Source organism: Mercurialis annua, linkage group LG3 (assembly GCF_937616625.2).
Source record: "Mercurialis annua linkage group LG3, ddMerAnnu1.2, whole genome shotgun sequence".
Taxonomy (NCBI): Eukaryota; Viridiplantae; Streptophyta; class Magnoliopsida; order Malpighiales; family Euphorbiaceae; genus Mercurialis; species Mercurialis annua.
Genome location: NC_065572.1, coordinates 55,593,245 through 55,733,452, shown reverse-complemented (window position 1 = coordinate 55,733,452; position 140,208 = coordinate 55,593,245). Strand labels below are relative to the sequence as shown.

The 140,208-nt window shown below is 33.5% G+C and overlaps 11 protein-coding genes across 12 annotated transcripts; 7 read left to right on the top strand and 4 right to left on the bottom strand.

Annotated features, from left to right (window-relative positions):
- Positions 1-62,530: 62,530 nt before the first annotated feature.
- Positions 62,531-69,430, top strand: LOC126673520 (subtilisin-like protease SBT2.3). The gene is made up of 10 exons (XM_050367693.2): positions 62,531-63,076; positions 63,668-63,821; positions 64,075-64,472; positions 65,190-65,285; positions 66,379-66,451; positions 66,607-66,889; positions 67,200-67,531; positions 67,797-68,067; positions 68,146-68,427; positions 68,746-69,430. Exons 1-10 carry the CDS (start codon positions 62,862-62,864, stop codon positions 69,171-69,173), a joined length of 2,532 nt encoding a protein of 843 aa, XP_050223650.1. The 5' UTR covers positions 62,531-62,861; the 3' UTR covers positions 69,174-69,430.
- Positions 69,431-71,738: 2,308 nt separating this feature from the next.
- Positions 71,739-72,122, top strand: LOC126672676 (U1 small nuclear ribonucleoprotein C-like). The gene has a single exon (XM_050366630.1). The coding sequence runs from the start codon at positions 71,739-71,741 to the stop codon at positions 72,120-72,122; it is 384 nt and encodes a 127-aa protein (XP_050222587.1).
- Positions 72,123-72,404: 282 nt separating this feature from the next.
- Positions 72,405-73,636, top strand: LOC126672675 (uncharacterized). Its single transcript, XM_050366628.1, has 2 exons — positions 72,405-72,423; positions 73,140-73,636. Exons 1-2 carry the CDS (start codon positions 72,405-72,407, stop codon positions 73,634-73,636), a joined length of 516 nt encoding a protein of 171 aa, XP_050222585.1.
- Positions 73,637-78,031: 4,395 nt separating this feature from the next.
- Positions 78,032-83,544, top strand: LOC126675209 (gamma-soluble NSF attachment protein). The gene is made up of 9 exons (XM_050369818.2): positions 78,032-78,211; positions 78,410-78,477; positions 78,551-78,635; positions 78,738-78,896; positions 79,673-79,810; positions 80,553-80,631; positions 80,855-80,934; positions 82,279-82,408; positions 83,149-83,544. Exons 1-9 carry the CDS (start codon positions 78,165-78,167, stop codon positions 83,251-83,253), a joined length of 891 nt encoding a protein of 296 aa, XP_050225775.1. The 5' UTR covers positions 78,032-78,164; the 3' UTR covers positions 83,254-83,544.
- A 743-nt stretch (positions 83,545-84,287) lies between these two features.
- LOC126674223 (FAS1 domain-containing protein SELMODRAFT_448915-like) lies at positions 84,288-85,395 on the top strand. Its single transcript, XM_050368640.2, has one exon. The coding sequence runs from the start codon at positions 84,377-84,379 to the stop codon at positions 85,160-85,162; it is 786 nt and encodes a 261-aa protein (XP_050224597.1). The 5' UTR covers positions 84,288-84,376; the 3' UTR covers positions 85,163-85,395.
- A 2,716-nt stretch (positions 85,396-88,111) lies between these two features.
- LOC126673916 (lysine-specific demethylase JMJ18-like) lies at positions 88,112-96,347 on the bottom strand. Its single transcript, XM_050368233.2, has 11 exons — positions 96,033-96,347; positions 94,961-95,032; positions 94,338-94,415; positions 93,601-94,230; positions 93,279-93,503; positions 92,872-93,033; positions 91,783-92,148; positions 90,592-91,648; positions 90,372-90,475; positions 89,501-89,698; positions 88,112-88,684 (listed from the first exon to the last, which is right to left on the bottom strand). Exons 1-11 carry the CDS (start codon positions 96,072-96,074, stop codon positions 88,490-88,492), a joined length of 3,129 nt encoding a protein of 1,042 aa, XP_050224190.1. The 5' UTR covers positions 96,075-96,347; the 3' UTR covers positions 88,112-88,489.
- Positions 96,348-107,604: 11,257 nt separating this feature from the next.
- On the bottom strand, positions 107,605-109,556 carry LOC126671565 (CASP-like protein 1B1). Its single transcript, XM_050365346.2, has 3 exons — positions 109,254-109,556; positions 108,862-108,985; positions 107,605-107,942 (listed from the first exon to the last, which is right to left on the bottom strand). Exons 1-3 carry the CDS (start codon positions 109,499-109,501, stop codon positions 107,712-107,714), a joined length of 603 nt encoding a protein of 200 aa, XP_050221303.1. The 5' UTR covers positions 109,502-109,556; the 3' UTR covers positions 107,605-107,711.
- A 2,909-nt stretch (positions 109,557-112,465) lies between these two features.
- LOC126671566 (protein LSD1) lies at positions 112,466-117,714 on the bottom strand. Of its 2 annotated transcripts, none has more exons than XM_050365348.2 (7): positions 117,660-117,714; positions 116,761-116,874; positions 114,508-114,618; positions 113,522-113,634; positions 113,068-113,145; positions 112,885-112,956; positions 112,466-112,796 (listed from the first exon to the last, which is right to left on the bottom strand). In XM_050365348.2, exons 2-7 carry the CDS (start codon positions 116,870-116,872, stop codon positions 112,758-112,760), a joined length of 525 nt encoding a protein of 174 aa, XP_050221305.1. In that variant the 5' UTR covers positions 116,873-116,874; positions 117,660-117,714; the 3' UTR covers positions 112,466-112,757. The 2 variants fall into 2 exon arrangements, with proteins under 2 accessions (XP_050221305.1, XP_050221304.1); XM_050365347.2 differs by lacking the exon at positions 117,660-117,714 and adding an exon at positions 117,349-117,564.
- A 269-nt stretch (positions 117,715-117,983) lies between these two features.
- LOC126672674 (uncharacterized) lies at positions 117,984-128,412 on the top strand. The gene is made up of 8 exons (XM_050366627.1): positions 117,984-118,028; positions 119,803-119,998; positions 120,051-120,349; positions 120,655-120,842; positions 120,996-121,342; positions 123,371-123,427; positions 123,722-123,891; positions 127,894-128,412. The coding sequence occupies exons 1-8, from the start codon at positions 117,984-117,986 to the stop codon at positions 128,410-128,412; spliced, it is 1,821 nt and encodes a 606-aa protein (XP_050222584.1).
- A 904-nt stretch (positions 128,413-129,316) lies between these two features.
- Positions 129,317-131,654, top strand: LOC126671562 (probable RNA 3'-terminal phosphate cyclase-like protein). Its single transcript, XM_050365344.2, has 5 exons — positions 129,317-129,616; positions 129,694-129,843; positions 130,113-130,467; positions 130,576-130,789; positions 131,149-131,654. Exons 1-5 carry the CDS (start codon positions 129,412-129,414, stop codon positions 131,356-131,358), a joined length of 1,134 nt encoding a protein of 377 aa, XP_050221301.1. The 5' UTR covers positions 129,317-129,411; the 3' UTR covers positions 131,359-131,654.
- A 97-nt stretch (positions 131,655-131,751) lies between these two features.
- LOC126672673 (protein kinase STUNTED-like) lies at positions 131,752-133,079 on the bottom strand (the record flags this gene model as incomplete). Its single annotated transcript, XM_050366626.2, has 3 exons — positions 131,752-132,380; positions 132,447-132,824; positions 132,912-133,079. Coding segments are annotated over 3 exons (804 nt in total), but the record flags the coding sequence as incomplete, so codon positions are not given.
- Positions 133,080-140,208: the final 7,129 nt, after the last annotated feature.

Genomic DNA, 140,208 nt, shown 5'->3' with positions numbered 1-140,208 from the left:
TTACAATTTATTAAATCGGCTATATTTCCGATTAGTTATTGTAATACCGTCCTGCTGAGACATCGGCCAAGAGTCCGATGGTCTTTTGTTACCCTCTCACTCCTCGAAGATACGTCTATCAATCCCTTCCCAACAACTCGGGACGTACTTCCTCAAGTATTGTGCGTTTATGGCCCGATCATGAACTCGACCATCTATGTCAGCAAGTATAGATGCACCATTTCCTAGGATTCGAACGATTTTGTACGGTCCTTCCCAGTTTGGGGACCATTTCCCTAGTCCTTCTTTCTTCGCCCCGATGGGAAGAATGACTTTCCAGACGAGCTGGTCCATTTGGAAACTTTTACTTTTGACCCGTTTGTTATAAACTCGCTCTACTCTTTTCTTCTGAGCTTCTAAGTGGTCAAGTGCCAATAATCGCTCTTCATCTAAGTCTAAAGCTTCGAGAACCATTTTGTCATGATAATCGGCTTTTGTCAAGACGTGCTGCATCTTTCGCCTCGTAGACGCTACCGTCAACTCCATCGGCAACATTGCGTCGTATCCATACACAAGTTTGAAAGGTGTAGTGCCCGTAGCCGATTTTTGACTCGTGCGATTCGCCCAAACGGCTTCTGTTAATAACTGATGCCATTGTTTCGGGTTGTCTTCTATCATCTTCTGAATAATACCCTTAATCGCCTTGTTAGTCGCCTCAGCTTGGCCATTTGCTTGTGCGTAATACGGGGTCGAACGTATCAACTTGAAGCCCATTTCCTTTGCATAATCGGTTATCTCGCTTCCAGTAAACATAGTTCCTTGGTCTGTAGTAATAGTTTCTGGTAACCCGTGCCTCAGGATAATGTATTCTCTGAAAAACTTTATGACCGATTCTTGACTTGGTGATTTCAATGGTATGGCTTCAACCCATTTAGAATAGTAATCGGTCGCGACAATCACAAACGTGTGTCCTTTTGACGATGATGGGTATATTTTGCCAATTAAATCCACAGCCCATCCTCGAAATGGCCAAGGCTTAACTATCGAGTGTAGCATCTCGGCAGGAACGTGCTGTACGGGACCGCACTTTTGGCATGCCTCACACCCTTGGGAGTATCGGATACAATCTTGCTCCATTTTAGGCCAATAGAACCCATATTTATGGATCAGCCATCGCATTCGTGGACCAGCCTGATGTGCACCGGCGATTCCCTCGTATACCTCGGCCTGACCAACATCGCTTCTTTCGGGCCGATGCATCTAAACAGCAAACCGTCGCTCCCCTTTTTGTACAACTCATCGGCTAGGACTATATAATTGAAAGCCAGAGTTCGTAATCTTCTGTTGGACATATCTGGCGATTCAAACCATTTAGTTATCTCTTTCCTCCAATCTGTCAAAAGATCCAACTGGTACACGGAATGGATTGCCTTGTATACCGCATCGTCTCTTGTTACCAAGTTTGGCGTATCTCGCCGGATCGCCTCATACTCATAACAAGGCTTGTAACCGCTACCGTGTTGGGCGAGATCATTTGCCTCCATATTGTCGCTTCTCTCCGTGTATTCTAACCATGTATCCGAGAAACCACCAATAAGATGCTTAGCTTTGTTGCAATATCGGATTAAGAGTTATGACTCGCACTTGTATTCTCCAGAGACTTGTTTTATTACCAACAGTGAATCACCCCAGACTTGGATCGATTTTGCCCCCAGCTCCATTAATATCTCCAAACCTAAAATGAGAGCTTCATACTCGGCTTGGTTGTTGGTACACTTGAATGTCAAAGAACAAGACATTGTGAACCGTGCCCCCGAGGGCGAGATGATGACGATTCCTGCTCCGGCACCCTTTTCTGTTCTTGATCCGTCAAACCATAATTTCCAAGGATGTAGTTCCATGCAGCCGATTCCCTCTTTTATGTTGACTCCTGGGTGATCTGAAAGAAAATCGGCAAGGACCTGTCCTTTAACTGCTTTCTGAGGCACATACACGAGCGTGAATTCTGACATTTCCACTGCCCACTTTCCCAACCGATTCCTGAGATACGGTCGGGATAGAATGTATTTTATGATATCAGTCTGTGCTAAGACATAAACCACCACTGGCAACATGTAATATCTCAACTTACAGCAAGTGAAATATAAACATAGGCACAGTTTTTCAATGTCCGAGTATCGTGTTTCAGTATCGGTCAAGGCTCTACTGAGATAGTAGACCGATCTTTCAACGCCTTGGTCTTCCTGTGCAAGCATACACCCCAAAGATTGGGAAGCTGCTGATATATATAGTAATAAAGGTTGATTCGGCTTTGGTGGCATCATAATCGGCGACTTCACTAAGTATGCTTTTAGCTCATCAAACACTTGTTGTTGTTCAGGGGTCCATACAAACTGGTCATTATCATTTCCCTTTAACAACACGCTCCAACTGCGTAATCGGCCTGCTGTGTTTGAAATAAAGCGCCTCAGAAAGTTTATTTGTCCGATCAACCGCTGTAGCTGTTTCTTGGTTTTTGGTGGTTCAGCATTGATTATCGCTTTCGCTTTATTCTTATCTACCTCTACCCCCCGCTGGTGAACCAAGAAACCCAAGAAATTCCCTGCTGATACCCCAAAGGCGCATTTTAATGGATTCATCTTCAAACCGTTGCTTCGGATCCGCTCAAAGCCTTGTTTCAGATCGGCCAGGTGAGCTGCGTTGCTCGGTGATTTTACGACCACATCGTCGATGTATACTTCTAGACACGCTAACCCTTCAAACATTTTGTTCATAGTCCGCTGGTAAGTTGCACCGGCGTTCTTTAAACCGAAGGGCATCACAATCCATTCATAAGCACCAATCGGCCCGGGGCAGCGAAAAGCGGTTTTAGAAATATCGGCTTCGTGAATCGGCACTTGATTATACCCAGAATGGGCGTCTAGAAAACTAAGGATGTTGTGCCCCGCTGCTCCATCGATCAGCATATCAGCTACCGGCATCGGATATTCATCTTTGGGCGTCGCCAAGTTCAAATTTCGGAAGTCGACGCATACTCGCAGCTTGCCGTTCTTTTTCATGACGGGCACTATGTTGGATAACCATTCTGTGTATTTAGCTTCCCGTATGAAGTGGGCCTCTTTAAGCCGATTGATCTCTTCTCTGATCAACTCCTCGACCTCTTTTGACATTCGTCTAGGAGGTTGCCTGAATGGACGAAAGCCATCTTTTAGAGGTAACTTATGCTCGGCGATTGATTTATCAAGACCCGGCATCTCTGCATATGACCAAGCGAAACAATCCTTATATTCCCGAAGAAGCGCAATCAATTCGTTTCTAAACGTGACATCGAGGCTTGCGCTGATGTATATCAGTTTTGGGGACGTTTCTGAGCCTATATTAACCTCTAAGAGCGCGTCTTGGACTTGGGCTGGATCGTCCCCCAACTTCCCGGTGGCTATTTTGAGATCCTCTATTCTCAAGGTACCAGTAGGGTCTTGATCTTGATCCTCGTATATGCACTCCGCGGATAACACTCCGTGACTGAGTGCTAAGTTATGAACCTTCCTTCGCAACTCTGTGTGTCGTCTATCCATTAGAATGTTGCAGGATGGTGGATCGGCCATTGCCCCCGAGGGTAACGTTCTGCAGGCCGATCCGCATTGATGAGGATCCTGGGACTTTTGATATCTCGATGACTTATAGATTGGATGTTCCTTACTTGCTCGTCATACATCATAGCTTCTAGAACGTTGCTATCTTCGCCAAAAGGGCTCGGGTCACCCTGTACTATCTCGGCCTCCCCAGCCTCTCGCCATAGTATCAGCATCTGATGCATGGTTGATGGGATGCACATATTGGAATGGATCCAGTCTCGGCCGAGTAACACATTGTAATTGCTCCTAGCATTAACAACAAAGAAACCTTCTTCGGTCTCGACTCGGCCAACCTTTATCTTAAGGGTGATGTACCCTTCGGCGGGGGTCTCGCCTCCGGCGAAATCTGTCATATAAACATCGGTGGTTTCCAGCTGGTGACGTTCTATTCCGAACTTCTTGAGCATCCGGGAAGGCAGGATGTTTACTCCTGCGCCGTTGTCAATTAGCACCCTTCCAATGGCGACGCTATTTACCTCGGCTTTGATATACAACGGCCTTATGTGCCTTGTCATTCTTGTCGGTGGTTTGCTTAAAGAAACAACTGCCGACGCGTCAGCACTATTCTCGTCCGGGATTATAACATCTCCGTCCAAAATCGACTTCTGACCCGGCTTATTCCTAAAAGAATCCGGAAGAGTAACTACTTGGACCTCTTTTCGGTTATCACTTTTAGGAATCCATGCTTTGAGCTTCCCGCCTTGGTGCACAACGACTAACTCTTTTTTCACAGGCACCCAGGCCTTCAACTGGCCATCTGCGTGGCTCAGGACTACGTCCCTGTAAGATCGCCTGTCGCTGTTTGGTGATTTTTCATCTCTTGCAGGTGTATGAGAATGTAGCCCATCATCCTGATGTCGTTTCTTTTCCACCCAAACCTTCCTAAGTTTTCGCTTTGGTGTCTCAAAAGGCTCGGTTTCGGACCGACTATGCTTGCCCGTGTTTGCTTCTGGATCGTCTTTGGTTGCCCCCAACCTTTCTTGGATCGGTCTTTTAGTCCCGGAAGAAGGTGCAGCAACGGCCAAACGATTTTTTACCGGAATTCGGCTACCTGGTGCCGACTTGGATCCTGCGGCGATCAGTCGCGACTCCTGTCGCATTCTCTGCATCCGCCTCTTTTGTGTCTTGGTCATACGAGGGGTCTCCTCCGTTGGCCTGAACACCCTTTTAAAAACCGATCTACCCTTCTGTCCAGATGGCATGTGTTGTTGCCATTCCTTGGTGGGGGACCTTGGTTTAAAGGTTTTTGGATTTGCTCTGGCCGATTTCCGTACGTACTCGGTCTCGGGGCGGCTCTGGCAGTGCTGACAATGTTGGAAAATCGGCTCTGATATAACTGGTTTGGTTACTCGATGTTGCCTTACTGCGTTTTTCACTGGTACTCTCTGTCGAGGTCGCTTAGCACTCCATTTCTCCAGAACTTTCTCGATACCCAATACTTGGTCTAAGTTGGGCCGAATCAAGTTGATCGAGACGCATTTCGCATCGGCCTCCCTTCTGGACCGGAACAACAGTTTCCCTTCAGTTATCACCTTTTGGACTACGTTTCTGAACACCATGCAATTATTGGTGTTGTGTCTCCATGAGTTATGGAATTTGCAGTAGTCTTTGCCAAGTAGTTCCTCGTTTGTTGGCAACACATGACCCTCAGATAGGGAGATTTGCCCGTCTTTTAACAAGGCGTCAAATATATCGTCGGCCTTCGTCAAGTCGAACGAATATTCCTTTTGGATGACCGCCATCTTATTTTTCTTCACATATCCCGGCTTCCTTAACGCTGCGCATTCCGTTGGTTTCTTTCCAAGGAACTCAGCCATACATATCTCGTCATCGGACGAATCGTCCTCGCTATCGGTGATGACGGCGACGTCCAACTGATCGCGGTAATATGTGCCTTTCGAAGAACCTCGTCTCTGCTCCTTCTCCTGGAGTAGCCGCTCGTAACCTGTTACCCTGTTGGTGAGTTCAAACAAGTCTCTAAATTGGTGGCCTTCAAAATGTTCCCTCATTGCGAAATTCATCCCTTTTACGACCATTGGCACGCAATCTCCTTCGGATATGTGCGTCATGCACCTCGTCCTTAAATTCCGGAAGCGGCCGATATATTTTTCGACGGATTCGCTGGGTAGTTGCGAAATCCTTGCAAGATCGGCCAAGGTAACATCGGGTGGCGCTCTGTAAAATTCTTCGTGGAATTTTATTTCCAATTCTTTCCACGTATCAATTGAGTTGGGCGATAAGTGGGAGTACCACGTGAATGCCACCTTGGTGAGGGAGCTGGCAAATAACCGCAGTTTCCAGAAGTCGTGGGCCCCTGCTTCTCCACATTGGGCAGAAAATCTTGCGATGTGTTCCACCGTGGACTGGCTTTTCTCTTCTCCTGAGAATAAACTAAATTTGGGCACTTTGTACCCCCTAGGGAATGGGTACAGTTTATCAATCCAATCCGGGTACGGCTTCATGTATGACGGCCGAGGCATCGGCCTGACGTCAACCCCTAATTTCTCCAGTTTATCTAGCAACAACCCCCGATTGTATAAGTTGTTTTCTCCCATGGGGGCGTTGTCGCTACCGTAGAGATTATCCTGTGGCGATGGCTGGTTTGGGTATTGTTGCCCTGGCAACTGGTCGTTGCCTTGGTATCTTCCGGCTCCTAGGCCAGGCAGATCATTTCCCTGGTGCCGTGTTGCTCCGGTACCAGTTCCATCGCCCCCTTGGAATCGCCCGGCTCCTGAAGAGGATGGATCGCCCATTTGAAATCGCCCGGCTCCTGATGAAGATGGATCGGCCCTAACACCTGCGTCTCCTTCTGGGCGTGTTAACAACCGCACCGATCCATAAGTGAAACCGGTTTTACTTGGTGATTGCCCTGCATCGGCCGAACTACCGAGACCGCCATTTCTTTGCGCTGTCGAGGTATAATCGGCCCTACGGTGACTCTGATCGGTCACTGATTGCCCCGGAAAGATCTTCCCCAGATTGTCCATTGAGCTCGTCAAGTTGTTTAAATTCTTCACGATTGACTGCTGAACGACCGCCTAGTCGGCCAACATCCCCTTGAAGGCGTTGGACATCTGTTGCATCGCCCCGTCAAACATCTGCCGATTTTCCCGAGCTATTTCGTCTCTCATAATGGTAAAATCGGCCCTAGATAGCGACGGGCGAGTGGGTGGTATTTCTCGGGAAAATTCGTCGAACTCTTTCTCCACGTCATCGCCTTCTACGGCTTTGTTGCTTGCAGAAATCACCTCAGGTATCGTATTCTAAACCCCTTTGTTCTGTGGCTGCTTATCTCCTTTCGCCATGATGGTGATGATCTCTGGATCTGGTTGCTCTATTTCTCCGAATTTCCTTTGAAGTTTTGCTCGGCTTTGAGACCGAGTTTCCCTGTAATCGTCTGGAAAAACTCTAGTTTTTGTGCTGACCATAAACTGTCCCAGTGGAGTCGCCAAAAGATGTTCGCTAGATTTTCACCTTGCTCAAACCTTTGAATTTATTAATGGGTAACTTTAGGTACTGATGCTTTAACCGGTGTGATTCTAGATGAGGTAAACAGGATTTGAATGACGTAACCTTACTTCAAGTGACGTAACTCGAATTCAAGTAACGTTGTCCAAATTATGAATGACGTTGCCGCCGTTCGATTAAAACTAACAGTATTAATCTGGGAATCCTGAGATCCAAGCGAGATTAATATCAATTCTACTCCTAAACTAAGATTCAATCCGGAGATTGGGATAAAATGCCTGAGCTTTGGTTTTTGATTAATGATGTGTTGATGAAAAATAATAATACAATAATACTAGCTATTTATAGGGAACAAACCCTAATAAAGAGACCTAATTCTAATGAGATTCCATCTCCTAATTAACGAAATAAATCAAATAAAAAAGGCTAAAATAAATATAGCTCATATTGGGCTGAGAATCCCTAATGAGCCCATTCAATTCACCCTTTCTGACCATGGGCCGAAATACCACTCAGCCTTATAAGGATTTTCCTGGGCCGGTGCAAACAATAACAAATATAAAAGTGTATTCGCGGGGGAAACACTTCCATTCACGGACAAAAATACCCTTTACATATTTGTGCTTAACAAATAGAAAGATGACATTCCTAATCCATAAAGGAAACATATTAAAAATAATTATCGCAGTAGCTACCATTATGTATTAAATTCCTAATTCTCAAAAGAATTGTGCAATAACTATCATTATATTTTAAATTCCTAACTCTAATAGGAATTGCACAAATATATCACTATATAAAAAAGAATATGACGAGTTTTATTAATATTAAATAATCATATTATAATATTTGTGTTAAAGTTTTAATATTTTTTTTTATTTATTAGTTATTTACAATAAAAAATAATATAAATTGTTCATAATTAATTCCTGAAATATGATATCAAAAGAATTTTACTAATTGAAAGCGAGATGGCTCTCCCCTCTCTCCTCCAAAACCCCACCAAAAACCCTAACCCTATTCAAACCTCGAACCATGCATCCCATGCACTGATCAAGGCAACGCAGCAACAACGGAGCTTCCATGCTTACCCAGACGAACCCAGGGTGATTTACTTTGAGAATTACCCAAAAACATGGAGATATCATGATTTGGAGAAAGTATTTGCAAGGTATGGTGTCAAGGGCAGAGTTTCTCTAGCTACGAAACTCACAAAACGGAACGTCAGTTTTGGTTTCTTTAGACCAAATTCGGATAGATCCACAGTTTCAATTATTGAGCAGCTAAACCTAATCTGTATTGGGCGATTTAAGCTTCGTGCGTACCTCGCAAAATTTCCAGCAAAACCAGCGAATCTGCCGCAAGTTCGTGAACGGAAACCTACTATTCAGCAAAGCAAACCTATTTTATCACCGGCACTGCGTGATAACAGATCTTACCGTGATGTGTTCACAAAAGGGGCGATGGCTGAGGCTTCTTCGAGCAAGGAAGCTGAGGTTTCATATGATATGAAATTAAGGCTATCGAATCAGATTATTACCGGAGTAGCAACGGATGTGGATTGGATTCAAAGGTCTATTGTTGCTAGGGCCAACAACATCGAATCGATTTTGGAGGCGCAACTTTTTCTATCAAATCATAATATTGATCTTGAGAAATTGTCATTCATGGGAGGTAATCTTTTGTTATTAACTTTTAATTCTGCTATTGTTGCTAACAATTTTATGCAGATTGTTGATTGTTCTCTCGAGGATTACTTCCAATCTTTTGTTTGGGCAAAGAATTTCGATCATGTCTGTAACCGTCTAGTGTGGATTTCAATAGCTGGGTTACCTATTTGCTTGTGGTCTGCTGTTATGTTTGAGGAAATAGGTAACATGGTAGGGGAGACGGTTTTGATTGATCCAGACATCACGAATAGAAAGCGGATCGATATTGGTTGTGTTCTTATCTCGACCTATTGCAGACATATTAGTCACTCGCTGGAAGTGATTTGTGGTGATAAATCCTATCCTGTATTTATCAAGGAAATTGACAAGCCAATCGACTTTATTGTGCATGGTGATAAATATGAATCCTCGGTTATGGAGTGTCAGCAATCTATCCCTAGCATTAATTTGCTTGATTCTTTCAACACGGAGGTTGCTGAAACGGTTATAGAAGAGGAGTCTTTTCATGATCACATGCTTGGAGGGGCTCTCATTGATCGTATTGGTGAGTGTAATCGTTCCTTGCATTTTGAGGAACCGATTATTGAGGAAACGAACAAACTTCAGGGAATGGATTCTCAGGGAATGTTTATTAATAACAATATGTTATTAATAACAGCTATGTCGGACAGATTTTAGAATCTTCAGGAGGAGCAGATTATGAACAATGCAGCCTCAATGCAGCAGGTTTTAAACGGTGAAAAGCAGACTCTAGACGGTGAACAGCAGGTATTGAATGATGCACAGAACCAGCAACTGACGCCAAACAGTGAAGAAAATATGCAGCAGTCTACGGGTATTGATCATCAGCTGATCGTGGAATTAGCACCTGTGCAACAGATTTTGTATGAAGAAATTACACATAAACAGCAATCTTCAAACAGATTGCAGCAGGATCATTCATGCGTAGAAGTCCAGCGGATATGTGTACTTGTTCAGCAGGAAGCTTTAAATGAGAACGACACACAGCAGGTTGTTAAATCTCCGACTTCGGATCAAAGAATTGGAGATGTGGTTGGTGATAAAATTACAGTCTCTAAACGTCAAGTTAAGAAAATTGATAGTTTGGGACAAATTCTATCATGCTCCACCAAAGAGCTGATAAGCGGAGATGATTTATCGGATGCTGATATTATGAATATGAATTGAATTAATGGTGTCGATAAAGAGTCTTCAGAGGTATCAACACAAGAAGATGAGGTAAGCAAGACATGGCAAATCGGGCATGATCTGGGTATTCTACAACGTGAAACCAGATCAGCAACTTTGCGCAAATTAGCGCAAAAAATGGGTTCTACTACTGGAATTCAACAAAATTAAGGTTCTTTTTCCTTTCGAGGTTTTTTTTCCTGTCCATGTCTTTGCCCCTATCTTTTGTTTCCTGGAATTGCAGAGGAGGGTTATTTAACAGTAGAAAGCAGAAATTTATCCGTCGAATGGTTACCACTCATGACTTATTGTTTATTGGTCTTGTGGAGTCCAAGAAAGAAACTGTTGATAATTTTCTAATCCGCAATTTATGGCCTCATTTGGATTTTGGTTTTGACTGGATTCCTTCCGTGGGTGCTTCTGGTGGTTTAGTTCTCATTTGGAACTCTGTCCTGATTAGTAATGCCACGATTACTAAGGGTTCTAGATGGATTGCTTTTGACTTCGTCTTTGATTTTATTCGCTACCGTCATATTCTTATTTATGCAAGCAATATTTCTTCTGAGAGATTGTTGTTATGGCAAGAGCTTTCTCATCTCATAGGGTTTTTAGGAACAATTCTTATCAGTGGGGACTTTAATGACATCCTTTTGCCAGAGGATAGGTGGAATAGTACTGGATTTACTCCTTCGATGTTGGCTTTTTGGGATTTTATCAACAGTTCAGAGCTAATGGATCTTCCACTTCAGGGAAGGCTATTTACATGGCAAAATTCTCTTTCGAAATCTCGTATTGACAGATGTTTAGTTTCTGCTTCCGCCGGCACCATTTGGCCTCATATGACGTTGTCGGCTTTACCTAGAGGTCAGTCGGATCATGTTCCTATTCATTTTTGAAGTGCTAATGCTTTTGACTGGGGGCCTAAGCCTTTTCGCTCAATTGATTCGTGGTGGGAACATGAGGATTTCGGTAATTTTGTTGCTGAGAGTTGGACTTCAGTTTGTCAAAATTCTCCACATCTCATTCAGAGGTTAAGAGAACTGAGACAAAAAATTAAAATTTGGAATTCAGAGGTTTTCGGTGATCAGAATAAACGCATTAAGGAGCTTTCTCAAGAAATTCTTGTTAAAGAAATTGCTGCAGAATCCGAGCTACTTACTGAGGCTGAAAAGGTAGAGATGACTAGGCTAAAATCCGACCTATGGAATGCTGAGAGGAGGGTTGATTCTTTATGGGTTCAGAAGTCCAGGCTGAAATGGAATGTTGACGGGGACAGAAACACTAAGTTTTTTCATAGTGTGGCTTCTACGCATTATAGAAACAACCACATCTCTTCTATTCAAGTTGACGACGTTACTTATGTTGAGCCTAAGGATATCAGATTCCACATCAGGGATTTCTTTTGTAATCTTTACAGACAGAGGGAAAGAGTAGTTTATGACTTATCGGGGTTGGCCTTTTCAAAAGTCACGGAACCGCAGGCTGATCTTCTGACTAGATCGTTTATAGAAAGTGAGATTTTTGGCGCTCTTTGTTCTTGTGGTGAAAAAAAGGCTCCTGGACCTGATGGTTTAAATTTCTTTTTCTACCGGAGAGCTTGGCCTTTTATGAAGGATGCAATTGTTGATTTCTTTTCTGGTTTTTTTCGATTTAATACTTTGCCTAAAGGTGTTAACTCCTCCTTCATGGTTCTTATTCCAAAAGTGGCAGGGTCATCCAATATCAAGGACTACAGACCTATCAGTCTAGTTCATGGCCTCTTTAAGCTTCTGTCGAAGGTTCTTTCTCGAAGACTCGCACCTCTTCTGACTAATTTAATATCTGACAGTCAGCATGCTTTTTTAAAAGGGAGAAGTATTCTGGAGTGCTCCATGATAGCTAATGAGCTTGTTCATTCAGCGTCGCATAGGAAGGAGAAATTGCTTGTTCTAAAGCTTGATTTCCACAAAGCTTTTGACAGTATCGATTGGGACTATTTGATCACCGTGATGCGATGTATGAACTTTCCTGACAAATGGATTGAGTGGATGTTTAGTTGTTTTTCCTCGGCTAATACCTCAGTTCTTGTCAATGGCAGTCTGATTGATCCCATTCCTCTCCAACGAGGAGTTCGGCAGGGTGATCTGATCTCCCCTTTTCTGTTCGTCCTTGCTGTTGAAGGATTAAAACGGATGCTTGACCGCTCTAATGGTTTGGGACTCACTCAGGGTTATTGTTACTCAGAGGATCATGACCCTATCTCTCTCCTCCAGTTTGCGGATGACACAATTCTTTTCATTCCATTTGATATGGAAAAGTTAAGGAATTTGACTCGTATCCTTCGCTGTTTTGAATTGATCTCTGGTTTGACGATTAATTTTCACAAAAGTTCCATCTCGGGAGTTAATGTGAATCAAATTGATTTATTATTGGCAGCTCAGACAGTAGGCTGTAAGGTTGATTCTTTCCTTCTGAAGTACCTTGGTCTTCCTCTTACAAATAGAAAGCTTTCCATTAATTCGTGGGACAGTGTGGTTGAGCGATTTAAGTCAAGATTGGCTCTCTGGAAAGGTTCTCTGCTTTCTCCTGCAGGAAGGTTAGTCCTTATTAAGTCAGTTTTATTTAGCGTGCCGGTCTATTACATGTCCATTTTTAGCATGCCCATTCATATTCAGAAACAGTTAGAGTCGTATATGATGCGTTTTCTATGGAAGGGAGATGGGTTTGCTAGATCTCTTAGTAAGGTTGCTTGGAAGGTTATTTGTCAGGATTTCGCTAATGGGGGTTTGGGTATTTCTAATCTTCATCTTAGAAATCAAAGCCTTCTCCAAAAATGGATTTGGAATTTGAGAATTAATAATGGTAGCTCATTATGGTTGAAGGTGGTGTCCAATTGTTCTTCGGTTGTTAATTGGAATTTTTTAATCCATGGCGATGCGAAAAAAATGTCATTTATTTGGAAGGGCATAAAGAAAAGTTGTTGCAATGATATCAAAGTTTGGGGTATTTTTATAAATAATTTAAAATATTCTATTGGTGATGGAGCAAGTATTTCGTTGTGGAGTGACAATTGGCTCGGTAATGGCTCGTCGCTTCAGTTATTTCCGCGACTTTATAACCTTTCTAATCAAAAAGACGCTACTATTCGTGATGTGTGGGATACGGGTTGGCGTTGGAGACGTCGTTTAAGAGGAGCTGAAAATTTAATTTTGGGTGAACTTCAATCCCATTTTAATGCAGTAAACGTAACTTTGGGATTGCAAGACAGGGTTTTTTGGAATTCAAAGTCAAAAATATTTAGCTCAGCTTCTTTTATATTGCTTTTCAATCAATCTTTTGGCCCGGTTTCAGTTGTGGATCCTATTACTGTTACAAGAGCTGCTGTTTCTCTTGTTAATCAACCTGAGGTTACTGATCATCGTCCGTCTACTGCTGCTGCTGCACTTGAAGATGAAAGTCGTGCTTCGGATTTTACACCCCAACCTGCTGCTGCTGCTTCAGACCGTCACTCTTCTACTTTCAGACCTGCTGCTGTTGATGGTTATTTATCCCTTCTCCGTTCTGTTAACCTTCCTTCTACCTCCAGACCTGTTGCTGCTTCTCTAGTTCACCGCCGTTCAGTTATCGCGCCTCACTGGACTGCTGCTGTCTCCGGTCTTGGTTCTGTGTCCACTGTTGTTCCTGGAAATCAAATTTCTGCTGCTGTTAATGATGAACGTCGTTCCCCTTCAGCTGGTCATATACCTTCTACTGCAATTCATGATTTTAGACATGATGTGATTTATCGTTTGTTTGATCTAGCATGGAAATCTTGTGCGCCTCCAAAAGTCAAATTTTTTATTTGGCTAGCCTTGCATGGTAGGCTACCGTCTTTGGATTTTTTAGCTTTACGCTCTATAGTCTCGGTCGATAATTCAGTTTGTTCGCTCTGTGGTGTGATTGAGACCCAAGATCATCTCCTCATTCATTGTCTTTTTGCTCGGAGTATTTGGTGTAGCATTCTCCGAAAACTTGATATTCTTTGGTCTTTTCCAAACTCTTTTGGTGATTTTATGGTTCAATGGTTGAATATTATCCCAAAAGGGCCTTTTTGGAAGCTCTGGCAAGTTTTCTCGTTCTTGGTTTTATGGGAGATATGGAAATGCAGGAACATTAGAGTTTTTCAGCTTAAAGATTCAAGCAAAGAGACGACGATCTTTTATTGTTTCACTAAGGCAGCTTTTATTTTTAAATGTTGTAATAGGGATTTCAGTTACTCGGGCTTGGATTTTTTTAGAAATCCTTTTTGTATTCTGTTTTCGGACAGATGACTTTGTTTTTTTAGGCCTTCCTCTAAAGACGTAGCCTCTAGTGTGTCACCTTGAGTGTGCCACTTCTTGTGCGAAAGCTTATGAGTTAAGGTCTTTTGCCACTTCTTGTGGCTTTAATATACATACTATTCATCAAAAAAAAATATAAATTTGTTTAAGTCATATTATCATTTTTTTTAATAACAACAATATCCAAAATTAAATCTATTACTTAATTCTAACTTTTTAATATTTCCAATAATAAAAGTTAAAATTTTATAAAATAATTAAACAAAACAAATAAAAAAATACAAGTCTAATAAAATTTAAATAATAATATATTATTAAAAAATATACAATTATAATATTAAATAACGGGTCATATAGATATCGTTAACGTGCGTAGCACGTGGCAAAAAAAAACTAGTATATATAAAAGTGTATTAGCGGGAGAACACTTCCATTTATGGACAAAAATACCCTCTATATAACTTATACAGTTTAATAATTAAAAAAAAATTATAATCCTAATCAACCACTAACACTTACATGGAGATAAAATTTTATACATATCTTTTTTACTTTAATTATTAAAATATTTTCCTAATCTTAATCAACCACTTAAAAATCTTTCATAATCTTGATCAACCACTTAAATATTCACTTCTAATGTAATAATTAATTTTACTAGTTAATTAATACATTATAATCTATGAATAATATCGAGTCTTTCTATATGTATTAACTCTTTTATATAAATATAAATATAAAAATTAAAATTTACATTCAACAATTTCAAATATAAATAATTAATAATTAATTAGTAAAATTTATATGTGAGAATATGTGTGATTTATTATATGAAATTTATATTTATTATTATAAATAATAAATTAATGGATCATATTACTAATCACTATATTAATTAATCATGTATGCTACATCTAAAATAGAATTAGATAAGTTAAGAGTATGATTTTAAATAAATAACATTAAATAGGTTCACGAACATGTTTAAATAAAATTTTGGGAGTTGCAAAAAATGAATCTAAGAACATTTTTGCAACTAATAAGTTTTATATTCTGTCTTCTTTATATAAGTATATATATTAACTTATTTATATTATTAATTTAATTTTTAAATTACATATTTAAATAATATCAAACTTAATGACGATAAATGTAAAAAAAACACGTGTAACAATTTCAAATATAAAGTTCCAATATATATACAATTAAAAAAAATTATATTTAACAATCTCAAATATAAATCATGATATATAATAAAATATAAACCACGTGCAGCATACGTGTGCATAAAACTAGTAAGAGAAAAAATAAATTTTATGAGGTGAAAATTGGTATCTAAGCCATGAGAATACTAAAAAAATAGAACGACCGTCGTCTCTCAAGAAGTCAAAAACTTCTATTTCACACGAAACTCACTTTCCCGGTCCACAATTTACGTCAGTCCGTCGTATCTCCTCTTCTCCGTCTCCTCCACCTTTCATACATCGCAAATGACTCGTCTTCAACTCTATACCGACAATGATTCTGCAAATAGGTATCTAAGATTTGTTTGTTGTTGGAGCTGGATCACTAGAAAGAAGTAGAAAGCGAAAAGAAAAGAAACAGCCCGCACCGTATTAATGAAGAAATATAGAACTAAAATTGAAAGAAAGAAAATTGAATTTGAAACACGCCAACTTTGCACCGTAATTTTGTTGGAAAATATTAAGCATGGGTGTTAAAATGACATAATTATTTGTCATTTTGATGTTTAATTTTGAGATGGAATCCATTATTCGAAAGTGTCGGATCTTGGTGGTTTTGTATTCTCTACCGTGAGTAGATCAAAACCGTATATTATATGCTCAAAATAGTTTAAAGGGTGAATGAGAATTGATGCTCAAAAGTCACACCTTGAAAAATTAATTTGAAAAGGAAATTATCCATTCCCATATTGGTTGGGAAACTTCACTTGATGTGATTTATATTGAATCATTCATTAGCTTAGTTATAAGCTAGTGAGCCTAAGGGCTCACAATTCAATCAACCAACTTCAAGGGACAACGGGTGTGCGCTCGATTTGTGCACGCGAATGCAACGATAAAACTAGTCTCGTGCAAGTTTTATTTTGCATTTTTAATTTTCTTTTTAAACTTCATAACACCCAGTTTATTTTTTTTTAACTTATTAATTTAAGTTTGTAACTTGCTATAATTTAAGTTTTGTAACATGTCTCCTTTATTATATAATAAAGGAGATGCATTTTATGAAATTTTGATGGCTATATAAAGCCGTCAATTCCAATGGAAAAAAGATCACCCAAATTTTTTTAATTTTTCTCTCCAAAATTTTCATTTTTTGTGATAGAGTTCGGACGATAATTTTGGTTCGTTGAGAACAACACTTCGGTGTTGTTGTGTTTCGTTTTATCCTGGGAAACAGTTGCAATTCACATACGGTGAGGGCAAATCTGTTTTCAAGAAAGCGTATGATACACGTGACTCGATTCGTTTTAATTACATTTTCTATTTTCAATTGAATTTAGGCTGAAATGCACCAAAAATCACCAACTTTTGCGTGTTTTTGGTATTTGACACGAACTTTTAATTTTGGCATATAAATACACGAACTATCAATTTTTTGCATATATAACCGAGTTTTTGTTTTAGGTGAAAAAACGGTGTCGTTTTAAGTATAAAATGTTGCCGTTTTAGGTCAAAAACAGTGTCGTTTTATGTCAAAAACGGTGCCTGCGTTATAAATGCAAAAAATTGATAGTTCGTGTATTTATATGCCAAAGTTAAAAGTTCGTGTCAAATACCAAAAACACGCGAAAGTTGGTGATTTTTGGAGCAATTAAGCCTTGAATTTACTATTTTTATTTATTGTTTATATTATCAATAAATTATTATTTCTGTCTACATATTATTTTGCCTAACAATCTTAAAACAGATTTTTCATCCACTGTTTATGGCAATTTGATAAGCGTACGCGTGTTGAATGGTTTGTGTGCCGGTCATAAGCAGATGTAGAAAATTGGCAGAATCAATTTAAAAGCAGGATTCCATTTGTCTTATTTGTTTGACTTACAAATTTGTTAAGCTGTTCTGCAGGATTTAAGTTTATATTAATTTTGGATAAAATAAAATTAATATTATTTTCTAGATAGAATTTTAGTATTATGGAAATTTCATAATTGGAATTTATTTTAATTAGAATAATAAAAAGAAAAATACATTTTTTGAGGTAGAAATAATTTTTGCAAAAACAAATTGCAGAATTATTTTTTACATTTATTTTAGAGATTTAATATCTGAATTAAAAAAAACATTTTGGGCGGTTTTTATTTTTCAAGACAGTTTTATTAAGGGACTATTTAATTTTCTATATTATTTATTTTCTGCGCTATTTTATTTTATTTCTACACACTTTATTTCATTTTCTACACAGTTTTGTGCATAAAAAATTAATTTATGAGCAGTTATAATAAGAAAAAAATGGGCAGTAGACAATTTTATGGTTAAATTATTTTTTTTTTGAAATTTTTAAGCAGTTTCGAATTAAATTTCAAACTGGTTTTATAACAGTTTTAAAACAGTTCTTGTACATTTTAGAATAGTCATTGGGCTGTTTTGGGAAGGGGGGGGGGGGGGGGGGGGGAATGTGGATAGTTTTTAAAAATAATTTATGGTAGCATTTTTTTTTAATTTAAAAAAAATATAAAAAACAAAAAAAATTATTTTGGTTATTCAAATTTTAATTGCAGATTATATTTGCTTAGAAATTTGAAATATTTGTGCAATATTTGTAAAGTAAATAATTTATTTATTTTGCAATATTGAATACAATTAAATTTGCATTAATATACGCGTTTCTTATTGTTTTCCGAAATGGAATTCAATGGAGAAAATTATGGGAATGCGACTTCGGGTCAAATTCCAGTTGTTCCTGTAGCACCGATTTCGATTCCTTTGAATCATGCTGAAAAACCGGAGAAATTCAACGGATTTAATTTCAAAAGATGGCAACAAAAAATGTTATTTTATCTGACTACTTTGGGTCTGTCCAGATTCTTGATGGAGGATGCTCCAAAATCTGATGATGACAGTGACAACCAAATTCGTATAGTTGTTGATGCACGGAATAATTCTGATTATTTATGTCGTAATTATTTAATGAATGGTTTAGGTGATTCATTGTATAATGTTTACTATACTAAAAAGACAGCTAAAGAATGATGGGATTCATTAGACCATAAATATAAGTCTGAGGATGCTGGCGCCAAGAAATATATTGTTGGCCGATTCCTAAACTATAAAATGGTAGATTCTAAAACGGTGGTCAATCAAGTTCAGGAACTTCAGGTGATAATTCATGAAATTCATGCTGAGGGGATGGCTTTGAGTGAATCTTTCCAAGTGGCGGATGTTATTAAAAAATTGCCACCTGGATGGAAAGACTTCAAGAATTACCTTAAGCATAAGCAAAAAGAAATGAGCATGGAGGATCTAATTGTTAGGCTTCGGATTGAAGAAGACAATAAAGGGCCTGAGAGAAAACTCAATGCATTTGTGGCAAAAGCCAATGTGATGGAGCTGGGTCAAAGCTCAAAGAAGAAAGCTTCTGGAAAAAGGTTCAAGATTGGGCCTAAAGGTGGAATTTCAAAATCAATGAAATTTCAAGGAAAGTGCTACAACTGTGACAAATCTGGTCACAAGTCAGCTGATTGCAGATTACCTAAGAAAAATAAAGGTAAGAAGCATGAAGCCTGTAATACCCCAAAATATGTAATTATTTAATTGGACCACGTGTCCAGTTTGGACTCGCCCGAGAGGCGTTATCGGAAAGTTTTCCGATAAAATAAAGATAAATAAATTTCAACTAGGTCGGTTTCGGGAAGTTAATTATGGAGAAATTAAGGTTATATTTCAATTCTCAAGTTAGAATTGGAATTAAAAGGAAAAATGTCAAGAAAAGCGCAAAATAAAGTACAGGGAACAAAGTGGTAATTTAGCCATTTTGAGTCGAAAACGGAAATTTTAGATTTTAACGGAAAAGTATTAATATCGAGCTTCGTATTATTTATTGGATATAAATAATACGTATAAGTTATAATTAAAGTGTTAATTGATTTAGTTATGGACTAAATCATACAAAAGAAAAGTTTAAAAGATTAATAATAATAAATAAAAAGAACAAGGACCAATGTGAGCTTTTAACCTTAATATATAAGGTTTTGAAATATGAATTAGGGAGCAGAAGAAGAATCGAGAGAAAGATTGAGATATAACGCCGATTACGATCGTTTCGCTGCCGTTTCGATGTACGACGTCCGATTCAAGTGATTTTCGCGGCAATCTCTCCGGAATTCAATCCTCTACTAATCCCGAGCTTCGTTTCAAGGTAAAAAAATTAAGAATTGGCACTGAATAGGAGATATAGTTGTTGTTTTATGTTTATAAGCTAGGGGTTATGATTTCTATCGAAACTAGCTCGGTTTTCACGTTTTTGGAAAAACTAAAATACGGGTGTTGTAGATGAAAGTGTTTATCATGTGTATGGAAGGTCGGAAATCGGCGAAACGCCCGGAAAATGGATTTTTCCAGGACTGTGCGCGGGCTGCACTCGGTGTGCGATCGCACACCGAAGTGTGCGAACGCACACCGAAGTGTGCGAACGCACACAGTGGGTCCGCAGGGACTTAAATGGGCTTTTAACCCTAGTTGAACGGGATTTTAATATTTTTGAATATTAGACCCTAAAAACGATTAAGGATCCCGATAATTTGAAAAATAAAGTTTTAACTCGACGTTTTACGCGAGCAGCGATAATGAAAAATGCTAAGGATACTATACGTTTCTCGAATATGAGAAACAGAGTTTGATATATCGTGAATACGATAAAAGGAATATCGAGATCACGAATAACATTAAGAATAAAATATAACCCTAGAATTTAAAGTATTATACGTATTAGAATACGAGGTCCACGTCTAATTATTAAACGTTAATTATTATGTATCAGACGTGTTAGCGAGCAGAGAGGTCGGTAGACGTGGGATAGCGAGGGCATATCATTTCATTGACCACGTCATTGATTGGATTGCGGTCACTGTGAGTTGCACTTTACTTTCGTGTATTATATATTAAAGTTATTTTATATAGATATATATACTGTTTATACGCATCGCATAATATATGATTTGATTAAATATTATATGTTTCTATCAAATGTATATACGAGAACTAGTATGCGATCCGAAGAAACTAGCTACCTATTGGGTATCAATAGACTGTGTGATCACCAGTATCGAGTCGGTCTAGTGTGTTTGCATTTGAGAAATGATTTGATATGTATGGCATGATTTGAATATGAATTTCGAAGTTGGATAATGAATTCGATACGAGTGAGCACTCGACTACGGTGTAGTCTGGAGTCCCCGTATCTAGTGAGTTGGACTCACATTTTGGGATTAAGAGATAGGTCACAATCGAAGGGTAGAGTGGAGCACTCCCGGGTCGGACTATTTGGATTAGTATGATTTGATTATTTGAAAGTTATGTCGCATGCTAGGATATTAGTTTCGTACGGATCAAGTACCTGTTTATTATTTTATATTATTGTTTTCTTGAAATGCGATGCTATGTTATTATATTAATACCGTTAGTAAATGCCAACTCACTCAGTATTTTCCCAAATACCGACCCCTCACCTTTAATGTTTCAGGTGCTTAGTATGTGGACCTAGCTAGAGGCCAATTTTGAAGTCCAGAAGTCAGCTGTGTATGTATAGTGTCTGACTTCTGTGAATGCTGCAGTAGTGGTCCCGATTTGACAGAATCGTAGCCTAGACAGCAGTACATTTTGATTGTACATATTACTTGATGTCATGTTAGTATGTTTTTGATAGGCTACATGTAGTATGTTTTGTTCACGGCACCAGATGCCGGTGACATGTTTTATTACACTAACTTTTGTATATAGTACCGCGAGGCCAGTTCGTACAGGGTACGGTAACTAGAGCCCGCGAGGTTAACAGAACAGTTAGTGTAAATGTTTGTGAATTTATGATTTGTATATTTGCTTCTGTTGTGCTGTGTTATTTGTTTATTATTTGCGAAAAAAATTGATAGTGGTTTTAGGATTGCTACGGGTTCCGGAGCTACCACTCCCGTTCCCTAGCGCCAGTTATGGCTTAATATTTTGGGTCGTGACAAAGCCAATGCTGCGGAGGACATCACTCGGGATGTGAGTGAAATAAGTCTTCCTGCTGTGCTTTCTGAGGTGAACCTAATTGGGTCGAATCCGAAAAAATGGTGGATACTAGACATGTGTACTCAAACAAATCGATGTTCAGTTCATTTGTACCGGTGGAAAATGGAGAAAAGTTGTTCATGGGAAACTCGGCTACATCTAAGATTGATGGTCAAGGCAAGGTGATCCTGAAGATGACTTCTGGAAAGGACTTGACTCTGAGCAATGTATTGTATGTTCCAGATATTCGTAAGAATTTGGTGTCTGGTTCATTACTTAATAAGCATGGTTTTCTCATTGTAATTGAGTCATACAAACTAATTTTGTCCAAAAGTGGAATGTATGTGGGAAAAGGTTATAAGACTGAAGGGCTTTTTAAGCTGAATGTCATGACTGTAAAAGTAAAAATTAATGAAATTAATAATTCTCCTGCTTACTTGATTGACTTTTAAAATTTATGGCATGGCATATTAGGACATATTAATTATGATACATTGTGTAGATTGATTAATATGAACCACATACCCAATTTTAAAATTGATTCCAAACATAAGTGTGAAACTTGTGTAGAGGCAAAATTAACAAGGTCATCCTTTCACGGAAGAGAAAGGAACACCGAACCGCTTGACCTGATACATAGTGATGTATGTGACCTAAAGTTTGTTCAAACTAGAGGGGGTTACAAATATTTTATTACTTTCGTAATGATAGTACAAAATATTGCTATGTATATTTGCTAAAAAAACAAAGATGAGGCTATAGAAAACTTTATTCTCTATAAAACCAAAGTCGAGAATCAATTGAACAGAAAAATCAAAATGATTAGAAGTGACCGTGGAGGTGAATATGTAGAACCATTTGGTGAATTTTGTTCACAACATGGTATTATACATGAAGTCGCATCTCCATATTCTCCTCAGTCAAATGGTATGGTTGAACGTAAAAATCGTACTCTAAAAGAAATGATGAATGCGATGCTAATTAGTTCTGGATTACCTCAGAACTTGTGGGGGGAAGCCATCTTATCGGAAAATTAACTTTTAAATAAGTTACCCCAAAAGAAAAAAATAAAAAACCCCTTACGAATTATGGAAAATGTAATACCCCTAATTTTCAAAATATGGAATTTTTGGAAAAGCGGTGAATCGAAAATTAGCGGCGGTGGAATACCGGCTTAGGAATTAATTTTTGGTTGTTAATTTCGTGTGATTGATTTATTTGTGATGTTAGATTATTTTTTTAAATTATTTAATTTTTACGTATGCATGGCTACGTGAATTGATTAATTGTGCATGGATGGCATTTTCGTAATTTCGGAATGATAAAATCGATTTAAATTATTAAAACGTTAAAAAGATAAACTATAAATATATTCATTCGAGATTTGATCTTGTAAGAGATTAAATTAGTGCGGAAACGTTTTTCGAGAAAGATTTTACGGAACCTCGAACACCGTAAAAATAATTAATTAATTAAGCTAGACTAAATTTGACTTGGGGCAAAAGGAATTAGTGGGGAAAAGACACATAATGAGACAATTGTCATGTTGCATGTAGGGTATGTTATGACTAATAGTGGCACTAATGATTAGAAATAAAAAAGGCAAATTAGACCCCACGTCTTTTTATCCAAAATGCTATAATTAGAAATTTCTTTTTCTCCATTTTCTTAGGAGTAAAAAGAATTAGCTAGAGAAAACAAAAAGTCATTTTCTTTTCTTCTTGTCTTTGCCGAATACACCAAGACTAAACCCCATAAATTTTTGTTAAAAACACAAGCTTTTAAGGTAAGATTAAAGGTTTCTTTAAGTGCTTTTTGTGAACTTCTTAATTTGGGGTATTTTTCTTTTGAAGCTTTGTTCTTGTGTGGATGATTTTGTTTAATGGAACTAAAATGTGATTTTCTTTCAAAGCATGGGTTTTTAAGATGATCAAATTTGTGGGTGTTGATTATTTTTGGAAATTTTCGGTTTTAACAAAAATTGTGGTTTAAGGGTTCAAAGTTTACATGCAATAATGAATTATGAGTTTAAAGAGTAGAATAAAACTTAGGTGAAGATTAGTTTTGAAAAATTTAAAATCTTTAAAGTAGTTGTGTTTTAAAAAATTTTAACTTGAACAAGTTTTAGTAGCTAAGCTTAAAAAGCTGAAAATAGGTGTTTTTATGTATTAAAGAGTGATTTTTGAAGAAGATGAAGTATTTAAAAAGAATGAGTTAAAAGGGTTAAATTTTTGATTTAAAAACCGAAGGTTTTTATAAAATTCAAGAGGTAAGATTTAAATTTTTATGAAGCAAATTTCTTGAGGAAATTTTTATGTTTATAAAATTTAAAGTTTAAAAATTTAATACTTTCGGTGGAGCCGAAAAACAATGAAATGAAAAATAATTACAAGTTAAATTATTTTGGCTATGAAATTGTTAAAATGGGAAAAAATATTTAATCTTGGACATTTAAGTTGATGTACCGAAATAATTAGGGAGGAATTATATTTTTTATTGATTAAAACAATAATTTGATTTAAAAGGGAATTAATTGGTTTTTATTTTTAAAAATAATTTGAGTGTGGAATTTGGTGTTGAAGTTTGTTTATATGGGTGAAAATATGTGAAATTTAGTTGAGATTTTAAAATGAAAATTATTTGGTATTTTATTTGATAATGCCGAATTATATTATGATTTTTCCATTGGTATTATGACATGCTCTATAGAAATTTTCATGCTATTTAGGTTGTATTGGATGATATGTTGAAATGTGGTTAATGGTAGAAATTTATAAAAATGTTTTGGTGAAATTTTGATTTGGCCGAATATAGTAGAGATTTTTATTGAGAAATTTTATGGTTAATTGTGTGAATTATTTGGTGATTGTATGTTTGATGGATTAAATATTGGAACATTGAATTAGGAAGCATGAACTAGAATTTATTTGATTCTATGATTATAAGCATGCAATGGAAATGTTTAATTGTTAGGAAATTTGTTAAATGGTAATTTTGTGTGTTAGCCGAATAGACTAAAATTAATTTTGATAATTTTGGTGAAAATTATTTGGTGAGAACATGATTATTTATAGTGATTGAAAATGTGAATTTTGATGTTGTAATATTTAATCTAAGGCTTAATCACAAAAAAATACCAAACCTATACGTTTTGTATCAATTATAGCCAAACCTTTAAAAATCACCAGATTTAGCCAAACCTTATATGTTCTGTTTCTTTTTTAGCCATTTTTGAATCGAACCGGTTTTTCTGACACCGTGTCGTCCACGTCACCGCCAAATAAGCAATTGGCTGACATGTCAGCTGAAATATTTAAATAAGATTTGGCTATAACTGACACAAAAAAAATAGGTTTGGTATTTTTCGGATGAATAAACCTAATTTTAAATTCAATAATTAAATGATTAATTATATTATAATAAAATATATATATATTTAAAAAATAATATTTTTATTTAACACTAACTAAAATTAATTTTTTTTTACTAAATTTAAATAATTCTAATAATTTTTTTTTACATATTTGATGGATATATAATTAATTTAAATTCTAATAAAAACAAAAAATGTCATATTCATCTTAATTTTTTTTTTTAAAATTCCAGTCGTCGGTTCTTTGACACCGCCGCTGTTTGAGACCCAATTGTTCGTATTCCGACGAACAATCTGAGAGTAATATACACAATAAACATACGACAATGTTCATAATTCAACTATACACACATAAACATAAAAATAATCACTAAATAGACTGCTTATTTAAAGGATAAGTGTAATTATTTTTTCATTTTTTTTCTTTAAAAAGTGAAGCTCTTTGTGGTGTAATAAATATATATCATAATGTTTATAAGCATAAACGCATATGTAATTTTACTCGGCATAGCCAAAAACTTACCTTAATTTACACATAACTATTTTATTTATTACCTAAATTCAGTCATAACAAGATCTCAACAACATTAAAAATAATAAATCAAGTTCAAAATTATCATGAACATTAAACCTTTTCACCAAATTTAATTCAACATTAATTCCTAAGTAATACATTAATTCATTTTTTTAATTACATATTCATTAAAATATATTATAATATAAATTTATTAAATTTAATTAGGTTTAATAAAAAATTAAAATTTATTATAATTAGTATTAAATAGAAAATATTAATTATTTTTAAATATATATAAATTCTATAAATGATATAATTAATTTACTAATTATTAAATTTAAAAATTGGCTTGAATTTAAAATTAGGTTTATTCACCCAAAAAATACCAAACCTATTTTTTTTTGTCAGTTATAGCCAAACCTTATTTAAATATTTCAGCTGACATGTCAGCCAATTGCTTAGTTGGCGGTGACGTGGACGACACGGTGTTAGAAAAACCGGTTCGATTCAAAAATGGCTAAAAAAGAAACAGAACATATAAGGTTTGGCTAAATCTGGTGATTTTTAAAGGTTTGGCTATAATTGAAACAAAACATATAGGTTTGGCATTTTTTGGTGATTAAGCCTTAATCTAAGTATGGGATTAAATATTTTAAGTGGTGTTGAATTACATTTTATTTGAAATTGATTGGCTAAATTTTGGTATAGGTGGTAGAGAGTGGGGTAGTGGTCGGCGAACCACTATCGGCCGATAAACGGAGCACGGTGGCTCTGTTTTACCGAGCCAAGACTCGGTTGGGTTAAAACCGAACCGATATGGACCGGGGCCAAGTGGAACCAAAACCGTAAAATAGATTCCGGACTTAGAACTTTGGACTTTTTATTTAGACTTGAACTAAATAAATTTGGACCCAAAGTTAAAATTAAAAGGTAAGCAATAAATTAAAAATTGGTTAAAAGGACTAAAATGGAAGATTTAAAGGTATAAGGACTAATATGTCATAAATGGAATTTTGGTGGACTTGAAAGGCAAGAGGAGCCTTAAAATGTTTTAATTAAAAGTTTTTAAGTTTTTTAAACTTTTAATTTGGACTTTGACCCAAAAGATTTGTATTTTAATGGGTTAGTATTAATTAGTTGGACACTAATTAATGATTTATTTAATTAAAATTGGAAAATTTTAATTAAAGAAAATATATATGTATATATTATTTTTATAAAAGAGGGATTTGAAAATAATGATATTTTGGAATATGGAATTAAGGAGGTCCGAATATATATTTTTATTTTTAAATATGGAAATTTTTCTGAAAGGGTAAAATGGTAAAATTTACCTAAAGATTTAGAATGGACCAAATTTTGAATTTAATTGGATCCCTAAGATTGAACCCGATATGTAGTGTATGTACGGGCCACGATGGCGATCGTGAGAATTAGTGGAAAACGTTATGATTATCTAACGTTAAAAGAATTGACGAAATGTCAATCTCGGAATGAGATGCATTCACGGGGCGTTGAATGAATAAATGCCGAGGAGCTAAAAGTGGATTAGCGTGACGTAAAATAATTTGTGGAACGACAGTCTATGAATTTGCATTATTACATGCATACATTAAAGTAATAAAATTATTATTATTACTTTAATGTGAAAAATTAATATCATAAAGCATTTTAAATATATTGTATATTTACTTTGAGTAAGTAAAATTATAATGGAATGAGTCTATGAAACGTACAATCCTATTTGGGGTATAATAGGACTATGTGATCACTAGTTATTGCATGCATATTTATTTTTATGAGTAAAGTGGAATGGCTGTGTGAATCCGGACGACGGTCTGGAAGTCTGAGACGACGGTCCAGACATAGTGGGAGAGTTTCTAAGACGACGGTCTAGAACCCCGAACAAGTTAACGGCGATGGAACGATAGAGTTCGGCCGATTACTTTAAGGACTAACGGCGTCATGGAACATAAAATGTTATCGGTCGTTGAGTCTATGAGAAAAGTTGGAAACAGTCTAAAGAAAGGTTTAGAACTGTAAAGGATTATGGAAAAATAAACTAGAGTCGAGCGAATGTACGGGTTCAGCCGACTAGTTTATTAACCTAAGTCTGAAAGGAGACTTAGAGGAAAATGGATTAGAAATGGCATTTCATTTAAAGCTTTACGTTTCTGTGATTGAACCGGTAGTAAATATTTAAATTTGTCTATTTTGCAACGTGTTAAATTATTTAATGTGTGTTATGTAAGATGTCAACTCACCAGTTAATCTGACCTCGTTGTTGTACCATTTTTCAGGTACGTAGACTGTCTTTTTGGCGAGACTTCATTTTCTTGATCCGTGAAGTCTCTGTTTTGACGTAGTGGTATTGTAAATATTTTCTATCGTAGCGCTACAGTAGAATTGTCTAGACAGACGTAACTTTTAGCATGCGTTTATTTTGCGATGAACTGCCACGTTATAACTCTGTTTAATTATCATCGCTTATATTTATGTATTTGAAATGCATGCTTGTTATGGTTATTTTGCGATGCCTCTCGGGTATTTGAGATACCGAGATAAATGTGGGAAACAATAATGAAACTGTTGGCATCGAGACGAAAAGTCTATATAGGCCCGACGTGGCATAATTATGATTTGCATGTCTTACCCTGAAATGTATTGGAATAGGGTTGTGATAATTGACATGTTGTGAAAATGGAAAAAGGTCCCGTGAAATGGTTGACCGAATAATAATGTTTCGGAATTGAAAAAGTATGATTTTTATTCCGCGAAAAATTTATAGTGAATTTCGGAACAAATTAACGTGAGAAAACTTTTATAAGAAAAGTTCAATTGTTTTTAAAGGAAAAATGAATTTTATTTAAGGCTTGCTACGGGTTTCGGAGCAACCACTCCCATTCCCTAGCGCCGGTCTCGATCCGATAATCGGATCGTGACAAAGGTGGTATCAGAGCAATGGTCGATTAATTGGGCCATTGCGTGAAAAAGTGATTTTATTTTCGAAAAGAGAATCGAATTTTTTTGTAAAAGTGAAAAAATTGTGATTTTATTTTCGATGTGCGAATCGAAATTTTAATAATGTGGCGTGATGTGAAAAGTTGAGTTGTTTATCGAGTTCCTAGGAAGGAATGAATATCCCTAGGAAATCTACTGCAGCAAATAGGAAATCGATGTCATGTCTTGACTAAGTTATCGTTTTTCAAAAATTCTATTCCGTAGCGTTCCCTAGGAATTGAATTTGTGTTGTTGTGATTAAACGATAATGTGATTTTGCGATTAATTGCAATTATGTGATTTAATACTTGAGAATGTGATTTGGTGATTAATTGCAATTGTATGAGGTGTTAATTGGGAATGTGATTTTGTGGATATTTGCAATTACGTGATTGATAATTGAGATTTGATTGGGTTATTGAAACCGAAAAATAATGGTGTAATTGCTATGTGAAAAATGTGCAAAGTGAGTATGTGGTTTGGTTTTTGCGTGGTGTATTGATTGAACCAAGATTGGTTTTCGGTGATGGTGTGAAAATTGTGATTATGTGTGTTTAATGTGCACGGGATTTACATGGGTTTTATTTTGTGACAGTATGTCTAGATTTTCGGATAACATGTCACAAGGGAATCGGTATGTTGCGGATGTCGGATCGGCCAACGTGAATGTAGAGCAATTTTTAAGAAGCGTGACCCCGGAAACCGCAAATGCTGAAATTGGTAACTCCGCTAATGGAAATGGCTTTCAATCGGAATCGGTTGGGTTGCAACCACCGAACCCTAGCTTTAGAGCCGATTGGTTCACCAAGGGAGTGGACAAATTTAAAGAGGCTAAGATGAATGCTATTGAGGCTAAGGAAAGAGTTGCTGAAGCATTAGATGAGGTGACTAGAACCGAGAGCCGTGAGAGGTATAGGTTTGTGTTGTTGGGTGGTTATCTTGATACTTTGACTAGGGGAAGCAAATCGGTTCAAGATTACATGGAGGAATTCATGAGGTTTAATTCGGCGGTACCGGATTTGATGATGAATACGGATGAGGTTCATTCCCGTTTCATTTATGGTTTAGGTGATGAGTTTACGGATTGTTGAGTGAGAGGGCGAGGCCACTTCCGTACCTATACGGACGTGCATTAGCGTTAGAAGAGTATATGTTAGCCCGAGGAACACCACCACAAGCGTATTTCTATCCCTATACCGAGAATCCCATTTTTGGAGCAATGATACCCAATGATGAGGAGCAAGAGGAGGATCCGGAAGAAGACCCGGAGGAGGATCCCGAGGAGTATATTCCGTTGGATTAGGAGTGAGATTTAGATCTCGGGAGTAGCGACAGGTATTCTTTAAGATTAAGTTTCGTTTTAAGTTTAAAAGTTAGATAATTGGTAAATGAAAAATGATAGTGTGATAAAATGAATAAAAATTAAATGATGATGAAGAGATAAAATGGAAGTAGGAAAATATATTTACCCAACGAATTAGTAATTGGAGTAATATAACGTATAAAACGAAAAAAAAAATTGACGTAAAAATGGAGTAAAAATCGGTTATAAAATAGAATGTTGGTTTTGTGATAAACAAATGAATTATAGAGTAAGATAAAGAGAAAAGAGGCAATAGAAAGCATAAGAAAAATTTGGGATTAAGAAAAATCTTAATTATTCTCGGAGTACCAATCCAAAAATAACTTACAAAAATTTTTCTATGAAAATTTTAAAAGTTTGTATTTTAAAACGGTATGGCAAGCTCGGACCCAACATAAAAGTATTTGGCATGCATGTGAAATTTTAAAAATGCATAAAGGTAATATTTACATTCATCATGAAAATAAATTTGAAAGAGAAAAATGCAACTCCTTGATAGTGAGAGCCGTCATTATCCCGAGCTACGGTTATATTAGAAGTTATGAACGAAAATTTTATGTTTTCAAGAAAATGATTGAGCCGGCCAAATTTTTATAAAAAGTTGTAAAATTTTAAAGTGAGTAAAAAACGGGCAAGTACTCCCGGAGATAATGAAAATTTTGTATAGATTAATTTTTATTTTGGCTAAGTGCGTTACATTCTAAAATTATAGAATAATGAGAATGGGTTATCATAAAAGAAAAAAATATAATGGTATAAACATTGTGTGGTTATCCTATGGGATAAGATGATAGTTAAAATGATAACTAGAATGTGGTTAGACTTAACTATAGAATTTCCATAAAGATATTAAATTATGGAATAAACCTTATTTTGTTGGTATACTTAAGTTAGAGACTAAGTATAACCTTAGCAAGTGTGTTTTGATGTGTGAAAATCGAAGGAGATAAATAAGTACCTTGGAATGTAAAGCTAGATAGAGAATTAGTAAACCGAAGGTGATATGAGAAATTTCGTAAAGGAAATGTTGTGGTGTGAAAGGTAAAGTTACCTTTGAGTCGGAAAAAGTTCCGAGTTACGGAGATAGTAAAGAAAGGTATAAGGTGTTTAAAAATTTGAAAAGAAAAGGATTATGAAAATTCGAGGACGAATTTTTATAAGAGAGAGTGAATGTAATACCCCTAATTTTCAAAATATGGAATTTTTGGAAAAGCGGTGAATTGGAAATTAGCGGCGGTGGAATACCGGCTTAGGAACTAATTTTTGGTTGTTAATTTCGTGTGATTGATTTATTTGTGATGTTAGATTTTTTTTAATTATTTAATTTTTACGTGGGCATGGCTACGTGAATTGATTAATTGTGCATGGGTGGCATTTTCGTAATTTTCGGCCATTAAATGATAAAATCGATTTAAATTATTAAAACGTTAAAAAGATAAACTATAAATATATTCATTCGAGATTTGATCTTGTAAGAGATTAAATTAGTGCGGAAACGTTTTTCGAGAAAGATTTTACGGAACCTCGAAAACCGTAAAAATAATTAATTAATTAAGCTAGACTAAATTTGACTTGGGGCAAAATGAATTAGTGGGGAAAACACACATAATGAGACACTTGTCATGTTGCATGTAGGGTATGTTATGACTAATAGTGGCATTAATGATTAGAAATAAAAAAGACAAATTAGACCCCACATCTTTTTATCCAAAATGCTATAATTAGAAATTTCTTTTTCTCCATTTTCTTAGGAGTAAAAAGAATTAGCTAGAGAAAATAAAGAGTCATTTTCTTTTCTTCTTGTCTTTGCCAAATACACCAAGACTAAACCCCATAAATTTTTGTTAAAAACACAAGCTTTTAAGGTAAGATTAAAGGTTTCTTTAAGTGCTTTTTGTGAACTTCTTGATTTGGGGTATTTTTCTTTTGAAGCTTTGTTCTTGTGTGGATGATTTTGTTTAATGGAACTAAAATGTGATTTTCTTTCAAAGTATGGGTTTTTAAGATGATCAAATTTGTGGGTGTTGATTATTTTTGGAAATTTTCGGTTTTAACAAAAATTGTGGTTTAAAGGTTCAAAGTTTACATGCAATAATGGATTATGAGTTTAAAGAGTAGAATAAAACTTGGGTGAAGATTAGTTTTGAAAAATTTAAAATCTTTAAAGTAGTTGTGTTTTAAATTTTTTTAACTTGAACAAGTTTTAGTAGCTAAGCTTAAAAAGCTGAAAATAGGTGTTTTTATGTATTAATGAGTGATTTTTGAAGAAGATGAAGTATTTAAAAAGAATGAGTTAAAAGGGTTAAATTTTTGATTTAAAAACCGAAGGTTTTTATAAAATTCAAGAGGTAAGATATAAATTTTTATGAAGCAAATTTCTTGAGGAAATTTTTATGTTTATAAAATTTAAAGTTTAAAAATTTAATACTTTCGGTGGAGCCGAAAAACAATAAAATTAAAAATAATTACAAGTCAAATTATTTTGGTTATGGAATTGTTAAAATGGGAAAAAATATTTAATCTTGGACATTTAAATTGATGTACCGAAATAATTAGGGAGAAATTATATTTTTTATTGATTAAAACAATAATTTGATTTAAAAGGGAATTAATTGGTTTTTATTTTTGAAAATAATTTGAGTGTCGAATTTGGTGTTGAAGTTTGTTTATATGGGTGAAAATATGTGAAATTTAGTTGAGATTTTAAAATAAAAATTATTTGGTATTTTATTTGATAATGCCGAATTATATTATGATTTTTCCATTGGTATTGTGACATGCTCTATAGAAATTTTCATGCTATTTAGGTTGTATTGGATGATATGTTGAAATGTGGTTAATGGTAGAAATTTATAAAAATGTTTTGGTGAAATTTTGATTTGGCCGAATATAGTAGAGATTTTTATTGAGAAATTTTATGGTTAATTGTGTGAATTATTTGGTGATTGTATGTTTGATGGATTAAATATTGGAACATTGAATTAGGAAGCATGAACTAGAATTTATTTGATTCTATGATTATAAGCATGCAATGGAAATGTTTAATTGTTAGGAAATTTGTTAAATGGTAATTTTGTGTGTTAGCCGAATAGACTAAAATTAATTTTGATAATTTTGGTGAAAATTATCTGGTGAGAACATGATTATTTATAGTGATTGAAAATATGAATTTTGATGTTGTAATATTTAATCTAAGTATGGGATTAAATATTTTAAGTGGTGTTGAATTACATTTTATTTGAAATTGATTGGCTAAATTTTGGTATAGGTGGTAGAGAGTGGGGTAGTGGTCGGCGAACCACTACCGGCCGGTAACGGTGGCTCTGTTTTACCGAGCCAAGACTCGGTTAGGTTAAAACCGAACCGATATGGACCGGGGCCAAGTGGGGCCAAAACCGTAAAATAGATTCCGGACTTAGAACTTTAGACTTTTTATTTAGACTTGAACTAAATAAATTTGGACCCAAAGTTAAAATTAAAAGGTAAGTAATAAATTAAAAATTGGTAAAAAGGACTAAAATGTAAGATTTAAAGGTATAAGGACTAATATGTCCTAAATGGAATTTTGGTGGACTTGAAAGGCAAGAGGAGTCTTGAAATGTTTTAATTAAAAGTTTTTAAGTTTTTTAAACTTTTAATTTGGGCTTTGACCCAAAAGATTTGTATTTTAATGGGTTAGTATTAATTAGTTGGACATAAACTAATTAATGATTTATTTAATTAAAATTGGAAAATTTTAATTAAAGGATATATATATATATATATATATATATATTATTTTTATAAAAGAGGGATTTGAAAATAATGATATTTTGGAATATGGAATTAAGGAGGTCCGAATTTTTTTTTTTTTAAATATGGAAATTTTTCCGAAAGGGTAAAATGGTAAAATTTACCTAAGGATTTAGAATGGACCAAATTTTGAATTTAATTTGATCTCTAAGATTGAACCCGATATGTAGTGTATGTACGGGCACGATGGAGATCGTGAGAATTAGTGGAAAACGTTATGATTATCTAACGTTAAAAGAATTGACGAAATGTCAATCTCGGAATGAGATGCATTTACGGGGCGTTGAATGAATAACTGCCGAGGAGCTAAAAGTGGATTAGCGTGACGTAAAATAATTTGTGTAACGACAGTCTGTAAGTTTACATTATTACATACATACAATAAATTAATAAAATTATTATTATTATTTTAATGTGAAAAATTAATATCATAAAGCATTTTAAATATATCGTATATTTACTTTGAGTAAGTAAAATTATTATGGAATGAGTCTATGAAACGTACCATCCTATTTGGGCTATAATAGGACTATGTGATCACTAGTTATTGCATGCATATTTATTTTTATGAGTAAAGTGGAATGGCTGTGTGAATCCGGACGACGGTCTGGAAGTCTGAGACGACGGTCCAGACATAGCGGGAGAGTTTCTGAGACGACGGTCTAGAACCCCGAACAAGTTAACGGCGATGGAACGATAGAGTTCGGCCGATTAATTTAAGGACTAAAGGCGTCATGGAACATAAAATGTTATCGGTCGTTGAGTCTATGAGAAAAGTTGGAAACAGTCTAAAGAAAGGTTTAGAACTGTAAAGGATTGTGGAAAAATAAACTAGAGTCGAGCGAATGTACGGGTTCAGCCGACTAGTTTATTAACCTAAGTCTGAAAGGAGACTTAGAGGAAAATGGATTAGAAATGGCATTTCATTTAAAAGCTTTACGTTTCTGTGATTGAACCGGTAGTAAATATTTAAATATGTCTATTTTGCAACGTGTTAAATTATTTAATGTGTGTTATGTAAGATGTCTACTCACCAGTTAATCTGACCTCGTTGTTGTACCATTTTTCAGGTACGTAGACTGTCTTTTTGGCGAGACTTTATTTTCTTGATCCGTGAAGTCTCTGTTTTGACGTAGTGGTATTGTAAATATTTTCTATCGTAGCGCTGCAGTAGAATTGTCTAGACAGACGTAACTTTTAGCATGCTTTTATTTTGCGATGAACTGCCACGTTATAACTCTGTTTAATTATCATCGCTTATATTTATGTATTTGAAATGCATGCTTGTTATGGTTATTTTGCGATGCCTCTCGGGTATTTGAGATACCGAGATAAATGTGGGAAACAGTAATGAAATTGTTGGCATCGAGACGAAAAGTCTATGTGGGCCCGACGTGGCATAATTGTGATTTGCATGTCTTACCCTGAAATGTATTGGAATAGGGTTGTGATAATTGACATGTTGTGAAAATGGAAAAAGGCCCCGTGAAATGGTTGACCGAATAATAATGTTTCGGAATTGAAAAAGTATGATTTTTATTCCGCAAAAAATTTATAGTGAATTTCGGAACAAATTAACATGAGAAAACTTTTATAAGAAAAGTTCAATTGTTTTTAAAGGAAAAATGAATTTTATTTAAGGCTTGCTACGGGTTTCGGAGCAATCACTCCCATTCCCTAACGCCGGTCTCGATCCGGGAATCGGGTCGTGACAGAAAAGCATGAAGCCTTGTTATAAATACTTGAAAATATGGGGGTGTCTTGCAAAGGTTATGGTACCAACACCAAAAATGGTGAAGCTAGGTCCGAAAACTGTTGATTGCATTTTCATTGGATATGCACATAATAGTACTGCTTATCGATTTCTTGTGTATGAATTTAAAAACCCTGAAATTCACAAGAACGCGATTATGGAATCTAGAAATGCATCGTTCTTTGAACATATATTTCCTAGTAAATCCATAGAGGAAAGACCGAGTTCATCCATACGTACTTATGAGTCAATGGATGAAGGCGAAAAATGACCAGGGTGAATATAACAAAGAAATTGATTTGAGGATGAACCTAGACGTACTAAACGTGCAAGAACAGAAAAATCTTTTGGTCCAGATTTTCTAACCTATTTGCTAGAAGGTGAACCTCAAAACTTCAAGAAAGCCATGAATTCTTCTGAAGGTCCTTTGTGGAAAGAGGCCATTAAGAGTGAAATTAATTCTATTTTGCAAAATCATACCTGGGAATTAGTGGATTTACCTCCAGGATGTAAACCATTAGGTTCCAAATGGATTTTCAAATGAAAATTGAAAGCATATGAAACAATTGATAAGTATAAGGCTAGACTTGTGATTAAAGGTTATAGACAACGTGAAGGTCTTGATTACTTTGATACGTATTCTCCCGTGACGAGAATAACTTCCATAAGGATGATACTTGCTATTGCCGCACTACGGAAATTAGAAGTACATCAAATGGATGTGAAAACAACTTTTCTTTATGGAGATTTAGAAGAAGAAATCTACATGGAAAAACCTGAGGGTTTTTCTGCTTTAGGGCAGGAGAAGAAAGTCTGTAAATTGGTGAAATCATTATACGGTCTGAAACAAGCACCAAAACAATGGCATGAAAAATTCGATAACGTCATGCTAGCCAATGGTTTCAAAATAAATGAGTGTGATAAATGTGTATATCTTAAAGACACGGAAAATGGCTATGTCATTTTATGTCTTTATGTTGATGACATGCTCATTGTTGGTAGTGATGAAAAAATGATAAAATCAAGATCTGACATGAAAGATTTGGGACTAGCAGATGTGATATTGGGAATCAAAATCACAAGAATATCAGAAGGTCTCATATTAAGTCAGTCACATTATGTTGACAATTTTTTTGAGAAATTTAACAAAGATGATTATAGCATTGCTAGTACACCGTTTGATATGAATATCCATCTAAGAAAAAATAGAGGTGAAAATATCTCTCAGGTAGAGTACTCAAGAATAATAGGAAGTCTGATGTACTTAATGAGTTGTACTAGACCAGACATTGCCTATACAGTTAGTAAACTGAGTAGGTATACGAGTAATCCAGGTATTGATCATTGGAAAGAAATTACCAGAATATTAAGGTATTTACGGAACACTCGTGAATATGAGCTGCATTATATCAGATATCCAGCAGTGCTTGAAGGATATAATGATGTAAATTGGATATCTGATATAAAAGACTCTAAGTCTACTAGTGGATACGTGTTCACACTAACAGGGGCAACAATGTCTTGGAAATCCTCAAAACAAACCGTAATTGCCAGATCCACTATGGAATTTGAGTTTATAGCATTGGATAAATCTGGAGAGGAAGCCGAATGGCTCCTTCAGTTCTTAGAGGATATTCTGAGGTGGCCGAAGCCAGTGCCAGCAATATGTATACATTGTGATAGCCAATCAGCTATTGGTCGGGCACAAAACTTTGTGTATAATGGTAAGTCTCGACATATACGACGCATACATAATACCATTAGACAACTACTCTCAACTGGAATTATTACTATTGACTATGTAAGTCAAAGGATAATATTGCGGATCCGCTAAATAAAGGGTTAAATCAAGAGTTAGTTGATATATCGTCGAGGGGAATGGGATTAAAGCCTATAGTAAAACGGGTCAATACAATGGAAACCCAACCTAATTGACTGGAGATCCCAAGATCTAGGTTCAAAGGAACAACATAAACTGTAAAGACCCAACACGATCACTGTGGGGGTTACCCCAACCTATTCCTATTATGCAAAACAATGAAACCCGTAGGGAAAGGATAAGCTATTAGCTTCTAATGATTCTTGTATCGAATTCTTTGGGATTCGAATGAGTAGAGTAAGCGGGTTACTCATATGAATACTCAAATAAGAAATCACCTATGTGAGAGAGAAGTGGGGCCGCTTTAGAAAAGAATTGTTAAAGGCTCAATTCTTCAAAAACTCTTGCAGAACCAGGCAGACGATTTATGGCCAAAATGAACATAATCATGAGAGCCGACTTATGTTAGAAAGGATATTGTGTGAGATATATTGTCGTTTATACAAACGGTTAAAATAGTTCAAGGATAATCGAATCTACTATTCCGCTAGTAAGCTAAGTATATTCTCTCGAGGAAGGTTCAAAGGATAACACCTACCTATCCTATGCTATATCCGACCGTTGAACTCTATCATTTCCATGTCAGTTTTCTACTTCATCAATTTCATTCATGTGGGGGATTGTTGGAAAATATTAAACATGGGTGTTAAAATGACATAATTATTTGTCATTTTGAAGTTTAATTTTGAAATGGAACCCATTATTCGAAAGTGTCGGATCTTGGTGGTTTTGTATTCTCTACCGTGAGTAGATCAAAACCGTATATTATATGCTCAAAATAGTTTAAAGGGTGAATGAGAATTGATGCTCAAAAGTCACACCTTGTAAAATGAATTTGAAAAAGAAATTACATTGAAAATAGAAAATGTAACTAAAACGAATCGAGTCACGTGTATCACCACCTTTACACGAATTTTCAAAAATAACACGACCTTTAAAACGTGTCAATTCAGGGCATCAACTTTTTTTTTTAAAGAACAACAGTTCATTATTATTGGCCCATGCACATTGTTTCCATGCAAATGTTCATAATTTCTTTTTAAATTCATTCTTTTGGCCCATAAAAAAAAATGATGAAGCCCATGAATATGAATAATTCATGCAAAGTTTGGTAACAACCTTAGGCATACTGCCTCTGTTTCAAAAACAAATCCCTTAATATACGTTTTCTTCTTTTACCTAAATCATTCTCATTCATTAAACAAACCCTAGCCGACTTTGTTCCCCTCAAAAATCACCAAACCTTACTCTCACAAATCTCCCTCTCATTCTCTGCGTATATCGTGTTATTTTGAGATCGTGCTGTCATCGCTGTTCTTTTTGTTCTCAACCTCTTGGACGTTCATAATTGTTCATCGTTACTAACCGGTACGTTCTTGTTTTCCCGTCATCTCTGTGATGTTTTTGCCTTGGATGTTTCATGCGTTGTCCATGCCGAATGCTTTCATGTCTGAACGTGTAAATGAATTCTTGGTCTTTGCGAGTCTTTAATGGTCTGATGAGTTCCCGTCGTGCGTCGCTCTTCATCAACTGCTAGCTGCTAATTTTTCTATTGGTTGGCCGAATGATTCTTGTCCTTGTGATAGTTTTGTTTAGGATTAGAAGATCATTAGATTGCTTATGGTTGTGGTTTTCATAAGCAGTTAGTTTGATCTTAAACTTGCTTTGAATTCTATTTCTGGAAAATTCATGTCCATTGTTTACTGTTCAAGTTGGGTTTCATTGTTTGTTAAATTAAAGAAGATGGCAATGTGTCCTTATCCTATTGGTTGTTAGGATTTACTTTTGGCTAAATGGTGACTTTGGTCACTGAGTTTTAGTGTCTTAAATCTTTTGATTCCTAAACTTATCTTTTAACTATTTTAAATTGATTTTAAATTCTAATCTACGAAATTGATTTCGACTTATTAATTAGCGACTTAAATAATATTATTATTTGAAATTACTTTGGAAATTAATATTTTTAAATTTAAATTAATATTAATTTCATTATAGCTTATTCATGATTTTATAAATTGACTGTATTAAATGAGAATTGGAGATTTCATTTTAATTTGAAAGTCGTCAAATTGGTTATATTATTTTAGGACCTAAAAATAATATTTGAGTTATTTAAAAATTAAATTAATAATTATTGTTAATTATTATTTAATTAATAATTTGAGATTTTGGCTTAGCGTGATTTGGCTAAATTTGTAATTTAGCTTTTTTAATTATTTATTGATTTATTTAAGGAGATAGTTTTGCCGGTAATATTTAATTACTTGGGTTTCAAGCTATTGAGTTCTATTTTGATATTAATTAATATTTTATTTAATATTAATTATAAACTGTGGTTTATAACTCTGGTTTTATGGTCGGGTCGGTTTGGACTTGGGTCACCGACATGTGAGTTTAGCTTGGTAGTTTTGAAAAACTCGGCTAACTCACTATTTGAGGAATTGATTTTATTTATCAATTAAATATTATTTTAATAATATATTCGGATTGGATTTAAGTGCGAACTCAATAGTCTTGAATTAATTCCGGCATTCAATTTATTTTAGAATTGTGTTTCTCTGTGATTTATCTGGTTATTTAATTGTGCTAGTCCTATGTGGTGTCTAGTACTCTCTAGAGTTAGGGTCTGGTTTTAATAATTATTTATATTATTTAGACTCGTTGACTGCTCGTGCTTCGGAGACGAAACAGGATTAGTTGCTTGCCAGGTTATCACGTGGATTAGCAAGCAGTGAGTTTGTATTTACTATTTACCGCTTTATTAAGTAAATTGTTATTTTAATATTAAATATATATACTGTACGTATATTTCGAACTGTTTTTATATTATGGCTCTTAGTTGGAACATGCTACCTAATGGGCATCATTAGGACTGCGTGCGCACCGGTATTGATCTGGGTAAGGTATATATGGAAAGGTGGTAACTCGGTGTGAGCATAGCTCTCGGGACCAGGTAGAGTAACTCGGTGTAGCTCAGCTCTCGGGACTCTGGTATAAGTGTGGTCAGTGGTAACTCGGTGTAGCTCAGCTCTCGGGACCAGACCTATTGGATTATGATTATTATTTAGAATTGTGGATTAGGGTTCCAACTATTATCCGTAATATCGTTATTAAATGTTTTAAATGTTTTAAAGGTTTTCCACTTAATAAATGTAGATAGTGGTATGAACTCATCTCAGTATATCTGACCCCGTTGTTTTCCCAATTTTCCCAGGGTTATGATCTGAGAGAGTCGGGTGATCTCCGCATTTACTTTTCCTCGGAGGTTCCATTATTTTGATATACTGTCAAACTATTTTATTCTTAGACCGCAGTAGTTGACTAGACGTCTTTGCTATTATTACAGTTGTTTTGTCGGATTGGTTCGACTGGTTATATTACTCTGGCATGTTTTGTAGTTATTTCGGATTATTTATGTTATGCCTATTTTTAGACTCAGAATTGAATAAGCATGTTATATTAACTGTTGATTATTATAACTGCTAGTTTAGGCTGAAGTCTCGGTTGCCCCCGAGCATTGGTTTTCTGCAGGTTTATGTGTTTATGAGTTAAATGAAAGGCTAGCTACGGGTTTCGGTACTACATTACCCATACCCTAGCGCCGGTCGCGATTCATGAAAATGGGTCGTGACACATTTTTAGATAAAATTTTGCTGACTTGGACACCCGATGGGAGTGTCACGTGTCATGCCACGTTAGAAAAAATGCCACTAAAAATATGTCCATGTTATTTTTGAAAAGAAATGAAAGGTGGTACCCTGAATTGTCATGTTTTAAAAGTCGTGTTATTTTTATAATTTTGTGTAAAGGTGGTGATTTTTTATATAATTAACCTTTTTATTTATTGTTTATATTATTAATATTTCTGTCTGCGTATTATTTTACCTAACAAATTTTGCAAGAAAATGACCTGCACCACATTGTTAAGATTATTTAGCACTTATTATAAAAAAAAAAAAAGATTATTTAGCACTTGTTGAGCTATTTTTGTAATTAAGCCATCATTTTAGCATCTAAAAAGCTAGAAATTTTCTTTATCTTCAAATATTGTTCATCCTATTCATTAAAACAAATGTGTACAAATTATTAGATTTTCTTTAATTTTTTATCATATCAAATTTGTAGATATTTTTTTTTATGAATAGTATGTATATTAAAGTCATAAGAAGTGGCAAAAATCTATATTCAAAGCTTTCGCACAAAAAGTGACACGCTCAAGGTGACACACTAAAGACTACGACTAAAACAAATGTCAATACGTCAAGGTCTTGATAATAAGATACAAGTGGGATTTCTAAAAAAACCCAATCCCGAATACGCAAAATCCATATTACAAAATTTAAAAAGATATATTATATGACCATATAAACTATACGCTTAACTGTAATACATTTTTTTCTTAGAATTTTTATTATGAATACTCCTATATCTAGGTAAGGTTTTCCTACGCCTAAATCATTTTGATTGATTTTTTGTGGAGTTTTTATTCCTCTTTTTTTTCTAGTCTTTTATCCTCTTCGTCTTTTCTTTCTAATGGGATTTTTTTTCTTTTTTTTTCTTGTTAGAGTATCGATGTTTGGTTTTATTTTATCTGACTGTTCGTATCATTTTTTTTCTCTCGTTCATATTTATTATGGCACATGAACTAACGACTTATTGGAGTAAATTCTCGTTGATAGAAGATGAAAACGTCGTTGTGGATTTAGCACAATTAGAAACCCAAAGGGCTACATCATATCAATATAGAATTGCTTAGTCGGAAGACTTCTTTCTGACGAGTCTTTCAATCTCAAGGCCATTCATAGTTGTGAGCAGAGTGGAGTTTGGGGGCCACTCGCCCAGACTTATTGCTGACTTCAGATCTGGAAAAATTTGAAAAATGAAGTCGCTATCTAACTCAGCTTGGAAATACTTTTTCTACTGAGTTAGATAACGTCACTCGCTTATGGATGAAATTATCGTACATCGGACCAAAAGATCGGGTTCGATGGACATTACCGAAACTTTTATACTTGATTTATTGATTACATTTTTATTTATTGGGTATATCATGTTATTTATCATCTCGACATTCATGCAATTCATAGGATAATATACTGGAAAATAAACACGTATTAAAGCGATAAAAGAAAACAATAAATCATGTGAGACGTGCATACTACTCGATATGAACTAGCATGTGAGGTAAATAACAGATACTACTATATATACATCTAATTTTAAAATGTCTATCAAATAACAGACAAGTGACTGGTTTGTATCATTTTATATGCATAACTAGGGGGGTTTAGGAGGAGCTGCTTTCATCATGTTTTTCATTATTATTTTTATGAATGTCTCAGGGGTATCTAGAATTCTCAATACTCCAAACTATTATAAAAATTATTATTAATTTCACAAAATTTTACATTTTAATGAGTAAAAAAATTACGAGCAGAGTGCTTAGGGTAGGGGAAGTGATTCAAGTGAATGAAATAACACTAAAGTATTCTTTACAAATAAATAGTTTAAATGTTTATTATTTTCAATGGTCCAATGACATTTTATATTGCATATGATATAGATTGAATATCAGTTTATATATTATTGGAGGTTTGAAAATATAATTGTTCTAAAAAAAATTATTTATTAGCTATTATTGTAATTAAATATAAATACTATTAATGAATAAATTATATTGAATATTATATCTTTGTATGATATATAATTATTTTAAATAAATTTATAAATATATCTAATTTTCAAATTATTGCATTATTTGAAAGATAAGTAAATTTAAATAAAAATAATCAAAGAAAAAAAATACAAATTTATTAGTTTTAATTTTTTTTGATAATATTTTATGTAGAAAAAATAAAACATATATAATCAATTTAAAATTCTACTATTAATATTATTGTTGCGAAAACTCTGGGTCGACTGGAAAACTCATGAACCAGTCGGATCATTGATTCGAGTTGCCCTAAAGCCCTTTTCATTAAAATTCACTGTTTTTCCATTAAACCAGCTTAGCTTGACTTGAAACTATTAATTGAAAAACTAGTGAAATGTCCTTATCAAAAAGAGAATCAACTTAAATAGCATTGATGGGAATCCAATCTTGGTTCTATGAGATTGAAGGGATGCGCACAAAATAACCAAACCAGCTTTTTTTATATATCTGTCTATACTATATATAAAAGCACGGATGGAGGGGGACAAGCAAATTTACTAAATAACCCTTTATGATTTATAACTATTTAGAAACCTATTTAAAGACTTTATAGTCATTTAACAATTAAAAAATCAATTTAATTATTAAAAAATCGAGTACAAATGTATTATTACTACTTTAATAATGCAAGAGGGACATGGCTAAATAGTAAATACTAAGTTCATTATCAATACAACACAAACTCTCTCTCGATTTTTCTACAATTCTTTAATTGTTTACGTTCATGTACTATAAACTTCGAAAGCTCTACATTATAAGGAGATCAATTACCAAAATTCTACATGTCTGCTTATTATTTGCTTAATATCCTTGCAACTCTCTGTTAAAAGAACACACAAGACATATTTTAAACAAAAAAGTTAAGCTTATAATAATGCATGAAAAAACATGACATAAATTATTGACATTCAACAATTAAACAGCCATAAACAATTTTATTTTAAACCTAAATTTATATGTGCAAGTATGTGATGATGTTGTTCTGTTAGTTTAGTTGAAGGATATGTACCCAACTAATTTTGCCAAATGAGATGTAATATTATCGATCTGTTGGTTCATGATTCCCAGAACAGTAATCGGTAGTGACAAAGGATTCAAGTAAAGAGACAGTGATTTATAATTGTTTTTCGAAGTCAGCTTTCATTTTTAAATGTTGTAATAGGGATTCCAGTTATCGGAGATGGATTTTTTTAGAAATCCTTTTTGTATTCTGTTTTCGGACAGATAACTTTGTGTTCTTTGGCCTTTTTCTGAGTCGTAGCCTCTAGTGTGCCACCTTGAGTGTGCCACTTCTTGTGCGAAAGCTTATGAGTTAAGGTCTTTTGCCACTTCTCGTGGCCGTAATATACATATTATTCATAAAAAAAAAGTAATTTTCTTTTATTTTTTATAATTAAAAAGAAAAATTACATTTAAATTAAAAAAATAATTTTATTGATATAAAAATAAGTTACTGCGATTCTATTATTGCTCTGATAATAATGCTTCCTAATAATAACCATTACAACAATATTTTAGCAACTATTTTAATTATTTGATAAAATATAAAAATACACAATTATTCTATTAGTTTTTTTAGATAAATGAATTATTCTATTAGTTAAGTACCATTCTTCAATATTATTTTAAATTATATAAAAATATCATGAAAGGTAAATAAATTTCAACTGCAAATTATAAATAAAAGCAATGTAATTGTTAATGGATATAAGTGTTTCCAAGGATTTTTGAGTCGAGATTTAATTTATTAGTTTTTCATAATCTAATTAATTTAACATTATTCATCTACAAAAATAATTTAGTATCAATTATACATAAAATATATTAATATAATTATAATAAATTATAAATAAATAATATCGATATCAATTAATTTAAAAAATTAAGTATTATTTTTATTTCTAATAAAAACTCTAAATAATTTGAAATTAATCATATGAAATACGTACATTGGTAATAAATATAATAAATCTAATTAATATATAACTTGACGAGTCAAGTTACGAGCCACGTGTGTAGCACGTAATGCGAAACTAGTATATTTATATGTATGCACCTACTCGGATTTTTAATTTTTAACTCTGTTGTAACACTATAAAAAATATTGTATTTGCTAACAATAATTTTGCAGTAATTTTTTTTGCTGCTAAAAAAATATTTTGCAGCAATAATTTTTAAAAATTGCTGTCATTAGTTAAGTTATAGCAGCATTTTACAGAAAATTTTGTTACCAATTATTTAAGTCAGTATTTTATTAGTAGTAATATGCCATAATTTTTTTTGCTGCTATATATTTGTCACGACCCGATTCTCGGCGTCGAGATCGGCGCTAGGGAATGGGAGTGGTTGCTCCGAAACCCGTAGCAAGCCTTAAAAATACATTAAAAATCACATAAAATTTTTCGCGGAATTCAAATCATTTTCGAACATTTTAAAATCGCAGTTTAAAATGTTCTAATAAAAATTACCATTTAAAACATGCACATAATTTTCTCTTTAATTATTGCATTTTAGTTTTCAAAACTATTTCATTATGGTTATCATGCATCTCATTATGTGTACCACCTTACTATGATAATAACTGCATTTCACTATGCAGGCCATTTCGTTATGGATTTAACCGCATTTCATCATGCAGACCATTTCATTATGGATTTAACTGCATGTCATTATGCAGATGCGTTCGTCGCATTTTATACTCGTGCAGTCGCTCGGACTTTCGCACAGCATTCACATTACATTATATCAGAGTTTAAGCGTTATAATAAAATATAAAGCATAATTAAGTCCAACGACTACTAAGGTATCATCGTTCATTTATTCTAACTACTGCAACTCTACACACATAAAGGAAAGTCATTCTCACTTTATTCAAGTCAGGGATTTCCGGAACAAGAAATTGAAAATCCACACGTCAAACTACTCGCCTGTAAAAATTATAAATTCAACGGGGTCAGTTATAAAAACTGAGTGAATGCGTACAATATGTACTAATAAACATTAATATGAAAGCAATGTATTCCAGATTACCGATTCATATGAAACCCTAAACCATGATTCATGTTCCTATATGCTTTTAAAACAGGAAACATAAATATTTCACATCATTTCACCATATTACGGGTTAACCTTTTATTTTCATGGTCGTATTTATTCATTTCTTTTGTACTTTAGCCCGTCAAATCCGATAAATCATCTTTTACGTATTTCATTATACAACGGATTTCGGCAGTACATATATACCGTCGTCATTTCACTTTTTTAATAAAAGGTTCAACCTCTCAGATCTCGGCAGTTTCTCTTTACTGCCTTTGGTCGTCTATATTCCGTTGCCTCTGAAGATCTGTTCACACAGAGTCTAGGCCGTCGCCTGACTTTCCAGGCCGTCGCCAGGATTCACACAGCACATTCACATGCAACTCATTCTAAATGTAATACCGGTGATCACACAGCACTATTTCCGCCCAATAGTAAGCATGTTTCAATGAATCTAAATCAGTTTCAAAATTATGTGTATAGTTCATGCGATTTAAATTCAAAATAAAATAAAGCATTTGCAAATCATGTAAAGTAGTTCGCAATATTTTTAATACTAATATTTAGCAGTATAAGTTGTAAACACACTCACAATACTCGCTTATTCCAAATTTAAAAAATATCACCCGTCGAAATATCAAAACCTTCGTTCGCCGGTTTCCGCGACAAAACTCGCTGGATCTAATTTAGAGATTAAACATTAATAAATGTATTAACTCTAAATTTTAGGATAAACTCTAGACCGACTCAATCAAATAAACCACATAATCACATAACCAAATTTGATTCCGACTATCTCTTTCCGCGTCATCGTATTTCTATACGATACACCACATAGTTTATTTATTTCAATAAATAAACATAGAATTATAATTCCATTATAATTCTAACACACATTCAATTCAAATAATTTTCTAAAAATACATTTTTAAAAAATCTCAACAAATATATCACAATTCAAAAATAACCAAAAAATATTATTCCGTAAAATATTTTTAACCCGGGGCTCGGCCCCCCTTATTTTCTGCCAAAATCATTTCGGCACTAACTGCTGCCAACTGAGCTTAGGACTAAGCCAACATGCTCTATCCCTTTTACTCATATTCCGGTCACCGTATTCCGGTGGTTTTGGCCGGAAAATTCAAATAATCAAAACCGATTATTAATCCGTCAAAATACTTCACAAAAATCATTTAAACGCCACAAATAATTATCAAACACATTTCATAAATTCTTCATAAATAATTTCTGCCCAAAAATTAAAAAATGACATAAATACCCTTTTTAAACAATTTTTTTACCGAATAAGATTATTAAAAATTAAACCCGGTTAACAACCCATTAAAAATTCACCATTAAACATTTAATCAACATCAACCACAAATATAACTCATCCATAAATAAAATTATTTCCAGAAATTAAAAATCGATTTATAAACCCTTTTTAAGCGATTTTTAACTTTTAAAAACATTAAAAATCGAAACCCAAACAATTAAATTATCACCCGAATTAATTAACATTTTTAATCCACAAAAATCACACTTTAAAGCATATATAAATCTCAACATATAGATCAGCCCAGAAATTTAAATAAATAATTTAATTTTACGTAAAAATCCATTTTAAACCGAAACCCACATAAACAACAACCAAAACTAGCTAATCAATCATCAAACACCATATTAAAACATCCTAAGCATGTTTCTAAAACTCAACCAACATCAGCAACTAAAAGTAAGGTTTTGAGCTTGAAATTATACCTCAAACGAACATGCAAATAGAGATTAACGTTCTACTCAATATTCCCGACAATTTTCGTGAAGAAATTTTTGAGAGAAAATAAAAGTATAAGGTTTTGTGTTGGGAGCTATGGTGTATTCGGCACCCACACAAAATGAAGAAGAAGATGAATTAACTTGGGCATCAAGACTTCAAATAGGAAATATCTAGATATTAATTCATGTTTCAGTTATTTACAAGTTTGCCATTATGGCATTCTTGTAAATAATTCGAACTTTAGGGGCAAAATAAATTCAAGTTTCTCAAATATTCAAAAACATTAAAACATATCATATGGGCTGAATTAAAATATTTTTGGACCTTTAAAAATAATTAAAATAATTATTTTGACGGTTTTTAGTGAAAAATCGCAAAATTCACTTTTAACACGTAAAATTGCCAAAAATCAAACTTAAGGCAAAACACATTCCAAACCACATTTTCACACTTATAAATTCGTCACGTGAATTTATTAACTATTTTCGAGGTCCTAATTAATTAAAATTGGACACACACGAAAATAAACACTAATAATTCTACGGGGTATTACATTCACCCCTCCTTATAAGAACTTCGTCATCGAATTTCAAAACAAACTATTACCTTGAGCAAACAAGTGGGGATATCGTTTCCGCATATCCGCCTCTGTTTCCCACGTACATTCCTCAATTGTACGGCTCCTCCAGAGCACTTTTACCATAGGTATCTCCTTACTACGGAGTTTCCTAATCTGGGTATCCACAATTTCTACAGGTTCTTCCTCATAAGATAGCTTCTCGTCTATATCACCTCTTGTGGTTGAATAAGTCTATGAGGGTCAGGAATATACTTCCTAAGCATCGACACGTGAAACAATGGATGTACTTGCGACATCTCAGACGGTAATGCTAACTTATAAGCTACCGTTCCTATTCGCTCAATAATCTCATAAGGCCCTGCATATCTCGGCGCTAGCTTTCCTTTCTTTCCAAATCGGATTACACCTTTCATAGGTGATATTTTAAGAAACACAAAATCTCCGACTTGAAATTCTAAATCCTTTCTTTTCATATCAGCATAGCTCTTTTGCCGACTAAATGCAGTTTCTAAACGTTGCTTAATCAACGACACTTTCTCAGACGTAATTTGTACTATTTCAGCTCCTGTCAACTTTCTTTCTCCAACTTCCTCCCAACAAATTGGAGATCTACACTTACGTCCATACAACGCCTCATACGGTGCCATCTCAATACTGGAATGATAACTATTGTTATATGAAAACTCTACTAACGGTAGATACTCATCCCAATGGCCTCCGAAATCTAAAACACACATTCTTAACATATCCTCCAAAGTCTGGATAGTCCTTTCAGACTGTCCATCTGTTTGGGGATGAAACGCTGTACTGAAATCTAAACGCGTTCCTAAAGCCTCTTGCAGACTTTGCTAAAATCTGGATGTAAAAACTGATCCTCGATCTGACACAATTGACACAGGAACTCCATGTAAACTGACCACTTTGTCAATATAAATCTGTGCCAATTTCGCTGCCGTATAGGTAACCTTGATCGGAATGAAATGAGCCGACTTTGTCATTCGATCAACGATAACCCATATCGAATCAAAACCATGTTGCGATTTAGGCAATCCAACGACAAAATCCATGGTTATTCTTTCCCATTTCCATTCTGGTATTGGCAATTGTTGCAAAAATCCAAATGGTCTCTGATGTTCCAACTTCACTTGTTGGCATATCGGACACTTAGCAACAAATTATGCTATATCTCTTTTCATACCATTCCACCAATACATCTGCTTAACATCGTGATACATCTTGGTAGAACCAGGATGAACACTATACTTAGATCCATGTGCCTTTATCATAATTCTCTGTTTCAATTCCTCTACATTTGGTACGCACACTCTTGTACCAAATTTCAGAATACCATCTTTGATATTGTATTCAGAGTTCATTCCATTTTGAACTTCTGCAATAGCATGCTTTAGTTGAGGATCCGTTGTCTGAAGTTCCTTAATCTGATCATTCAATGTGGGTTTAATCGTCATTTGAGCTAACAAACTCCCAAAATACGAAACCTCTAATTGAACTCCTTGATCAAACAACGAATGCACTTCTCTAATCATTGGTCTCTTTTCAACTAAAGTAACATGAGCTAAACTTCCTGCTGATTTTCTGCTCAACGCATCAGCCACTACGTTAGCTTTGCCAGGATGATATTGTATCGTACAGTCATAATCCTTTAGCAACTCCATCCACCTCCTCTGCCTGAGATTTAACTCTCTCTAATCAAATATGTATTTCAGACTCTTGTGATGAGTGAATATTTCGCATTTCGCTCCATATAGGTAATGTCTCCAAATCTTTAATGCTAAAATCACCGCTGCTAATTCTAGATCATGGGTTGGATAATTAACTTCATGCTTTTTCAACTGGCGAGAAGCATAAGCTATGACTCGTCCATGTTGCATTAGTACACATCCTAACCCAATCCTAGAAGCATCACAATAGACAGTAAGTCCATCACTACCCTCTGGTAATGCCAGAACTAGAGCTGTTGTCAAACACTCCTTCAGCTTCTGGAAACTCACTTCACATTGATCATTCCAAATGAACTTCGCGTTCTTCTGAGTTAGCTTAGTTAATGGTGCAGACAACTTAGAAAAGTCTTGCACAAACCGTCTGTAATAACCAGCTAAACCCAAGAAACTACGAATTTCTGTCACTGAACTTGGCCTTTTCCAATCCATCACAGCTTCAATCTTTTTAGGATCTACCTTAATCCCACTTTGAGATACTACATGTCCCAAAAATGCTACTTCTTCTAACCAAAATTCACACTTCGAGAATTTGGCATAAAGCTGGTGATCTCTCAAAGTTTGTAACACAATCCTTAAGTGTTGCGCATGCTCCTCCTCTGTGCGCGAATAAATCAAGATATCATATATGAACACTATCACAAATTGATCTATAAATGGTTTAAAAATCCGATTCATCAAATCCATGAAAGCCGCTGGTGCATTTGTCAATCCAAATGACATCACCAAAAATTCATAATGACCGTATCTTGTTCTGAATGCAGTCTTTGGAATATCATCATTTCTGATCTTCAACTGATGATAACCAGACCTCAGATCAATCTTCGAAAAGTACCTCGCTCCTTGCAATTGATCGAATAAATCGTCAATTCTGGGTAAAGGATACTTATTCTTGATTGTGACCTTATTGAGTTGTCTGTAATCTATACAGAGTCTCATAGATCCATCCTTCTTCTTCACAAACAACACAGGTGCTCCCCAAGGTGAGACACTTGGTCGTATAAATCCACGATCAATCAATTCTTCTAATTGATCCTTCAACTCCTTTAGTTCTGCTGGTGCCATTCGATACGGAGGTATCGATATTGGACTTGTACCAGGAACTAGATCAATACAGAATTCAATCTCTCGATGTGGTGGTAATCCAGGTAACTCTTCTGGAAACACATCAGAATATTCCGACACTACTGGTACATCATTCACATTTCCAACTTCCTTCTGAACATCTCGTACCAGAGCTAAAAATCCTTGACATCCTTTACTCAACATCTTTCTTGCTTTCAAAGCCGAGACTAAACTCTTTGGGGTTTCTAACTTCTCTCCCCGAATAGAGATAAGTTCAGTTCCAGGTGCATGGAACGTCACTATCTTCTCTCTACAATCCACATTCGCATAATGTCGCGACAACCAATCCATTCCTAGGATGACGTCGAATTCTAAAACATTAAGCAACAGCAAATCCGCAAGCAATTCTCGCTCTCCAATTAACACAGGACACGACGGATACACTACAGTAACGTCTATGCTTTCGCCTATAGGTGAAGCTACTAACAATGGGTTTTGCAAAAACACAGGTTGAATTCTTAATTTTAATGCAAAACTCGACGATATAAATGAATGCGTAGCACCGGGATCAAATAAAATTGATGCATCATGCGAAGATATTGAAAATATACCTTGCACTACCGCATTCGACGCATTCGCCTCTTGAGGATTGATCGTAAAAACTCTAGCCTGCCCTCCGCTAGTAGTTGCTCCAGATCCTCGTCCACTTGTGGTCCTTCCTCCACCACGATTACCAAAACCATATCCTCTTCCACGTTATCCATTAAACACATTCTGGTTCTGTGCTTGCCCAGACACTGCAGGATATACAGGTCTAGGTTGTTGAAACACTGGTTGAACAACACTAGCACTTGAGCCTTGTGGTCCAGACATAGGACATTCTCTTGAGAAATGACCTTGCTGTCCACACGTGTAACATCCTCTCGTCGCCATATAGCATGCTCCAAAATGCTTCTTTCCACAAGTTGGACATAGTGGCATCGTTCCTCCTGAACTTCGTCCACTAGAACTTGATCCAGAGGTACTGAACCTCCTATCTTTCCTATATTTCTTAAATCCTTTACGATATGATCCAGTGAACCTATTCGCATTAGAACTTGCAGTTCCTTCTCTCACATTCACTTGCTCACCAGAAACAGTGATCTTTCCAAATTGGATCAAAGTACTTTCCATCTGGCGTGCACTATCAATGATTTGCACCAAATCCTTCCTAACATCAAATAGTAATCCAATATATTCGGGTCCTAGCCCCTTAATAAACCTTGAATTCACCCTATCTCTATCCAACATCAGATCAGGTGTGAAACGACTCAACCTTGTGAACTCCGTCACATACTCCTGCACCGTCTTTCCTATCTTATTCAAATTCAACAACTTCTCTCGATAATTCTCCATTACTGAAAACGGCAGAAAGAAATCCTTAAATCGAGTGACAAAATCATTCCAAGTCATCTCTCCCATACTTGGTTGAATATGTCCTTGAAACCAATCCTTCGCAGATCCTTTTACTGACATCTCCACCATCAGTATAGACTGTCTTTCACTAGCATTAAGACGTCTAGCGTTCATTTCTACTTCCTCTAAGAAATCTAACGCATCATTTGATCCATCAAACTTCATGGGCTTGAGCCTCATGTAAGCCATAACGAGATCACGATCAACGTTAGCACCAACTCTCTGTTGTTGGTAATCCAACTGCTCTTTGTGCATATTTTGCACTTCCGCTTGATTTGTTTGCATGGCTGCTATGCCAGCTAAAAATTGTTCGAAATCAAAGCCCGGAATATTAAAATTTGGCCCACGGCCTCTACCACGACCTCGACCACGTCCACGACCACGACCTTCACCTGCTGCGGGTATCGCATCGTTATGAACGGACTCCTCATCATGAGCGTGCTCCTCATGAACGTTTTCGTCATGCTGATCAGCCATTCTGATAAAAGCACACCGTCTATTAAGAATCTATCTAAGCGTTCTAATCGTATACTATCGCAACTAATCACTACAATCACACAATCTAAGCAAACATACAGACTCACTCCTAGAGCGAAGCTGAGAATATTTAAAAACAAATGATGACTTAACAAATGACATGACCGGAAACCTAGATGTTGCAGTAGACTCTATATCAATCTATCAATCCTTAGGTCAACCTACTTGGCACTAGGAATCAACAACTTATACCACCTTTACTATCAACCACTTTTCGACTATCACTCAGTCAATGGAAATGATACCATCTTTCATTACTCCTTTCACATATTAGTAATGGTTTAAGACTATAAACCAGCACATTAATATCAAACTCAACAATGGCCCACTTTTCAACCATTGCTCTGATACCACCTTTATCCCGACCCGATTCTCGGCGTCGAGACCGGCGCTAGGGAATGAGAGTGTTTGCTCCGAAACCCGTAGCAAGCCTTAAAAATACATTAAAAATCACATAAAAGTTTTTGCGGAATTCAAATCATTTTCGAACATTTTAAAATCGCAGTTTAAAACGTTCTAATAAAAATTACCATTTAAAACATGCACATAATTTTCTCTTTAATTATTGCATTTTAGTTTTCAAAACTATTTCATTATGGTTATCATGCATCTCATTATGCGTACCACCTTACTATGGTAATAACTGCATTTCACTATGCAGGCCATTTCGTTATGGACTTAACCGCATTTCATCATGCAGACCATTTCATTATGGATTTAACTGCATTTCATTATGCAGATGCGTTCGTCGCATTTTATACTCGTGCAGTCGCTCGGACATTCGCACATCATTCACATTACATTATATCAGAGTTTAAGCGTTATAATAAAATATAAAGCATAATTAAGTCCAACGACTACTAAGGTATCATCGTTCATTTATTCTAGCTACTGCAACTCTAGACACATAAAGGAAAGTCATTCTCACTTTCCAGGGATTTCCGGAACAAGAAATTGGAAATCCACACGTCAAACTACTCGCCTGTAAAAATTATAAATTCAACGGGGTCAGTTATAAAAACTGAGTGAATGCGTACAATATGTACTAATAAACATTAATATGAAAGCAATGCATTCCAGATTACCGATTCATATGAAATCCTAAACCATGATTCATGTTCCTATATGCTTTCAAAACAGTAAACATAAATATTCCACATCATTTCACCACATTACGGGTTAACCTTTTATTTTCATGGCCGTATTTATTCATTTCTTTTGTAGTTTATCCCGTCAAATCCGATCAATCATCTTTTACGTATTTCATTATACAACGGGTTTCGGCAGTACATATATACCGTCACCATTTCACTTTTTTAATAAAAGGTTCAACCTCTCAGATCTCGGCAGTTTCTCTTTACTGCCTTTGGTCGTCTATATTCTGTTGCCTCTGAAGATCTGTTCACACAGAGTCTAGGCCGTCGCCTGACTTTCCAGGCCGTCGCCAGGATTCACACAGCACATTCACATGCAACCCATTCTAAATGCAATACCGGTGATCACACAGCACTATTTCCGCCCAATAGTAAGCATGTTTCAATGAATTTAAATCGGTTTCAAAATTATGTATATAGTTCATGCGATTTAAATTCAAAATAAAATAAAGCATTTGCAAATCATGTGAAGCAGTTCGCAATATTTTTAATACTAATATTTAGCAGTATAAGTTGTAAACACACGCACAATACTCGCTTATTCCAAATTTAAAAAATATCACCCGTCGAAATATCAAAACCTTCGTTCGCCGGTTTCCGCGACAAAACTCGCTGGATCTAATTTAGAGATTAAACATTAATAAATGTATTAACTCTAAATTCTAGGATAAACTCTAGACCGACTCAATCAAATAAACCACATAATCACATAACCAAATTTGATTCCGACTATCTCTTTCCGCGTCATCGTATTTCTATACGATACACCACATAGTTTATTTATTTCAATAAATAAACATAGAATTATAATTCCATTATAATTCTAACACACATTCAATTCACATAATTTTCTAAAAATACATTTTTAGAAAATCTCAACAAATATACCACAATTCAAAAATAACCAAAAAATATTATTTCGTAAAATATTTTTGACCCGGGGCTCGGCCCCCCCTTATTTTCTGCCAAAATCATTTCGGCACTAACTGCTGCCAACTGAGCTTAGAACTGAGCCAACATGCTCTATCCCTTCTACTCATATTCCGGTGGTTTTGGCCGGAAAACTCAAATAATCAAAACCGATTATTAATCCGTTAAAACACTTCACAAAAATCATTTAAACTCCACAAATAATTATCAAACACATTTCAGAAATTCTTCATAAATAATTTCTGCCCAGAAATTAAAAAATGAAATAAATACCCTTTTTAAACAATTTTTTTACCGAATAAGATTATTAAAAATTAAACCCGGTTAACAACCCATTAAAAATTCACCATTAAACATTTAATCAACATCAACCACAAATATAACTCATCCATAAATAAAATTATTTCCAGAAATTAAAAATCGATTTATTTACCCTTTTTAAGCGATTTTTAAGCTTTAAAAACATTAAAAATCGAAACCCAAACAATTAAATTAACACCCGAATTAATTAATATTTTTAATCCACAAAAATCACACTTTAAAGAATATATAAATCTCAACATATAGATCAGCCCAGAAATTTAAATAAATAATTTAATTTTACGTAAAAATCCATTTTAAACCGAAACCCACATAAACAACAACCAAAACTAGCTAATCAATCATCAAACACCATATTTAAACATCCTAAGCATGTTTTTAAAACTCAACCAACATCAGCAACTAAAAGTAAGGTTTTGAGCTTGAAATTATACCTCAAACGAACATGCAAATAGAGATTAACGTTCTACGCAATATTCCCGACAATTTTCGTGAAGAAATTTTTGAGAGAAAATAAAAGTATAAGGTTTTGTGTTGGGAGCTATGGTGTATTCGGCACCCACACAAAATGAAGAAGAAGATGAATTAACTTGGGCATCAAGACTTCAAATAGGAAATATCTAGATATTAATTCATGTTTCAGTTATTTACAAGTTTGCCATTATGGCATTCTTGTAAATAATTCGAACTCTAAGGGTAAAATAAATTCAAGTTTCTCAAATATTCAAAAACATTAAAACATATCATATGTGCTGAATTAAAATATTTTTGGACCTTTAAAAATAATTAAAATAATTATTTTGACGGTTTTTAGTGAAAAATCGCAAAATTCACTTTTAACACGTAAAATTGCCAAAAATCAAACTTAAGGCAAAACACATTCCAAACCACATTTTCACACTTATAAATTCGTCACGTGAATTTATTCACTATTTTCGAGGTCCTAATTAATTAAAATTGGATACACACGAAAATAAACACTAATAATTCTACGGGGTATTACAATATTAATAGCAACAATTTTAACACTATTAACAGTAAAATATTTGCTGCTAATTCTAGTATTTCTTGTAGTGTTATCAGTCTTATGACCAGTTTGAGTTTGATAGAATTTAGTAATAGTAAACCATTTAAACAGAAGTATTCATTATAACATTTTTTCTTCACTCTCTCTCTAAAAAAAAAAGCTCTCCCTTCTCTCTAAAACTTTTTCTTCATTTTAATCTTGTAGAGGGTGGGAGAAGGTGATTTCCGATCTTAATCGGAAAATCATCTTCTCTCCGCCCAAATTATTACTATTTCTACGGCTTTTTTTATATTTATGTCTTTTTAGATTTATAAATTTTTTTAGATCTAGAATTTTATTAAGACTTGTTGAAGTTTTTGTTGAATGTTCTTGATGATTGAAGGTGTTGTGAGGTAAAAATTTATCTTTTTGGAGATGAAGATCGGAAAACATGAATTTTCAAGAGATCTAGCTTTCAAGAATCAAGCGGATTCAAGATCGTATTTTCAATATTTATGTATTTGGGTAACCTTTTGATGGTTGGAAAAGCCCTATTCGATGACTGTATCAAACAGCTCTCATCATTACTCTAGATTAGCTCTTCAATTTGTTGAAGAACTATTCATTTATGTAATCTTCATTTTATCAATGGAAATTTTTAGCCTTTGAGAAAAAAAAAATAAACCATTTAAACTCTAAGTTGTAGGGACATAAATGCCAAATGGGCACACACCTTCTCTAATAAAGTCGCATGAAAAAAAAAAGATATTAATGAATATCATAAAAAGATCAAGTTCAGTAATAATTAATGAATAAAGAATCAATTTACACCCTCAATTTGGCATGAAATATTAAAAGAGTTATTTTAAAAGATTTTGAACCAAACAGATCCGTAACTATATCAAACTACATCAAAAAGACCCCTCTCCATTTTCACCCCGCAAGCGAGCTACACTCTTCGTATAAAATTAGAAAAAAAATTAAAAAATAAATAAATATTTTATTTATCTCTTAAATTAATTCTTAATAATTTTTAATTTTTAATTATACCATTATAATTTTTAAAATTGGATAATTATTTTAATTTATAATAAAAATTAAGAGATATATTTTTTTCTTTTTTCTTTCTTCTTCTTCCCTTCTGATTTTTTCCTTCTTCGTCTTTGTTTCTTTTTTTTTCTCCGGCCACCATTTGTCCTCCACCCACCGTCGTATACCTCCATCCCTACCTCGCCCCCACCACTGTTCATCCCTTTTAAAAGGGATGAACCAGAGTTGTTTATTTTTCTTTAAAGATGAACCCAGATTCTGGGTTCATCTCTAAAAAGGACGGATTCAGATTTGTTCTCCCTTTTAAGGATAAATAACGGAGGTCGGTAGGCCGGTGGCAGTGGCGGCTTCCAATGGAGTTAGATTTAAATTTAATTAGATTTTAATTGTGTTTAATTAGTATTAAATTAAGATTAAGTAGGTTTAAAATATTAAATTAGTTAATCCAATTTTTTTTGTCAGAAGGGCCTTTTTGATACGAAAATGCAAATTGTAGGTTTTTTTTATATGAACACGCAAAATGTGGGTTAGTTTGATCCAAAAATTTTAAAATAACTCTTTTGATATTTCGTGCCAAATTAAAGAGGTGAATTGATCCTTTATTAATAATTAATTAAAAAAGAAAAAGAAGAAAAGAGGTGATGTTGATGATTGTAGATTTTTTCTTTTTGAATAAGAAATGATTGTAGAATTAATTTCTTTTGAGAGTGCAAAGAGCATAGAAGGTCACTAACGACTATATTTTGTTATAATAGCAAATGACCCACCACTTTGACAAAGGCAACATTACTTAAAGAAATTATTTCGAACATGAAAACAAAAAAAAAGAAATCATACCACAACAGAAAGTCACATGATTTCATCTTCTTTTTTGTCAACTAAATAAAATTTATTAAAAAAAATGTTTTTTCATATATTTTAATGGAAATTTTAAAATATATCCAATTAACAATTTATTATAAATTAAGTTTTAATTAAAACCATATATATATATATATATATTAATCGAAAATAATTCATATTTTTATTGGATTTTTATAAAATAATTTACAACACAAAGTCACCTGGTCCATGATAGTATACAGATAAGCAAGAGAAGTGGATCCCTAGTCATAAATCGAGACTGCATCCAAGTCTTCCAGTTTCGGCAGAACGCTAAAGGATAGAGTAGACCTGAATTGCAGAACAAAGTGGTTCCCAATAGAATAAAACAGAATGGCTCAGGCAATCTGATCGACATCATAACCGCTCCTCGGGATACGTCCATAATAGTGTCCATACAAATTGACATAATGTAGGGTACAACCCTTGGCATACGAAAACATTCCCAACATCTCGAAGACGTGATCATCCCGATAGAGTTAGTTCAGAACACCATCAAAGGGCACAGGCTGCCTGCAAAACTCTTGCCCGGTGATAAGTGAGAAGTCTAGAGGAGTGACTGTCATCTCTTCTACCGGTAAATGAAATGTGTGGGTGATATCCATCCATCTTTCCGTCAAAGCATGCAACGAGGGACTGTCGCACTACCTAGCTCCAGTAAACAAGACAAGGACAAAGCGGCCAAAACCAGAATCGTCTATCTGCCTCTGAATCAGAAGAGGCAAAAAATCAGACCACTGTGGAGCCTGTTGGAAGTTACTTGATGTACAAAAAGCGTCTCTTTTCTAAAATTGTAAGAACGCCAAGTTCGTTGATACTAGTAAAGGAATAGCCCAAAAGTAGGCCTGAAGTTTGTGTTTTCAACAAAAAATCGCACCATCCAACTGGGCTGACTCCATACGGATGGCGCCACTCCAACTGGCAGCGGCGCCACATCAAACTGGTGCCAAAGGCCGGTACAGGTTGTCCCCTGGACAATCATTTATCAAAACCCCTGACCTATTTTTGAGTAATATCTAGCGGTATTTCGAACATTCAACCCAAGAGAAAAATTTGGAAAATTTACCTCAGATTAAAATCTAATGCAAATGTGACACTCCAAGCGTTTATACCATTTGACGTATAGCTTTTTGGTTGAAATCTTAACATTAATAATTAGAATTGTTGCATTCTTCAAAATCGCTTGGTGGGTTTTCGTTTAGAAGTTGATTAGAACAAGTGTACCAATAAAACTTAAATTTTCATGTGCTTCTTTTTGTAAGATTAATTTATAAATTTAATTTTTCTACTTTTAGTTACTCCAGATGATAGTGTAGATCTAAAGATTTTTTATTGTAATTTTTAGAATTATAAATTTATATCCATTTAATTAGATTTATATTAGATTTAGTTTTGTAATTTTATTTTGGCTGGCTTATTACATTGTCAAATAATTTTATTTATTATAATTTTTTAATTTCGTTTATGGTTAGATTCGAAATTTTTGTACTCGTTTTTTAATTTGAGATGAAACCATATTGTGACAAAAAAAAAATAGAAACTGTGCAATTATCAATCTTTAAAGTCCACCGTGTTCCCACTATCTAATGCTGAGTAATGAAAAAAATGGACTCAAGTAATAGACAATTAATATATAAATTAATTTTATGAAAAAATTAGTCACAAATTTGTTAATTATGGACAATTAATCCCATTTGAACAAATTAGTTTATAAATTGAGGGAGCAAATTATCAATTTAAGGAGCAATTAGTTTACAAATTTAGAAGACAAATTGCTAAAATAGAGATAATTGTCGATAATCAATTTATGATTAATTTGCTCACAAAATTAATTAAGTGGAAGAAAATGTAGCTTTAGTTTATACTATCAAATATTAACCGTCCCACGAGACATCCAATATACATAATGTGTGTCATGAACCAAACCCAACTAAATTAATAAAAAATGATCAATTTAATTTATTTATTACATTTCTTTTAAAATAAGTGATTTAATTTTAAATTTTAATAAATTAGAAGAATAGAAAATAATAATATATATATTTTTTCTTAATTTCATGTTTTAATAATTTAAAAGATAAATTTCTATGGAAACAATCATTTTAATCAAGAAAAATTCTTATATAGACTCAGTATATCACGTCATTCGTGCACTAAACCAACCATATCATAACACCTCATTAAAATGAGGGCATTTTTATAATTTCGTTTATTATTCGCATACATTTTTGAATAATAATATTACAAGAATACCCTCATTTTAATGAAGTATTATGATATAATTGGCTTATTCTACGGATGACGTGGTGGACAGAGTCTACCTAAATTTTTTTCTTTAATCAAACTTTCTAAAAATATCAATTTTAATTTATTTTGTATTTAATATTTTTAATTTTAGTTATTTAACATAAATTTCTACCCCTCTTATTAATTTTTTTTATATGTTCAAATGCTTGAAATATGATATATTATAATTTAGTTCAAATTTTATTTTAAATTTAACATTTTTTAATATTCAATTTTATTTTTTAAATGATTTTTATATTTTGCTTAAACTTAAAACTGAACCAAGCAAGTATTACTTTCAATTGAATTTAAACTTTTTTTTTTCTTTTGAAAATCGATGAATTTTAATGTTTTATTCACGTATAAAAACCGAACTAAACCGAACCGACATGCTCGCCACTAACTATACATATAAAATTTTGTGATCTTCTTATGTACTAATTAGCAGTAAATTGGAATTATAGTGTTGCAAAGAGACAGAAAAGAGCCAAAGAGGATCACGGGTAGCTTTATAAAATTAGAACGTTGGGAAGCAATGGCCATACTCATCCCAACTTACTATCACACTAACATCTAAAATGCCAAAATCAATTGAGTCCCATCATTTTCATTAATGGCCGTTTTTTTTACTTTATTTCATTAATTAATATAAATATTATTAATTAATATTAATATTATTATTAATTACTATTAATTTTTTAAACCAATCAAAACAACAACCTACAAATGATCGGGATCACAACCTCAACTTCGAGAGACTTAACCACTAGACTAAGCCCTCAAGTGCTTCGTTTTTCTATCCTTTTTTATTTTAATTTCGTAATGTTTTTTTTCTGCTAAATGTTAATAATTCTTTTAGTATCATTATATAATTTTTTATATTTAATATATTATAAGTTATTAATTACTAATGTAATTGTCATTGCAATTATGAAAATATTGATTCTTCACATGTCATCTTAAATGTATATTATCAACCTCCATTTCCATTTTCGTATTAATTAACATTATATACTTTTCATGTTTGCCATTTTAACAATATAAGAAATTAATTTTCTTTTTATTTCAGAGGATTAATGCACAAAAAAACCCTTCATAGTTTCCACGAATATACATATTAGCCCTTAAACTATTTTTAAAAACAACTAAACCCTCTTTATTTTTTTTCTCTTTATTTTTTAAGATAGAATAAATAACCCTTTCCGTCCAACATCAATTAAAAACAACCATTAATTGTTGACATACATATCTGTCATAGCCATATTGAATTTTTTAAAAAATAACCTTAATGTTTATAATACTTATCAATTTTATATTTATGAATTTTTTTCACATTTTTTTGTCTCCTTCCTTTAAACAGAAACAATTAAATAATTAATTAAATAATAATTACAAAAAAACCGACTTTCGGCAAACCGAGGTTAGTCCGTTTGAGACAAAGCTAAATCCGTCCAGGTTTGTTCTCAGACATACGAACTGGGTTCGCCTAAGAAGTTTCGAACACTCCGAAGATGGTGGAAGGAAGAATGAGGGGGGAAAAGATGGAAAAAAATGTCAATTGGTCCTTGATTTAAAATTCTATTAACAAAATATCCCTAAAAATAGTTTAAACTGAACTTTTTAAAAAACTATGAGAGTTTTTTTAAATACTTTATGCCTGATTAATACCCCCATTTTTTTAATTAAACATATAGTAGTAGCTTGTTAAGAAAATAAACAAAAACAAAAAACTTATGTTGCAGAAGAGGATACAAAAATACCCAACAGTCAAGAAAAAAAGGAAAATTCCAAAAACAATAAAACGATCATATTTCTCTTCTAAATATTTTCTTATTAGCTTTATATTAAACTAAAACGTTCACATTCACAGCACCCAAGAAAGTTGCAGATTCTTAATTTTTTTCTCCAGCATAATATAATCCAACTATATATATTCTCTCTACATAAAAGTGAACACAAGGGTACTTTCAGCTTTTACTCTCCACTAACTAAAACCCCAGCTAATAACTTCCCTGCCATTTTTCACTTCTTTTTCACTACAAACAAGCTTTTTCCAGTTCCCATTGAACTTTTTCTCTGCATTTCAGCTTCTGGGCTGTTCATGAGTTGAAAAAAGATTGTTTCTTTTTTGATTTTGAGAGGTTTTTGGCTTCTGGGTTTTGTAGATTCAGTTGTTTTTGTAAATGGGGAGTGTTTACTTGGTGCAATTAGTTGGTGTTCTTTGCTTGGGGATAATTCTGAGTTGTTCATGTCAGAATAGTGATTTTGATAGTGCTGTGTATATAGTTACTCTTAAACAAGCTCCAGTTGCTCATTACTTTGAAAGTGAGCTTAAAAAGGAAACTAATGTGTTCAAGCATAGTCCATCTGGTGGAAGAAATAAATTTCACAGACCAAGGTATGAAATTCAGTAATTTCTTAATTGTTTTGAGTAATTTCCTTGTTTTTAGCTGCTTGAATTTCTTTGTTTAGTGCAAATTTTAGGACTTTTTGGGTCTAATTTAGTTGTGACTGTGCATTTTGTTGTTTTTTTTTAATTATTATTTGTTCTTATTGTTCTTGGTAGAAGATCTAGAAATAATGCTGAACTGGATTTTTCTTGTCATTGACTGTTTAAAGTTTCATTTTTTTATGGGGTCCTTTTGTTTGGTTTTGTGGGGGGTGTTTGTATGTACATTGTCTGCTTGGAAATTAGAAGTTTGTATTTGTTTAACTGATTTTTCTAACTAAATTTAGTTTCTCTTCTAAGCAGGGTGGTTATGGTTTTGTCCATTTCACCTTTTCATCACATTATATTTTCACCAATGTGACAATTGCTGAAATTATTGGTTATTTATTATTACATTATAGATTTTGTATTTCTGTATTTTTGTTCATAATATTACCTACCAGTTCAGGGATTATGCTCATATTGCCAACAAAGTTTTTGACTATTGGCCTTTTTGGAAGATGACCAACTTTTGATGGTTTTTTTCTTTTTGTGTTTCAGGGCTAATTCAAGCTCTCATGGAAGCCCTGGTTCATACATAGCTAGAGTTCATGACTCGATACTGAGAAGGACGCTGAGAGGGGAGAAATATCTGAAGCTGTACAGTTATCACTACTTGATCAATGGATTTGCTGTTTTTGTTACCCCACAACAGGTATATAAAGCACCATCATTCACTATCATGCAATGACCATAATTGTGTCAGTATTTACTTTGGCATTGCTCTCATTACAAGTATTTCTTTTTCTTTTTTCCTTTTTAGTGTAGTTTCTTGGATACAAACTCATACGATCTTAAAATACATCTTAGAATATAAATCTATACCCTTGTTACACAGTTTTTATTTGCATTTTTGAATCCCCTGATAGCCTTGCATTCAATAATTTTATCTTGGATTAAATTTGAAGGCAAATAAGCTTTTGGGGAGGAGAGAAGTGGCGAATGTGGTTCTGGATTTCTCGGTTAGAACAGCAACTACACACACTCCACAGTTCTTGGGTCTTCCAAAAGGGGCATGGGTCAAAGAAGGTGGATTTGAGACTGCTGGAGAAGGAGTTGTGATTGCTTTCATTGATACTGGTATTGATCCAACTCACCCTAGCTTTGCTGATGATGTATCCGAGCACTCATATCCAATTCCTGGTCATTTTTCTGGTGTTTGTGAGGTTACTCGAGACTTCCCTTCTGGTTCATGCAACAGGAAGCTTATTGCGGCACGCCATTTTGCCGCATCTGCTATAACCAGGGGAATTTTTAATTCAACTCAGGATTATGCTTCACCTTTTGATGGTGATGGGCATGGAACGTAAGTTTATGTTTTTATATGTTGGTTCTTATTGTCCAGCTATCATATTCGTGCATTTTTCCATACATCCTTCTTGCAAAATTTGATATCTCTTCTCATTTATCCTCCATGAACTATCCAAAAGCATGATTTTGAATTGGCAGATTAGCCTAGTTTCTCAAAAGTTTACTGATTCCGTAAAAGAGAAGAAAGACAAAGAGGGAAAATAGTAACCATACCTTAGTTTAGCCATTTGATACATACAATTATATAGAGAATAGTTGACAGCTCACGTTTTGAAGGACATTTAGCCTAATATGAAAAGGAAACAATGATTCTATAGCAGAGAAGATTCAGTTTTAATTTGTTCAAGTACTTGGTTTTGTTTTTCTTGTTGACTTGGCTAAGCTATCTGAATGAGTACTTTCAAGATTCCCGAAGAAACATCATATAGAAATGGTGCAATTTACTGATGTCATCTAAATCACTCGACTACCTTTTCTAAATTACATTCACTTTTTCCATTAAAAACAAAATGGTAAGTTCTGTTCTTAATGTTTTATCTGCATGGTGCAAAATCATTTCAATGTAATGATAGTGAGGTTAGCTCTAGATATTGTTTGCCTAGTTTTTGTGATGATTGGTCTATGCCTTATGTAGTTCTTGTTTATGTGCACTTTATCAATCTCCAAGAAATTATTGAAGATGAAAGCTAATGAATCTTCTGGTGATTTACAGGCATACTGCCTCTGTTGCTTCTGGAAATCATGGTATTTCGGTGATTGTGGCAGGACATCACTTTGGAAATGCAAGTGGGATGGCTCCTCGTTCGCAGTAATGCTTTTTGCTTAATTATCATTTTTTTATACACATGTCTGCATCAACTATATGATAAAAACTTTCTGGTGCAACTAATGCATAGAATATAATCAGTTCATGGCAGCATTCTGTTCAGTAAGACCATGTGTTGGCTGCATTAGTATCTTATTGCAGTGCTTGTTATGGAAGGAACATAGTAATACCATATAATACTTTGATCTATGATAACAATATTAATTATAGGTTTATTTGTAAAGCTATATGCAGCTGATATGCCATAAAACGGAAATTTTATGGTAGATAAGGTTTCCAGAAATTTTGATGATTCGTGGAGGCTTGATGCTTGTATCTGCAAGCAGATTATTTGATAGTGACTGATTATCATTATCTCACAGTTTTAGATTTCATCTTAAAAACCAATTGGTGATATATAAACACATGTACATTCACACACACATGGATGTGTCATTATCCCACCTCAACACAGAGATATTAGTCAGTCATTTTCCAGAACTTTGGTATCGGCAGAAATATTTGTTTAGGCTTTCATAGCTCACAACTCATGAAATGATTGATTTTCAATTGCTTTATGTAATCTAGGGTTATTATTTACTTTCATAACCATCTAGAAAGTATTACAAAGTGCAAGAATGAGTAATAACCGTTTAGTAAGTGATCTAACATTTAAAATAGAAGTGACGATTAGTGCACAAGCTGTGGTGCTTCTTGATGCTATCTTACTATTAAAGGTTAATTTTCCATTACTATGTTAATTTGTTGGCTAAGCTAATAGCCTTAGTTTAGTTACGGCCTCTGGGATGAAATGCATTTAGGAGAAAAATGTTATTTTTATAGTACAAAATTTATCGAACCTATGCCATGATATTACTTCAGGGGATATAAGTTTCTGGCAATTGCTCTGAAATTGCTAGCCTGGTGAACTCTCTGTGAAAGATAACTAGTAGTAGGTATTAAACTACCAAGAAAATGAAACAGTGATTTCCAAGAATAGAGAAATTGATTCTTGCATTTTAATACTGACAACAACATACTTTCTGATTTTTCTGTTCATAATAATGGATATTAACTAGAAGCCCATGTTTTGCAGCATTGCTGTATACAAGGCATTATACAAGAGTTTTGGAGGCTTTGCTGCAGATGTTGTTGCTGCAATAGACCAGGTAACTATAATGACTAATAGAGTAATGCTAGCCTCTTTAGATTTTCCAAATTTTGTTTGCTTTTACGCGTATTTTGGATGTGTTGGTAAATTTATGCTCACCGCCAAAACTACTAAGAAACAAAGTTAGCCAATCGTAGCTGGTATTAATCGCAGGCAGCTCAGGATGGTGTTGACATTATAAGTTTATCAATCACTCCCAACAGGCGTCCTCCTGGTCTAGCAACGTTTTTCAATCCTATAGACATGGCTTTGCTCTCAGCAGTAAAGGCTGGAATTTTTGTTGTGCAAGCAGCCGGCAATACTGGACCATCTCCTAAGAGCATGTCTTCCTTCAGTCCTTGGATCTTCACTGTTGGGGCTGCTTCTCATGACAGGGTCTACACCAACTCTATAGTGCTTGGAAACAATGTAACCATTTCTGGTGTTGGACTTGCACGTAAGTTTATTTTCTGAAGTACTGCTTGTTTCTTCTTAATTTTTTTATACGATAATGATGTTATAAATTTTATTAACTTGATCCTAAGAGAGCATAAAAATATGACCAAAATGTCAAAATGAAATTTAAAGAGAAGGCTGGAAAGTGATATTTATGATCTTTCATGTCAATCTTCTTCTATTGCTGATAGGAAAGCGCATTCGGTTATCATCCATGTCCTATTTAATGAATACTCTAACCGGTCTAGTCTCCAATAGTTCTGTACTTAATGCCACTGGGAGAAGTAATAGCTTTCTTTGTTTTTCCTCAGCGGGAACAGCTAAGGGTGCTATGTATACAATGATATCAGCAATTCATGCTTTAAACAATGACACAACGGTTTCCACTGACATGTATGTGGGCGAATGCCAAGATTCCTGTAGCTTCAATTCAGATCTTGTCGAGGGAAAGCTCTTGATTTGCAGTTATTCAATTCGATTTGTGCTTGGGCTTTCCACCATCAAACAAGCCTTTGATACAGCCAAAAACCTCAGTGCTGCCGGTATTGTGTTCTATATGGATCCTTTTGTGATCGGTTATCGGCTTAATCCAACTCCTATGAGGTTGCCTGGCGTCATAATTGCATCTCCTGATGATTCCAAGGTGAAGAATTCTATAAATGCTGGAAGATAAATCTCTTTTAGTAGTTTTATACATCAAAAATCTTTAGATGGCATCATATGGTGGGGTTTCTTGTTTTTTTCCTTATTATTTTAATTACGTAAAAGAAATCTTATGCTCGGATTGAGCCAGAAATTCAACAGTGATTTCCTTGCTTTTTTCTCTTTTGCTCATGCACTCATTCACCAACAGACAAACACACTTTCCAGGAGAAAGCTAACCGATACTGTTATGACCATTGTGGCAGATATTACTGAAGTATTACAATTCATCTTTGGAGAGAGATGAAGTCACGAAGAACATCACTAAATTTGGGGCAGTTGCAAGCATTTCAGGTGGAATGAAAGCCAACTACAGTAATTCTGCTCCAGCCATTATGTTTTACTCTGCTAGAGGACCAGATCCAGAAGACAGTTCTCTCGAGAATGCTGATATTTTAAAACCTAACCTGGTAGCTCCGGGAAATTTAATATGGGCTGCTTGGAGTTCACTTGGGACTGACTCGGTAGAATTCCAGGGTACATAGACTAACACAGCAAAAAATACTTAAGGTTTACAAAACTTCAACTTTATGCAATGAACTTAACCTCCTGTAGGTGAAAGCTTTGCAATGATGTCTGGGACAAGCATGGCTGCTCCTCATATCGCTGGACTTGCTGCACTGATTAAGCAGAAGTTCCCCAGTTTCAGTCCTGCGGCGATAGCCTCTGCACTCTCCACAACAGCTTCTTTATCTGACAAGAAGGGTGGGCCAATAATGGCGCAGCGTGCTTATGCCAACCCAGAACAAAGTCAGACTCCTGCAACTCCATTCGATATGGGCAGTGGTTTCGTGAATGCAACAGCTTCTCTGGATCCAGGACTTATATTTGATTCCAGTAAGTCGCTTCAAACTTTACTTTAATTTTTTTTTTACGCCATATTTTGTTCGTATATAAAGGGAAGTTAATAATGGGAGAAGTATAGAATGTGTGCTATGTGTTTCCTTTAAATGAAGATAAAAAGTTGAAAAATAAAATAAATAAGATAAGTTAAACAAAAGTTGAGTGCCATTTGTAGAACGTAAGCAAAAAGGCATTAAATTTAAGGCAAAAACTATCGGGTTTGTCCTCACTCCGTATTGCAAACCATTAATTTGCGCATGAACCAAATGCAACATCATGTCCTAGCTTTATAATACGCTCTTTCATTTACAGCATTTGATGACTATATGTCATTTCTCTGTGGCATCAATGGATCCGGTCCTGTGGTGTTTAACTACACTGGCCAAAATTGTTGGAATTATAATGCAACTATAGGTGGTGCTGATCTGAACTTACCTTCAATCACAATTTCTAAACTCGATCAGTCTAGAACTGTTCTAAGAACAGTGACTAACATTGCTGGCAATGAGGCATATAATGTGGGATGGAGCGCTCCTTACGGGGTATCAGTGAAGGTAGCTCCATCACACTTCGTAATTGGCAGTGGAGAGAAGCAGGTCCTGAGTATAACGATGAGTGCAACTATGAACCATTCGGTAGCCAGCTACGGAAGGATAGGTCTCTTCGGAAATCAAGGTCATATTCTCAACATTCCATTGGCTGCAATATTTAAAATCTCTTACAATACCACTAACAGGTGAGGATTGAGAATCTTTCGTTTCTTCTTGCGTAAATTATAACCCGGTTTTGGTGTGTGTATTTTGTAATATTCTACTACGCTTGTGAGATGTATTAACCAATTTTTTCATTCATTATCATGTAAATGCCGAAGCGTTTGTGATATAGACACAGTGTGCCATGTAAGTTTCAGCTTAATGTTTTTGTAATTGATGCCCCTAATCACCATTCTCTCTTTACGCTGTTGATTCAAATGATTTAAAGAGTACGTTAATATGTATATTTGAATGTTACATTACATGTTTTTTTTTATTGATTCACTATGTTCTTAGAACTAAGATGCTGCATCTGGAATGGAATTAAACTGGAGTTACTCTTAAACTATTTTCAGGCAATGGTTTGCTTCAAATTCTGTTGTAAATTTATGCTCGTGATTCTGATTATTTGGCTAATGAACTTTTCAGCTCAGGGTCAATTATCTTTAAAATTAGTATTGCTATAAACGTAATTTTGATCGAAAACAAGTTTAAAAGTTTTTTAGACAATTATTTTGGGTTAATTGGTTAAAATCGACAAATTTAGGAAGCTGATTTATAATCATAAAATTAATTATTTTCATCAAACAAATTATAAAATTAATAATTATGGAAAAGGTGATTATGGAATATAAATTCTGCCAAATTCTCAAAAAATACCAAACTTTTGTCTTGATCAAATCTTTAAAAATCAGCAAATATAACTCGTTTTTGCATATTATGTTTTTTTATATAGCCATTTTTGAACCGGTTTGATACATAATGACTAAAAAATGTCGAGAAGAAGATCTGCATTATCCTCTTTGTGTGAAGCAGCTTGCAATGTGTGCCTATTAAATGGAAATCAATCTTGAATTCATGCGATGCTTTGGGAAATTGGCAAAATTAAAGTATCAGAGTCCAGTAGTCATGCATGCACAATTTCAACTTGTCATGCTTACATTACACGCATAAGCTTCTGAATTACTAGCATTTGTTAAAATGCATATTTAGGTCCTTACATTATCATACCTTTTTAATTGAATTCTTACAATTCTATTTTTATAATATTAGGTTCTTCCGTTTTAAAAAGTGTTAGACCGAAAAACTTTGATTGAGAAATTTACTTTTAGTAAAAATAATAATACAAGGATTCGATTTAAACAAATTAATGTGCAAAAGCAAATTAAAAATTTATCCCATTCGTACTAATGGCGTGTGGAGTACTTGCACTTCATTTCTATGATGGAGGGACTTAATGTCAACAAAAACGTCTAGAGGATTCAATCTTAACAAATAAAAGTTAAGAGATTCAATTAAAAGAATATAATAGTAAAGGAATCTAAATATATATTTTGCCATTTGCTAGAAGAAGCTTGTAAAATGTAAACATTGGCACCCTTTCCAATTCTGTCTTTTAATTACCTGCTCATCATTTCTTTTCCCAATGACTACTTCATGAGTGTGTATCCATTTTGCACTTGTATTCTTGAAATATAGCCCCTCCGTTTTTACTTAGTTCTCCAATTTATTAAACGGCTAAAATTAAAAAGGAAACATTACAAAAAAAAAATTAAAAAATTGGAATAAATTATAAAAATATATACTTTCCAAAAATTTACATTTAATACCTTAAACATTTACAAATATAAAAAATATGTTTTCATTTTTTACGTACTGTATCAAAGATGTATTAAAAATGTATCCCACTTTTATATAGCAAAAAAAAGTACGTAAATTATCTAAAAAAAATTCAGATTTTAGGTGGAAGTGAATTTTTTTGATAAAGTTCGTATTTTTATAAATTAAGTGATTTTTAGAGTATTTTTATAGTTATTCCAATTAAAAATGTCTTTTTTTATTGTAAATATAAATAGTACTAATCTAATATTTATCTAGATGGACAATTTGAAAAAAAATAGAGTATCTTCTTTTATAATAAGACTAAATATTAATTTATCCTCTCAATTTGCGCATATTATTAATTAACTAGTTATTTTTGTTTATTTACAAAACATGACCAAATTGGTCTATAATTTTACGAGTCTTAATTATTATTATTTAAGCATCAAATAAAAAAAAGGTCCAAAAATAAAATATATTTTAGTCCCTTGACTTATTTTTATAATAAATTAGTGTATAACAGAAAAAAAATTATATGTATTGTATCTTATTTTTATTAATTGGATTCTTTTTATTTGCTATTTAGATATAACTGTCAAAAATGATCTACCAGACTATCAAAATTATCTTTTTAAAGATATTATTGTCAATTTGGTCATAATATTTATATTATTTTATCTGAATTTTTTAATGTCAAATTAGCCAAAAAAATATCAATTATTTTAATTGATACCTAAAAATAAATTTTCTGACCAATTTAATAATAAAAATACTTTTTGTGCAAGTTGAGGTGGAAAGTAAATAATTAAGCCTCTTTTATAATGTAATCATAGGTTGAATATCAATAAGTAATTTAACGCAAGGGCTGACACTACCAAAGGCATCTCATCCCCTATATATATAGAAGTAACCTAAGAGACATTGGCACGAATTGTTTCTCACAACCAAAATATGATGATGAAGGGTTCCAAGATGGTGGTGAACATCATAGTGGTGATGATCTTCATTCTAGCCACTATGAATCCTGCTCAAATTAGGGTTGAAGCTCGGATACTCGCGGAGAATTACTCGAAGGAGAAAGAAGAGAATGGAGGTAAAATGGAAGCGTTTGATAAACCGAAGAGTAGTAGTAGTAGCAGCAGCAGCAGTAGCGGTGAAGGAGAGATGAAGATCTTACCAATTCCACCATTTCCACAGTTTCCTCCAATAACACCATTCCAATTCCCACCTCCATTTGACCTTCCTCCTCTTCCTAACTTCCCACCTTTCCCTAACCTTCCTCCATTTCCTAATTTTCCTTTGCCTCCTTTTCCTTTCACCCCTCCTTCTCCTTAAAACTGGCTCTTTAATTATCTTCATCAAAATAATGGCCCTCTAACTCAAATGTCATGAACGCAATACACGACTCTTTCAGGTCGTGGATCCAGTTCCTCCTACCCAAAGTTCTGCATTGTGATGTAATGTTCAAAAAAATAAAATAATGTGCTTCATTAGTAACTTTAACCATTGTCTTCTTATTTTTCTATGTTGTAGCTACCTCATAATTAATAAGTTGCTCTATGAGGAAATTATATTCAAATCTTGAGATGTTTTGCATTATTATCCACCAATTAATTAATGGTTATACTTTTCTCAGGTTAAATATTTTTGCGGTTACCGAACTATTATTTATTTATAAACTGGATTATAAAATTATAAAATAGTTGTCGAACTGTAACTTTTTTGCATACCGGTTGTCTAATTATAAAATATTATTAAAAAGTTATCGAAATATAACTTTTTTTAGAAAACGGTTGCCAGATTATGTATGTGGATGAAGCAACGATCTATAACCATGCAATAAGCCAATAACCGTTTTATAAAAAAAATTATACGCACCATTTAAAAAAAAGGCTATGTATAGTTCGATAACTGTTTTTGAACTTTTTTATAATCTTCCCGTTTTATAAAAATTCATTGTTAAATGAAAACTTCAAATAATTTGGAACAAAAATTCAACTCAAAACATCAAATAAAGAGAAATAGAGGGATTCTTTTGTTTATATATGAAATAATTATATTCCTTATACAATGTCACTAATAATGCAAACACAGTAAGTAAATGAATATGAACAAAGCATGCACACATTAATATTTTTTTTTTAAATTGCAGTATATATATTATCCACGAGAGCTTGTACAATTCTTCATAGACAATTACTACAATTGATCTCCACTATAACTACTCTCCTTAATCACCCAACATGAAAATTTAAAGACTGATACAATTATTTCAATAATTATAAAACTATCACATAATTATGACATCATAAATAGAGACTTGAAAACCCTAGTATTAATCAACAACTCAAGGATTGGTTTCTCCTTCACTTGGGGAAGAAACAAAGCCAGAAGGACCAGTAGGCAGAGAAGGAACAGCGGGAAGCGTAGGAACGGAGGGCATAGTCGGAATAAATGGGAATGGAGGAAACCTCGGCAGAGGTAACAGACGGGGGAATGGGAACGGGAATGGAGTAAAATTTGGTAAAAATGGCTTACCTGATGGGAAATTAGGGTTTGCAGCCCATAATGATGGTGCTGTAGTAGAAGAAGGATCAGTGGCAGCAGGAGGAAGAGGAGGAGATGTTAGTGATGGTGGAAATGGAGGCAACATTGATGAAAATGAAGGATTTTCCGGTGTAAAATCCGGTGCCGGAAAAGTTGCCTTGTCGAGTGAAGGCTTAGGTTCATCTTCAAGAAGAAGTAACCTGCTAGAGGCTAAGCATGAGTTTGTGTTGCAGAGAAATAACAAGGCAAACAAGGTAATCAAAAGGTTGAAGATGAGTGTTGAAGCCATGATTTTGGATTAATGTATGATTGAGTTGATGTTATGAAAATTGATTAATTAGTGTATTTATAAGTGAGAGAATGGAGGGGGTTATTGTGTGGGAGAATAGTGGTTAGTGACGATGGGTTGCATGGCAGTTCTACTCTAGACCTAATTAGTAGTAATTAGTAATTGATAGTTTAATTAATTTTTATCTATATTTTGCTTGTGAAACTCATTGTTACATATGGAATTCTACCTAATTTCTACTATTATATGTTTTCAATGGCTTCGGTTTTGTTGACCAATGTTCTAATTATTAGTTCAACCTTCAATAATATGCCCATTTAACCACAATTATCTAAAACTCGTTTGGTTTAGTTGCTATATAGTTATTGTTATGATGAGTTGTTCAATCTCTTTCATTCAATAAAATTAATTTTGAATACTATATTTTTATTGATCCATATCGAAAAATTTATTTTACCAATTTTATTAAGTTTTTTGAATAGCATATACTCTTTCCTCATGTACTTACCAAATTAAATAATGTCATTCTAGGGAATTTTTTTTTCTGATAAATGATGATTAGATTGGTTCAACCACAAGAAGTGGAAGGTAAAAGAAAAAACACTAGCTCGATATGAAAGAATCTAGTGATCTAAATACATCATTGGCATTGTAATTGAAACTCGATTATAAAGCATATATTTTATGTGAAATATTGCAAATTAGAAGAAGTTAATTTATTTCTGATCTTTCATTTTTAAATATCAAAAATATTATCAGTGTTCTTATAACACAGTGATAGCCACATATATCTTGATAAGAGGTCTCGTGTTCGAGTCTCACTCCCTCCTCTTTAATTATAAAAAAATATCAAAAATAGTAAAATTAGAAAATTTATAGATAAAAAATAGTAAAATTAATACTTTACAATTCTAATAATTAAATGTATAATCTTTTAACATGTTTTAACATAATTGCAATTTATTATTAAGTCAATTTTAAATTTTAAACTACAAAATTTAGTCATTCTGAAAATAAATACATTATATCTTATATTATTAAATCATTAATCACTATCTTTTTTATAAATTAAATAACTAATAAAAGTTATACAATATCATTTGAGGATTTAATTTAAAATTTACATATTTACATAATAAAATAAAATAGAATATAAAATATTAAACAAATAGATATTAAATAAAATGAATAAATAAAAGAAAAGTGAATGTTTAGCGGCTGTTTCGTTGTGTAATCTTCTTTAGGAAGATACTCTATTTACTTTCTTTTTAAACTTATTAATAAAAATATTATAAAATTTCAAAAATTAAATTCATACTATAAAAATATATAGTTTTAACTTTGTTATAATTTTATATAAAAATACTATTTTAAAAAAATATAAAAATACCTGGAAAACACCTCTGAAGTTTTGTTGGAATTTGTCAGCGGCAATCAATAATGGCAACTAGGGGTGAGCATTAAACGGTCAAAACCGAATAACCGAACCGAACCAAACCGAATTAATCAAACCGAAATATAATTTGAAAATATGGTTCGGTTACGGTCCGAATTTTTAAAATTTTGACTATTCGGTTCGGTTTACGGTTTTTACAAAAAAATCACCGTAATAACCGAACCGACCGTATTTAAAAATTACGTTATTTAAACTTTCATATACTCACATTTATATATTAAACTTGTTTAATTTTATAGTTTTGTAATAAAAAACGATAAATATAGATTTAATTTAAGGGTTAAATGCAAATTCATACACCAACTTTGACCTAATTTGCAATTACAACATAAACTTTTAACCTTGACAATGTCGGTAACCAACTTTCATTTCTTGGCAAATTGGTACACCGACCAATCATAAAACGACAAATGGCGGTTTATTACAATGTCCACGTTAGTGTTTTTTGAGTTTGGTGTATCGATTTGCCAAAAGTGTAAAGTTGGTTACTGACATTGCCAAGTTTTAAAGTTTATGTTGTAATTGCAAATTAGGTCAAAGTTGGTGTATAAATTTGCATTTAACCCTTAATTTAAAGCACATGTACTCTTTAGGTTAAATTTTTCATTTTTTTTATTTATTTTTTAAAAAACTGTTTTTTTTTCTTTCTAAAAACCATACAAAAAATATTACGGTTTTCGACCGAACCGAACCGAACCGTAATATTTCGGTTTGGTTAATACGGTTTTGATATAATTTGGTTAATACGGTTCGGTGACCGAAATTTTTAAAAAACCGAACGGTTTTGAATTTTTGGACGGTTCGATGACCGAACCGACCGTTGCTCACCCCTAATGGCAACAACGTGGTCAATACGTGCTATGTGCATTGTTGGACATTATATCGTTGACTTTGCTGATTTTTTTATATATGAGTTAGGTGTAAGTTAATTGTTTTTTCAATGCCTTTTCAAAATGTATTTTGGTTAGTTTTAGCGTTTTTGAGTTTTTTGGTGTTTTTTAAATTTTTCATATACAATGAAATGTCTTTAAAATTTTCTATGTTTTTGTAAATATTTTTTTAAGTTCTTTGGAAATTTAATAAATTTGCCTGATATTTTGAAGGAGAAATTACTATCAAGAACGGTAAAAATGTCTTGCTTAATCGGTGATTCAAGCGATTTCTACTTACACCATGAGTGTGTTTAAATTACCATTTGAAAGTTTTTAAATTTTTTTATAAATTAGAATCGGTAACTATGTTTTATAAACCGTTTATAACTTTTTGAAACCATTTGAAAGTTTTTTTTTTCTAAAACGCGGGAACAGAATTTAGAGTAAAAATTCAAAGTGAAAAGTAAGAAAATAGATTTCAAATGCACCAGATTTAGAGGTGGCAAATGGGTGTTCTTGGGCGGGTTTGGGTGGGTTTCTTTGGGTTTGGGCATTTTTGGGTTGGGTAATTTTGGGTCACAATATTTTTGGGCAGTTTTGGGTTGGGTAATTTTGGGTTGGGTTGGGTCATGAAAACCCAAAATTACCCAAAATATAAACTGAAATACTTGAAATCTATATTTGAGATAAAAAGTTCAAATAAAAAATACCAAATTAAATTTTTTTCAAAGAAATTACTTTTCAAAATATTAATTTTCAGAAACAAATATTTTCCGGGAAAAAAATAATTCTCCCGAAAAAATAATTTTCTGGAAAAAATTAATTTTCCGGGAAAAAAATAAATTTTTCAAAAAAAATAAATTTTCCGAAAAAAAATAATTTTCTGGAAAAAAAAAATTTCTGAAAAAAAAAATTTCGAAAAAAAAAAATTTTCTGGAAAAAAAATAAATTTTCCGAAAAAAATAAATTTCTGGAAAAAAATAAATTTCTGAAAAAAAAAATTTCGAAAAAAAAAATTTTCTGGAAAAAAAACAATTCCGGAAAAAGAAATTTCTGGAAAAAATTATTTTGAAAAATAAATTATACAACTTATAAATATTATTTTAAAAACTCAAATACTCTTCATATTGAAATTTGTTTGGACTTAATTTCACCCATTGGGTCATTCTTATAAACCCATTTTAGCCCAAAAAAATTTGGGCTAAAATGGGTTGGGTCAAAAATTACCCAAACTTTTTTTGGGTGCAAATGGGTTGTATTTCTTTGGGCGGGTTGGGTTGGGTGCTTGGGTTGGGCATCTATTTGCCACCTCTAACCAGATTATAATTTTGAAGTACAGTTTTGGAATTAAGTTTTACGAATTTTTTTATTTTTCAGGTATTTCTCTAAAGATTCCTAGTATTTTTAGGTGGAGGTTATGTAAAATTGAACGTAACTTTTCGTTAAAATATGGCCTAATGTCTTAAAAAATCCGACCTTTTAGCCCCTTTTCAATCATACCCTGACGTTGTAAATTTGTCAATTTTATCCTATTTTGCATTTTTGTGTTTCAACTGTACCCTGAAAATTAAATTAACGTCTTTTGCGTTTGGAAATTTGTTTAAAACATTCTACATGTCTCGCATATATTAATTGTATATTTTTAAAATTTATTTAAATTTAGTTAAATTAATTAAGAATTTAAATTAGTGTTAATTTGATTATGGTTTTTAGTTAGTTTTTAAAAGTAAAGGACTTATTTGTACTTTTTTGAATAAAAAAGAATTTAATTTCATGTTTAGACTTAATTAATTGAATGATTTCATCATTTAAGTAAAAAAATTAACAAAAATTAAAATATTGGGGTACAATTGAAAACGGAAAATTCAAAAGTGGGTAAAATTGACAAATTTTCAACGTCGGGGTAGAATTGAAAAAAAGTTTAAAGGTGAGGGGTTTTTCAGTGATTAGGCCTTAAAATATCTAAATATTAATGATATTTTAGCTATAAAATAAAAGAAAAGGATTTTAATGGAAAATAGGTGAAATATCAGGGGTTCTACTTGAAAATTACCCCTTACAAGTTACAACGAAACCCCAACCGATTCCAGCAGCATCGGGTCGGGCGATTTTGTCGCTTCCTTCTTCATCTACCTTTTGATTTCCTTGACTACACCAGACGCCAAATTCAAAGAAAAAGAAACACAGTGATTTAAGCAACTGTGTTTCTCACCATGGCATCTTCCGATTCCGATAAGCTGATGTCTAAGGCCGATAAACTGTAAGCCGAGCTCTATTTTCCGCCAATTTCATATCTTAAAACTAACTTAATTTCACTTTAATTATTATTATTATTATGAAATTCTCACATTTTGATGAATTTTTTACTTGATCAATCGCAATTGATGAATGATTTGTAGTTTTCAAAGTATGCCTATGAATTATTGTTGTGCTTTTTTTTTTTTTTTTGTTATATCAGAACAAAACTCAGTCTCACAAGGTGGAGTGCTGATTGGAAAACTGCCACTGGTTTATATGAGCAAGCTGGTCAGTAATCTAATTACATTTTTTGTATTCGTGTTATTTTCAAATGAAGTGAAGGTTTGGATTTTTTATGTAGCTAATGGATTTAGGGTTGCTAAGAAGTACGAAAAAGCTAAAGACGCGTTCGAAAAGGCTTCCAAAGGACAGGAAATACTCGCCTCGTATCCTCTCAGTTATTATTATTACTTGTTTTGAAAATTTTATGGCTTATATATCGTCTACGTTATTTTGTCTCTTGTTATGTCCTTAATGACCATATGTAGCCCCTGGGATGCTGCTAAGCATATGGAATCTGCTGCTGCTCTGGCAAAGGAACTACAAAAATGGAATGAAGTTGCGGATCTTTATAGAAAGGCATCTGAATTGTATATGGAATGCGGGAGGTCACAACCTGCATCAGATGCTTTAGCAAAGGCGGCTCGGTAATTTGCACATAGTTTATGCTCTTTGTTATTGGCAATTCTGTTTTAACTTTCTTCTTAATTGATCTTGGGTAGTTTTGTGTTCCATCATCACGGTGGATCATAGGACTTTATGCAAATATATTTATGACGAGATTCTGATAACTTGTGGATTGCTGAATTGCATTTTATTTATTTTATGCTTCACTCTATGTATCTGCTTGTAAGTTTGTATGTCTTTTGAAAACTAGAATCTAACAAATAAAGTCTAGTAGCATTCTGTTACATTGATTATTAACAAACTACTGGTTGTATAGCCATCCATATGTAGCATGGTTACTTAGACTTTTATAAGGAATCTTCTCTTTCCCTCTCCCCATTCCCCGAATTCCCTATGTCTTTGCATCAGCTCAAATACGGGCCCGGGTATGTCTTTTCTGGAATATATTTCTCCTTGCTCTTTTTTAATCATTTTTTCCAAAATTGAAAGTAAAAATAGTAGTTTGAAACTAGTTAGTGCTTTAAAACAATTTGCATGGCATAACTTGTGTTCTTCATAGCAAATAGCTGCTTAAGTTTGTATTAAAGGTTTTTAATGGTAGTGTTGAGTGTCCTTTATCTTCTTTATTCATATTGTTTTAAATCATGTGGTTATTTTGTGTCGTGCTCATAGTTTTCTTTCTTCTTTTCTTATGGCATGGATTAGTTAGTTGCTAGAATTGTAAAGTTAGAATGTTCAAACTGAAGCTACTTGCTCAATTAATTTTCTTTGAGAACCTAATTTTTTCTTATCACAGTGCTCTAGAAGATGCTCTGCCAGATGTTGCAGTTCAACTATATACTGATGCTTGTGTTATCCTTGAAGAGGATGACAAGGAACAAATGGCCTTTGATCTTTACCGTGCTGCCTCTAGTGTGCAGATAAAGCTTGAAAAGTAAGTTATCCAATTTCCCTTACACTGAGGTGACAACATTAAAATTTCTAGTGGTATGATTGCGTTGCTGGAAAGAGATACCTTCTGTTATGTCTAGTTGATAAGGATTGTGTTATTGGGCGATGTCCTTCTTTTGAAGGTTGTCATGTCCTTGATTTATTACGGCTTCGAGCTATGGTGATTATTGGAGTTTAAATGGAGAGCTGCCTATCTGAGAACTAGTTAGAGAGAGTTGCCTATCTTAGTTGCTTATAATTTTTTGATACTTTATTGAGTAAGGCAACAGCCATATGTATAGAGTACATCTAGTACTTAAAATTTTAGGACTCCTAATTAGAAAAAGATTTAAATACTACTCCTTCCGGTCCATAATATTTGTCGCATTTGAGAATTTCTTTTGGTCCATATAGTATTTGTCACATTAGAGTTTCAAGAAAGCATTAATTGCTATGTTTCCAAATTTTTCACTAGCAATAAATGACTTAATAAGGTTAAAAGGACTAGTCAAACATAAAACTAGGGTAATTAATATGGACAATTTAGTAAAAGTATATACAAATCAAGACATATTTATTAGTTTCTTAATCTATGTGAAATGGCCAAATGCGACAAATATTATGGACCGTAGGGAGTACTGAATAAGAAAACTAAGGAAAGTAACTAATAAGTATTACTCCTGTTTGCCGTCAGCTGTGCGTTTCCCACGTTAGCCGCTTGATTCTTTATTTTCTTCTTCCTATAGGTTTGTAGATGCTGCAGCTATCTTATTAAGACTGGGTGTAGCAGCAAGTAATTTCAATGCCACCAACAGCCAGTTCAAGGTTTGACTTAAATATTCTATCTTAAACTTAATTTCTCTTAATGATCTAGTTTTCCAATTTGATTTTCATATGCCCAAGTTGTCTCAATTGTGATACACCCTTTTCTGTATCTTACCTTCTTCTATATTTTCTTGGAAAAAGAAAGGTTCATATTGTATGTTTTATATATTTGATTGTGAAATATGTCCACCGTAATTTCTTCCCATACATTTTTCTATTTCAGGCATATCTTAGTGCAATTATTGTGTATCTTTATGCTCATGACTTCAAACAAGCAGAACAGTGCTACAATGATTGCTCACAGTAAGTAAACTATTAAAGTTGCTTCTCCTTGTAAAGGTTCATGCAGTTAATTTTGCTTATTTTTACTTACGATGATATCTTTGTGCCCTTCTCTGGCCATTTCAAGGGGCTAATAGTTATGTTGAGCTGAAACAAAAATTGAACTTTTGGTTCTGAAATCACCTTTCAGAGTTTCAATCACTAAAGAAGATTCAGAATTGTAGTCTCATCTTAAAGTTTACAGTATCATACTTCCAATAGCATATTTGATGCTATTTGAAGTTGCAAATGCGTTAAGTGATTTTTCCACGGATTAATTTTTGTTCCTTTGGAAACAATGTCAACTACCTTCGTAGAATTGCAATACAGTGTCATGTTTCACTTTTGCTAATATCGTGCACTGCATACCGTTACTTTTTCTTCTCCCTCATTAGTTAAAGTTATCAAACATTGCCTTGGTCCCTAAGAAGGTGGAGATGGTTGGCATTAGTGAGTTTAAATTTGTTCTTTTTTCCTGGTAATATGTACAGTTGTACACTTTGGAATCCAAGACGGTCTTGTTTCTGCAACTCTGTTTAGCATGAAGTCAACAACGCTTATTGGCATGCGTCAGTCGTCTATGAGATATTCTCTGGAGTTTTTTCTTACATACTACTAGACTTTTACAGACAAAAATTATATATAGAATTTCATGTAACAAATTGAGTTTCAGGGGTAGTAAAAAGAGAGAACAATGTGGAAGATAAGGCAGCTTCCTAAGCTAACAAAAGTAAGTGCTAGGTAGCTGCCTCCTAACCCAACCAATATAGGGTAATAGGTGTATAAACAGAATACAGAATAATCTAAAGACTAGTATTATCTAATAGGAAATGAAATGGAGGTCTGAGAAACATAAAGCCTGCTATATCTATATTGTTTTATTTTAAACTCTCAGGTAAATGAAGCTTTGAGTAGATTAATCTTCAGGGAATATAGGTTGACTGCTATTATGTTTAGAGTTGATTATGTAATTTATGAAGACGGTTACATTTATTCGCAATCATATCTGGTTTCATGTGATATGGATGTGTGATACTTACATAAGGATGTAGGATTGGCAGTGTAGATTTTGGTTGATACCTGAGATAGTGTTGTGCGTATAACCTTTTAGTAACCAAATAAGCATATGATATAAGGGTCAAATTGCCTCCTAAACTGCAATTTCTTTTTGGCATATGAATTGCCTAATTGATAGATGTTCTCTTAGCAAGGAGCATCTGTAATTTATACTCATTTTATTTTTCCAAGAATAATGATCCTTTTTCCCCACTTTTCCTACATAGAAAAGTTTCTAATGGTTTGACATGCACTTTTGGCTTGCTGCAGGATTGATGCTTTCTTGAGCAGTGACCACTATCGTTGTGCTAGTAAACTACTTTCTGCTTACAGAGAAGGCGACATTGAAGAAGTTAAACGTCTTGCTCAGTCTAGCCCCATTTCACACCTTGACAATGTGGTAATTCCTTTATCTAAACATGCACCTGTCTTGTTTTACGTTACGGGCTTGGGGTTCTCAACTATGTAAATACTGGAAATACCATCCACAGACCACCTCCAGATTAGACATTGTCGAGAAAATTTATTTTTCCCTTCCATGCCTATCTGCTTTCTTTTGGTTGAGCTCTAGTAACATAAGATACTTGTTTGCTTTTCATAAAGAGGCGAATGTGCTTACTCTTGATGACGATATGATAAATGTTCTTAGCACCTCTATTTAAAGTTTGGCTCTGTTGGAGCATGTCACTAATGTGTTCACTATACTATAGTATGTCACTGGGAGTGTACAAAAACTGAACCGAACCAGAAAATCAAACCGAACAACACGGTTCAGTTTTGGGAGTAAACAAAGTTCAGTTCACTTTTGGTGTAAATTGAACTGAAGAACCAAACTGAACTGATCGGTTCAGTTTGGTTTGAAATTTTCAATTTTTTATAAAATCAACTTTGTTCGATTAAAAAATTTCAAAAGTTGGTTTAGTTTGAACCCAATGCATATGCTTAAATGTTATTTCTGAGGCATAATGTTTGACTCTTCCATATCATTGAATGCCGTTATTTGCTTGATGTGCTAAATTTGTGACTATATAGCATTTAGCGGGAGTCGAATGCAATATGATATGCTAAATGTTTACGGGCTGTTTCTATTCGAGTAACTGGTAGTGAATCATTGTGTTGATTTGAATAACTTGATTGCAGATCATTAAACTTGCAAGAAAGTTACCAACTGGAGATATTAGTGCATTCAAGGCTGATGCTGCCGAAGACGAAGAAGAAGCATTGGATGAGAATGACCTGACATAAATATTTTCTAAATTGTTGGGCACAGAGCATGTATAAAGCCTATTGTAATCAATCGAAGAATCATTTGTAAAGTTTGCAGACATTTTATCATTTTCTTACTCTCAAGTTTTTCTAAGAATTCTGATAAACAAAAAGAAAGGCGGATCGGGGTGGATTTTATGCTGATTTGTATGTATGATCTAGTTTTAGATGAATTCATCATAAATTGTGGCTTCTACTTGTATATTTTTAAAATTTTACTTTTATTTGATTGTATTTGCAAGAAAGTAATGATTAATTTATTTGGATAAATTTCACTGTTTTTTGTATTCATTTACTGAATTTGTGAAAAGCATTAGTATTTAGTGATTAAAGACAAAATCTATAAAGTTTTCATTTTTATTAGTAGTTCAAATTTTAATAACAAAAGTTCTATATTTTTATTTAGGCCAAATGTCGTAAAAGGGCCAAAGCTTTTATAAAAGTTTCACAAAAGTCCTGATCTTTCAATTTTATCGATTTTGACCAAAAACGGATTAGTTGGTTTCAATTGTGGCCAACTCTCAATTTTATTTCAATTTTGCCTATGTGGTGCCTATGTGGCATGCACATATATTGAAAGGTCAGTACTTTTGTGACACCAAATAATCCATTTTTGGCCAAAATCGACAAAATTGAAAGGTCAGGACTTTTGTGAAACCAAATAATCAGTTTTTGGCCAAAATCGACAAAATTGAAAGGTCATGACTTTTGTGAAACTTTTGTGAAAGATTTGTCCTTTTTACGACATTTGACCTTTTATTTATTAGTATTTTAATAATTGAAAGACATTTTATTTTCATAAAAGAAAGAAAAGAGATTAAAACCCCTAAAATTACAAAGAAAAATCACTTTATTCCAATTAGAAAATACATCACTTTATTCCAATTAGAAAATACATCACTTATACATTCTCATAATTACAAATATGCCCCTTTGCAATCCCTAGCGTTTTTGGCGGGAAAAGTTCAGTACACGTCATCGAGTCAGTTACAATACTCTCTGCCTCTCTCTTTGTTCAGTTATTCTCTGTATAAACCAAAAACACAAAATCAAGAAACCACTCTCAAACATTTCAAGAAAATCATCAACAAAACCCTAATCCATGAAATTCTTTCTCATGTCTCTCTTCCTTCTTTCTCTCATCCTCACCACCACCGCCGCCGCCACCACCGCTCCTCTCCCACCACCGACCATCACCCCTACTCTCTCCCCCAGCGCCACCCCTCTCCCACCACCGACCACCACCACTTCACCAGTATCTCAAGAATTGCACCCCCAACAACAGCTCGGCAACATAATAGAAGCACTACTCGGTGCAGGGGCTTACAGCACCTGGGTCAACCTCCTCTCCGTCACAAACCCAGAAACGCTCTCTATCACCGCCACCATATTCATTCCGGCCGACGACTCTCCATCTCCGAAGCCCACCACCAAGACTTTTGACCCACTCATTTTCCCTTACCATATTGTCCCTCGACGCCTAAACTTCTCCGATCTTTGTCACTTTAACATCTCCTCCCGCCTCCCTACTTTTCTCTCTTCTAAGTCCATTCTCGTCACTAATAATTCCGTTTCCAACTTTACCCTCGACGGCTCTCTCGTGACTCATCCTGATCTGTTCACTAACGAGAATATTGCCGTGCATGGCATTGCTGCTCTTCTTGATTACTCTGTTTATGGCGATGCAAACCCTAAAAAACCAGTTTCTGAGGCGGAAGTTTGGTCCCGGCCACCGCATGGTGGCGGTGTGGTTGTGCCTGAAGGTGAAATGGTGAGTGATCACAGTGAGTCTGGCGCTGGTTACTTGCGGATGGAGTTTTTTCAGACTATAGAGGTGGCGGTGTTTTGTGCTTTCTTGGTGGCAAAGATTCAAAGACTCGATCTTTAGAACAATCTTGCATGTGTATTTCTTGGTGTTCAAGATTCAAGAATTCAGTTTTTTTTAGCAGAATTTAGAATTTGATGGTGTAATTTGAACAGATGCTCTGTTTTCTTGGGTTATTGCCATTGATTTTAGGTGTTATGATTGTGCATTAGAGTACCCATAATTGTACATTTGATGAAGTTTTAACTTTCTTGTAAATTTTCAATTGAGTTTTGATTTTATCAGATTCTGGTTAATGCTGTTTATTAGCATAATAGCTTCAAATTTTATAATGCTGTTTATTAGCTTCAAAAATCTGAAACATTTCCTAACATTTTAAGGTTCTTTTCATGTCAATTAGCCTTGCTAATTATTCCTTCCAATTTCTTCTCAAACGTACCCTCCAGGGCTTCAAAAATTCTAAACCACTTTTAATCTTTGATAAACAATTTAAAAATTGGAAATCTTATTTATTTTTAATAAATATGTATATTTCATTCTAAATAAATTTATTATTATATATTTCAATATAAAATAATGTCCTTTTTTGATACCAATGCAAATCAAATAGACTAGTTCATTTTCCCCCCTTTTAACTGAAAAATAATAATTATTATTATTAAAATAAACAATCTCGGTATAATATTTAGTTAAACACAGAATAACTTCCTTAACATGTAATTTAATTGACTGATCTTATAACAAATATTAAGAAAATAAAATTTGTAATCTTAATTCTTCTGTTCTTCCAAGGTCTTATCATTTTGTAACAAAAGAAGCATCAAAATTTTGTACCAAAAAATGTTTAATGGACCTAATAAAACTCTATTATTTAAAAGAATTTAACATAAATTAAATTAAGAATTAACCCATTTAAAGTTCTCCAAACTTTACGTTTTTAGTTTATATGGCCTCTAAACTTACATTTAATCTTATTTGGTCCCTAAATTTTCATTTAGTTTTATCTGGTCCCTGAATTTCCATATGATCTTATCTAATCTCCGAACTTTGTTTTTTTTTTCTTTTTCGGTCCTCAAACGAGTAAAAATTCAAGAATCAAATAAACTAAAAAATCTAAAGTTGAAAGATCAAAATGAGATTTAAGGAACAAATAAACTAAACATGTAAAGTTTAGGGACCAGATAAAATCAAATGGAAATTTAAGAATCGGATATACTAAAATTGTAAAATTGAGGGAACTTAAAATGGATTAGTCCTTCAATTAAATAATAAATTCTAAAAGATTCGTCGAGTTATTGTTTTTATTTTTTCAAAACTATACAGTGTTTTTGGCGGCAGAGTTGGTTACACATGAGTGGATGAGTCAGTTACATAACTCTCGTTATCTTCCGTTAACTGTATATAAGTTGGAATCAAACCCCAGAATTCTAGAAAATCAAGAAAACCCAATTTCAAGAAAATCAAAATGAAAATCTTTCTCATCTCTCTCTTCTTCCTCCCTCTCATCACCTCCGCCGCCACCCTCCCACCGCCGTCACACAACAACATCACCGCCGCCGCCTCACCAAAACCACGCAACCACCACCAGGTCAACAACATAATAGACGCACTACTCGGCGCCGGAGATTTCAACAGCTGGATAAACATCCTCTCCGCCTCAGAACCAATCCCTCTTCCACTCTCCGCCACCCTCTTCATTCCGGCCAACGACTCTCCCTCTCAAATACACAACACCATCGCCTCCGACCCATTAATTTTCCCTTACCATATTGTCCCTCAACGCCTCTCTTTCGCCGATCTTTGTCAGTTTAATATCTCCTCTCGCCTCCCAACTTTACTCTCTGCCAACTCCATTCTCATCACCAATAATTCCGTTTCCAACTTTACCCTTGACGACTCTGTTCTTTCTCATCCTGATATGTTTACTAGTGAGAGTATTGCTGTGCATGGGGTTTCTAGTCTTCTTGATTACTCTGTTTATGGCGATCCTAACGCTAATGACTCAGCTTCTCAGCCGGAGATTTGGTCCCGGCCACCGCCTGGTATGTTTGTGCCGAAAGGTCAGTTGATTAGCGGTGGTGATCATAAAGAATCCGGTGCCGGTTCGTTGTGCAGTGATGTTCTTTTGATTGTTTTCATGTGGTTGGTTTGTGCTTTTTTAATGGTAAAGATTGAAAGGACTCAATCTTGGTTAGTGGGGCCTATTTGGTTTACTTTCTTGATGTTTTTGGCGGCTTTTTGTAGAAAATATAAGTACTGAAGCTTTGAGATTTATAGGGTTTTGGTGCATTTTCAAGATCAACAATGAAGGCTGAGATTTAAGTGTTGTCAATTTTAGAAGGGCATTTTGGTCTTTCTTGATTTGAAAAGATTGGGTCTTGGACATTGATTAGGGTTTATGGAGAAGTTCTGACATGTTGGTGATGGTGAAAGTTTGACAGATGTTCTGTTTTCTTGGTAAATTCCCTTTGATTTTAGGTCATGTGATCCTCTGTTACAAGTACCCTTAATTGTACATTTTATGGGATTATACTTGGTAAATTTTCAGTTTAGTTCAAACATTTTGTGCATTGTATCAGATTAGATGGATAGAGATTGTTAATTGTTCTGAATTCAGAAATTAGTGAATTTTTTGATACAATCTTTGTTACACTGTCTATTCATACTTGTTTCCTGTTGGAATTGCTTCCATATTTCACATCTAATTTGAGGTAAAAAATTATTTTTTTCATTTTTGGTTCAGACTGAATAAAAAACAAGAACTGAACCGAAAACTTTTCAAAATTTAAACTTTAAAATCGATTCTGTTCAATTTGAAAAATTTGGTTCACTCTTGTTCTGTTCGGTTTGATATGAACGGAATGCACGCACTCCCCTACTACTCATTTAATGAAATGAAAATAGTCCTGTTTGGATTTAGGGAAATCACCATCTGCTTTTGTTTCTAATCCATCAGCAAATAATATCAGAAAAGAAAGACAAAACACAACTGATAAAATCAAACCGTGAGTGAACCGAGAATAAAAATAAGCTTATATTTGATAAATATTAGTAGAATACTCCTAAATATACAAGCTATCCTTTGTTATATCAGTCAAGAGGATCAGCAGATGAAGATTCTCTATGTCATAGGTAAGCATGGTGCAAACATTTGTTTGCATATCATGCCCAGGACATCTGTCCTGTTATGAATATCTTATGAAAGAATGGACCTAAAATTGATATGATTAAGCATCTAAACCTGCAATTATTTTTGAAAAATGATGGGACCAAACATAGCAGCCCTCAATTCACAAAGAATAATGTCATCTGCACGAAATCATGTACTCGCCTTCTCGAGCACTTCTACTGTAACATTCTGCACTTCTCTTCTCGCGCAAGACAGCCTAACTACACAAGTTCTAGTCTTTTATTCCGGATCTCCTCTGTCAATGCTGTAATATTGCCAACTTTTGTCTCTGATTCCATGATCATGCAACTAGATCCAATCAGTGAATGCTCTACTTCACTTATAGTACCCGATTTTACTAGCCTATTATTCCAGTACTCCACACACCGGTGATTTGGATCAAGAGCCTCGATAGCCTGAAAAAGTTAAGAGTTCCAATATTAGCTCATCTATGTAGCATGGAAACATAAACGCTAAAGAAAAAAACGGTGAAACACATTTCCACAATAATAGATTATAAATATAGAGTTATAGAAGGTTTCCGGAGCTGAAACGCCGATTTGTAGGATTCAAAGAAGATTATGTGCAATATAGAAGCTCATAATTAATGCATGGCAACACACAGAACCTCTATGGTATTCACTTGAATGCATAATTTTCATCATGCACATAATGTGGTCACTTAAAACAGATAACAAGTGCATGGTGGAACAAATGAAGTTCGATTCTGTTTCTGCAGTGCATTATGCATGTCGGGAGACTAGGATAGATCGTCCTAGGTCAATGGATGGGCATCCTGAACTGGGACCTGGAGCCTTAATTTGACCTGATCAGAAAGGTAAGATTCCAAAATAAGTCAAACCACAGGGGTGAAGGTGGTGGCACAATTAGTCCTCCGGTTCAAGTTTGTCCTCCTATGGGTGATTCGGAGAAGAGAGAACATTTGTCAACAATGTGACTGAAAGGGACAACATGCTTTCTGATTATTGTTTACTTATTTAACTTGTCTTCCAGTTTTGAAAGCATTGAAGAGAGTACATTTAACAGGATAAACTTATTTTAGGAGCTAAAATAATTTCTTAAGCAATCCCTTACCCAAAGGAAGAAGTATAATAATTGTGAACTTAAACATAAATAAATTTGTGTGATTTCTTTGCTTAAAACTCTACAACAAAGCAGCTTCTTAATGTAATTTCAATTATTCAGCACACAAACAGCAAAGGTAGCCTTACCTGAATAATCGATGAAGAGAGAAACCCGAACATTTCAAGCCCATTGATACTTTGCAAATGCTGCACAGGAGGCAGTCCTGTTTCTCCTACGGCGCTCCGTCGTGTAATTTCTTCATTCAGTCGTTGCAGAACCATCTCCCAGCATTTCTCTGCTGAAACATTTGTAAATGTTTCACTGGGGCACTCTTCTAAAGACACCTAAAATTTAAAGTGCCATATAGAAAAGTCAGATGATAATTGTAAAATCAATGTCAAACACCATTATGTTTTTTAATGAATGAAAGAGATATAGATAAATGCAGGCATGGCCCCATACTGAAGACATCAATATAGGGCTAAGGGCTTTGTTTGAACCAAAAAGCTAATTGATCCTGTCCAAAACTCCACCAAGGACTTGCCTTTGAGCTACCTAATAAGCTTACCCAACCTGAGCTTATATAGAGTCTGACTACTTTAAAATGAGATCTCCATAAATTAATGGCGGCCATTAGGTTTTTGAAGGCAAGAGCTACTGATATTGATAATGCTAAATGTAAAATTCTCTTAAGAACTCCTACATTTCGGTGCCTATGATGATTATATGTTAACAAATTCAATAACTTCAGGATATCATAGCATGTCTCTGATTCAATAGTATTATCGCATAGACTATTCACATTATTATAATAATAATTCAAACACCATATTTATTAGTCCAAGATAAGCAAGCAACCATCAAGCAGGCATGCTTGTTCAAATTGATAATTAAAGCCTGAAGTATGCTCAAATGGAGCTCCAGCAAAGGCGGTATATTTAAAATCTAGACAGCCATTTACAGCCTAAAAAGAAAGTTTTGTTAAACTAGATTCAAATCTCTGCAGGAAAAACTCACCTTAAACAGAGGACCAAGTAGCCCAGCATCCACAATTTCTGAAACGTAGCTACACAGTTTTCTCGGATCATGTATACTCCGGAACTTAGCTCGGCTTCTAAATCCTGCAACATTAATCAAAATTGTAAAAAAGATGACATTCTTGATGTCCAATGCAAAAGTAAATTAAAAAAAAAAGACAAATAAAGAACATGTAAAAGTTCATTATGAAGCAGGATACCTTTTGGGTATATCGCCTGCCTACTGCTCCAAAGTTTTCCAAACATAACAGAACCAAAATTTAGAGGTTCAATAAATGAACCATAACTAAATGCTGAACTGACTTGGTCAGTACTCGATGGTCTCCCATGTGAACTATTGACCATTTTTGTGTCAAAGCTTTGTGATGGAACCACTGAAGGCCGTGAAAGCGAGATATCTACTCCAAACAACTTCATTCTAGATGCACATTTATCCCCCACAAGTAATGAACAGGAATGGCAATCTTTTTTTGAAAAGTCATGCAATTCTGAAGAATTACAAACATGACCAACTTGTGGTTTATCTGTTTCTTTTCCTGCACCTGAACAGCTGATTTTCTCTTGCTTAAATTCTATCATGTTTGTTTCAGCTTCTGAGCTAACTTTGTTTTCGGAGCTGTTAGACTCATGGAGAGACTCATTTTCATGATCAACAGACATAAAATCAAGATTTAAATCAATATAACTCTCTTGTTGCACCATACTTTCATTCTTCAGAATTAGAGCTCCATTGTTAGTGACATTGTCATGGCTGTTAGACTGTGTTACTTCTGAAGATATTTGACTATTTGAACAGCAGGAGACATTGGTGCCCCATAATTCTTCAGTTCTCGGAGAACCAGATAGACTCTCACTCTGCTTAGAACAGCTGTTTTTGAGTGACTGACCCTTCTGTTCTACCATACATATATGAGTGCCATTGTCGCTATCAGAAACCAAGTCAAGTTCCTTAAAACCCCACATTTTTATAGCTTCCAAACTTCCCTGTAGTGCTTCAACAAGTCTGTTTAATTCATCGATAGTATAGTGTAAGAGGACATATCTGTCTTCATTTTCACACGAACAAAAATCTTTTGCATGTTTAAGACATGCAAATCGTTCGGGGGAGCACTTACAGCTGGCAGCTGATAAGTATAAGTCATAAAAGCAAGAGAAACATTCTTTCTCATTACCCAAATCAAACTCCTTTTCCAACTTTTGCAATCTTAATTGACTTGGAACGCATTGTAATCTTTCCTCCTCCATCCGTACCCTTGTCTGTTAAAAAAACCATAAAAATTAGTGTTCTTCATTTCCCATCTAAATAACACTGATACACTACGTGCATGAAGATGAAGGTGAGCGGGCATCTTTTAAAAATGAGATAAAGAGAGGGAGAGGAAGAGACGCACCTTAACTGCTTTAGTTAGAAGCCCATCTTCCCCGCAGACATTTCTCCACCTCAAATTTCCAGGAGTTTCCTTCCCAAGATGTAACTCCCAAAGGGCTTGGACTGCTTTCAGAGCTGAACCCAATAGTAGTTTGTCATGCGATATAGATGTCTTTCGGTGCTGCTCCCTGTAGAGCTCAACGGCATTCTGTCCGTGTGCTAACCAATCAACAGGGGCTACATTCACTGCTTCTGCACAGTTGAAGCCACAGTTGAAGCCAGCATGGTATGCCCTAGGAAAGGTAAGAACAAACTCCCCAGAGTGCTGGACAACACGGTACACTGATATGCCCTCAGATTTTAGAACTGAAGGAGATAGTTGAGTTACCTGTCCAAGAAGATGAAACCAACAATGAAATATGAAAGCAATAGATAGCACGGAATAAGAACAAAAGGGACTCGGTCGATTCAGAATACGGGAATTGCATCCGAAGGATAACTTACAATCATAAAGGTAGATAATGTATACAGCAAACAAACTCGTAAACAATAAACAGCATAGGATGGTATCAGTACGCAGCAGTGAATTCACAATGTGAAGTGCCTGATGAGAACAATCTCGGAACAAGATTATACATAGTAGCAAAAAGCAGCAAATCATCTATGCTTCATCAAGACAACAATATCATTTGGCTCAAAGTATACGTGCATAACTAATAAAAAATATATTGGCGGCTTCTCTTTTTCTACTGATAGAACTATCTAAATACTCATCTCAGTATTCTTATCTATTTTTTTTTAATTATTTATCGTCATTCCTAAATCAAGTAAGCCAAAGATCCAATCCCCATATCATATAGAGTCGTCAACATTGATTCAACAAAAGCTAAAACTTTCAAGAGACAATGCAATAAAGATATAGGGGATACATAGTAAAAATGGCGGACATGATTATGAGATGATGAATGATGCAATCGGCTAGTATACTAATATATACATAGTGTCTGAATTTCATCACTGCATCCTTCACCAACCCTAAAAAATGCTCCAGCCCCACAGAAAGAAATCCAAATCCAGCCATATTAAAATAAGAAAGTACTCAACTGCTTACCAGTTCATGTAGTAAATCAGGCTGTTCTTCAAATAAATCAGGTAAATGCTTTTTCATTGCACTCTCCAACTTCGAAGCCTGGCTTCCAGATACTCCATACCATATCTTTGGTTCTCCAAAGTGCAAGTAATTTAGTGAATATAGGTGGTGATCCTCAACATGCTGTTCCAAAAGCAGATGCAAATGACAAAAGCATTAGTAAACTAATGGCTTTGCAAATTACGAAAAGAAAATTCTAAATTATAACAATGAAAAAGTATTTTGTAATTTTGACAAGTATTTTATAGGATAGACAGACAGCACGCCTTTTAGTTGTTGAAGTTGATAAAGTTTAAAATTCAACAAATGATCTCGGATTTATCATTTGAATCTTGTGCAGATTAAAAATAGCAGTTCTATCGACTTACCCAGCAAAATGATGATAAGCACATTCCCACATACAGCCAGGGAACTAGAACTCCCGAGATATCACTTTCTTCAAAACATAGCACAGAACCTGGCAGGCGTGGAAAATTGTTTAAGTTCCAACCAGAATCAACATACTGATCTTGTTCTCCTTCAGTAAGCTTAGATGAAGCCTTATAAAACCCACTTCCAAAAATTCCTGTTTCCAGATCAGCTCCATAGTATACCTGTGATATATAGAACAAACACCATGAGTATAAAAAAACCCGCCAAACAAATAGTTAAAATCACAAGCAAAGATATCAAGAACACTTCCTCACATACCTCAACCTCATCTGTTGGTTGCTCGATAATCCGCCAATATTCACCCTCTATTTCCTCTATAGAAGGTTTTAACTTCTTCGGTTTAGTGTCAATAAGCTTCATACCCTCTATATCCTCTACAGAAGGTTTAAACTTCTTCTGTTTAATGTCAATGAGCTTCATACCCTCTATATCCTCTATAGAAGGTTTAAACTTCTTCTGTTTAATGTCAATGAGCTTCATATCGTCCATCGAGTCGGACACTTCAAAGTAACATGCTTTAAAGTGATCCGCATATTTCTGAAATTCTTCAAATGTGAAGTCTGACCCTGATTGAAACCCAAATTTCTCATCAGCCTCCGAAGCAGAAGTAGTTTCTGAACAGGAATTGACCTGTCTCCTGGATGCTCCCATTTTTGAAGGCCTCTTCCTTTTCCGCTTCCGGCTTTTACATTTCTTTCTCATGGGCTCCCTATTTTGAAGTAAGTCAACTTGCTGAATTCGCGTAGAAAATTTAGCATTTTCCCATATATCTTTTTCCTTAAGACGACAAGGTGGCCTCCAGGAAAGTGGAGGGACGATTCGACATATACCAAATGGCTCTGCTTTTTCACGTATCTTTGATATGTAACCAAGTGTGTCCTCAAATTCCTAAAAAATAGCAGCATCATAAATAAGAACTGAAAAAAAGAGGAAACATCTAAATCTAGTCCCAAATTTAACAGACTCGTATTAAATTTCTGCATCTTGAGATATACCTCAACAGTTGGATAGAATATAGGTGCTTCATCAATGCTAGGTCTGCAAGCTTCATTTGGATCCCATCTGGCTGTTACCTGAAACAAATTAACGAGACTCATAATTAAGAAAGCGTCAAAAGTAAAAATAAACTATTTGTAGAGCAATTCAAGGGGCAGTTGGCTTGAGATTAATTTTGACCAAAAGCATGAGAAGATGAGATGGGCCACATATGTCCTAAATTTAGTCTTTTGTGCATCCTGGAATATTTCAAAGTTGAGAATCTTGAATAAATTAGCTGAATGTGCACAACTTGGCTAGCCAACATTTAAAAAAAAAACTTCCAGTTATACATAAAGCACAAACTAAAAGTTCATTTTTACTACATTATGTTGGCTATAATTCTTCCTCAAAATCCCATGTAAAACCATTTTACAGTAATAGTTTTATTAATTTTAAAAAATTATCAAACAAAAACAAAATTAATCAATGGTTTATGTATAATGGCAATATTCTTAATGGATTCCACCCCTGTGATACATTTACACCGTATCTTCACACCATACTGTGGTGTTGATGCCGGGGTGCGACACATGGCAGAATACACCGACTCAACATCAAAGATTTTCGCGATAGGTAGTACCTTTCTGTTTCGTGGACTCCCAGAACCCTCAAGCGTATTGTCATTTTTTGGTGGATGCTTTACAGAAAAATCCTGAAAAATACAGGACGTTAGAGGCATATTTGTGAGGCAGATTCTTGTCAATACTCCATAATGATGAATTATATGCAGAATTAACTAAATGAAGACATATATCGACAAGACTATTTCTTTGCGATTTTTTTTTATCACAGATGAAACAAATTACTACATAATCGATCTAAATCGTCACTCTTAACACTCTCATATTTAGGGTCAGTACATTAGCACAACTGCTAATGTAATTTAATAATTGTGAAGCCATATGCATGATAAAAAGATCCGAGAGACGTCATGAGATTCCTCGAAACTGTGTTCAGTATCGCAGCTATACTCTACTAAAATAAGCAAAATAATAGCCACCGTTATTTCACCAAGTTCATGAAAACTTGAGTTTTCATGACCAACAACTGGTTTGTAGGTAATTTCATAATGTTCATAAACCCTAAAAGAGACAATAATCCCGCTCTACAGAACAAACAGCAGCGCAAATCTGTAACTTTATGGTCCAATAAATATACCAAACTCAATTCTTTAAATTCCTAGAATGCTGCATTCTAAACTAACAGCAAGACGAGATGGACTAGCTCAAGTGGTAAGAGCGCCCCACCTAAGACCGAGAAGTCCTAGGTGCGAATCACCACGCGGGCACCAGTGAAATCATCAAATACACAGTAGAGTGACTGATTAATCAATTATAACTTTTAGAGATTCCCATGAGATAAGATTAGCTTCCATATTCATTTTTTTTTCCTTTAACTCCGATCAGATAATGTGTAACCCTAAACGGCCATGATTTTTATCAATCACACAAAAATTCTACGCATAAACCATGCAATAATAACAATTAAAGCAATTTTATTTAAATGATCATAAGATTTAATATAATCACACTCATCAAAAATTGAATTAACATCAACGAACATGAACCAATCATAAACCAGATAAACATGCAATGCAAATAAACACATAAAATCAAAATTACGAGAATCAAAATCAAATTAAAAAAACTGACCTCCTTCATATGAGAATCTGGAATCAATTTCAACTGGTGCATTGTGATTGGAACAAAGGAGAAAAAACGATTGAATCTTTATTAATTAAAATTAACCTGGAAAGGAAAAAAACACTAACAATTCTTAACCTAACTAACTAAAATGAATGCAAAAACCAATTCCCCCAAAATTTAGTTTTGTTAAAAAAACAATTTAATCCTCAAAAAATATTTCCTTTACTATAAAAAGAAAAAAGAAATTCTTATTCCTAAATGTTAATCCTTTTATTCTTTCTTATCATAATATTCAAAGTTCTTTGTATTTATATTCACCTCCCACAACTTTTATTTTTTTTTAATTTTATTGTCTACCCATTCAAACTATTCAATTTTAAAAACAAAATTGACATTTGTTTTTTGGATTTATCACCTAAATAAACTGGTGGGAGTAAAATAATCAAGAAAAAAAAGGAATAAAAGGGACAAAAGGAAGGTAAGGAATAAAATAATAAATAAGATTTTTAAAAAATAAAATAGATTTAAAATACCTTGCTTCGATTGGAGACTGGATTTTATTTTACCTTATAAAATTAGGAAAAGGATTTTAAAGATTTGATTTTAAAAAAGGGTAAAAAGGTAATAAAACAAGTAGAAGCCAATGAGAGAGGGAGTTGGTTAGATCTTGTAAGAGAGAAAGTCGTTAAGTATAATGTGATGAGTGTGTGGGCCCAGTGGTTCAGAACCCGCTCAAACGTACGCTGTTTTAACGAAATTCACCGGTTTTTTTTCTTCATAAACGCGCACGCGACTTATTCACGTGGAATTCTTTTCTTTTCTTTTTTTGGGTCAAAGGTGCATATATATCCTTAAAATTTTATACAAAAATATATCTACTTCTAAATTAATTCCAAATGCAATCCTTTAACTTTTAAAATAGGGTTATCCTCAAACTACCCTTCTTTTCAAAAATAATTATAAATATTTGAGTCATAAATTATTAATTTCATTCAGTATCCAGTTTCATGGATTGTTACAACCAGTAACGAAGCCAGCTCCAAAATTAAGGTAAGACACAAATTCAACTTGAAAAAAATTAAAATATTCTACTATTAAAAATATAATCAAAATGTATAATTATTAATTTTTAATGTAAAATAAAGTAAAAGGCAAACGAACGCATAGTAAAATTAATGACTCATCGCTTTTTAATTAGAGACAATTGTATCTGTTTACGCCAAAATTTAAAATATGGCCCGAAGGCCATAAAGCCCATATTCTATTAAAAAGATAGAAAAAGCTACGTGGAGAATTTAATTCCAAGAGATTTGACTTTTCCAAGAGATTTCCAAGAGATTTGACTTTTCCAAGAGATTTTCAAGAGATTTGACTTTTTCGAGAGATTTCCAAGAGATTCGACTGTCAGAAGTTAATTCCAAGAGGATTTTAATTCCAAGAGATTTGAGAAGTTAATTCCAAGAGATTTGACTTTCAGAAATTAATTTCAAGAGATTTGACATTGAGAAGTTAATCTCAGAGGTTTGTTTTTGACCTTAACCTGACCTTAGAGGAAAAGAGAATTTCAGAATCAAAACGCCAGAAGCCCGTTAGAAGAAGAAGCCCAGAAGTTCAATTGGCCAAGGTCCATGAAGTCACGTGCTTTTTGTAAAGTGATGTTTCAGGAGCAGTTTTTAGAAGTGGGAAGCGTTGTGAAGACGTGGGCAGTTAAAGAGGTAGTTATCACCCGACAGTTTCTACAGACGTTATAAAAGGGAGAAGAAGACGACGATTTGAACCCCAGCCAAATTCTACAAAAACTCAATACTCTCAGGAGATTATCAACACCAAAAGCTTTTATTTTATGAAATCCTTTGTAAACACTTTACAGCTTTCGCAATTTCAATCTTTTGTTTTTAACATTATTTCAGCAGTAGTTCATTTACAATGTTGAATTTTAGATTTCAATTGCAGAAGTTTCTTCTTGTTTTCAAAGTTTCTTCAAGAGTTTTTCTTTACGAACCATTTAGATTTTTTTACGTCCTTTGAAAATCAGTCACAATCGCTTGATCAATTTTTAATTTTCAATTTGAGGTCCAACCTCTGGCACGCCCGCACACACTTCAAAGGCACCAACCGTTTTCTTAAAAAACTGGGAAACAATTTGGCACGCCCAGTGGGACTATTAGAAAGATGGCTCCAAGAACTCGCAGTATTTTAGGGAAAGATGTATCCGACTCTCGGGAGGAGGAAAGCGCGCCTGCAACAGCAGGGCCAAGAGGAAAAGTTCACACGGTGGTCGAACAGTTTGAGAAGTCACTTGCGCCTCTCAATAATGAAAATCAAGAGGCGCCACAAAATGTCATTCTTGTAGTAGGACCTGTTACTGCAGAAGAGAAAGGAAAGGAGAAAATGGTTGAAGATTCTCCTGAAAGCATCATGGCTCACATGATGGATTATTTCAAAAGAATGGAGATAAGGCAGGAGAGGTTCGAAGAAGAATCTAGGAAACAAGCCAAGAGAATTGATGAGTACTCCACAGAAAGCAAGGCACAATACAGGATCATGATTGATACTGTGGAAAAATTGCAGAGGAGTTGGGCTCAAAAGGAGGAATCTGAAAAGAAGAGTCTAAAACAAGTCGAACTCGGGGGGCATGCATCTGGCAATCATGTTCAGGAGGTAGCAGAATCAAGTTTTAACCATATGGGAAATAATTGTGGTGGAATGCCAAGAGGAAATGCTACTCCAGTGCCTATGTTTCAACCTCCTGTGATTCAAAACCAGGTGGATATTGATGCTGTGAGAGAAATGGTTCAAGAACTCTATGGCCCCGGCTTAAGACAAGTGGGAAGGCCAGAGTTTCACAAGCCATACCCTGACACAATTGACAGAGATAACCCATATCCTAAAGTTCTTGATTTTTCTTGGTTCTCAAGAGATGAAGGCCAGTCAACTCTTGAATATGTGGCAGGATTTACCATACAGTGTGGAGAGTTGGCAAAAAGGGCAGGTGAGCGGCTAGGCGAGCAACTGAAGATGCAGCGGCTGGCAAAGGCAAGCGCGCTACTGGACCTGTTGGCAAAGATGATCGCGCTGCTGAGGAAGCCGCTGGAGGCTAGCATGGATCTGTTGATGGCGATGCCGCTAGAGAGGCAGCGGCTGGCGAGACTACACAGACCTGCTGGCGAGGAAGAGCAGCGGATGGGTGAGCTGCTGCTAGCGAGGGAGTTGCTGAACTTGCTGGTGACCGCCTGGCGAGGAAGCTACTAGCCGCTAAAAATGCAGCTAGGGAAGACAGGCGAGCCGCTGCAGTCACCGGGTTGATGCCATCCATTGAAAGAGACGAGGCAGCCGTTGGATCAGCTGGTGGAGGCGAGCGGCTGCTGGACGAGCGGAGGACCGACTGGAGACGCGCGGCTGGAGGCGTGGAATCGATGGTGAATAGGACGGTGAGCAGCCGTTGGACGAAGGAGCAGCCGCTGCTGGATGGTGGAGCGGAGAACGGCTGCTGGCGCCGCTAGACCTAATGGCGAGGCTGCTGGAGAAGCGGCTGGAGAGGAGAGGTCAGCGGTTGGGCTAGCCGCTAGAGACGCAGCGGCTGGCGGAGACAAACCAATGGATCTGCTGGCGAGATGACACGGACCTGATGGCATGGAAAGCTGTTGCCGTCGCCGTCTTGAGAACACAGGATCAACAACTGCCGTCCGGTTTGCAGGTTTTGGAGCAGCTGTTGAAGACGCCGGAGCTGAAGGGGTGAAGCGCTTAGATTTTGACTCATCATGGTGGAATGTTTAATCAATTTTGGATAAAGAACTATATATATAAATGGCTTTATTTTAAAGCCAATTATATAGGGGGCATTGTTTACGCCAAAATTTAAAATATGGCCCGAAGGCCATAAAGCCCATATTCTATTAAAAAGATAGAAAAAGCTACGTGGAGAATTTAATTCCAAGAAATTTGACTTTTCCAAGTTTTCAAGAGATTTGACTTTTCCAAGAGATTTTCAAGAGATTTGACTTTTCCAAGAGATTTCCAAGAGATTCGACTGTCAGAAGTTAATTTCAAGAGGATTTAATTCCAAGAGATTTGAGAAGTTAATTCCAAGAGATTTGACTTTCAGAAATTAATTCCAAGAGATTTGACATTGAGAAGTTAATCTCAGAGGTTTGTTTTTGACCTTGACCTGACCTTAGAGGAAAAGAGAATTTCAGAATCAAAAGGCCAAAAGCCCGTTAGAAGAAGAAGCCCAGAAGTTCAATTGGCCAAGGTCCATGAAGTCACGTGCTTTTTGTAAAGCGATGTTTCAGGAGCAGTTTTTAGAAGTGGGAAGCATTGTGAAGACGTGGGCAGTTAAAGAGGCAGTTATCACCCGGCAGTTTCTACAGACGCTATAAAAGGGAGAAGAAGACGACGATTTGAATCCCAGCCAAATTCAACAAAAACTCAATACTCTCAGGAGATTATCAACACCAAAAACTTTTATTTTATGAAATCCTTTGTAAACACTTTACAGCTTTCGCAATTTCAATCTTTTGTTTTTAATATTATTTCAGCAGTAGTTCATTTACAGTGTTGAATTTTAGATTTCAATTGCAGAAGTTTCTTCTTGTTTTCAAAGTTTCTTCAAGAGTTTTTCTTTATGAACCGTTTAGATTTTTACGTCCTTTGAAAATCAGTCACAATCGCTTGATCAATTTTTAATTTTCAATTTGAGGTCCAACCTCTGGCACGCCCACACACTTCAAAGGCACCAACCGTTTTCTTAAAAAACAGAGAAACAGTATCCTACGAGTCTTCATCTTCTGAAATCTTTGGAAGGTGCTCTCATCATCAATTCTTTTAAAAAAAAATTTGTAAAACATATTAGACAATCATTTATGAATTAGTTTTGAAATTTAATTTTTTAATTTAATTTAAAGTTTAGTTTAATTTTCCTTCTAAAATATCGATGATCTTTAAATAATAGTTTGTTACATGCACTAATTAATCATTATGTAAATTAACTTAAATTAATTTTGAATTTAAACTATAAATTTATATTCAAAATTTTATCTTCAAACAAACGTACGGCGAGCAGTGAATTCCGATGAGCGATTCAGAATTTTTCAAATCAACAGAGGAGGATTTAGGAAAAATTAACTAATGAAAAATTCATCAAATTGTTGAGTTATTAATGCACTTAATGTGTATTTACAGAAATTGAATTCACCTTATTTAAAAAGGATTAGAAAATTTAAAGTATATTTTTGAATAGGAAAGTGTTGGAAATTTTAGAATTGGAATTTAAGTTGAATAAGGATTGTTTAATTTAAGGAATTTTTTTAGTTGATTTATAAAATAATTAAATTTAACTACACTCCTAATTTTAATAGTACTAATTAACAAACGTAAACTTACCAATTAATCTCACTTGGCAGCACGTGCTAATTATTTTGCGGGATTTGTTTTGTTTGGGACCCACCAAATAGCCCTCTTATCTTATTATGGTACGTGTTGGAAAGGAAGTGAAGGTCAATATTATAGTAAAAATAACGAAAGATTGATAATTTCATAATAGTATTACATGTAATTTTTTGGGCTTATTATATAAAATACAGAATTTAGGCTAGACTTTACTTTTATACGGCCCAATCCATATCTTTACTTTTCACACCATCAATTTTATGAAACATAGCCTTTTTTTTGGATTTCTTTCCTTTTTACCGTTTTCTTATTTTCCTTCTCGATTGGCGGTTTTTTCATTTTTCTCCGCCATTTTCGCTTCTCTTCTCCACGATTTTGCTGTACGTTATCTCTATTACTGCACGACTCCTCTTGCATCTCTCATTTTCATCTCTATTTCAACATTATCTCAACCGTTCTTGCTTATATAATAGTAAATTCTTTTGAGTTGTGCAAAAAAAATTCACGATTTCTACTCCTTCGCTTCCGCCGTTCCGCCTCCGCTGTTGCGCCTCCGCCGTTTCGCCTCCATCGTTCTGCCTTTATCTCGCCGCGCCATCTTTCTTTTATCTTTTTAATTTTAGATCTGAAATTTTTTGTTCTTTTTTTTATTTTCAGATCTGTAATTTGTTTATCTTTTACTGTTGATTCACCATTAAACATGTATAAAGAGTATCTTTATAGAATCTAATACTTATTTCATGTTATATAGAATAATTTTGTGATTTTATATAATAAAATTCTGTTATTTCTGCATTTTTTTGTGTTTTGTTGTATTTCTGCGTTTTTTTTATTCTGCAGAACGATTTGTTGATGATGATCGATTGCTGAATTATTGTAATGTTACAGTGTTGTTGATTTTATGTTGATATCTACTGATTCTTTTTATTTTAACATTGACAAATAAGATAATATTGTCTGTGAAATAAACTTTCGTTGGATGAAATGAAACTGTATCATAACCGTCTTTGTCGAAATTTAGATAGGTATGAGAGGTGGAACGCAAAACAATTATACAAGTGATTTTGAAGAAATTGTACAGCTGCAAAGAGAATTGAGGAAAAAAATATTTTGAAATAGATTTCTTTAATTTGTGAACTGTTGTGTTGATGTATATTTAATATATTTTTATTTTTATATGTAAGAATAATTTTATTTTTTCATTTGAATTATTGTCGTTGTTATCAACATAATGTCAACATGATATCAACAATTAATGCTAATTTAGTCAAAATGTTTGTAAAATGAGAACATCGATTAATTTAAACCAAAAACAATCAACATATTATCAAAAACATGTTAACAGCTCATCAATACAACAATTTAAGACTAACTTTACTTTTATTTTAATGATTGAAAAATCAACATGTTATCAACAGTATATCAACAACATGTCAACATAAAATTGAAAATCAAAAAAAGTCAAGATGTTGTCAACAATAAATCAACAACGAATCAATAATTAATGCTAATTTAGTCAAGATGTTTGTAAAATGAGAACATTAATTGATTTAAGTCAGAAACAATCAACATATTATCAAAAACATATCAATAGTTCATTAATACATCAATTTAAGACTAATTTTATTTTTCTTTCAATGATTGAAAAATCAACATGTTATCAACAGTATATCAACAACATGTCAACATAAAATTGAAAATCAAAAAAAGTTAAAATACTTATCAACATAATGTCAACAATAAATCAACAACAAATCAACATAAGGATCAAAATAAAATATAATTTTTTGAAAAATTGTGACAATCGATAAAATATCAACAAGAAATCAACAACATGTCAACATAATAATGCAAACATATAATAATCTAGTCTCGGTTAAAATTTATTTTATTTAGTTTATTTCGCTGACAAAGTTATCTAATTTGCCAATTTTAAAAAAACAAAAATTTTCAATGTTAAAATCAAGGAAGTACCAACTGATTATCAACACAAAATCAACAACAAATCAACAACACTGTAACATTATAATAATTCAACAATCAACCATCATCAAAAAATCGAGCTGCAGAATAAATAAACACAGAAATACAACCAAACACAAAAACAAAATGCAGAAATAACAAAAAAATTATTCCATATAACCATAATTTTATATTACATAACATGAAATTAACATTATATTCTTGAAATATAATCTATATACATGTTTAATGGTGAAAAAACAGTAAAACAATTGTAGATCTGAAAATAAAAAAGAAGAAAAAGAATGAATAAATTGTAGATCTGAAATCCAATAGATGACACGACGAGCAGAGGAGATGATGGCGTTGGCGAAAATGACAACGGAGACGATGATGAGAACGATGACGGAGGAGCGGAGGAATAAAGGACGGCGAAGCGGAAGACGACGGAAAGAAAGAGAGAGGAAGATGAGTTGAGAGGAAGAGAGAGAAATATGAGTTGAGAGGAAGAGAAAATTGAATGATGAGGAGAGAGAAAATAAGTGAAATTATGATGATTGTGCTATTAGGGTTGAATATATAAGATCCGCATAAAAGTTATAATTAGCTCCGTGTATGGTAGTTTAGTAAGTGAAAAATATACATGTATAAAAGTAAACAATTAGCCAATATAGATTGTTTGTGTAAAAAGCCCTAATTTTTTTTTAAAAAGTGAGGTAGGGCCTAGGCCCTGCCTGGCCCTACCTCACATTCATCCCTGATTACAATGGAGAAATTTTTAAATAAATTCAGTCTACCACGTCATCCGTGAACTAAACCTATCACATTATAACATGTCATTAACATAGTGGCACTATCGTAATATTACTAGTCAAAAGTATAAAAAAAAGTAATAAACAAAATTACGGTAATTCCACTATTTTAATGACGTGTCATAATGCGATAGGATAGTTCACGGATAACATGGTACACTGAGTCTACTTAAGAATATCTTTATTATAAAGATATCTTCTTCACCTCTTCTTTCCACTTCACTTTTTGTTTTTCAAAACTAGATTATTTTCTCTGTGGGGAACATTTTTTTTATCTACTTCTATTTTTTTTAAATCGTTTAACTCCATCATTTCTTTTCTTTAGTTACTTCGTTTTTCTTTTTCAAATCATTCAACTCCAATAAAAATAAAAATAAAATTTTATTGTCGTCGTCTTTGTTCTGATGGTATTATATTAAAAATAGGACAACATCCGACGATTTGTCACAAATATACTCCTTTTATTCCGTCATTTTTTTGTGTCTGTTTAGATTTTTCAATAAGATTTATTATCTAATTGTTACTTGCAGTCTGATTTTTTGTACACAGATCTCATGGCAATGTGATTAATTGCTAACAATTGTTTTTCCATTATGTCTTCCATTCTATTTTTTTAGATTACATTTTTTTAATATACATCTTGTTTAACTGTTAATTTTGATGACTGTGGTGTATTTACACTATAAAACTATAAACACACTATAAAAACACCAAACAAAAAAGATAAAAACACATACTATAAAAACATCAAACAAAAAAGATAAAAAAAACACACTATAAAAAAATAGAGATCAAATGCCGACGAGAATGATAAATCAGTGAAGGAGATCAGATGCTGATGAGAATGGAAAAAAAAGTATTCTTGAAATTAAAAAAATTAAGAAAAATCATTTTGAAAAAAAATATGAGATATAAAGATGTCAAAAACTGAATACTGTAGTAAACAAAGTCTAAACCATGATATTCTGGGAGATTTTCTCTTATACCATCAATGCAAATTGATATTTTTCTTGTTGAAATATAAATGGTATTAAAATGAAGAGTTGATTTGTTTATAAATTAATATAAACCAACCGCGTGCATCTTTAAATGTAGACTTAATATCCCATATATTTTTATTTTTTTATTTATGACTCAAATTTTTAAAATCCTCAATTTTAACTCAATTTTTAATTTCTACCTTCAATTGTAGTCATTTATTTAAATTGGAGTGCAAAAAGGTTCAAATGTGTTAATCATGCTTTGAGTTTTTATGGTAAAAGACAAGTTGGAACAATATGAATGACATATTTGAATTTTTCTCAGGGTTAAAGTGCATCATTAAACTAGTATTAAAGCGTACTTTAGCCAAATGGGTTTATAAATCATTTCATTTTATAGAAGCCATTATTTGCTTCTTCCGACACTAAGTTAGATGCTACTGGCATTATTGGTAATAGAATTCAGAAAAATAAATCATAAATTCTAATTTCATCCAATAAGTGAAAATACAAAATTATACAATTTCTTTTTTCTATTTTTTTTAATTAATTAAGTAGATAAATTTAACAAAAAAAGAACAAAACTTACCTGCTGCAGACGCCGGAACAGAGCCGCTGCTGGCTGTTGGCCTGCGAAGGAGAACGGTCGCTGCTGGCCTGTTGGAGAAGGAGTCTCCGCCGCTGTTGCTGAAGAGGAACTTCCTGCCGGACCTGCTGCTGCCAAGAGAGAGTTTGCTACCATTGGGGGCATTGTTTACACCAAAATTAAAATAGCTTGATGTTTGACCAGAAGATTAATTTCAGAAGTTGATTTCAGAGATTTGACCAAGATTTGACCAGAAGATAATTTCAGAGGTTAATTTCGGAGGTTTAACCAGAAGATTAATTTCAGAAGTTGATTTTAGAGTTTTGACCAAAATTTGACCAGAAGATAACTTCAGAGGTTGATTTCGGAGGTTTGACCAGAACATTAATTTCAGAATTTGATTTCAGAGATTTGACCAAGATTTAACCAGAAGATAATTTCAGAGGTTAAATTCGGAGGTTTGACCAGAACATAATTTCAGAAGTTGATTCCAGAAGCTGAAGCTCAAAACTTTAATTCGTTAAAAGTCTGGAAGATTAAAATTCTGGAGAATAGTTCATACAAAGAAGCTCATAAAATTGATGTCAAAAGTTAGAAGTCCAGACGCCCACGATATTGATGTCAGAGTTAGAAGCTCCGAAACCCAAGTGCCTTTTTTGGAAGCAGTTGAAGAAGCAGCTTTTGGAACTTCTGAAGATGTAAAGCATCGTGAAGGTAGTGGGCAGTTGAAATCAAGCGGTAGTTTTTCAAAGGTTATATATAAGAAGGAAGCGATACAATATTTGCCCCGATCAAATTCCACAAAAACACGCCCAAAGGCAAAAATACACGACCTCTGTAATTTCTCATTTTTCAATTAGTAAAGAACTTTATAATTGAATTTCTTTGTTTTCATTCAAGTTCTCTTAACATTAATTTTTGGAGTACTTGTAATAAGGTTAACCAAGCTCCAGTCGCTCGTTTAAGAAGTTAAGTTCACAAATTGGAATCTGTTCCTGGCACGCCCGCATTCACACACCACTTGTTACGGTTTTTACTATAATCGCAAAACGCCAGTAACACACGTGTCATAATTTTAATACCTTAAAAATTTGGGTATTACAACTACTTTTAGTTTTTAGATTATTAGATTTGTTACCTTTTTTATTGTAATCATTTGAATTTATAATTTTACTCTCATTTGCCTCGATCTAATTTTAAATTTAGTTTTTATTTAATTTGTTGGATAGTTTTAGTAGCACAAAAGTCTTTAGAATATCGATGTAATATCTAGTGCAATTGATCTAGCGGCTAATCGAGACTTTTATAATCGTATTATCAATAAAAAAATTATTTTTTTCGGGAAAAAAAGTTTAGTTTGTACCAGTGTGGCGTGTGATTGCTTACCACGAGGATGGAGCTAGGGCATTGTCTAAAGGGGCCCCGAATTTATTTTAAAAAGAAAAATCCTTAATTTATTTTAAAATATAATTATTAATTATTAATTTTTGTATATTGTTGACGACTTCAACTTTTTATTTTCTCAAAAAAAATGTAGTTATTATGTTTAAATTTTTATATGATCGACTGATTCAAATTCCAATCTTGGCTATTCTGCTTGTAATGTATTAAAAAAAGTCCGACGCTAACTCAGATTGTACTTCATCCCATCAATCATCGTGTGTATTTGTGTGCGTGTATATATATATATATATATATATATATATATATATATATATATATATATATATATATATATATATATATATATTAAGCACTACATATGCTATATCTTCTCCAATAATAAAGTATTAAAAACACACATTTGATATACTATATAAAAATCTGTGAAATTAATGCTGACATGGTAATTGGGAAAACATATTTCCATATTTGTTTGAATATCAAACAATACATATCTTTTACATTTCTCCCATGCAAACTATTAAAAATGCATAAGTAACTTAAAAGAGTAGACTTAAGTGGCATTAGATTTAGGTGGAAGAAGTTTAAGGATGGAAATGATGGTAATAATGAGCATGAAAAGGAGGCCAATAAAGGAAGCAATGATAGCAGCACCACCCTGTGAGCAATACCTTTCAAATTTATCACAAATTTGGTTCCATTTGGCATGTGAATTCCCATTTTTGCCTAATTCTGCCATGAAAACTGCTGCATTCACCCCTCCTGATATCAATCCCACCGTCAACTGCAATATTAATTTTCAAGATTAGAGATCAAAATTAGTTTCATATACAAATTCTATAGAAATCAATTGGTTAATAATGATATATAAACCAATTAGAAAGGGTCGTAATTGATGATGTTTTGAGCAAATTACTCTAACGTTCACATATATCATAATTCTCATTTTCGTCTTTTTTTTTTGACAATCAAACGATATGGTCCTCATTTTTATTTTCCTACAATTTAGTTTCTCTGTTTATTTTTTGTGTTAGTCAACTGAGTAAAAAGACTAAATTAAATAAAAAAAGTAAACTTTAATCACATTTTTAATGTCTAAATAAAAGCCATTTTAATATTAATGAATTCAATTTAATTTTTAATATTTATTAATGTTTAACTTTTTGAAGAAAAAAAATACTTTTTAGTTTTATTTTTTTAGTTTTAAAACGTAATAAAGTAAAAAAAATCTCAAAATAAGAGAAGTAAACATTAAATAAATTGAATTTATTAAACTATTAAATTTCAAAAATTTATAGTTTTTTATTTTATTTATTGCAAAAATAACTAAATTTAGATTTAAATTTTTTAGTTAAATAATTTGACTCAGTTGATTAACACTAAAAATGGATGGAGAGAGCAAATAGTTGACAGAAAAAAGAATGAAGGAGCGCACTGTTTGATTTTCTAACATAAGGGACCGAAATGTAAATTATAACACATGTGGGATGGCATTAGAATAATTTGCTATAGAGTTTTTGAATTCAAGTCTTTTATGGCTGCATCTAAATATTTAAGTAGAAATGTACCTCTATGGTAAAAGTAAACATATTTTTTTATATTTTTTGAACTAGTTCAGTTTGGCTCGGTTCGCTTTGAACATGAGGTACAGACCTCCTATACATCAAAAAAATAATATATAGAGTTAAATTTGAAGAAATTACCATATCTAAAATGGCAATTGTGACATGATGGAGTCTTTTGTAATCAAACTTATGTGCAAATATTTGCAATGCCATCATCACCAAGTTATGGACACTGGCCATCCCATTTGCTATTACAAAAAACCTGCATCAACAAACCATATTAAATATTTTATTGAGGAAAAATAAATGAATGTTTATTCCACACAACGGATGTGCCACGTCATTTTTACAATAAGCCAATAATCATTTGCGATAGGAAATCTTTATTTATTGCTTATTTTTTTATCATTAAATATTTGCACATGGCTAACGCCTCATTGGTTTGTTACACGAATGACGTGGCGCAACCGCTGCGTTGTATAATTATTCAAAATAAAAATCACAAGAAGAAAATAAAGGAAAAAGCATACACAAAAGCAGGAGTATGTTGAAACTTGGCAGTGAGAGAGGCTTGTATAGGAGTAGTCCCAATGGTGGCAACCGTGAAACTTTTGGTTTGTTTGTTGGTAGCCATTGCAACGGTGGCAGCTGTCGTGCCGGAAAATGCAATAACTCTCAACAACAAGACCACCCAGCTCGTATAATTCTTCGGCTTTAAGGCGGCGGCGGAGGACGAGTCGGCCGCCTGATCGAGTTTCTCACCATTTTCTAGAGCCATATAAAGAAGTAGTAGAGGATGAATGAATTGATTAAGGTGGTGATGATATTAAAGCTAAGAGCAACATTTATAGATGTTATATAATAGTACTACATTAAGAGAGTAGAGTGTTAGATGGTAAAATAGATGACCAAAAGTGATTTTGTCAAGTCTACTAATAAGCTAAGTGTAGCTTAAATGTGAGTTTCTTTGGGTGGTCTAACCATCCAATCTTCCTTTTCATACTAATGGTGGTTGTGAAAACAAATTATGAGAAATTATCCCATATAAGCCACGTCATTTTACGACGCACTTCTTATGGAGAAGTTTTTAGATGAATCAAATCCATTATTTAATAGGTGACACGTGAAGTGATTATTTATAACAGCAAATTAATAAATACTTTTTATGTGTTGACAACTTTTTACTTTTTACATAAACAAACAACACGTACTTGAAATAAAATCCGTATATTCATACTTGTAAGAGATATTACAAACAAAATTTAATTAATAGTGTCTGTAATTTGATAAATTTACTATTTCAATGTCTAAACTTCAATCTGCCGCTATATATATTGAAGGACGTACGCGTCATTTACAGACTTAATTATAATGAACTGTTTATAATTTGAGACAAAAAAATATAAGTACTGCCTATCAGTATGGGACGGAATGAGTATTAAATTACTATATAAAATAAAAATATATTCCATATATTAACTTAAATTTCACCGACATACTAGCAAATAAAAATGTTAGTGCATGCAAATCATAGTGTTACCTATGTAGAATCAAAATAGCTATCCATATCCACAAATCCGAAATTGTATTTTTATTTTATTAGTAGTTTGGTAATCGAAAAATAATTTGAGACTTATTTGATAAACTTTTAAAAAGTTAAAGTACTAATTTTAAGGAAATAATTTTTAAGACACTAAAATAGCAGATTAAATAATTTAAGACACCACTATTATATTATTTTATAAGATTAAAAGTATAGTTTAACTACCAAGACATATGTTAAACTTTTGTTGGCAAAGTTTTATTATATGCTCAATGTTACTTATCAATACAACTTTAACCTAAGTTCCACCAAACCTTGATGGAGGATAAATTAAACACGCCATATTCCTAAATGAAAAATATGGAGCGATTTGAGAAAAAATCGGCTCTAATTAAAAATGAATCAATTTCTCTTTGAATTTAAGGCTTCTGAGTGAATGCTGATTTCAAGCTCCACATGATTATTAGAGATGTAGTCAATCTTAGTAAAATGCCACAGCAAAAATCAAGCAGCTGGCTATATTTCGCCGAAAATCATCGTATTGGTTAGCAATGGTAATGGAGAGGGGATTCCCGATTTCCATGGGGACCCACCCCAACGGGGCGGAGAATTCCCACCAATTATCCCCATGGGTACGGGAATGAGGAAAGATTATTCCCCATGCACGGGGATGGGCAGTGGCGTAACCAGGACTCCAACTTAAGAGGGTCGAAATTTTTACGTTCGGCTATTTAAAAAATCAAACGGCTGTAAATATGGTGTAAATTTGTTAATTTGTAGTTCTAGGGGCGATTTTAACCGCCCCTATAAAAAAAAACCGCCCCTAACACATGTAGTCCCCACCCCATGGAGATCTCCATCCCCGTCTTTATAAGGACCCACAATGTTTAGTATATTGTTCATATTTTTTAATAATTTTATTTAATTATTAGGATATTGAATAATGACTTTTAATGACTTTTTATATTATTTTGATTATTTTATTTTAATATTTAAAACTGCTGAATATTTTACATGATTAATTAATTTTTGGGATAATTTAATTTGTAATTTTTTATGTCATTAATATTGAATAGTTTATATTTTTTTCTCAAATATTTTATGAAAATAATAAAAATATTTAAATATTTATATTAAAATTATACGGGAATATGGGGATCCCTATAGGGATGGGGAATCCACGGGTATGGGAATGGGGATGATTAGTCCCCATCAAATAAATGGGAACGAGGATGTGGATTCCCCATACAAGCGGGGACGGGGATGGAGATAGCTTCCCCACCCCGCCCCATTGCCATCCCTAGTATTGGTATCACTTGTGTGGTGCGAGATCATGATGGTAAATGTCTGGGGCAAGTACTCGATGTCAGGGTTACAAGAGCCTCTTATGGTGGGAGCCATCAATTTTAAAGAATCTATAACCTGGACTAAAGGGTTGGCTTCGCATAATGTTCGGTTTGAAACAGATGCGTTACTTTTTGTTCAATCTTTCTATTCTTCGTTGGAGGATCATTCATCTATTGGTTTGATAGTCTAGCATATTTTTAAGGACTACGTTAATAGTTCATTGAGTTATGTTAAAAAAATCAACGAATACTATTGTCCACACTCTTACGCTGGCATCTATTTCTAAATCTGATATTTGAAATTGAGATACCAAATTATACTCGCATATTTGTAATTAATCTAGTTTAATTTCCTAAAAATAAAGAAAAAAATTCAAGCAACTAATGAAAAGTACATTTAAGATTTTCCTAATTAGAATTTAAACATTACAAAAATTACATATTAAAATTAGTAGTATTTTCACAACCTTAATTTCTGGAGCCATGTTTCTTTCTGCCGTTTATACATCACATTAAACAGTCTGTAGATTATACAGCAACCAAATAAAATTGGATAATCGAAAGAAATCAACAAATTCTGTAAGAATTAGTTTGAAATTATAAAAAATTTAAATTTCTTAATTGGTGGATTTCGGAAGAGGAAATTTCAGTCCACTTTTGAGACAAACCGAGCCAAAAAAGTAAACCGAACAAAAAAACCAACCAAACTAAGTAGTTCAGTATAATACAGGTCAATTTAAATTTAATTCAATTCGATTTGGTCGAAATGAACATCCCTAGATCCATCTGTTACTGCTGCTACATAAATGAAAACCAGAAGCTGATGGTAAGCTCATTTCTTCAGTTTCACGAGTCAAAAGAATGCATGTTTCAGATATATTATTGCGTTTTCGAAAGATACAGAGTAATCATTCTGATTCTGCTATAAGAGAAGTACAATTTAACAACAGTTCAGTCCCGCTTCTCATTCACACAATGTACATCCACACTTCAAATTTCTCCCACATCTCATATATTTGCAATAATTCTATAAATCAATGTTAATCATGGCTATTTCCGAGAAAAATATACACAATCAAATTCCATATCCATCCTTGTCGCTCTTCCCTACATATAAACAGCAAGATCCGAAAATCTCACTGCCATCATTTTTTATGCGTGACACCAACTACAACATTGCTCACCTGCAACATTTGCAATATCTCATTATGTCACCACAGGTTGGTCAGTCAGTCTCGATAATACGAACATGAGAGAGAGAAAAAGGTTTACCAGTTTGCCGCTTTCATCGACAGACATGGGGTTTTCCACGACAACAGTTTGAGTTTGAGATTGGGGCGTCGACTGCCAGAATAGCGTGATACATGGATTGGAACAATGAAGTCAGTAAACATCATATAGACAAAAACAACCTTAATCTATCACTAGAAATATTAGCAAAGTTCTATTACTCACCGCTGAAGTAGATGGTGGCGTCATTCCGGCTGTACCATTAGGTCTATTTGCCGGAAGTGGAACTCTCACATTGCCCATCTGCAACATATACCATACAGCAGGAAAATCAGTATTGGCCATTGAACATTTAAATGAAATTAAAAAGTCAAGAAAATCAAGATGATTTCATATCCAATTACATAAAATTTGCATAAAAAGAAAAGTTCTATCGAACTGTCTAATCAATTATGATCCCTCTTGAAGTATTAAAGGAGCGAGAATGTCCAGTACATGAATGATCAATATCAGACACAAAAAGCCATATCAACTCGATTTTAGATTAATCTATTGTAGACATCTATGAAAAAGGATCATTTACAAAATTTGAGTTGATATCGAAAATAAGTTTAATACTTGAGCACACACATAAAAACTAAATTCACAAGTTGAAAGTTGGCATAGAGTATATACTTACACTAACATTAGTGACATAGTGGCAGAGAGCACACTTAACAGATGGAGCTCCATAAGGATACACGAGTGTTGTGCGGCAATTTCCACAGTTGATATGAGCAGCCTGACCAGATACTATGGCGGAAAAAGCAAGAAACCACCCAAATAAATTAACCAAAGCATTAATGATTTTTCAAATAAATTCTTACAAACTGATGAGCAATATAGAAGTAACACAATATTAGACAGACAGACATGCACCAGTAAAACAAATGGGAAAAAAGCGTGTAACAGCCATTTCAAATGACTTGATCAGTTTAGTAAATTTAGTCAACAAAAGCTCATTTAATTAGTTTCTAGTTTCCACATCAAAGGGAGGAACCTATGGACAGTGTTAATTAGGGTGACATACACATGGCCATATAAAGTATACTAGCACCTCGCAACCTCAAAATATTTCAAGGAATCCTCCAAAATGTCTTGGAATTCATCACTGGAAATGAATTCTCTCATAATCAGCGACCATGTGCCAGCACAAACAGAAAACGGAAACAGACAAGTACAATACAAATCTCTTCTTCCAATTGCTGGAAAATACACTCCCAAGTAAACAAATAATAATTTCTTTTTTAAAATATAGAATCGCCACCGCACACATCCTCATCTGAGAAAAAAAATTTGGACTCTTCTACAGTAACATTCCAGAGGATAGAAAAAATAGTTTAAAGGTCTAATATCCAACAGATTGTTCTGTGATTTTGTAATCTTTTATCTACTTTAGGCGATTAATTAATTCCCAGGAACAATGTCAATTGGCGCCTTGTTGTTTTGAAATAAAATATAACTTTGGAAGCTATAATCATCCTAAGCCATTTCAGTATGCAAAATGTAAGGCCAGAACTATATCACTTGTTACAATGCAAATAGAATTAAAAGCTGAAAAATTCAGCCAATGCCACTCAAGGGATATCATAGTATTCACTTATCATGTATTAATTTTCTACTTACCTGGTGCAAGGTTCACAGTGTGACAGCAGGAGCATCTCACACTTGTTGCACCACGCGTATACATTAGCAATGTCCTGCAACCTCCACATATAAGTTGAGCCATTTCCATCCCTGCAGAAGATTCTTGCAAAATTAGATGATTAATTGTTTTTAGATTATCACAGTTCTTTATTTTCGTACATGTTAATCAAAGTTCTTTTGGTTTCTGTTGCCACAAAGTCATAAAGAATTAGCTTTAAATTTGTGCCCTCACAAGATCCTAAATTCGTCCCACCATCCCACTAAGCCTAAAACAATGCTAGAATAATCTACTCCATAAAGAATCAGGGTGAAGACTGATTAACATAAGATGGTTTATATTTCACCAAAGAGGTGGGCACTAAAACGCGATTCCCATAATAAAACATCAGATGTGCACTGAATTACCTCTATTAACCGACATGACCGTCAATTATACATCTCAAGTTTGCTGAAGATGACAATAAAGGATTGAACAGAATGAGAGGATACTGCGAGGTGTTTCATTAGGCCAGCCCGAACATAAACTATAATAGCCCTGTGTTTTACTTTCATTTTATTTCTATATGTAATATATGCCAAAGAAGCCTGTATTTTGTCAATGCATTACCATAATACTACTTACAAATGCTTCAGTAGAAACTACAAAGCAAGCTACAAACTTGAAAACAATATTTTTTTTACATCTTTATCTTAAATACCTCCATTTCGCATATGCAGTAGCTGTACAGTTTTCCTTTAAACAAATATACTATATAGAAAACAAATAGAAGAAACCTTTTAAAGCTGGAAAGCCCATTATACTATTCTTTAACTATTTTTTGTTTATCTCTCTTCCCCAGCCTCCCTGTTTCTCTCTTTCCCTTTCCCTTTGTTTTTTTCATTTTTGCCCTAGAGGATGTTTTTTTTGTTATAAAAGCCATTTTACAGAAACAAAAAAAGTCATTATGTCCAGAACACATACTATACCTTTTTGTCGTAACCATCTAAAAGAAGAGTGCAGCAATTTAATGGTCACGGGTTAGTGGTTACCCATGCGAAGAATTTTATCTTTACATTTGTAACTTCAAAGGTGCAAAGAAACATAATTCTGAATTCCAACTTCAAAATCAAAAGTAAGGTAAGGTTCTATATAATCAAGAGTTAGGCATAAAATTTGCATACCCCGTTGGTGCAAATGGTTGAAGAAGTCCATGCTAAGACATTGAGTGTTATTAAAAGCGCTCGCCTGAGCGCCTAAAGCGCTCAGGCGAGGCGCCACTGACTGATGGCGCCTCCAGACCTTCCAGTCGAGGCGCCTTCAGTAAGGCGAGCGCTTTATTTGCTTAAGCGCTCGCCTTGGCTCGCCTTGGAATATTAAAAAAGCACGCTTTTTTGAATTTTTTGGTTTTTACGTTTTTTAGGTGACTTTTACTCTAATCTAGACATTCCTATTTGATAGCCTTAATTAATGCTTTAAATGGATTTAACTTAGGAAGTTTAAAAGTCTTTTAGGAAGTCTAAAAGTCTATTCAAGTTTCTATTTAAGTGTTTAGGATTAAGTAAAACACAATAACTTCAAATTAAAATATACGTTAAGTGAAAAAACAAAGAGCAGAGCCTTTTATTCTTTCTTCTCACGCCATGGATAGACAACCTCAACCATGCACTGATGGTTCAACACCCACTGAAAAGAAGAAGGATCCGGGATGGAAATACAACTACGTGCAAAATCCTAATGACCCAAATCCAGTGATTTTTTTATCAAAATATATATAAATATATATATTTAATATTTTTAGGTATAAGCGCCTTACTTCGATAAGGCGAGCGCTTTTTTAGCGCTTCTCGCCTCGGGCGATATATGGCTATCTCGCCTTGAGAGCGCCTTGCGCCTTAAACAACACTGTTCTTATTCTCCAATTTGGAACTAATCATCCATAACACTAAGATTAAATAATTTATATCTTATTATCTTTAACTTGATAATGCATGCAAGTAAGGCATAAGATTCACGAACCAGTCATTTTCTCTATTTCAAAACTCTACTATACAATTCAGAAAGAAAACTTAATTGATGAAAGAAAACTATAATTTTAGCGGCATAATCAGAATATCAGCTGTTTGGTCTCATTCAACTAGTTTCACTTTTCATTTCGTAACAGATATTTATTCCTACATAACAAAGTAGGAAAACGAGAAACAATGCCCACAATTAAGAAACACCAAAGTAAACGGAAAAAAACGATGAAGTACCTGGAGGAGGAGCAGCGGTAATTGTACTGCATAATGCACAACAAACATTCGGTGCTCCTCTCGGATAAAGGAGAATGTTCCTACACCCGTTGCACATAAGCTGGCCCTGCATATCTGCGAATAAAAAGCACTCATTACCTCAATCAATCCATATAGAAATTTAAGAAGCACCCATTGACATAATTCCAACAAAAGATTAAAATTTTATTCTTTCCATAAATGATAAATCATCAACATTTCATATATCAGATAAAAACTTAAAATTCCTAAAATTGAATAACCATAAACAATTATTATTTAAACCAAACAAACCAATTTAAATCAACAAGCTTCAAACAAAACAAGACCAAAAAAACTAAAAAAAATCACATCCCAACGAGCTATAGCTCAATTGGTATAAACATTAACAGCATTCCGCCAAGGTCGTGAGTTCTATTCCTCCCACAAACATTCCGCTCCCCGATTATCGAAACAAAAAACAAAAAAATCACTTAAATTTGATTTAAAGAAAGAACCACAAGAATCCATAAAAGAAAATTAAAATCAACAATTAAACAGATGAATTAAAAATAAAATAAACAAAAATACCTTAAATTCGAAGGGAAGCTCGATTCTAAATAATAAAAGAATCAAACTTTGAATTACAAGAATCAGTTAACTGTTAAAGGGTACACACAAAAATGTTGATGAGATCGTAGGACCCGAAATTTGTATGGATTTGTGTGTTTATTGAATGATTTTGGGTCAAAAGAAAAGCATAGATTCTAAACAGGATTTTATAGATAGATAGATGTGTTCAAGAAAATGAACCAAAACTATATTATAAATAAATAAAATATAATGAACTATATAATAAAAACATTAATTAGATCAAATAAATTAATTTGCTGAATGTTCACCGTATTATTGTTGGATTTTGGATAGAATATAACAGAACCTGTCAACTGAAACTTCCTTTTCTTGTCTTTATGACAAAATATTGTTTGTATAATAAAATATTTATGGAATTTTTTTTAGCGATTTAAGTGTAACGTTTAAAACATTATAACACAAATTCTAATTTTCAATTTTTGCATTTTGTAGTCTCATCCTAAATTTCAGCCATTTTATCATCCTTTTTAAACTACATAGTGTAAAAATGCGAAAGACTAAAATTTTATTTCAATTTTTTTAAAACTTTGGGATTTTATATGTCAATAATATAACTGCCACATATGTAACTAATGGTCGGAAAACGGTTTGAGTTACAAAATGCAAATTTTAAAAAGGTTGGGATTTGTCTCGTAACATTTTAAACGTTAGACTTAAATCACTAAAAAAGTAAAGGGTTAATATTTATTTTACCAATATTTCAAATATTTATGAGAAGATTAATCAACTTTGATGAAGATTTTTCATTTTTGTAGAATTACGGTTGCATGAAAAAATTAAAATCAATTAAAATTAATTTATGGTACTAATTAGTTTTTGTTAATTTCCACTAACAATTAACATAGAATAGTTTTATTTCTGTTAAAAAAAATTATTTTAATTTAATTGAAAAAATCAAAATCAGATTGATTTGTGACTTTAAAAATTATAAATAAAAATAAATTAAATCAATCGAAACCAATATATATTTATTAATTACTATTATTATTGAATATATATTTATTTCGTCCAATAAAAATATGCAATTTATATAAAATTTTAAAAATAATAATTAAATTAATTCCTTTTTATGAATTTTTTAATATACTCTTAATTTAACTATATATATTAAGAAAGAAAGACAAGCACTACATATATAATTAAAATATTATTGAGTGTATATTTTGAAATCACCATTATTTTTAATTATAAGTAATTCTTTTAATATTAATTTTTTATTTTATCTGATTCATAATATTTGTCACATTTGCCTATTTTACTTATATTAAAGAAATAATAAATATATTTTGATTTATATATAATTTTATAATATTATCCATATTAATTTATACTCCTTCAATATGTTTTTATTATTTATCCACATAATCAAAATTGTACATATTATAAAAAAATGAATGTTCCAATGTTAGTACAAGACATATGTTCTGCCCAACATGACAGATTTGTATTCATGATCATAATCATACATAAATTATATAGAAATTCATTGTAGGAGCTGAATTTAGGTCAATTCAGTATTAGATATATACATAAATATGTATATAGAAATTCATTTTTACATTTTATAGCCCCAATTCATTTTTTTATCAATTTTGACATCTTTTTTAGCTATAAATTGCAAAAACCCAAAAAGCTTGAATTTTATATGTGATGTTGAAATTTAATATTAACGTTTTAAAAACCCCTTTCAATCGCACCCTCCCGGAAAGTCCTATGTCGAACCCTCGTAAGCCCCATCACTAAAGCTACTGCGCGTCCGCCCGTACAACCACCCAGGCCTGGGAAGTTCGCTTCCCAGGCCATTCCGACATGCTCCTTTGGCCCGAAACGCTGCAAAAACGCTAATTTGATATCCTACTACACGTATACGCAATCAAAACACAATTTGGACATATAATTCGATCGATCGGTTCGATAACCGTTAATAATCAAATATATAATCAAAATATATGGAATTAAACGTAGAATACGAGATGAATACCTTGATTAATCGAGTAATATCAAAGAATTAAAGTTAGAAACGAGGAGCGATAAACCTCATTTTTAAATAAATCATAAATTTATCAAAAAAATATTTAAATAAATTTAGATTAGACGTTGTTTTCATGAAAAAACAACTTAAACTAATTTATTAAATGTAATTTAGTATTTTATAATTTAATAAATAAAAATAAAAATTATTCATTTTAAGATCATCTTACATATAAACAACTACAACTAATCAAATTTCACCTAAACACGTATAATTTATCAGCTATCAGCTACAAACTAATAACTACCAGCTTTTAGTAACAACTAATACGAGAAATAACTAAATCAAACATATCCTAGCCTTAACAGGAAAACCAATATAGTTGCCCCTTTCTTAGATATAATGGTTCTTGTAAACAGGTTGGGGTGAAGCTGGTTATGGAGTGTATTACTTCGGTGGTTTATACGAGCATCGATGATAGTTATGACTCTGAGCCTATTATGCCTGTCAGAGGTCTGCGTCAAGGGGGTCCGTTATCACCATATCTTTTTATCATTTGTGCTGAGGGGTTGAGCTGTTTATTAACGGAGAAGGAAAGGTTGTGTTATCTGCATGGTGTTTCTATTTGTAGAGGAACTCCGTCTTTGAGCCATTTATTTTTTTGCAGATGATTGTTACTTGTTTTTTCGAGCTTCACAGGAGGAGGTGGAGAGTGTTAAAGGGATCTTGGCAGCTTATGAATTGCTATCAGGCCAGAAAGTGAACTTTCATAAGACTAGCATTTTGTTCAGTAGTAATGCTACCTTCGATAAACGTGCTCCCATTTGTGATATCCTTGGTGTTGTGGAGGTGAATGATCAGGGGAAATACTTAGGACTGTCCTCTCTAGTTGGCAGAAATAAGAAAAACATTTTTCAGTTTATCAGAGACAGAGTGTCGAGTAAAATCAAATGGTGGAATTCGAAAGTATTATCTAAAGGAGAAAAATAGATTTTGCTAAAGACAGTGGCACAAGCTATGCCCAACTATGTGATGAACGTATTTTTAATTCCTTTAGATTTATGTTTTGAGCTTGAGAGGATGATGAATTCATTTTGGTGGGGCCGAAACAGAGAAGAAAAGGAAGGCATTTGTTGGGCCAGTTGGGACAAACTTTGTCTTCCTAAAAAATTTGGTGGTGTGGGGTTTAGACTAGTCCATGATTTTAATATTGCCATGCTAGCAAAAAAAGCTTGGCGTTGATTACTGTTCATGATTCTTTAATGAGTAAGGTGTTTAAAGCAAAATATTTTCCGAACTCTAATTTCTTAAATGCTAAACTTGGTTCCAATCTGAGTTTTGTGTGGAGAAGTATTTTTGCAACGCAACAAGTTACGAGGAAGGGAGCTCGGGTGAGAATAGGTGACGGGAGAAGTACGAGCATTTGGGCTGATCTGTGGCTCTTGAATGAAAAGTCTGGGTATATTAAACCTGAGTTGCGACTGGATTTGCGAGAGAGTAAGATATGTCAGTTGTTTAAAGAGGATAGTAGTGATTGTGATACTGATATTGTTAAAGATATATTTGACACATATGATTAGTATAACATCTTATCTATTCCTATTAATGTTAGGGACATACCTGATAGTTGGATTTGGGTGCTTGACAAGAAGCATAAATTCTCAGTGAAGAGCATTTATCGATGCTTGAGAGGAGAAGTTGTGATGAGTGTGGCTGATGATTCAAGTGGTGTTTGGAATAGGATTTGGAATTTGCATATTGCTTTGTGTGTGAGGAATTTCTTATGGAGAGTTACTGCATGTTATCTTCCTACGTTTGAGGCGTTAGCTTTAAAAAATGTGTTTATTAATGCAGTGTGTTGCGTTTGCAACAGTCGGGATGAATCAACGGTTCATCTTTTTGCAGATTGTGAGATGGCGGTGAAGAGCTGGAGAGCAGCGAAGCTAGTGGTTCCCACAGGTAACAATTTGAGTTCAAAACAGTGGGTGTCCAGTGATAGGAGTAAAATTACTCCTATATTTCGAGTCGTTTCTACGCATCTTTAATCGCTTTTATCGTATTATTCATACATTATTTAGTATTTTTATGCTTTATGGTGTGTGTTAGTGTTTCAAGGATTATTTAGTGATTATGGAGCGTTTTGAGCAATAAAGAGTATAAATCGTGGATTAGATCGAAGTCGTGAAACTTGGGAATGAAGAAAGCACATTTGCACACAAGAAAATCTGACCCCGAAGCATTCATTGACAATTTTGGAGAATTTAAAGATTTCAAATGACTTTATGTTCTTCATAAGAAATAAAGTAGATATCCTAAACTTTCCAGTGGTTCAAGAACCGACTCATTTGGAGGTTTCTACATCGAGTTATGAAGTTTTGAAGTTAGTGGTTCTGCGGCTGGAATTAGGGTCTCGAACGAGAATTCTTGTCCCGAACGAGACTCAAGAGGAAAAGGTGAAGGTATGTTCGAGAATAGGATGGGCAAACGAGAATTTTCCCTCGGTCAAGGTTTTTTCGAACGGGAAAGAGATTCACGAACGAGAACCTTGTGATTTTGGCTTAATTCCCGAACGGGAAAGAGAGGTACGAACGAGAAAGAGGTGAAATTTGCCTAATCAGAATTGGACTTGGACTTAATCTCCTTTTACGACTCCAACCGAAACTCCTATTACAAATTTGATTTGTAAAACGAATTTGAAGACTCCAGAACTACCTCCACTATATAAAGGCATTGTAATATTATTAATTAGGAAATCAATCAATAAATTAGACATTAGATTACATTAGTTATAATTTAGTTTTCATTAAATAGCTTTTAGTTTAGTTTTTTTTCCAGCAGTTTATAAGTAGTTTATAATTAGTTTCCGCAAGACGATTGTTGAAGATTTCAAGTTTAATCAAGACGATTCTTTCCGAAATTGACAACTCCGGTATTTATTGTTTAATTATGCTTTCTTCTTCATCATCTTTCTTGTTTTGTTTCAGTTTTAATATGTGTAACTAAAACCCTTGTTCGAGGGTTGATATGAACTTATAAATTGATAATTATTTGGATTGGATGGATTAGTGTTAATTCGTGTCTTAATTATTAATCTTATTGCTTGGATTAAATTAGTTACTTAATTCATGAGTTTGTGTTTAGTTAACTAATTGAGAGATTGTTAATTAAATAGACATAGATAATTAAGAACTTAGAGGAAAACGCCGTGAGAGCGGGTTGGAATTTAGGTAGTCATTGAGTTTGCTTAATAATTATAATTTGATTATTTAATTCAGTTTTAATATCGTGAGAGCGAGTTAATAATTGGTTAGTTAATTAGGTTGTGATTTTATTCGGATCTTTGAGACTTGAGAGGGCGGGATTCGGTGCTTTAGAATATCTCGATTCGCGATAAAATCACTAAGAAATCCTATTCCATAATTTTGCTTATTTATTTGGGATTATCAATCCTTGAACTTTTTAATCTTATTGTTTTAAACCCTATTTTATTATTTGTTTTCAGTTTATATTAGTTTAATTAAATTACAAAACCCTATTGATTTTTCTAGCTAGCCGATTAAAGAATATTTGAAATTAGTGATTAAGTCCATTGTCTCTGTGGGATCGATACTTGGTCTTCCAAGTTATATTACTTGAGCGATATCGTACACTTGCGATTATTTGCCAACAAGTTTTTGGCGCCGTTGCCGGGGACAATTGCGTACTTAATAAATTAAGAGTATTATATTCTTGATTGTGTTAGCTTTTATTTTCTGTTTTTTTTTTTTTTTTGTGTTTATTGGATTTTACGTGGGGTGTTCTTGTTTTTGGGTGTGCAGGAAATTTGATATTTGTTGGTTTATCCTCAATTTGTTTTTGGTGTACCTATTTTGGAAAGAGTAATGGCATGGAATCAAAATTATATGCAGTACCAAAATTTTCAGTATAACTGTGAAATTTGTGGGGATTTTGGTCATACTCGAGCTGACTGTCATGTACTCTATCCAGATTGGAATGGACATGCCAACTATATGGGTGATCAATGGCAAGCTAGTGAAACTTATGGTTGGAACGATATTTGGGAGAATTTCAATGAAAATTTGAACTTTAATTCAAGTTATCACCCACATCAAAACGAATGGGATTTCAATTCCAACTTTGATAATGAACCACAACAATCACCGGATTTTCAGCAAAATTGGAATGTGGATGAAGGAAGCAAGATTGACGAATTCATTGAGGAGATGAGAACCGGTTTCCAAAATCAAGCCGCGGTCAACCACCGTCTTGAGACGCAAATTTCTCAATTGGCTATTTTGATTCAAAATATAGCTCAAGATGGCCTACCATCTACAACAGAATCAAATCTAAAAGAGCAAGTAAAAGTAATTGAGCTTCGAAGCGGAAAATCCCTTGACAATCCGCATGTTACGGAGGTGGTTCAAGTTGACGATGTGCCGATCAATAGTGAGGATGAGATGGCTGAAATTCCATATGTCAATGCTTTAGTTGGACATCATCCAACAAAGGTATATGTAGAGGTCGAAAAAGAACAGTGTGAGGATGGTGAACTTGAAACTCCGATTTTCCACCCAATTACAACATCCATGAGCTTAAATAATGAAAGTGGAGAGCAATTTGGTATTACGGTACTCTACGAGGAATTTAACAAAACCTTTGATTTTAAAGATCCATTCTTAGAAGGGTTTGATTCCGAGTATGATGGAAATAATACTAAATATATGAATATGCTTCATACTCCTCATGTTCCCTACTATAGAGTACAAGCATACTCTATATCATCCGAGTTTTATTTGAAGGAGCCAACAAGGAAAAAGAGGAAGAAGATGCTACTAAGACGGCTTCCTCATGTTAGGTTGTATTTTTAGCAACCTTACGCGAAGAGTCAAGTTTTAGACTCTAACTAAATCGCACTTGGGAGGCAATCCCAAGAGGTATTATTTTCCTTTCATCTTACACTCATGTTTTTCAATTTTTTTTATTTCATTACACTGAGGATATTGCATGAAATAGTGTGAGGATGGAGAAAATCATATCGTTTAGTTAGGATTTTTATTTCTTTATTATTGTTTCTTTATTTATGTTTTCTTAGGTTTAGTTTGTGTTTTTTTTATTATTGTTGTTTTTCTTGTGTTTTTGTGTTTTAGTAGATTGTATTAGGGTGTTTTAGGGTGTTAGTAGTTTATTTTCAATGCCTTGTATCGCTTTAAACCTTTGTCTTTCAATTATGAAAAAAAATGTTAGTTGATTTGGTGTTATCTTTTAAATTTGTCAATTTTAGATTTTCCCAAATCAATGAATGTATAAACGCGACTTCTTAATTCGACAATTGATAAGCGATGCTTGCTTAATGACTTAATAATTCGTTGACATAATCCGATGAAATAAGGGTGAATTCAAAATTTAGACTTGTTCAAATCGTTGAAACATAATTGAATAACTTGATGCGGACTCATGACATGTCGATTGTTTATTTGTATAGTCGTTTTTAAACTTTTGGCATAAGTAGCATAATTTTTGTAGGAATTAAGTTTATGGCATAACACTACACACTTTTGAGAGTTCTGAGCTTAATTTCCTTGTTGTGAGTGTTGATTTCATGTTTTATTCCTAGAACTTGCTCCGTGTCCGTTTAAAGTTACACGATTGAGTTTTCAACAATTAGATGATTATGGCAATTAGGTATAACCTATCTTTTAGACCACTAAATAGACTACCCTTTATCCCTTAGATTACACCAATTTGAGCCTTAAGCCTTTTTATTGTTTTTACCATATTTTACCCTTTACCGTTCTATATTTTACCTCTTTTGTTTACCTTATCGACTTAATATATTATTTGTTATGACTATGATGAATATAGGTGATTCGAAACTCGAGATTAGTGAAAGGAGAAAGTGAACTACATTGTGCTTAAAAGATTAAGTTTGCGCCTTGAAAAAGATTGAAAGAAAAAAATATATAGATAAAAATTTGCAAGCAAAAATCTCAAAAAGAAGAAAAATTCTGAGATTGCAAAAAGCAATGAGTAAAGCGTAGTTCAAAAAAAAAAAGTTATGAGTTCATATAAACGCAAAAGCATAGTTAGATCAACCTAGAAGTTAATAGTAGTAATAAATAGTTTATTAAGTTGATAATTAGCCTTTATTTTATCCTTTTTACCTACCCTTTACCTTAGCCACGTTACAATCCCATAAAAGACCATATGATTTTTGTTGATTACCGAATCAAGTAGCGGAGTCCGGGACTATGAGCAAGCTTATGGTGAGTATTCATGTTTTCACTTGTGAGTTTTTTTTCTTTGATATATACCCTACTTGTTGATATATTGATGCCATTAGCTTAGTTTTTACTAAATTGTGCTATGATTTGCCTAAGTGAGAAATTGATTATTTTCCATGTCCCGCAAGTGATAGTGAAACTTGAAGTGTGATTCGATTTGACCTTGTACTAATGAGTTAGTAACCTTTGTTATATTGAATTATGTCATAAATTATCATTGTTATTTGATTGCATCATTATTTAGTTGTCGGGTTTAGAAGTTTTGATTGTTCATATTGTTCATAGGTTGGGGGATTTCATTGATTGATTTATTGTTAAGTTATATGCTAAAGTTTTCTAACATATTTTGTAGAGTAAGATTTATTTCTTACTTGAGGACAAGCAAAGGGTAAGTGTGAGGATGTTTGATAGGAGTAAAATTACTCCTATATTTCGAGTCGTTTCTACGCATCTTTAATCGCTTTTATCGTATTATTCATACATTATTTAGTATTTTTATGCTTTATGGTGTGTGTTAGTGTTTCAAGGATTATTTAGTGATTATGGAGCGTTTTGAGCAATAAAGAGTATAAATCGTGGATTAGATCGAAGTCGTGAAACTTGGGAATGAAGAAAGCACATTTGCACACAAGAAAATCTGACCCCGAAGCATTCATTGACAATTTTGGAGAATTTAAAGATTTCAAATGACTTTATGTTCTTCATAAGAAATAAAGTAGATATCCTAAACTTTCCAGTGGTTCAAGAACCGACTCATTTGGAGTTTTCTACATCGAGTTATGAAGTTTTGAAGTTAGTGGTTCTGCGGCTGGAATTAGGGTCTCGAACGAGAATTCTTGTCCCGAACGAGACTCAAGAGGAAAAGGTGAAGGTATGTTCGAGAATAGGATGGGCAAACGAGAATTTTCCCTCGGTCAAGGTTTTTTCGAACGGAAAAGAGATTCACGAACGAGAACCTTGTGATTTTGGCTTAATTCCCGAACGGGAAAGAGAGGTACGAACGAGAAAGAGGTGAAATTTGCCTAATCAGAATTGGACTTGGACTTAATCTCCTTTTACGACTCCAACCGAAACTCCTATTACAAATTTGATTTGTAAAACGAATTTGAAGACTCCAGAACTACCTCCACTATATAAAGGCATTGTAATATTATTAATTAGGAAATCAATCAATAAATTAGACATTAGATTACATTAGTTATAATTTAGTTTTCATTAAATAGCTTTTAGTTTAGTTTTTTTTCCAGCAGTTTATAAGTAGTTTATAATTAGTTTCTGCAAGACGATTGTTGAAGATTTCAAGTTTAATCAAGACGATTCTTTCCGAAATTGACAACTCCGGTATTTATTGTTTAATTATGCTTTCTTCTTCATCATCTTTCTTGTTTTGTTTCAGTTTTAATATGTGTAACTAAAACCCTTGTTCGAGGGTTGATATGAACTTATAAATTGATAATTATTTGGATTGGATGGATTAGTGTTAATTCGTGTCTTAATTATTAATCTTATTGCTTGGATTAAATTAGCTACTTAATTCATGAGTTTGTGTTTAGTTAACTAATTGAGAGATTGTTAATTAAATAGACATAGATAATTAAGAACTTAGAGGAAAACGCCGTGAGAGCGGGTTGGAATTTAGGTAGTCATTGAGTTTGCTTAATAATTATAATTTGATTATTTAATTCAGTTTTAATATCGTGAGAGCGAGTTAATAATTGGTTAGTTAATTAGGTTGTGATTTTATTCGGATCTTTGAGGCTTGAGAGGGCGGGATTCGGTGCTTTAGAATATCTCGATTCGCGATAAAATCACTAAGAAATCCTATTCCATAATTTTGCTTATTTATTTGGGATTATCAATCCTTGAACTTTTTAATCTTATTGTTTTAAACCCTATTTTATTATTTGTTTTCAGTTTATATTAGTTTAATTAAATTATAAAACCCTATTGATTTTTTTAGCTAGCCGATTAAAGAATATTTGAAATTAGTGATTAAGTCCATTGTCTCTGTGGGATCGATACTTGGTCTTCCAAGTTATATTACTTGAGCGATATCGTACACTTGCGATTATTTGCCAACATCCAGCTGGTTGTGTCGTCTAGAGAAGGAGAAGTCAGAGATGATTGCCATGATATGTTAGAGGCTTTGGATGAACCGAAATGATGCAGTCTGGAATGCTCGTAACAGTACTGCTGATACAGTCGTGAATATGGCTAGCATGTCTCCAGTGGCAAGGAGCGAGGGGCAAGTTGGTGGGTTCTAGAGAGGAGGAGTTTGAGGAAGGTGATGGAGTTTTGGTTTGGCAGCCTGGTTGGTTTAAAGTGAATGTGGATACTGCCCTTTTTGACAGAAAAGGAAGTGTAGGGCGGGGTTGTGCTGTGAGGGACGAGGGTGGTCGTTTAGTATGTGCTCTCAGAATTGAAGGAAACTTTGATGCTAGAACGGACGAAGGTATGGGAATCAGAGAAGCACTTAGTTGGCTTAAGGATTGGAGTAATCTTATTGAAGCAGATGCTCTCGATGTCGTCCTGGATATTCGAAATTCGAATGGAGAAGGAGGTGAGTTGTTGATTGATGATTGTGCTACACTTGCGAAACAGTTCTCTAAGTTATTTTTTGTTTATGTAAGACGATCTGCGAATCTAGCTGCGCATTGTTTAGCGCGTAATGCTCGTTCAATGTCAGGTCATCGGAAATGGTTCTCAAATTTTCCTAAATTTCTTACGTCTGTAAATGTTTCGATTTGATTATCAATGAAAGTTGTCTTGAGTTTCAAAAAAAAAAAATGGTTCTTGTAAACTTTAATTTTGCATCAAAACTGGTTGGAGTCCGTCTATCTGAGCAGTATTCCATGTACGTTTGCTGATACAACCCTTTTAACCAATGCAATCTCACTTTTCTGAAAAAGATGTTGAAGGTTGTAATGAAACAAAAATAATAATATGAGTAGTTAATTTGAAACTCATATATTGTTTATCTCATTTTCAAAATTACATAATAGAATTTTTATTTTTGAGTTAAAATCATAAAAATTCACCAATTTTACACGTTTTTTCATTTTAATCACGCAGTTTAAAATTTTTCATTTTCATGCACGAACTAACACTTTTTTTTCAAATTCATGCACGGTGCTAAAGTGTCATGGCTCCATTGGTATAATTCGATGAGGTGGAAGCCAATTTACACCAATAAATGAGTGCCACCTCAGCACCGTGCATGAATTTGAGAAAAACTGATAGCTCGTGCATGAAAATGAGAAAATTTAAACTGCGTGATTAAAATGAAAAAACGTGTAAAATTCGTAATTTTTTTGACATTAACCCTTATATTTTTTTAAAAAAAGTATATTTAATAAAATAGTGAAGTGATGGATATAAAATAGTAGGCTAAACCCATTTAGAAATTTCGGTACCAGATTTTTTTTTTATAAATGTTTATATCATGTTTTTGGTTTTTCTAGTCATTTTATTTATCTAATTTTTGATTTCAAGTTTTAATTTTTTCCAATCTTTCTAGTTATAATTTTTGTTCTTACACTTACATAAAAAGGCATAAAAATCGAAAAATAGGTAAATAAGAGGACTAAAAAAACTAAAAACATAATACAAGGACTTCTGAAAAAAAAAAAGTATTTATAACCCTAACCCGAACAGTTCAAGCCATTTTTCCTGCTGTTCTTCTTCATCTTCTTGGTCTTACTAATTCTGTTTTCCCGCACAAAAAGAAGGTTGCTGAATACACAAAAAATGGGGAAAATAAGCTATAAGAAGCTAAAAGGCAGCCAAAACTTCCGGCAGAGACTCTTATTATCAACCCTCTCCGCCACTCCTATTCTCATCGAAGATATTCGAGCCGAAAACACGCTGCCGGGCCTCACTCCCCACGAAATCTCCTTCCTCCGCCTTTTCGAAAGCGTCTCCGATGATTGCCATATCGAAATTAATGAAACCGGTAAATATAATGTTATTGAAGCTGTTAATTTTTGAATTTTGTTTGATTTATTGAAATTTATGTATGTGGGTATGCAGGTACAAAGTTGAAGTACAAGCCTGGGATTGTAATGGGCGGAAAACATTATGTTCATGATTGTGGTGTTAGTAGAGCTATTGGGTATTTTTTGGAGCCATTGATTGTTCTTGCTTTGTTTGCTAAGAAACCCCTTGAGATTCGACTTAAAGGTAATTTATTTTTTCTTTTATTTTTTTATAATTGGTGCTTGTTCGAGGAATTGAATTCACGGCCGCTCATTGATTTTCTTAATTAGAAGCTTACAAGTTCTTTATTTTTTGGCAATTGTGATAGTGTAAAAGTTGATATTCATGGCCAATTCTCAACGTTCGGACTAGTGCTTGCAGTGTATAACTTCAATTATTTCGATAATTTTACTAGGCACATGTGCAAAAGAACTAAGGTTTTAATTAAAAATTATGATTCGAGTTGTTTTCAGGGATTACGAATGACACTAAGGATCCATGTGTTGATACTTTTCGCTCTACTTCCTTACCCATGTTGAAGCAATTTGGAGTTCCGCCAGAAGGGTTGGGATTGAAAATAGAGAATCGTGGATCTCCGCCTCTTGGAGGTGGGGAAGTTGTTTTATCAGTTCCTGTTGTTCAAAGTCTACAGGCAGTCAACTGGATTGATGAGGGAATGGTTAAGAGGATTAGAGGAGTAACTTACTCTACTAGAGTGTCGTCTCAGTTTGAAAATACTATGATACATGCTGCCCGAGGAATCTTTAATCGTTTACTTCCAGATGTTCACATTTTTACTGATCATAAAGCTGGTCTTCAGGCTGGAAAGTATGCCTTCCTTTACAAAACGCTCTCAATTTTTTTAAGCATCGTGAAGTGTATTTTTATTTTAGCATGGTTGAGATAGATTTTTCATAGATAATGATTTTGTGGCAGCTCTCCTGGTTATGGAATTTCCTTGGTTGCTGAAACGACTACTGGATGCTTTATTTCTGCTGATACTGCTATTTCATATGCTCGAGGGGATGATCTAGGTGAACTGGATGATGAAAAGAAAGAGTTGATGCCTCCAGAAGATGTTGGTAAGCAAATTGCTTCAGTTCTTCTTGAAGAGATTGAGCAAGGTGGAGTTGTAGATTCGACACACCAGGTAGAAGTTATTTACGTGCTCTCTTCATTACTTTTTTCTTTTTTAATGATATAATAAGATTTTCTGATCAAAGCCTGGTGCGTATATGTTGCATGAAATGAGAAATATGTGAATATTAATAGTTGAATGAACGTATCCAAAGATCACTTCTGGAGTAGTTTCTATATTTTTGAGAAGAAAAAGCCAATTGTATGCCTAAGCAAATATAGGGAAGGTAAAGGGTGGGAATTGAAGTCTGTTGCCGATAAAAACAGTAAAAAGTGAATTGCCTTCTGTTGATGGGTTTCCAATTTCTATCTATATACTATTTCACACTCCCTGTCTGCCATCTTACAGTTACTCATTTCTTTCGTTTGTAGGCATTATTATTTCTTCTAAGTGCATTATGTCCGCAAGATGTATCAAAGATTCGTGTTGGGAAGCTCTCACCTTACGGAATTGAAACTCTGAGAAATATCAGAGAGTTTCTGGGGGTTAAATTTGTTATTAAGCCAGATCCCTCGACAGGGACAGTTATACTCAAATGTGTGGGATGCGGGTTGAAGAACCTCTCTAGGAAGACCTCATAATGGCAATCAGTGACAATATGATACGACAATTTTGCTGGAGAAGGTTCTGTTCATTTATTCAAGTTTTTATTAATAGGCTTAGCATGGAGGACAGCAGTTGCAGCTTTGTGCAATCGGTTAAATTGAAACTAAGATGTTGTAAAGTCGCCTGGACTAGACTTTTGATTGATCAGTTCAATTTGTAGGGGCCAAGTCCTTTTAGAGTTTACATATATACTGTTCATGTAAACTTGGTCGTCCAGTGATCAAAATTTTGATATTCATTGATTAAAGCAAACAAGTAAAGTTTTGGGATATTTGCTTGGCTTGCTGATTCCTTTCTGATTTATATTTCTGCCGCATCACAAAACTTCAAAAACAGCGCAAAAATAGAGTTATTAACTGTCTGCTCGCTTAGGTAGCCGCCAATCTACAATTATTCTTAAACTTTAGTGCTTGCCGGAGCAGAAGTAAACAAAGATACGTTTGTTCTCTGTCGTAAACTGGGATTGCTTGCTAGCTAGGTCAGATTGGAGCAACATTTTTGAGAACACCCTCTAGTTCCTGTTCATTAGATATTTTCATTTTGAACAGGATGATACTACAAATCTACTACTACAAAAACGCCTCACCATGGGGTACTTACATTTCTATTCCCCTCTATATTACAAGTCTTAACAGAATTGTAAGGTTGCTCAAGAAATCCTCTCTGCAGAATATGCAAGGGACAAAATCAGAAAGATGCCATGCAACAAGCAGCAAAAAGGAACAAAAATGAAAGAAAACTAATCAAAGCTTGATGATCTGCTCCATCTATCTTTCATGTATTCTTCAATGTATTGAAGATTTCCACGCTCGAAACTACTAAACGATATCAAATCATCATCCACATCAAGCAATGCAAGATTCAAGTGTGACTCTGCACAAGAATCTGGATAAACTGCATCATCATTACCATCTTGGTTGTCAAGATCGTCGAGATCCTTTTTCCGAAGTGTCACCCACGTCACTGCATCTTTATCGCCTCGTAGAAGCTTCAGAACCTGGCAAAAGGAAAGGAAATTGTTCAAATTGCTCAGAATATCGGAAATTACGGACTATGGAAGTACCTCATTCATTTTTTGACGCAGCCTAGCTGCCCGTGTGATGCAGAGATTTGCTGCAAGAACCATCCTTTGCCTTTGAGCCTCATCAAGATTTTCATCTGAATTTGGGTCTAATATACCCTTTACATTCTCACTGTCAATTATTGGTTTTGCCCACATCACCAAGCTTTCCTGGCCTTTGGGAATTTGATATCCAATTGGTTTTCTTCCTGATAACAACTCAAGTAGAACTACACCAAAGGCATACACATCAATCTTGTCACTGACTTTCCCATACATAAAATATTCCGGAGCAAGATACACGAATGTTCCAACTACGTCGCCTTGATTCCTGAAAGATGAAGACGTCGGTCCCCATATTGCAAGCCCGAAATCAGATAACTATTCCATGCAGAACAATAGGATTCATATCATAATTTTGCTATATGTGCACAAGAATGTGGAGAACAGTTTGGTATGCACGCGTACCTGTGGTTGAAACTCGTCTGCTAGAAGAATGTTTGATGATTTGACATCTCTATGAATAACAGGCGGAGAACATTCGTTGTGCAGGTAATTTAAGGCTTCCGCAATCTTGATCGCAATGCTAAACCTTACATCCCATGAGAGTTCAGATTTTTCTTTACCATCACCTAAACATTTCACATCAATTGCACATCAGGATTGTTTGTCAACGTCTGAATCGAAATTCCTGTGCAGACCTTACCGATAAGGTCTCCCTAAACACACAAATCAGAAAATTAAAAACAAAATTCAGTTTTTCCAATCACTAACCTTGTTTAAAGAACACAGCCCTTCATATACTTGTAAATAATCATCTAACAACAGCTTGTACCTCCTGCATATCACAAACTATTATTACAAATATTGCACGGAAACTAGTTCTACGTTTCTGCGTTTCGTTTTCATTTTAAAAATTATTTTCCATACTCTATAACTTTATATTTATAACTCGTTCGTTCGTGTAAATAAAATGTACATTTAATGAGAATTACTCGAATGAAGTGCAATAACAGAATCTCCAGGCTCAGCAACTTTAATTCAGAATTTCTCTGCTCAATTCTTGTATCAACTAATCAACTGCCATTTTTGTTTTGTTCCACAATATCAAAGAATCTTTTAAAATATTTCACTCTTGAACTTTGCATAGACTCTTCAAATAAAATAACTTCAAAATCCTTGCTATAAGACCCTTCGAATGATACAAAACTCGAGAATTTGAATAAAATTTTGGGTACCCACACACAAGATCTTGATAAAGTATATAAATATTAGTATTTTGAAAATGGTGATGCATGAAATGAAAAAAGACAAACAAATAAAAACATTTATATCCATTTGTCATACAAACACAGAAAAATAACCAAATATATTTCATTATCCCGCCTAATTATGCAACTAATATCAAGACTCAGGGAACATTATTGTAAAGAAAAAAATGTTTTAATATTAACGATCAAGATTACTTTTAAAAAATATTCAAAAAATAGGGCTTAATTTAAAGTAGGAAAGTGTATAATGCATAAAAAATGGTAAATAAATTGTTGCATGAAGATGATGGTTGTTAGAAAGCCGGCAAATATAGCGGGAAAATCATGATATCCGGTCATTTCAGAGGCTATATAAGCCGAGTCCATCTTCTATTTCATTTGTACTTAAGCCTCATTTCAAAAAAAAATTTTGGTGGTTTTCTATCTCACCTTAATTCACTATACACTTTAATCTTATTTTTGTACTGACCATAAACTGTCCTCCACTGGAGTCGGAAAAAAATGTTCGCGAGGTTTTCACCGACGCTCAAATCTTTAAATTTGTGAATGGATAATTTTAAGTACTGATGCTGTAACCGAGTGATTCTGAATGATGTAAACATGAACTGAATGACGTAACCTATATTCAAGTGACATAACCCGAATCTGAGTGACGTAACCCAAATTGTGAATGACGTTGCCGTTCGATTTAACTAACAGTATTAATCTGGAAATCCTGAGATGCAAGCGAGATTAATGTCAATTCTATTCCTAAATTAAGATTCAATTCAGAAATTGAGAATCCGGAAATTGAGGATAAAAAGCCTAACCTTTAGTTTTGATTAATGATGTGCTAATAAAAAATAATACAATGATCCTAACTATTTATAAGGTACAAACCTTAATTAAGAGGCCAAATCCTAATAAAATTCGATCTCTTATTCAAAAAGTAAATAAATAAAAAGACTAAAAATAAAGGGTTATTTACATAAGTATTTAAAAAAGGTGTATCTTTTTCATGCGGTACACTGCCCTCTCACCTAAATAACATGCGGTGCCTATTTTTATGACAACATTACATTTTGTACCAACACTAACGTCAGCAGGCCTGACGTGACGCATGATGCTCAACTGACCCGCGGGTCAGCTAACCTATCCCCCCCCTTTTTTAAGAGTTTTTTTACAAATACCGGTAAAAATAAAAATATTTACAAATATACAACATGTATTTTTTTTAACAAAAATATAAAAAATAATTACAGCAATACAATTTTTTTAAAAATATTTACAAAAATACAACTTTTTTTATAATCTGTATATTATCTATATATAATCCGTATATAATACGAATTATATACGTTTTTTTAAAAGAAAATTCACATCTGAAAATTCAATCTGTATATTATTTGTATATAATCCGTATATAATACGAATTATATACGTTTTTTTAAATCAGATCTAAAAATAAAAATTCCAGGTCTGAAAAAACGAAGGAGATGAGGATGAAGACAAATTGAAAATTCAATTCAAATCACGAATCATATACAATAAATCCTAGATCTATACATACAAAAACACAAAATAATTATAGATTTAGACATATAAATCATAGATCTACACATGCAAATCATAGATCTACACGTACAAATCATAGATCTACATGTGAGGGAGGACGACGGCTAGTGCGAGCAGCGAGGAAACGAGGGAGGGCGGCGGCGGCGATTGCGAGCGGTGAGAGAGGGCGGCGGCGGCGATTGCTAGCAGTGAGAGAGGGCTGCGGCGGCAGCGAGTGTGTGCAGCGAGGGAGGGCGGCGTGCATGAGGGAGGGTGGCGGCGTGAGGGAGAGTGGCGGTCGGAATAAGAATGGTGGTGGTGTGGCTTGAAGATGAAATTTTGTTATGATGTTAATAGAGAAAGAGAGAAAATAAAATTAAGGTTAGATGAAGAAGATGAAGAAAAAGAGGGAAAATGTATTTTTGTTAATAAAAAGATAACGATGGCATATTTGGAAATATGAAAAACACTCTTATAAAGAGAAAGTATAAGATAGCATGTTTGTAAATATTTTACCGAGAGTGTAAATATTCCTTTTTTTAAATTAAATTCTTTCTTTACTTATTTACTTATTCAATATTTAAATTTGACCTCACATTTAAAACAAATGGTTTATCTAATTTTTTTTATTTTACTTATTTATTTTCTTATTTAATATTTTAATTTCAAAATTTTAATATTTTAATAAATTTTTAAAATACTAATATATATTTACTTACTTAATTTTAATTTTAATCTTAAAATATATAAAGTTTTAAATTTTAAAAATATAAAAATATAAAAAATATAAAAAATATTGTTTCTGTCTCATAAAAATAGAAAAAGTAGGCACTTTTTTGTCAAATAAAAATTAAAAAATAAGCCATATTTATTGTTAATTAAATATAAAATTTTTGATAAGTTTTTGAGATGTATAAAAATATAAATAATAAAACTTAAAAAAAGACATAAAAAGTAAGGAAAAAGTTTCGGACAACGAATACGTATCAATAATGTTTTGTATATGTATGAGAGATGTATTAATTATGTACTGTATATGTATCAGAGATGTACCAAATATGTATCAGTCATGCATCAAATATATTTTTTAAATACCTTTTGTATGTATCAAATATACATCATTTGATTCAATTAATAAATTGATAAAAATAAAAAAAATAACAATTTAAAAATTTAATTAATTCAATTAATTAAACTTCAACTTACTATATCTAAAAAATGTATATAGTATGTAAAGTATGTATTAAAATTTTCGATAAATTTTTGAGACGTATAAAAAATATTAATAATAGATCTTAAAAAAAAGACATAAAAAGTAAGAAAAAGGTTTCAAACAACGAATATATATCAGATATGTATTTGATATTTATTTGAGATGTATCAAATATGTATCAGATATTCATCAAATATATTTTTCACATACCATTTGTATGTATCATATATACATCGGTTGATTCAATTTAATTTTTGACAAGTCTCTGATATATATAAAAATATTAGAAATGGAACTTAAAAAAAGACATAAAAAATAAGAAAAAGATTTCGAAAAATAAATATGTTTCAAATATGTATTGGAAATATTTTAAATGTCCTTTGTATGTATCAAATTGATTAAACTTCAATTTACTACATATAATTCACTTCTTGATCTAAGATTTTTTTTAACAATTGATATTAGTATTTTTTAATTAATTCAATTATTTATATTTGCTAAATTAAATTAATATTAATATTTTTTAAATTTATATAGAACAAATTACTTTCGATAATTTTCTGAAATATATACAAATATTAGTAATAGAATTTTAAAAAAGACATAAAAAAATATGTAAATAATGTTTTTAATTTAAAAAAGACGTATTAGTAATAGGATTTTAGAACAGGTTATTTTTTAGTATAATTTAAATAAATAAATATATAAATAATTATATTTAAGAAGAAATATATAAATAATATTTTTAATATATTTAATAATAAATATATTTAATGTGTTTGGAATTGTCCAAATTAAACAATTCAAAGAAACAGACCCTTTGAATTGTTCAATTTGAACAATCCAAACAAACTGACCCGCACATCCAGCGGGTCAGTGTGCTAGCTAGTGCACCAGCACAGCTGGTGCCAGTGGCGGAACCAGGAATTGTTTTCAGCCCGGGCTAAATAACATGCAATTAATAATATATAAATTTATTTATATTAATAAAAAAAATAGTACTCCGCGTCTGCATAACTTGAAAGTGTTGTAGAATAGACTATTATAATAAATTTTTATATTAGTTTCGATCACGGCAAGACAACTGTATTTTTCGCGTCTGCATATATTGAAAGCGTTGTAAAATGGGTTCGTCGTAAATCTTCACAAAAATTTGCAGAATCAAACTCAACACATACTTTTTTTTCTTCCAACAAAATACCCAAATTATCATCTCAATCACAAGAGTTGACATTTTTTGGTGTTCTAATAATAAATTTATCCATAACCTAAATTGTATTATTTTAATTAGTTTTTATCAAATAATTTTAAAAAAAATTCACAAAAATATTCAAATAATAAAATTCATCAATTATTTATCAACAAAATAAAACGACTATAATAAAAAAATACTTAATTGTTTTGTTTTACTCTAAGTTCCTAACCAATTTTTTGATTTTTCAAACCTACAAAAATAATATCAATATAATTATTCTACAATATTATAAATATGTAGATTAAATTAATTTACACAAATAAAATTTGAAAAAAAATTACTTATTCAAATTTGGAGATTGTTTGATTTTATAGAATTGGATTGGAAAATTTGGAAATTAGATTAGAAATATTGAAAAGTAGGTGTAGATAGAAAATTGATGGATTTAATAAAGGAATTGATGAAATTAATTAAAAAATAATACAAAATTAAAATGAGAGCTGATGGTTACTTGTGGCCAAGTGGGGTAGGGTAGGCTTAATTTCCTTCATTCTTCTGGGTACGGTTATTAGCTTGCCGTTTGGCCCTTTATTTTTTTGATTAAATGAAGACCAAAATGATTGTCGTTTTCGGCCTTCTAGAACAGTTTAAAAAAAAGAACTGAACGATGTCGTTCGGTTCTTTTAAAACCTAAAAAAAGAAATTTGCAGCGCATGTTCATCTTCTTCTTCTTAGGGCTGCTGCACTTTTCTTCAGCCATGGCTCAAAAGCTTCCATATCTCTACGGCTTCAGATCTCCGGTCCGATCCTTCCACTTTCCGACGGCAGCTCGGGCTCGAGCCTACCCGAGCCTAAGCGTAGTTCCGCCCCTGGCTGGTGCACTAAAGTGCACTAGACAGCACGCGCGCTGATGTTAGCGCACAGTGATGCACGCTGACATCAGCAAACTTGGATTGAATGTAATATTTTGGCGTTATTTGGTATAGGGTTTTTTAGATAAATACCAAAAAAAGATAAAATATTCTCAAGAATACTACCTCAATTTTTTTTTTTGAAAAATACAATCTGAACTTTTTTTTTGCAAAAACGACTTTTGTTATTCTCAAAAATATTTTTTTTAATATCAGAAATACGATTTTGGTTACCCAACGGTATACTAACATTGTTGGTTAACCAACAAACAAAACTATTACAAATTCAAATCTCCATTTTCATTAAACTAGTTGAAAATCCTATTACAAATCCCTCCATCTTCATCACAGCCACATCAACCGTCAAATAAAATCTAAATCGTCTTTTTTAAAATTTAATATTATTAATTAACCATTTGTTAACCAACATTGTACTAAAAACAAGATCATTGATGTACTTTTAGTACACCATTAGTTAAATAGCAACAAAATAAAATTCAACAACAGTTAACTAACGTTTTTATTAATAATATATTCAAAATAACATTGATTACATGTTACTCAACGGTATACCTAATGTTAACCATTGGTAACTTAACACCCAAAAATATTACAATTCTCATAAGCATTTTTTCAAATAGTTAGAGTGCAGGCAGTGCAACACCAAAAATCAAACCACCACCACATCACCACAATCGTTCATAAAAGAAAAATTAGTTAACTAACGATTGGTAAAATAGCAATAAAATAAATTTTATCACAACAGATCCGCCATCTCCGACGACGACAACCAGTTACCTAACGATTTTATGAATAATATATTCAAAATATAATTTATTATAAAGTTATCCAATTGGTTACCCAATAGTAACCATTAGTTACCCAACACCTAAAAACATTACAATTCTCATAAGCATTTCTTCAAACACCGAGAGTGCAGGCTGATCATCAATTTCGCTTCTCGCAGTCTCGCATAACTATGAATAATATATTCAAAATAAAATTTATAACAAATTACCCAACGATTTACCTAATGTCAACCATTAGTTACCCAACACCCAAAAACATTACAATTCTCATAACTCAAACAACAAAAAAATGAGCAAATCCATAAACATTTTACGTTGTCGCAGCACCGCTATCCCCTTCTCCAAGCGGATCTCCTTGGCTAATTCACTGAATGGCATCAGCCTCATCTTCTCTACAAGTTATCCAACGGTTTACCTAATGTTAGCCATTGGTTACCCAAACACTCAAAAACATTACAATTCTCATAAGCATTTCCTCAAACACTTAGAGTGCAGGTTGTGCAACACCAAAAATCATAAAATTGTTGTAGCTTCTTGATCGACATCAAAGACCATCAAAACACTCAAACAACAAAAAAATAGCAAATCCATAAACATCCACGACAATCTACCACCAACCTCCATAATGAACCCAACAAAACTCAAGAAGTAGAGTTGAAATTAACCATTACTTTAAAAATAATAGAAAAAAATGGAGTAGAGCTTCTTCATCATGGAGAATTATCCCATTCTTGTTGTGGGGTGTTAAAAGAAAGAGATTTGTCTATGAAAACCTTTCTCACCGCCACGCTTCTTCATCTCCGCTCCGTCGTCACCGCTGCCGCTTGCCGCTT

Excerpts from the sequence above, each read along its gene's own strand:
- LOC126673520 (XM_050367693.2), top strand. The coding sequence starts at position 62,862 with ATGGGGAGTGTTTACTTGGTGCAATTAGTTGGTGTTCTTTGCTTGGGG. Across the intron at positions 66,890-67,199 it reads TTCTGGTGTTGGACTTGCAC|CGGGAACAGCTAAGGGTGCT; the intron begins GTAAGTTTATTT and ends GTTTTTCCTCAG. Across the intron at positions 68,428-68,745 it reads AGGACTTATATTTGATTCCA|CATTTGATGACTATATGTCA; the intron begins GTAAGTCGCTTC and ends TTTCATTTACAG.
- LOC126672676 (XM_050366630.1), top strand. The coding sequence starts at position 71,739 with ATGATGATGAAGGGTTCCAAGATGGTGGTGAACATCATAGTGGTGATG.
- LOC126675209 (XM_050369818.2), top strand. The coding sequence starts at position 78,165 with ATGGCATCTTCCGATTCCGATAAGCTGATGTCTAAGGCCGATAAACT. Across the intron at positions 78,636-78,737 it reads GGACAGGAAATACTCGCCTC|CCCCTGGGATGCTGCTAAGC; the intron begins GTATCCTCTCAG and ends GACCATATGTAG. Across the intron at positions 80,935-82,278 it reads TGCTACAATGATTGCTCACA|GATTGATGCTTTCTTGAGCA; the intron begins GTAAGTAAACTA and ends GGCTTGCTGCAG.
- LOC126674223 (XM_050368640.2), top strand. The coding sequence starts at position 84,377 with ATGAAATTCTTTCTCATGTCTCTCTTCCTTCTTTCTCTCATCCTCACC.
- LOC126673916 (XM_050368233.2), bottom strand. The coding sequence starts at position 96,074 with ATGCACCAGTTGAAATTGATTCCAGATTCTCATATGAAGGAG. Across the intron at positions 89,699-90,371 it reads TACTTGGTCCTCTGTTTAAG|GTGTCTTTAGAAGAGTGCCC; the intron begins GTGAGTTTTTCC and ends TTTAAATTTTAG. Across the intron at positions 88,685-89,500 it reads TCTCTTCATCGATTATTCAG|GCTATCGAGGCTCTTGATCC; the intron begins GTAAGGCTACCT and ends TAACTTTTTCAG.
- LOC126671565 (XM_050365346.2), bottom strand. The coding sequence starts at position 109,501 with ATGGCTCTAGAAAATGGTGAGAAACTCGATCAGGCGGCCGACTCGTCC. Across the intron at positions 108,986-109,253 it reads CAACATACTCCTGCTTTTGT|GTTTTTTGTAATAGCAAATG; the intron begins GTATGCTTTTTC and ends TTGTTGATGCAG. Across the intron at positions 107,943-108,861 it reads CAATTGCCATTTTAGATATG|TTGACGGTGGGATTGATATC; the intron begins GTAATTTCTTCA and ends TTAATATTGCAG.
- LOC126671566 (XM_050365348.2), bottom strand. The coding sequence starts at position 116,872 with ATGCAGGGCCAGCTTATGTGCAACGGGTGTAGGAACATTCTCCTTTAT. Across the intron at positions 113,146-113,521 it reads ACTATGTCACTAATGTTAGT|ATGGGCAATGTGAGAGTTCC; the intron begins GTAAGTATATAC and ends TATATGTTGCAG. Across the intron at positions 112,797-112,884 it reads TCGATGAAAGCGGCAAACTG|GTGAGCAATGTTGTAGTTGG; the intron begins GTAAACCTTTTT and ends CAAATGTTGCAG.
- LOC126672674 (XM_050366627.1), top strand. The coding sequence starts at position 117,984 with ATGGTCGGAAAACGGTTTGAGTTACAAAATGCAAATTTTAAAAAG. Across the intron at positions 119,999-120,050 it reads AAGGTTGTGTTATCTGCATG|ATGATTGTTACTTGTTTTTT; the intron begins GTGTTTCTATTT and ends ATTTTTTTGCAG. Across the intron at positions 120,843-120,995 it reads CTCTTGAATGAAAAGTCTGG|GGACATACCTGATAGTTGGA; the intron begins GTATATTAAACC and ends TATTAATGTTAG.
- LOC126671562 (XM_050365344.2), top strand. The coding sequence starts at position 129,412 with ATGGGGAAAATAAGCTATAAGAAGCTAAAAGGCAGCCAAAACTTCCGG. Across the intron at positions 129,617-129,693 it reads TATCGAAATTAATGAAACCG|GTACAAAGTTGAAGTACAAG; the intron begins GTAAATATAATG and ends GTGGGTATGCAG. Across the intron at positions 130,468-130,575 it reads GCTGGTCTTCAGGCTGGAAA|CTCTCCTGGTTATGGAATTT; the intron begins GTATGCCTTCCT and ends ATTTTGTGGCAG.